A 144,179-nucleotide genomic window follows, 5' to 3' on the forward strand; every position below is an offset into this window, starting at 1 on the left:
GATAGTCCGAGGAAAATAAAAGGAAAGAGAGCTTCGCAGTAGACAAAAAAAGGAGAGAAGAGAAAGGTCAGGGTTGAGGTTTAGCCAAGGTGGGAAAAGAAACAGACAAGTAGCTGAAAAGTGGAACTAAAAGCAAAGTTCTTTGAGTCTTTTGAAATATTTCAGTAGTTTTTAAACTTCTCCTGAGGCAGGAAAGACAGCGAAACATATAACCTCTGTTCCAGTTTATCATCAATTCAGCTGGCTGTGTGCAGTGAAATGAAAAAAACACCCTGTCTCATTCTAGACAAGATTAAAACAGAAAACAAACCCCATAACAAGAGAAAAAAATGTGGAATATTAACAACACCAGCATAAAGTGACTGGTGCATGGAATTCATACGATATTTCCCTTGGTACATCAATTTTATGAGAGAAAAAAAAAGATCTTTCCAGCAGTGCTGCATTGACTGCATGCTTGAACGGGATAATAGGACTTTTCTCTTTCTTCATATTCACATTTGGCTATGCTGCTTTTTTTCTTTTTCTTTTTTAAGTTCAGCATGGCTGTAGGTAAAACATGGACCTCATGCATCAGCAAAATCCCTGACAAGGCAATACCAATTAACTGTAGCTCTGTTATCGTGCTAATGCACTCCCCTATCTCCTGATGGCACAAAACTTCATTATTGGAAAAATGTTCACCTTAGGTCAAAAGATGTAGGGAGCTATAAAGAAAAGGGAGCATGCACTTTTAGTCTACGCACAAAATCCAGTTCAGTCAATGCGTTATCATTATTATGGAGAGCTGCGTCTCTGCTTGACATGTCGGGAAGTACAAAGAATAAAAAAGATGTTGAAAAATTGCAGCATGCACGTGTATAATGCCTTAAAATAGCATTTGCCAAAGCTGTCTGAAAATCCCATGGGACACTATTTCTAAGCTCACACAGAGTCCCAAGGGGAGTACTCTCAGAGGACCGAGTAGGAGGGACCGGGAGTCTGTGGCTTCTCCCGGGCTCAGTCAAACATTAACCCACAGTAAATCCTTTTTGTTCAGGATCAGGAATCAAACATCTCCATGCGGGTGAAAATCAAACACGTTTTTGCGCGAACAAGCTGACAAGTTGAAAAGCCAACCATCCCACTGAGCTTCTCAGCAGCCAGGAATCAAAGAATTAGCCTCGGGCTCGCCAAACATTGGTAATATCCATATTCATACTGGAGATAGCTGAGGCGATAAGCCTCCATCGCTCAGCTCCGCCACTCAGTTTGTCAACACTTCCATAACTGTTCGCAACGAGTAGATAATATGCCATTTTTCACCACAGATGAGTGATGAGAAGCAGGATGACAGCTCATCCTGTTGATCTTTCTCTACAGCAAAAAGTGGATAAATGCTTTATGACATTGTGTAAGCGTGTGTGAGTGTTTATGACACTCTATAGCAGCAACAATGCTGTTGTCCCCTGCTCATGCAAGTCAATGTGATGGACAGTCTCTCACTTAACAGTGTGGTTGAGGAGTCAAATGGTTTCATGGACATCTGCCAAATTTCCCTGTTTGGACTCCTGCCAGTATTTATGCAAACAAAGAGGCTGTTAGACGCATGAAATGTATGAGAGGTATGTAGACAATTTGACCAGGATTGCAGGAATAAACTTACGGCATAAGAAAATAAAGATTGGGCTATCTTATTGGACCAAGGGCCCAATTGCATCAGCATCAAAAACAGTGAAACAGCTCAATCAATTCACTCCAATATTATCAGCACTATCAGTGGATTTGCTTCAGGGGCATTACATCCACACAGATGTTTCACACAGGTTCACTTTTGGTCAACTTTAACCCACAAGTTCACAATAGCTATTGTGCCGTCTTTGACAGTGCTGACTTTTGAGCCAACAGAGCTGGAGAGTTCATAATGGAGGAAGCAGTCATAGCTTATAAAGCTGTGTGGCATCCTCTACTTTCATTCAACCTTGCCAGTTGTTACCTCACCAGATAGAACGGTTTAGACCAGGTGTGACCAGGCCTTCTTTGTTCTTCTTACATTTGTATAATATGCAACGGTGACACCATAATTAAAAATTTAGAAATTATCATAATGACATCATAATTAAAAATTAGAAATTAAACAGGATCTTTGAGCATGTTATGACACCTTTTTAAACACTCATTTCCTGTGGAGTTCCATTAAGAAATAAAAACATCACTCAAACTACCAATTAAGGGGTCACATTTTATCAAATATATATATATAGAGCCTACCACATATATGTTTTAACCATGTCTACCTGAGCAGAGAATGTTCTTTGACTACAAACCCCATTTTTGCGCAGCTTAGTCTTTTGTGTGTGTGGTTATCCAAACTTCTCCTTGCTTGGTTTACATATCCAGGCCCTCCGTGCATGCTTTTAGTGCATGTTAGTGCATGTGAGACGACAGGGTCGAGCTCTGGCTCCTCAGATAAACTGTTAGCGCTGTAAGTAATGTCCACTTTGAGCCGCCGGCTCGCGTTTACAGGTCGAGAGCCATTGAGATGCAATCAAAATGGTTAACAGGCTCAAATTCAATACACATTTGTATGTAATGGCATTAATCAATTGCCCTGTGTCCATACAATGTAAAAGCTACAGAGCAAGCAGGACTATGAGATCAAAGACTCCACAAGCAGGTCAAAGTCCATGCAGATCCATGGAACGTGTGGCTGGCTACTGCTAACAAAGCAGCTCATAATAAACCAAGGATTCGTCGCCTCGCTACAGGGATGCCCAGCCAGAGCCCCAGGGGCCACATCTAGACTGGCAGTCAAACTCTGCCACACGGCATCAGCAAGCTTTTAAAACAAGCTGTTAAACTTTATCTGCATCATAACCATTGAGATAATGCACCGCAGATGCCAGAATGAAAATAAATAAATAAACTGATTGAGTTGTTTTTCTAGATGTAAGTCTATTCGTTGTGTCTCTGTGTTAAGATAATCACCATGTGGTCATAAAAAGTGATAATTCTTTCTTTTTTTTTTTTACTTAAAATTTCACATAATCAGTTAATAAAATGAGCTGATGCACCTTCCAGAGCCATTAGAAGTAGCACTCAGACAGTGTGCCTGCATACTGAAAGTGTGCACACTGCACTACTCCAGATTGAAACATCCTATTAGCCTGCACATTCATAGGGCCATTAGCATTTAAATATGCTGGAGCTGTGCTCCTTTCAAAATGCCATTTTTACTCTGCTGCAAGGAGAGTTCCTCAGTTGTCATAAACAACTTTTTTTCTTCTTCTATTCAAGGACCTTTTCAAATGTCAGGGCCAATCAGACACAACACGACAGGTCTCTGGGTGAGAAAAAATAAATACAGCTCAGAGGGCAGAGAAGAAAAGCGGACTCGACATGCATATTCATGTGGTTGGAAGGTTCAATGACTGCTGTCTCTGTATTGTGAGGATTGGCAAAACAGTTTGTGTGATAAGAGACAGTTAAAAAAAAACTAAGCTTTTAACTCCTTTCACCTGCTCACCATGTCCAAATGTCAATGTCTGTGTGGCCACAAGTGACTCCCAAACCCCCTCTCCCTTTCTCCCTGTCAGCAATTCTGGGCAGAAAAGTTTTCTCTGTGAAGTGGTGCTCAGCAGAATGGCAAACAAACAGAGCATCTCTCCACTGGCCAGGGCCCACTTCAGCATTTTAGACATCTCTTTCAGTTTACAGCTTTCCTAACATCAGCAGGATGGATCCTCCTGACACAAGTCTATGTCAGCTGGACTGGATTAGGGGCTCTGCTGAGACACAATGGACCCCTTCCTCCTCCTCCTCCTCCTCCTCCTGCCCACCTCCCTCCTGAGACGCTGAGGCAGGAGTGAGTGAGTAGGAAGGAAGGTACAAAAAAAGAAAGAGGAACTAAAACACAATATAAATATGCCTGTACTTTCAGTCTGGTTATATATATATATATATATATATATATATATATATATATATATATATATATATATATATATATATATACACACACACACACACACACATGTACACACAAGTGTGTAATCCTCTTCGGCAAACTTCGCCTGCTCAGACAGAGACAGAGAGAGCTGCACGGCCCACTGGTATCTTCCTTTCTATCCGTTTCTGTCTTTCTCTCTCCCTCACTTCCTGCCTCTCTTCATTAGTCTCTGTCTCTCCTCTCTGGCTCCAGCAAGGCAGAGCCATCCAGGAGGACATTATTAGCTGTCAGCATTAACAACCAGCGTAGCCGCAACAGCAGAGTCGGTTTCATAACAATGCTCACAGAAAGCCTCTTCTCTGCCCCAGCGAGAGGATCAGGCAGTCAGGACAGCCTGCTGCGTGCAGATGGTGCTTTGTCTCTGCTAGTTCCTGCAAAAGTGACACGCAAACACAAACACGAGCACACAGTTGCATGCACACATAGTTGGAAGGCAGTGCCACTGTTCATTCCTAATCCTCTGTGGTTTGCATGAAAGTTAATGGCATGTGTTTAAAGCTCTTGCAATGCCAAGAGAAGGAAGAGAAGGTGAGTGGGAGAAGATCAACTCTTTTTTTCTTCTTTTTTTTCTCTCTTCTCCTGCTGGCAAACACACAGACACGCTTTTCCGTGTTGGAAAGGCAGTGTATTACATCCCTATTAGATCTGCAAACTATGCCCCTTCATCAATCCTCGCACCATCTATCTCTGGCATAATGTCCATGCATGCAGTTGAGAGCAATTATGACTTCTCAGGAGGAAAATAGCCAGTCATTAAGGAGGAGCAGGGACTACACAGTGTGATGGTTTACACCAGGTGGGAGGCTATTAGACAGCCAAGTGGTGTGAGCAAACTCCCATGGTCATAAACACGGGGAACAGTAAACATCTTCAACTTCCGCCAAGCGCTTTCCTAGAATACCCATAATTAGCTCATAATCGAGAGAGAAATGCTCATTTATGCATCCCCAACATACTGGTCCTACACGCAATATACTGTCGACTAACAGTCGTTCAAAAAAAACAAAAAAGTAGTGCAAAAACCAAAACTTTCACCGTACTTTTTGTTCTACCATCTGAACAATAACATTATGACATAACTCACAATGGCATAGTTGAGATTTGCCAAACAAAAACAACAACAAAATATACTGCAATTTTGATAGTCAAACACTTGAAACACTCACTGGTTTTACAATTTCAAATGTGTGGTGCTTTATTCTGTTTTATGAAATAATCATTGGAAATGAATTACTGGAATGAAAACCCCGGGCTCTTGGGATTTCTGATTGGCATTTTTTTCACCATCTTTTGCTTAAAGACTAATTGATTCATCAAAACATTCTGGATCAATTATGGAAAAAAAAAAACACAACATCATTTGCGTCCTTTTAATGACACATCAATGTGAATTTTAACTCCAATGAGGAACATCTTCAAAGATGAAAGATCTTAAAGAATTAAGATCAAAGCTTGCTCTTAATTTTTTTTTTTTACACATGGTGCAAAACTATATTTATAAGAATCCCAGTCATTGAACGCTTTCATGTGAACAGTCTGTGACGTGATGTGCAAGGAAATAATGCAGCAGTGATCAGACACAAAACAATAATGCTCATCTAATACTAAGAACAGTGGATTTTAATCAGTTTGGATTAAATATTTAAGAATTGGCAACAACTTGTGGATATGATTCTGCAGTTTTATTTGTGGTTGTTTCACTTAAAAACCTGAATGCGTTCAAGTACAGCAGTGGACTATAAAATGCTTGTTTTGTGGCCACTACGCTATTTGAACTGACATACCAAAATAATGTATTTAATAATACATTATTTTGGTATGGCAAAGCTTAAAAACAGGCTTTGTGGGATGCCGATGGGCGACAGAGACGCTGTGACTGCATGAAAAAAGAAGTTTATGCACTTAAGAGCAAACTATTGAGGAGATAACCTTTCTTCATACTGTGTATATCATAACAATGGCGGGCGAGAGTCGTGCACATATCTTTAATGCACACTGCAAACAGGTCTTATCAGGGAGGAGAATCAGACACCTGCTGCCGTCTGCTGCAGTCAACATCCACTATCCCAGAACGATCCTTCACAACCTCAAACAAAAACCGACTCAGAAGGAATCAGGACACAACAGGGCAAGTTAGAACAAGCAAGAAACAGGTGCTGAATATTTGTGGAGTGCAGCAATTACACCAAATACAGCAGAATATAAAATGTCTGTTCTTTGAGACAAAGCTGCCAGCCAGCCAGTTTAAGATACAGTATCGCTGCTCAAAAGAATAACTGCGTACAATTGTTACCTCATCATAAAGGCTTCTGAAGCACACAGTTCTCAATTTCTAAAGTGCACTACTTCACAGAACAATCTTTGTTTTCAACATCAAAGCCTTAATGCTATTTGATAATTACGTTTTAAGATGACTAAAGATCTGCACGAGAGAAATACAGCAGGACTTTTGATCCAAAGAACAATGTTTCACATTCAAATATTCTGTTTTGAAACTAAGGGAGAAAAAAAGCTAAACTGGCTAATTGGCTGAAATGTTATGCAGCAAAACTCCTAAATAAAGAAAAGCGCCAAACTAAGAGGGAAAGATTAAATGGCAGCCCCATCAAAAGACCTGTGGTGTAAACCCAACTCCTCCTTGCGCTGTGATTTTGCAAAGCGCCATGTCTGAGTGACATCCCTTGCGGATGGCACAGTGGAATCTCACAGCCATTACCTCCTCTCCACAATGCACAGCACACTCCTCTCCAACCAACTCCTATGGGAACTTTTACAAACCGTTTGTGGCCCGGCCATTAAGAGAATTCTCAGAAGAGTTCAGAAGAGCTATTTCGGCAGCGTCCAAATTACTGTGTTAAATGAAGTATTAGGCTCTGAGAATATGATTAACCAATTGTAATTGCTTTGCTTCGGTGACTCCCAAACAGGCAGCCAGGCACGACTCAAGACTGTGCTCTTCCTCTTTATAAAGTAAGCATGTCAACAAACAAAAAAGGACATGGCAGCCACGCAGAAAAACAGTGTCACAGAATAAACATAACTTCGCATTCTCTGTCCAAAGAAAACCAAATGTCAAAAATATGCTCGCGGAGAGCGAGAGGCGGCTCCTGTCCTTTCATCTCTTCCTGCGCAGGTGCACGTGCTCCCCTTGATTGCCTCTCTGCTACGCAGAGTACAGCACACACGCGCGCATGTTTCACAGCAGATCAGCCATGTACAACAGTGCTCTACAAGCACAAATCATGTTAGTGATCACAGTACGCCGACTCCACCAGCCACTGGGGAAGATATGTTGAGGCAAATGAGACTCTGGTTTCCAATACAAAACACATGCACTCACTCACACACTCTCTCTCACTCACACACACACACACGTCAACACTGATAGCCACCATCAAGCACAAGCCCTACGCGTGATATCATGAATATTAAAGCTTCGGTTTTGCATTTGCTTAGCATTCTTCTCCTCGGCGATGACTCAAAAGGCCCAATAGGAGCCGCCATGTAAATCGCGCGTGCGCCTCGGGAGGCCAGCGTTCATATCACATAACCATAACGCACGCGGGCCACAAGGACGTGAGAGGAAGTTCAACCCCCGGCGGACGAGGTGGAAGGAGAGGGAGAGGCGGACGGGGAGGGTGGTATTGTTGCAGGTTGCGGGAGCAATGACTCTCTTATCCATACTGTATCTGTTGCATCGTCAGCAACTCATTTGTGTTGAGGTTAAAACAAATGTTCTAAAATAACCGCCCAAACATTCGCCACTGGGAGGTTGCGGGCCACGGCCAGAGTATATCGTTGACAAAGGCCTTTTCTCTGCGGGCAGGCTCCACTCTGAGTTCCCCTGCCTGTTGTAACAATGCCCACAGGGGGAGAGCAGATGTCCGTTGCCAGCAGCACATCTGCATACAGCCTCAATCCCCACCCCTTCACTGGCCAGACAATGGAGCCGCCCTCCTCCTCCTCCTCTACTTGAATCTTTCTTCCATTGGAGCCTCCAAATGCGGTAAAAAAAAAAAAAAAGAAAAGAAAGAAGAAGAAGAGTGGGGAGAGTTTGGAACCAATGCCCACTCTCTGCCTGTCAAAACGGTGAAATGGAAGGATCATCCTCCTCTACCAAAATGTGCATGCGCTCACGTGGACGCATGATTGGGTCCCTAATTAAGCCCTCATTAATTAGTAGGCCACAGAAGTTCAAACTGGATTGATTTGGTTGTGCACACGCCATTAAAAACATTTTTGCAAACCCCTCCCTCCACACAAAAAACACACTTTTGCCAAACTTTTGATCAAACTCTTTACGTCTCTGTGATTTCAAATGTATTTTTTAAAAGTACTCCACCAATATGTACAACAACAACGCCTCTTAACTGGATCTTTGTGTTCCCCTCATGAGGAACTTAATGAAGCCTCTTCCCTCCTCCCTGTGAAGTGTCTCGGCTAGCGTCTGTACTCCCAGCCCCTCTCGTCCCTCCTCGCCGATGGCGCAGGGACACATGGGCAGCGACGCGAGCACATAGCAAAGTAGAACCCCGGTGGAGCACACACGGAAATATTTTACACCACCACCTTTTTTTTTTTTTTTTTTTTGCAATAATCTTGAATCCTACCTCGACTGGATGTTTACTGAGAGTTCAAACGTCGGCTTTGGGGGCTCCAGAAATAGCATCGCAGGCTACGCATTTTCAAATTCGCTTGTTATCTCGGATTTAGAAAATGATCCACCTTTTAGATGTCATGAAAAAAAAGAAAAACTTAATCCTGAACGCAACGGGACAATCTCCGGCGCTGGGAAACGGTGCCCGGTGTCGGGGTTTGTTTTAACGGGGGGGAAGTCGCGTCGGCTGTCGGTGAGCCTGGTTATCCTGCTGTTTACTTATACGGTTCATAAACACTCCTATTCTTTTCCTGCTGCCAGAATTGAGAGGTGTGTATCAGTTTGCTTTTCCTTTTTTTTCTCTCGCTTTTTTGAGTGAGGCGGAGCCTTTGCCCACTTCTCCCTCTCACACACGCACACACACACACACACACACACACACACGCGCGCGCGCGCGCGCGCGAACAGCAGAACACACATGAGGGACTTGCAGTTGATGGAGATGGGACAGTGGGACATTTCGAGAAAGGCGATTTGTGATTGTGATATATGTCCTTTTAGGCTCGATTGTTGTTGTTTTTCTTCCCCCCGACTCATTTCGAGTAATTTGAAGTCTGAATGGCCAATCCGATGCAATTAGAGCTTTCAAAATATAAGCCTATTTCAGAAAAAGGTTTAAAGAATCAATACAACAATACAGATGTGTTGTGTTGGTTTCTATAGCTACTCAGGTCATGTGTTTGTTGTGTTATTTGGCAGTTTTGGGTACAATTTGTGTAGACTTCCACCTAACTTCAAAATTACTGAATTTAGCTACAACATTAATACCGGAGGAAAGCCAGTTAAGACTTTATTAATGTGTACATTACTATTGCCACAAAACATCTGTAGCAACCCTCCAATCAGAAGCAGTCAACTAGGCTACATGATTAAGATGCTAAGTAGGCGGTCCCTCCACAATACGCTGCAATTTTTTTAGCTTCCAGTTTTGTTTTGTTGGCCAAATTATTAAACTTAACTATCAATGCTTGTATGTGGGTAGCATATGACTTATTATTCTTATTTACTGTCTACATACATGGAGAAATATGATTTTCAGAGTTAGTTTTCCAGCAGTTTAAAGCAACTATATACTCAACCACTGGTGGGCATCAGAGCGCCATCTAGTTGGCTGCGGGGGTACTGCTAAATGGTTAAATTAAATAAATAAAAAGGTTAAGGTCATTTACAAAGCTAGTTCATTTTATATCTAAATGTGCTCAATAATTCACATTAAAAGACATAACTTTTTTTTTAAAAGAAGCACAATTTCAATGAATCGTAACTTTTGAATATCACCACACCAATATGACACATCATCAGGTAGAGAAAATGTGTTTGGCCACTGTTAGTCAGCTAAAGGTTTCGTGAGCAAAAACATGTTGTTTTTTTTAAATGAAAACGGGAGGTTAGAGACAATTCTATGCCAGTAAAAGATCCGGAGTGTGTGGTGAGGAAACTACCTTAAATAGACTTATATACAATTTCGATTCATAATGGCATGCAGTGATGGGGGAGCGTAAGCAGAACATTTATTTTGATCATTACAGCTGCCAGTGGGAAAACACATAGCACACATTTAGCCATGTTTTATCCTAGTCTGAGGATAGACACCAATTAGAATTATATTAGACAATTAGCTAAAGCCTTTGTTACCAGACCCAGTTGAATTTGAGTAAAAAATTAATGTAGCCATTATTGTGGTATCTAGATGCAGCCGTCCAATAGCCGTCTATTTGGCGGCTAGTCTATAATTGGGCTGATAATATTCGAACACTCTTCAATCTTAACTGGACAGCAAACTGACATTAGTTTGTATCAGTTAGTTCAGTTAGACACTGGGTGAAAATCTTTAGCAACTAATCTCTAAGTAAAAACTAGCTCGCTAACCGGTACAGCCCATTCATTTAGTGATGTGTAAATCAATCTTCACTTAAAAACCTGCTTTAATTTGGCGATTGAACGACTGTTTTCAACTATCTTCTGGAACTCAATAGAATCTCTCATTAAGCATTTCTTATTTTGAGATTCTCTGAAAGAAATGAGGTGTGTTTCTGGGGTTTACTTTCATTAATCTACGATAAATTAGGACCCAAGGGGTGTTTACATTCTATATTGAAAAGTTACACAGCCTATACAGGCTGGTTCTATTATTTGTAGACGCTGTATTTAGATTTGACTTTAGACCAATAATTCAATCTGTAGATGGTTGTATGAATGTTTGATTTATTTAACCAGATTTCAGTTTTTTGAGAGGACTGTGGAAGAGACTTTGCAACAGTATTTAGACCTTTGGGGAAATAGAATATACATGAACAGCTACAGTCACAACTATTCGAACAGAACATTTTACAGACTTTCTTTTTTTGAAGTCTGTCTGATAATTTTTTTCTGAAAGGGGTGTTGTTGTGTTGGGGGGACTTGAGAGTCGACCTCTGTAACTGCTGTTGTACAGACATATAGTAGTCTACATTGAGATAGAGTTGGAGCTCAACTTCATGTTTACTCTGTTCATTCCTCCTCTTCCTGCCACAGGTGCAGATTGCAGCAACTGCAGCTGTGTCTTGATGTCATGCTTAAAACATGCAATCCATATTCTCCCTTTTTTTAGTCGCAGTCTGAGGAATAGAACGGTTGTGGCCCGTCCATTCACTCACTCTGCAGTGCGGGGCGAGCAGATGGCAGAGAGCACCTTTGGATTTCTTCGTCACTTTAGTCTCTCCATTCCTTTCCAACACTTCCAGCAAATAGTTGTTTTTAAATGGAGCTTTCCACAAAGACAAAGAAAATCCCCATTAGCAATGGATGAATCATTAATGCCTACCTTCTATTCTGTGTCTTGCTGTAGCTTCTGTACCATGTGCACTGTGTGTGTGGTCCCAGGCCTTGGGGGCTCTTGGCCCTGTCCTGAGTGCATTTTTCCCTGTGGTCATTTTGTCTCCGGCACAATGTAAGTACTGGGCATAAACCCAAACACTCCAAAGACCAACACCATGCAGCCAACAGGGGACACCAACTGAAGCATATGTTTTCAATGGCAGCAGAGGGGATGGATGACAGGAGGAGGAAGAGGCCGAGGAAACGGTAAAATCGGATTTAGATGAAGAATTCTCTTTCTCCCAAATAAATAAAACAGAGAGGACAACGACATTTACTCACTAAAGTCTAATGATGAATGCCCAGGTCAACGATGCAGTATATTATTAAATGTTGTAAAATTGCACGCATGATGTAAAATACATGGTTTCATGAACTTGTTAGCCACATGTGGAAGATTTCTCATCGTGTTGTCCTTTTAATATATATTTAAATATATAAGAGTTCAACATCTGCTTCATTGTTACAGCTTTAATCCTATAAAAGGCTGTGTTTGCTCATTATAAGCTTTTCCTTTGTTATGTGTATTATAGGTCACTATAAGTAAATCACCTTCCAGTGCTTTGCATCTGCACATTTCAAATAACAATTAAATTGTGCCCCCTTTGTTATTATACTCCAGTCCCTAGCTTAAGAATCTGGTTGTACTAAATCAATACAGTCCTGGAAATTATTAAAATGTGCACACGATTAGGGTTTGATACCATGATTTGCCTTTGTTTATAAACTAGCTGTTAGAGGATGACAGTCAAAACACACACACACACACACACACACACACACACACACACACACACACACACACACACCTCTAATCTCTTCACTGTACAGTGGGTATGTGAGAGGATCAGTAGTGTGCGACTGCATATTTCTGCAGAGAGACATTATTTCTTCCCTCAATTCCTCCTGGCAGAGATCTGAGTATTTGACCTTTTTAAAATGCAAAGCGATTCTTCTACTCCTGAGAGTGAACGAGAGGCTCATGATTGTGCTACTAAATTTGAGGGACTTAATGCAGTAACTCACAGAAAGGGAGAGCTGTTCTGCACCTGCTGAAGTCTTGACTTGGGTACTGGGATACAATAACACCTCCAAGGGTTATGTTAATCTTTAAAGACGGGTTATTTTTATGCTGCTCCACTCTTTACTTCATTTGAAGGAATATTTCACTGCAACCTTGAATCAGTCTTTGGTGCGTAAATCCCCTTATTGCGTAGCATTTCCTTTTACTTGGCCCTGAATGCGTACTATAATGCTACGGTATTTTGCTTTAGTCCTCAATATGAAAATACACTTTGAATTTATTTACTCATTCAATCCGAACATTCATCCAATTCTATTCTATCAAACAGTTGAGTTCTATGTGAAATAACCTTGTATATGTCACTATGGATAACCATCTATCTCTGGAATGACCTCTTATGATTTTAGATAAACATCATTACCAGAGCAGTTGTGATCATCAGCAGCGCAAAAGTGGAGTTAATGTTAAATGATCCCCACTAAATATGTGATTTTGTAATGAGAAGCTCACTGGAGTGTATTTTACATTTGATAAAGATGTCAGATTGATAAGAGTGTACCATTGTACTGCATGCACAGTACCTCCTGCACTAAGTGCACATATAGTGCAGCAGCAGAACATCTTTTGAGATGCATAATATGATTCAAACAAAGCCACACAATACCACTCTGACCGCACTCACATCTAATTATATTCCACTACATTAAGGCCTCTGACACATGCATAGCAGCATTTAAAAGAGACAAGGATTCCGTCATTGGCTTATATGTATGCCTCCAACAGAATGCAAATGAAGCAGATTTGTTCCTTTGACTGGAGAATAAGTGGGAAAACAGTTAATTGGACTTCTTGTGAGGTCGATGAATGTTTTTGCTTCCTCCTACAGCAGAAAATGGAAAACTGTGAATGGTGTTGTTCAAGCTGTTTTTGGACCTAAAAGCAGGAAAGTTCCCCAAAAAACAACAACAGTCTCTATACTGTGAGCACATAAAATGTCAACTCGAGGAAACATAATTTATCTCTACCAATAAGAAGACTATCTCAAACGGGACTAACTTCATTTGTTGAAATACACATCAGTCTATACACATCAAGTGTGAGAAACAGTGTAAAGGAGCCGATTTTGTGGGGGGGTGGACAGCTTCCTGATCTGGAAATGATGTTTTTTCCAATGCTGTGATGCTGAGGTGATGAAGGAGAAGCAGACAAGATGAAACTAAGAGGTGGAGCTTCATAAGTAGTGATGAAATTCATGGTAATATTATACAAACGTGGCAAGCCAAACTGAGCCACTGTTTGAGGTAAGAAGTGTGTTTCCAAGCAGAGGATAGACATGTCCATTCATGTCCCCGGAAGGTTGCCTCTGCATTGTCGCCCCTTACTCTAAATATACAACAAAATACAAGATCAGGAATCCAAAAAGCTTGTTCTACTTGAAAAAGCACTTGCATATCAAATTTCACATTCAAGAACTTAAACCAAATCAATCTGTTTCACTCTTATGTAGTATACATATTGCTGTTAACCACAGCTACATCAACTATGCTTGCAAACTGACACATTCTTGAATACAATTTTCTTCATTTTAAAATATGCATGATACATTTTTTCCATCCTTGTATAAACTACTTTCTTGTTCCCTTGCGGGTGGGATACTTGAACAGACTACTGTTAGTAAGTCTTTGTTTACAACCATCCTAATGTAATTATACCTCACCACCTACACACAAATTAGCATGCACACTGTGTCGGAGGTTTTAAAAATACATGGAGGAGTGCGATACAGTGCAAGGAGAGGTCGGATCTTCTGAGGCGGTGTTTCTGCAGCGCTGCTCGCTGCCATGATGTCAGTCAGGCCCGCGGACCTCACAGCTGCTACATGGGGAGCAGGACTGCAGCTAACAAGCTCAGAGTACTCTGTTTAAACACACTCGCACAGTGCAAAGACACACAAATACACACACACAAAGCTGAGCTGGGGAGCTCTTATCTCCACTGAACAAACTCCTCGAGTGATGGGAATGTTCTCACGATGCTATCGTGTCCTCTGTGGAAATTAGATAGCAAGCCACTTTTATCACCACCATCAGACTCTGGAGGGCCTCTGACCATTACTGGAACAAGGACCACTAGGCTGCTGGGGGGACACTCACCAACTGGCTGAAAACAGAAGAGACTGCCGAAGATGTGGAAGTACTGCATGTGGATTGACTGACAAGAGATTGGAAGGAGTCTTATGGTGAGGTAGTTTAAGGGAGTCAACTCTGTGGCTGTGTTGGACTTTGCAGTTGGTATTTGCACAGGATGCTGAACTAGATGAAAGGTTGGGAGTCCCACTGTGAGCCTTGACACCTTATTAAAAAGAATATAAGAAGAGAGAGAGAAAATATCTAAAGAAATCTGGGAAGCTAGACATTAATTAAAATTGGCAAAAGAATAAACCCGGAGACATCGTTGAGATATGTGATTTAACCGAAACATCTCCATGGCAACTCTCTTTTTAAGTCACATCTTTAATGAATAGGTAATAGACATAACACGAAACACACAACGTCACAGTGTCAGAGCAGATGCCAAAACTGAAACGAGACCCAAAAAAAGATGGAGAAAAGATAGATTTTGTTTGACAAAAAGTGATTTTGCACAACAGAGTATGTCAAAACAGCACAGCAGCCTATTTTTGAAAAGAAAACACACACACACACACACACATACGCACACACTTCTGTTGCTGTCATTTTGACTGTCTGGCAAATCCACCTCTTGTTTTCAAAGCTTTTTTTCTTCTCTAACAGGTGCAAAACCTCTCAACTCAACACATCAAAGAGACACATGCACCTGCGAATAAATCACAGTGAATGGTAAGAATCCAGACTCGGGCCTCCTAACACCAAAGAGGTAGGATTCAAAGTGCCTGATTTAATATTCATGAAGTGCAAGGCTTTGGTGGTTGAATGCTTGTTTACTGAGATGTGTCTTTTGTCCTTGGGACAAGGTTTGATATTCCACCAAGCAGCTGTATTTACATATACTTGCGGTCTTGCCTCTACATGATATACATATAGATCGCCTATACCGTGGCACTTACATTACACCCAACCACACACTGACTAATGATTGACACGACATCTTTGTTCCAGCATGCTTTCCGCTACCATGTGAAGTATTAAAACCCCTTGCTGCTGTTCTGACAGAGCTAATGAGAGTTTCTGATTATGAAGTGTTGGTGGCTTCCGTGCGGAGGAGTTGTTGTTCGAGTCTCAAGCAAAGTGGAGTCTGCAGACTGCACCCACAGGGACAGAGGTGGCAGACAGAACCAACTGTCAAAACACAACGTCATTAATAAACACCTCTTTTCCCTCTTGTCAATGCCACTCTTCTTGAAGATTAATTAATTATCTGATTATCATAAATATCTAGGCCAGTGGTTCTCAATCTTTTTTCAGTGATGTACCCAAATGTGAATTTTTTTTTCCAAGCCGAGTACCCCTTACCAGTGCAAGGCATTTTAGGTTCAAAAAAAGATGTAACATACAGTGGTGTGCCATCAGTGTCTGATTTAAAATGGAACATATACAATTCAGTTTATTAACTTACACTTATATTGTATTGAATATTTATGAAATAGCTATTTTAAAGGATTTTTAATGGATGCTCATTTTAAATATATATATATTTTTAATCTCACGTACCCCCATTTGAGAACCACTGCTCTAGGCTACTGTTAGTTTCCGTGTCAGTGACATGCCAAAGATATATGGTGAAATAGTGCTGCAACCTTTTTTCATCTGCCCACCTGCCTTTTTTCTGTTTTATCAAAAGGTATGGACATTAAAAAAAAAGACACCTCGCCCTGCAGCTCGGTGTCAGTCGTGCACCTGCATCAAGGAATCAGTTTTTTGGCAGCAACGTGCGAGATAATCTCAAAGTGAAAACACAAAAGGGGCAGCAGCTCCAAATGGATGTCTCACATCTTTTTTTCTTCCTCTCGCTGTATAAAAACCATGAGATGTGTGTCACCTTTTAAAAGTGAAACAAACTCCTACAAGGTTGGTGCTGTCTGTGAATCAGCTAATTAATACAGTTGAAACAAAGAGAGAAAAACCCATCTCCCCGGTGGCTACTTAAAGAAAGAAGGCAGCTGGTCAGAACGTACTCTGGAGAAAACATCAGCTAATGGAGAAAGTGGTTGGGGATGCTCTTCACTTAAGTGCCTTTCTTTGAGCCGTGTTCTGTTATTCTCCCACGCTTTCTCTTTTCTTACAGGACACACACACACACACATGCACACACACACACACACACACACACACACACACACACACACACACACACACACACACACACACACACACACACATCCCTTTCATCCCCACGGGTGAAGCAAACCCATGCATTATGACTCAAATCAAGCTTAATTTATTTAACATGCTCTAAATTAATGTCTTCATGTTGATATGCATTGAATAAAAATAGCTGGAAATTTTTCTAATTATTTCCCCCACATTTTCTCCAGAGCACGTGCATTACACAGGGGTTTTGATTATTAAATTGCTAACACAACTTGGTTATTGAACAACTCAGTGGATCATCAGGCCAACTGATAACTCATGCAGACCTGCCGCCATCTGGTGGTGAGACTGTGAACTACAAACAGCCTCACAGGGCTCTACAAGGGCCACAGATATAAATACAAATCCTGAACACCTAAGTTTATGTTTAGACACTTCCATACTTACAGTTTAATTGCTCCTCTTTTTTCACTCACTCACAAAAGTTCCATGACGGTGAAACTTCACATTCGAGTCTAAACTATTATTCATAACAGTGTGCTTAGTCCGCTTGAGGTTAGCAGCTTCCAGACTGCATTGGCTGCAACTAGCATAACACACTCAAATCTCTGACTGAGCCATCTGTGGTCAAGTTGCATTATGGGTAATGCCGTTTTTGGCAAAGAAGAACAATGTATTCTGATTCTGATCAAATTGTCCATCGTACGTCTGACAATGTTATAAAAGTGCAATGTTTTAAGTACCCTTTTAGCAATAATTCCTGATTTTGTAAGATTACACTTTGTTTATACTCATTTAACTATTAATGCACATTTAATACTAGACATATTTCATATATTTTAAAGGGGCCCTCCACATATTTCAGACATGAAGTTCTGTTTACTAGTTTCTAAAGTCAGGAAAGAAATCAACTCAGACCATGTCATTGGGGTTATCTCAGACTGATTTTTTTTTTTTATAGAAGCATTAACCAGACAGGGAAGGTCTAACTGTTAGACAATAGCTATTGCCCTATATTTAAATAGGTAAAACAAACTTCACGGAAAGAGTAATTTGAGTACAACAATGATACATTTCAAGTATGCAGCCTATAGATTAATAAAACACAATCAAATATAACTTCAGTTCTCAAAATAACAATATTCAAGTGCACTTGACAATGCTAAGTATATGACCAGAGGCACTAATGATGTATTGTTCAAGCTTCAAATACTCCAGAGCTCTGAAAAAAAACAAGACAAAATGCCATGTCATGTTTCTAATTCAGTTATTTATTTGACGGCTGGACCTCCAGAACGTTCACATGACACACTTCTATGCTGCGCCAACTCAACATTGCCATCTTAGGCCTTGGATGGTGCTGAGCCGTTGGTTGCTGCGAGCACTCGCAGGGTATCTGATTGGTTGGAGTCGAGTCGGCCGAACCACAAGAATTTCTCTCCTGCATGTGACAAAGCTGCCTCCGTAGACTTCTGCTTGTGGTTTCGGGGGAACCGCCTGGTGCTGGTTGGGACATTAACCGCCTGCTTCGTCGTAAAGTCAGTCTGGTGGACCGTGATGTTCCCCCCTGTCCCTTCAGGGCTGCTGTGAGCTCCACCCTGGCACAAGAAGTGGGAGTTTTGCTGACTGTGATCATCAAGACACTTCCTGCGCCCCACCTCCTGGAGTGTTCAAACATGCAGAAGATATGGGTTCCTTTCAAGGTGCAATGTGGTGATGGATAAGAACATTTCATTTCTGTTTATACTCACGTGAGTGAAGACAGAGATGTTGTTTTTTAAGGCATGCTTGTTGTCATGTTCAGAGAATGGATATTCTCTGGATTTCTGTGAAGTGTTTTTGAAGACAGTATTTGGGATGATACAACTAGATGCAGTGGAGTTAAATAAAACGAGGAGGCAGTTTCTTTCTTTTGCAGAAGTGCAATGGAATCGTTCAAAGCCCTGGGCCATAGGAGTTAAAAACAACAACCATGCAAAACACTATCATCTACTGTACATACACACCTGCTGAGCTTTCCTTTTAGAATAGCGCTCCATGTTCAAAGCCTGAGGCAATGAAGATTGAACCTGAGTCAGCATGATCCCAGTGCTTGTACAAAGCTCCCGACTCCCGGTCGCATTTTCTGGTAATACTGGATGAGCAAACTGAGAAAGAAATGAAAGCTTATTACAGCACCATGTTGGAATGTTGTCACTTGTAATGATCCGATTATGTGTTGAAATGAAGAATTTCTTACCCATTTGCCATCATTGCTCATGGAAGAATATCGCTTTCCACCTTTTACCATTTTAAACAGTTTGAGAGTAGTTTCACTAATACAGCACACACACACAGTGTCCAACTTAACAACTAACGCTAATGCAAACACACTGGTGACCATGGAAACATGCTGCTGCATGCTCACACAACCTGCTATTTGATCTAATTTTGCTATGGAGATGTGGAACGGGAATGCCGTCATGAAATCAAATCAAAATTGAACTGTAAAATATATATAATGTGAGCAAATTAAGCAATTCTAGGAATAATATTAGATTTTATTGTCTTTCTTTTTCTCTGAACACGAATCTGGAGAAATTTGACAGAGACTTTATTGAAGAGTTCTAAAGTTCAGAAACTAAAGACAAATTATCGAATGTTGATCTGTGTTTGAGATTTAAGGAGAACATATTTGGTTTCTCTGATGGATGACAAAAGATACAGTTGCGTATAAGTGACTTTATTTTTTACAACACTGGATTTAGAAAAACAACAATACTTTTTTTCCCCCCATCTTAATAAGAAATGTTAATTATTCAAAATTATGTTTTATAATATGTTAAAAAGATACAATTTAATCCCAGGTTATTCATTTATTTTTCAAATGCATTGTTTGATCTAGCAAATAAAAATTATTCACATGATTTTCTTTACAAATAAACAAGAGTTGAAAGAGGCACATAGTCATTAATAACAAGCCCTGACTTTACAACATCAGCTTCTGTAATTCAAATGATGGAACTACATGCCTCAAATGGTCAAGTAGAAGGATTTAAAAAAAATCTTCAGTGAGAGGTTGTTAATCAGGACAAAGTCCAGATGTGATAAGATAAATGGAGTGTAATAAACATTAGGGAAATGGTATGTTAAAGCAGCAAATGTAGAATGTAGGAGTTTCTTAATTAAGTCTAAACTAAACAATATATTTACAGAACAGGCTGGATCTTTAAATACATATTTAGCTTAATTAAAAACAGATAAGAATCCAACACTTCTGGTTTTAAAAAGGTTCGCTCCGTTGGAATCTTTCTGGCCTCAAATATTAGAGAATCATAAAATGTACAGAGAGGTAACCTTTGTGCTGAGAACTGTCGTCTCCTGGATCCCATGGACATATTAGACTTTTGCCACCGCTGAGACATGGCTGTGGTCCGAGTGCCCCTGATGTAAATCTGTGGTATTATTGATCCCTGAGGACAAGATGAGCACGACAAAAAGGTTGAATCACATGTTTTAGGTTATGTTCAACATACAGTGGAATCCAGGGTCCAAACATATCTTTCAAAGTAAGTAATTGCGTAAGCACCCATATTGATACCTAGCCCTAGTTCTATATTTATGTATTTTGGCCTGAAATGAGTCACATTTAAGTACATTAAGTCAAAATATACTGGAATCACGCTGCAAAAATACCAACCGTGTCTACATTGTTATGTCTTGTAGTGTCTAACAGTTCAGTTCAGATAATCAGGTGGAAGCACACAAATGCATAACAATGGCTGCATACTGAAGTCACATGGTTTCATAGTCTTTGTCCTGGTCCAGCAACAAAGTAAAAGTCACAATAAAGTTACGGTACTGGTCTGGATGTAGGGATACTAATCATGAATATGAGGCACTTAATAGTCACTTGGGTGATTGGCTTTGAGCTGACTTCTGGTATTATTCCCTTCAAGCCCACTAGTTATTTGATGAAGGTTAAATGGGTCCTCATCAGTGCCATTAGTGCTTTGTTGATCACAGTAACATTACCTTGACCTCATCAACTAGGCCCTCTTAATTAAGAAGGTCATAAGGATGCTCTTGATGAAGGCTCTCGTGCCTCCAAGGGTCGCTGTGTGCATCACTGAGGTGAACTAATGGTTTTAAATTAAGAGGCAGCCATTTGATTGCTCATACCACATTATGCATTCATATTTTGAAGAGGATGCTAATTCTTACTCTGAATGACTGATGTAAGCGTTTCTGTTTCACCATTCCAAGAGCTCGTCACTATGGGAACATGCTCCTTCCTCATCGCTCTATTGCGGTGCTTCTTCAGCTGTTTGGCCAAACGTTGCCATCTGGGGAAAAGCAGTAGCCAGATCTCTAAAACTGGGGTGATGTTATATGCGTGTATTCAAAGTGAGTAAAGTTTTTGAGCTTTTTAAAAAGTCACAGGGAGATCACGGCGTCTTACCTTTCCTGCGTCTCGTTGTATTTATTCAATCTGTCTGCCTCCTCCCTCTTCTCCTGCATCCATCGCTGCAGAAGTTCTTCTTTCTCTCTCCAAGCCTGTGTCATTGCTTCATGTAGTCCTTTATGCTCCGCACGCAGGGCGGCCAACTCCTTGGACTGACACTCAATGGTGAATTCAAACTCTGAAAGGGTCGCCTTCAGGGAGTTACTCCTTTTAGCCAGAGTTAGTGCCTCTTGATGGTAGTGGGACACACTGAAACAGACAAGGAATAGTGACATCTGGATGTACTCTACCTTTGATCACCTCCGGGAATCGTTACTTCAAACGTTTACATGTTGGATTTTAGGTCACAAATTGATCCACTAGTCCTGAAGAACACTAACTGGTTTAAGCGGTTTTATGCTTCTTAATCAAGGTGTTTCTGTTTATGATTTTAACCTGTTGATTATCAAATACAGGGCTGTAAAAACTACATCAAGTCTGTTGTTCCGTCACTATATGCTCAAGCAGACCATAATCATATTATTTTATTTACGATGTAACATAGATAGTGATTATGGCAGTGGTTCTCAAAGTGGTTCTTGTTTTGTCATTCTCCACTTTGGAGGACACAGCGCCCCAACAAAATGGTCCATGCTGAATTTTTATTGAAATCATTTTTTGTGACTCCATCCGTGCTTTTTCAAATAAAATAATAAAGAAAATTGCAATCACTTTCAATTAAACCAGATTGCTCCATTAGACAAAAAAAAGTGCAATCACTTTGTTAGAACAATGCAAATAAAGTTCTGTCTGTGTTAGAAAAAAAAATAGCTTATTGTGGCTGCAATTAACCTGTTTTGCCCTGAATATCTTTTTAAAGATGATAACAATAACATGTGGGAACAACTAAACAGAATGAGTGCAGATATGTGAGCAATCACGTTGTATCAGTATTAGTGGCTGCAATGAGCCTGCTTTCCTCTACAGAGCTTTCATATATATATATATATATATATATATATATATATATATATATATATATATATATATATATATATATATATTCCCTAAATGTGACCTAACAACCAATAGGACTGGCACCACACAGTGTTCATTGTTCTCTTGTTATTATACTCAGTTTTGTATAAGGAAAGCAGGGCGAAAACATTGTGATGTAGTAAAAACTGGAAATTACCGTGACTGCCAGTACTGCAGTTCAGCCTCTTTCAGATAGAGGACGGTGGTCAGATCAGAGACAGTCTGAGACAGCTGGGGACGCAAAAAGCAAAAGGATGAATTGATTGAATGGTGGGCAAAGTGAGGACCACACCAGTGCAAAGGTCACTGCCTGCCCTGAAATCACCATTATTGTTTATTCTAATCAGACGCCTGTCTGAGGTTTATAACAAATATTGGTGCAAACTTCTTCTGCTTGTATAGTGAGATGACAGCTGTAACTTATTTTCTAAAGTTATGCTTTTTACTATTGCTTTCACTCACCTTTTCTTCGAGGTGTTCACTCTCTCTCAGTTGGAGTTGAAGGCGTCTGATATTTTTCCCAACTTCATATCCACCCCTATCTAAACTGGAAATACATTTTTTTTTTTAAATACTGCAATACTTAAAAAATAAAAACAATAACAAACATCCAGATCATCAGAAAGGCCAAAAGTCTGACCTTTTGGGCTGAACATCATCCAAAACTTGTTTGCGAATTTCAAAACGTTCCTCCAACTGAGACACTAGAAGAAAAGAGGCACATGTCCTCAGGCTAAGACAGCGAGAACATCATCTTTGAAAAGACTGAAATAGTACAAAAAAGAAAAGAAAAGAAAAAGTAATCTTACAGCTTGTGAAGACGCCAACGTACGGGAGTTTCTCAGTTTTGTCTCTCTGCTGCAGTCCAGCACGCACGTGATTCTTCCAGCTTGCCATCGTCGTAAAAACGAATACCGGTATGTCACACGGTCCCAATAAATGTCCGGACGAGGGGGGTTTAATAAGGTCTTGCGCTGCCACTTGATTTTGGTCGAAGACGAAATGTCAACACGTGCACAGCCTACCCTTCAGCGCAGGGATGAAACGCCTCGAGCAAAGTTTCACAGCTCCTCCCTGTTCAGTCAGTCAGCTGCTTTACATTCCTCTGCATTATATCGTCTGACCATTAATTAACCTGTCCCCTGCCTTTATAATATAATATAATATAACATGATATCATATTATATGATGTTATATAGTACAATATAGCATAATATACCATAGTATAATATGATATAATGTCTACCTAAACTTGAAATATTTTGGACTTTTACTCCACAGCATTTATTTAAATGCTGAAGATACTGTTCAGTTTGTAGGTAGTATTTTATAAATTCACAATATTTCATATGATCTACTTTGTCACTTGGTCATACTGGTGGATAGTGTGTTGTCTTATACGCCAGTGCCAAAGACGAATGTCCATTTTATGACAATCTAATGGACATTTTAATCTTTTCAATCTGACTTTGTGCTGCTTTTAAGAAAAACTATGAATTCATTTTTTATTTTACTTATTTTCACATTCTGATTTGGCTATTTCTACATACATCTCATAACTTCATCCACCACTGAATATAACATAGTAGGCTATACAATTACATAATATGATATGATGCTTTGATAGGGATATGAGTATTTGCACATTTGATATTTAACTTTTTTTTCTGTTAATAGCCTCCATAAGTTCTTCTAATTCAATATTTAGTACATCCTCCAAATGAACAAGCTCTGTAAAATATTAATGTACTAAGCTCAGGCAGAAATTATCCAATACAACAGTTTGTTGATTCCATTTGGCTGTAAAATACATATTATACATACTAACATAAACATAACAATAAACTTGACATGCGAGTACATTTCAGAATAAAATACAACAGGACAGAATAGAAGGTGCTCAACGTTTCTAGAAAGGCTTTCAGCGGCTCGGAAAGTACTTCCGGTTCATACATTTTTCTCAAAAAAATCACAGTAACTGAAATATTTTCCGTGATGCAGGGTAAAGTTACACTGTTTGTAATTTTCTTTTTTTTCATAACATTTTTGAGTGATTCTGATTGTCGAAATAAGGAAGAGGATGACTTTTGGAGTTTTATCTTAGTGTGAAACCGGAAGTTGTTACTGCTAACGTGTGCTCTGACAACAACAGACTGTCTGACTGGTGATGGAAGGAGAAGAAGCTGCAGGCGTATTACTTAACTACTTAAGTAAGGACTGAACATTACTACGGTTAACAAAGCAACAACGTCGTCTCGTGTGAGCTCGGCCTCTCTTAAATCCAGAGAACCGTGTAAACTACACTTATTGGGCACAGCTTCCTGAGTCAGCGTCGCTCTTTTGAGGAGCTAGCCTGTCGAGCTATCACACTGGAGACAACTTTATCGAGATAACAGACGTGTCTCGCTCGTTTCCTTTGCCAATACACAGATTGTCATGAGTTGTCCGAGTCATGGGTAGGCTGTCTGGTTGCTAGAGCATCGCCCGTGTTTGCTGGGTTGACCCCCGGGTCGCGTGTCCAGTAATGAGCGCACCAGCTGGGGACAGAGAGCCTGGGACCCTGCAGGACAACGCAAAGGAAGAGAGCAGTGGCTCTGCCTGCGCAGGAGAGAGCAGCAGACATGTGAGTAACTAACTAATGTTAGTCTGAACAAGTCACCAGACGTGTTTATGCAGGAAGCAGCTTCTTATATCCAAGCTTTCTTCCCTGTGTCACCTTGAAGGACTCCGTCTGCACCGGGGCCGGTGAGATAAAGAGCCGTGCCGTGGTCAAGTACTCTGCGGCCCCGCCTCCTGCCAGCTATGCCCTGCTGCAGGAGAAGACGGACCTCAAGCTGCCTCCTGCCAACTGGCTGAGAGAAAACCCCCAGCTGGGCAGCGCTGGCACCACCGTGTTGGGGTCCAGCAGCAAGAGCAAGCCCTTTTCCAGGTATGTAGCATCACAACTGCAAACTGATGTGTGTATTGTTCTCGTCTAGTGTGAAACTGTGCTGGTCTAATAAAAGGGAGTAGGACAAAATAACATTCTCTTCAACCAATAGGTCTACTCACCCGTAGTGATGAGACCAGTCGTATTAACACCAGGATATGTATTGTAATGTCAAAGACGTTGTAATCATGGGTTGAGTGGTATTCATGAAGGCTTTAACTGTACTGACATAGCTCAAACTAATGCCCTGCAATACATATCATTTCTGTAATGTTCTGTTAGTGTTGAAACTGTTTAAGATAGGGGTATCGATTAAACTTCGTGGCCATTTTGGAGTCTATAGCTCCTGGTGCTGTTGAATTGTGTTGCATTACAGTGTGAGGTATTTCTAGTACTTTGTCCACCCCATGTATATTAATAAGGGTGACCTAAGTAGTGTAAATACCTCTTGGTAGGTGTTTTAAGATGCAACTGTAAATGATCACACCCCAGAGTTTGAAACGCACTTAACAGTTATTGTTTGGGTTGGATTAAGGACAGTCTGTGTGATGACAGCTTGAGGGCTTGTGAATATATTTTGCTGATCCAAGTCCAAGTTGGTATTTGAGGCTAAGATACTCTGTGCGCTGCTTAGTTGTGGAACCTGCTGAGCCTCCATTGTCTGTCTGAATGCTCTTGTGAAGACGGACTAGTACCCACTGGTTTATCCATATTAGGCGCAGTGTGTAATGGACTTCTGTAATGAATGAATGGAGGTTACAAAACTATATTTGAAACAGAAATAACAGTCGGTAAATCACAGATGCTGATGCATCAGCAAATGCCTTAAATCGCTAAATCGACTGAACCGAATCCATATCGCCATTCACAAGCACTGTGGAGTGAATCAGTTCCTTTCTCTTCTTTTGCAGTTTCGGGATGGCTTATGAATTCATTGATTGCATCGGAGATGACGTCGACGTGGTATCGGACTCGGAGGTTTGTGGAACTCTTGCAAAGCTCAGATGTCTTTGTTTCTTTCAGAATCATGCTCATACACCTAGACTTAACATTGTTTTCTGTCACATTCAGAACATCAAGAAGCTTTTGAAAATTCCCTACAGCAAGTCCCACGTCAGTATGGCCGTTCACCGCGTGGGGAGGACGTTGCTTTTGGATGAGCTGGACATTCAAGAGCTCTTCATGCGATCCTCCCAGGTACAGCAGAGATTCTGAACTTTTTCAAGTCAAGGTCAAGAAAGCCCTTATGACAGTATCTTTTATGTATGTGGTTTAAGTCCCTGTTATGTGTGTGTTGTAGACAGGAGATTGGACGTGGCTAAAAGAGTTCTACCAGCGACTAATAGACCAGAAGTGGCAGAGAAAAAAGAAGAGTAAAGAGCACTGGTATCAGAAAGCCATTCTGTCAAAGTTCCTCTACTACAGGTGTGTGCTTGGTGTTACTTCAACTATGGAAAATAAACGAGTAGGGTTTACTATGAGTCCCAGTCTAATCTGATAACAACTGCTGTGTGTTTAAAGTATAAATGGCGATGGGGCTGCAGAGCCTGTACCACACAACCCGAATGAAGGGGAGGAGGAGAATGAGGCAGAGGAGTACAGCTCTTCATGGCCCACTGCCTTCACCAGCGCGGTGTCTGATACCGAAGAATCGGATGCTCCCAAGCAGGTACAGTGTGTTTTGACTGTTATTTAGTAGTCTCCAATTTGAGAAATGATGTGAATTTCTTCTTGATTACGACTCAATCCTGTGAGCTGTAGCCAATCTAAACTTTAAAATCATGAGATTAAATGTGAGAAAATGTGCTCTTGTGTGGAAAAAAACCCCTCACAAGCTTACGTGTGCGAGTGGTTTTGATTTGCACTGCTTGCGTTGACCGTATTGCTACTATCAAATGTGCAGGGAAGTGTTTCTATGGACAGCCAGTTTGCTTTGGGCCAGGGGACTTCTGTCCCCAAAGAGCAAAACCTCCCGATGCTCTTCGACGAAGGGGAGAACAACCAGGTAATACAACCTCTTGCCCCTCCTCAATGGTTTAACACCACAGTTGGTAGCGTATGGCTAATGTCTGCGTTCACTTTTTACAGGGCTTAAGAAACGACTTTGTGCGAAACATAATGTGGACGTTTGAAGATATCCACATGTTGGTTGGGTCCAACATGCCTATTTTCGGAGGTGGTCGCTATCCTGCCGTCAGTCTGAGACTCAGGTTGGAATTTTAAACCATTTGCTTTCACTAAGGATCTGAAATTACAAATCATTTAAAGAGTAAAATAATAATTCAATCATGTAACATTAATTACATTGCACTTCTGTTGGGGTCAGATGTCGGCAAGATAAATGAATCTGTGCGTATAATGGGATAGTTTTTAGTTAATCTGACCCTAGAAGGTGAACCAGAAATGTCACTTTGGATGCTGCAACCTCATCAGACTAACACGTTGGTTTCAATGCATTATTCCTGTTTAATCTAACAGCTAACTTTCTGACTGTTTTTAGGGACAACAATAAACCAATCAACATCCTGACCGGTATTGACTACTGGCTCGACAATCTGATGTGTAATGTCCCAGAGCTTGTCATGTGCTTTCACGTCAATGGCATTGTTCAGGTAAATTACTGTCCAGTATTGGTTTATTGATTTCCATAGTTAAGCTTCACAGTGGAAGCAGAATACAGACATATTAGCTGAAGTATAAGATGTGTTTTCTGTAGTAGTCACTTTTAATGGCATTACATTGTTTTTAATAACTCAAATAAAATAAAATGAAATACAATTAGTTGTTTTTTGTCCTGCAGAAATATGAGATGATAAAAACAGAGGACATCCCTCATCTGGAGAATTCAAATTTCTCCACAAGGGTGGTAAAGGACATTGCCCAAAATATCCTCTCCTTCCTCAAGTCCAACTGCACCAAAGAGGGTCACACCTACTGGCTCTTCAAAGGTGGGAGATAAGTGAACAGGAAGTCTGAAGTCTGTACATATCTTGACATTTTCTAATGTTATTTCTTGAATCCACAGCTAGCGGGAGTGACATTGTGAAGCTTTATGATCTTACTACTCTGTGTGAGGAGGCAGAAGAGGAGAAATGTCAGAATCCCTTCACTCTCCCTGTGGCAGTTTTACTATACAGGTAAGACTCAGGATATCTGTCCGAATCCTTGCAGTTGTCATAACTGCAAAGGTCAATACATTTCAGATGTTTTTCTATCCAAACATATGACATTTAATATCTTAGCTAGAATATGTATTTTTATGAGCTGTTTATTTGTAATATTTATAATTGTTATATTCGGTTAAGATGACTGAATTAGGTATTTAAACAGTGTTATGCTTTTGAATATTTAAAAGTGAAGTATCTTAAAATAGTAAGAGATTAATAGTCAGAGTAAAATGTTTGTACAGATATTGTTTGCAAATGACTTGAAAATGAACAATGAAAGTGTGCAAAATGTAATTCGTTCTATTTTCGGCTGCAGAGTTGCCAGCAACATGATGCTGAAGGCGAGGCAAAACAGAAAGCACTACGGCACAATCAGAACTCTGCTCTTAAACTGTGTCAAACTTATGGATGAGGAGAGGCACCCCCAGGTAAGCAAGGATGCAAACATAAATAGCGCCATCCTTTTTTTAGAATTTAAAAGATGAGCTGCCAAGTTAAGTAATAGAAACACAATTAGTCATCATACAACATGATTAGATAAGATCAGTATTGTCCATCTATATTTAGACATCAGGAAAATAAAAAGGGAAACCACTTGACTTAATCTGATAATGCCATAGTTTAGATGTGATTGAATCTGACTCCAGTCCTGATCTCCTCCATCTTCCTGTCTGTTCAGATCATCGCCTCCGCCCACTACATGCTGTCAGAGCTGTTCCAGCTCGACGAGCCTCCGGAAGAAGATGAAGGGGAGTCGCTTCGGGGCGGCGGATCAGAAGACAGCTACAGCGACGAAGATAGGGAGGAAGAGGAAGAGCTGACGGAGGACAGTGATGAGAACGGCTCCTACAGCTCCTGCTCCAGCCCACAGGATGACAGTAAAGCTGTGGCTGTGATCCGCTCTGTAGGGGAGCTGTCGGTCCCGGAGAAATACAAATCCACTCACCAGATCAGAGTGAGTGCCCCTTCAAAGGTTTTTCTTTCACACAGACCAGAGGGTGTCAAATATACAGATAAATATGTTGTATGTAAACACCCCCTTTTTTTTTTTTTTTATCCTTGCAGCCAAGCGGTGTCTTCCCTGTTTCTCAAGACAAGGAGGAGAGATGCAGACACGTCCTGAGCTATGCGCTGAAGGCAAGTCTCTGCATGATATTTATGTTTAGGGTCCAGACAATGCTCATCATGTGATGTGTCAGCTACGGTGTTGATAGCTGTAACACACTACACAGGGGCTGAAGGCAGTGGATGGCACCGTCAAGAAGGAGAGTGATCTCCCAGCTGCAGACCCCAACACACCCATTCCTCTTAAATACGAGGACAGAAGTGCAATCGGAGCCTGCGCTGCTGAGAAAGGCATCTCTCTTCTTCTGGAAAGGGGTCAGACTACAGTCCTCATTTCAAAGGGTAATTGGTATAAAACCACATAATAAAACAACCCTGCATGTGTCTTTTCTCCTGGTTTGTGTCACCAGCGAGGTCGTTGCAGGCGGATCAGAAGCACCCAACTCGCTCTGGGATTATACCCGGCTCGTGGCAGCACCGCATGAAGCTGCAGCTCTTCCTCAAAGCGTCCAAGGCCTACTACGTCCTGTCTGACGCAGCCACCAACTTGGTGAAGTACGGGCGAGCCCTGCGCTACATCAAGCTATCTCTTCAGTGTTACGGTGAGTTTATTTAATTCAGTAATACACCATTATGATAGTTATTGCTTTTCAGTGTTTTTTTTGGGAGAAAGACTGTTGCTGAAAGAGTATAATTTCTATCTGGCAGAGTTACCGATGCAGATTATAAACAGTTATCTTTCTCCTTCTTCCTTCCTCTTCTACCATTTCCTTCAGATGCCTACTGTTCAGTGAGCGGTACACTGCACCCGCACGTGCTGCAGTTTCACAGCCAGTGCCTGTCTCTGTGTGGAGACATCCAGCTGATGTTGGCCCAGAATGCCCACAACAGAGCAGCTTACCTGGAGGAATACAGCTACCAGACCAAAGAGGACCAGGAGATCCTGCACAGCCTGCACCGAGAGAGCAGCTGCCAGGGTACACATGTTAAAACACACAATAGGCAACGTTCCTGCTTGATGTTTTGAAATTAGGGGTGTTAGCAAACACTTGAAGGCTTTATCCTTAACAGGTGTCTTCTTATCCTTTTCAGTTCACGATAACCTTTCCGGGCTTGTTTTACCCCAAAATGTCGTAGAATTTGTTGCCTTATCATGTTGTTCTCGTCATTCATTTAGCAACGCCTTTACTCTCTACCCACTAGCCTTCAACATGGCAACAGACCTGGCCACGGACCCGGAGTACCAGCTATTTGTTAGTAGTAAGTGCTATGAAGCAGCGTATGACCTGGTCATCTCAGAGGCTTTGAAAGATCAGCTGGCTCAGGTGCTCAAAAGGCTGGGAAACATCCGCAACGAGTTGGGAGTCTACTATATGAACCAGGCTGCAGCCATGCAGACTGAGAAAGAAGGTATGTTGGATTAATAGACTACAGATCAAACGATGGGCTACGTGTACAGAAAGCCGTGCAATTACAGTGGTTCCTTTGAGCTCATGTATTTATTGATGTAATTTACAGAATTTCTCAAACTTAGAAATCAAAGAAAGATATCACCAAATACAAATCTATTTCAACCAGGATCAAATGGAGAAAATTCATACAAACGTATTGCTCATGTAGCTGTTTCTAACTTTCCTTCGCCCCCCCTCTACCGTTCTAGTGAAGAAGTCTGTGTCCGTAGTAGAGCAGGAGCTGTGGAAAAAGAGTTTTGCATTCTTTGAGAAAGGCATGAAGGACTTTGAAGCCATTGGGGACAGCACCAACACAGCCCTGCTGCTGTGTAATACCGGCAGGCTGATGAGAATCTGTTCTCAGGCTCACTGTGCCGTGTCTGCCGACCAGAGCCGAGGAGAGTTCTCGCCTGAAGAGGCCCTCTACTACAACAAGGTGCAATTTCAAACCCTTTATGTCTTTAACTCTGGATCCAGCATTCATTCTTTAGTGATCGAAAACAATCTGCTTTTTTGCAAGGATCTGATATCTCGCTACATCTTAACCCTTTTCTAATATGCTTTTGATGATATTCTATTATTTCACCCCAGGCCATAGACTATTACTCGAGGGCTATAAAGTCGCTGGCAAGCCGAGAGAACCACCCAGCGGTGTGGGACAGCGTGAACTGGGAGTTGTCCACTACCTATTTCACCCTGGCTACACTGCTGCAGGACTATGCCCCGCTGTCCAGGAAGGCCCAGGAGCAGGTGCGTTTGTTTCACAAGTATTCAGAATTAAGTTAAAGTTCCAGACATTTTGATTATCTTGCGACTGAATGGATTATTCCCATGTGCTGTGGCAACCTTTATATCCTTTTTATAAATCTCCTTGTAATGGTGAAAATGATCATTGGGCAGTCATTGTGACTTTAAATGGGTGCATTATCAGTTGTTTTGCACCAGTAACACCAACACATGCGGTCAAACGCTTTTTGCTTTTTGTTTTCCTAGATTGAGCGGGAGGTGACTGAGGCGATGATGAAGTCCCTGAAGTACTGTGACCTGCAGACTGAGTCGGCTCGTCAGCCGCTCTACCAGTACAGAGCTGCTACCATCCACCATCGCCTGGCCTCTATGTACCACAGCTGCTTCCGCAACCAGGTGTGAAACCATGTAAAATGATACAAGAATATAAAAGTCTGACTAGAATTGTATTACTGGAGATGGGATGCTATAGTGTTAGGGTGTGTTTCACGCTCCAATTGTGTGACAGGTGGGGGATGAACACTTGAGGAAGCAGCATCGCAGCCTGGCAGAGCTTCACTACAGCAAGGCCGTCTGTTTGTTCCTCAGCCTCAAAGATGCACCGTGTGAGCTGCTCCGCACGCTCCTGGAGAGGGTGGCCTTTGCTGAGTTTACCATGGCCGGTGAGTAACTGTTGTCTGTAGTCGTATTTGGTTTTATCAGCAGAAACGCCGTCGCCATCCACAGCCTCTGGAGTGACGTTTCATGTCATCATGTCTCCGTAGGTCAGAGCAGCAGTGGAGCCAAGCTGAAGAGCCTGACTGGAGCAGTAGAGATCATGACACAATCCCGCTGTGCTTTCCAGCTGATTCATAAAGAGCTGCTGGAGGAGCAGATAGAGGTAAAGGATGCTTTCTCATGGTTATGCGTACATGCAAAGCTTTGGTCAGTTTATGGATTTTGCAATGAAACCCACATCTTTTCCTTTTCATTTCTTGTGCGGTAGTTGAGTGAAGCAGACGCAGCTGAACCAGCAGAGCTTCCTGACGTGGTCCGTGGCTCCACCTCAGGGCTTGACCTCCAGGAAGTGATGAAGCTAATTGGGGTGTTTGAGCCGAGTTTCTCCTTCCTGCTGCTGCAGCTGATCAAACTGATGACGACGATGAAACGGAAACCAAGGTGAGCAAGCATATAAGACCGTTATGGCATGTGCAATGTCCTTTTGACTCCCACAGTGCTCACTCCCGACCATCTTTTTGTGATTAATACAGCAATAAGGATGAGGAGCTGTTGAAAACCTATAAGAATGTGTATTCCAAGATGCTGCGAGCTGAGAAAAATGCACCTCTCCTCAGCCGAGTCGAGCTCCACATAGAGCTCCTGCAGCAGCTGAGCCCACAAACAGGAGGTGACGTCACACATTCATGATGATGACATCAACCAGTGCAAGGAAGACACGCAATACCTTAACTCCTCTCCAAACCCCACTTTGGGAAGACCTGAGAGACTTGAGAACTGTCTTCTCAAAAGATGCTGTGACGGAAAAACGATGATTTGGAGACACCATTATTAATAGGCACATGCTCAGGCAACACCGTCTTACTATGAATTACAGTTTGACAGCTAATTTCACCTTCTGCGCCTTTTTAAAAATGAGCTTCTCTTTTTCTAGCATTTGCATCACCGGTTTTGAATTGTACATTTTTGTGAAAAGAGCTGTAAATTCAGAAGATATTATTTAATTTTCTTATTGCTTAAGCAGTTATAGGTCACATGTAAAGCTCCTATGTGTAGGATTTGTTGATGACTGTACCAAACATCACCCGGATTGCCTCATTTTCTACAAAACTAAAACATACGACATAAGGTTTCAAAGATGGTATAATTACATATAACTTCGACGCAAAAAGAGCTCAATCATTTAGCACATGCTCACAAAGATGATTAATCTGAATATAATTGGTGTTTTTGATATTCAATAATACCAGTAATGCTGTGAATAAAATAGATTGAAGTGTGATGTATGGCTGACAAGTCAAAATGAGGTCAAAAGAGTTATGTCCTTTCCAAAACAACAGTGTGCAATTTTTTTTTTGGCAACACTTAATGCAAACTCAGAGTCTAGTTTGTCCACATGACTATATGTATAAATATAAGTTTATATCCGCATGGTTTGCTGTGACATGAAAATAAAACGTTTTTAAATTTTATGTGCCGTATTTTCTGCTGATCTCATGATATTGTATTGTATAGTATAGTATACATACAGTATAGTTTCTCCTAAAGCATCACAAAATGCTACGCTGCCCTTTGGCTCACAGGACACATTGCTGACTAGCTTTTAGTTTAGTCGATCATATCTTTGGATTATGCACGTACATTATGGTCCAACATATTGGACTTTTATTTCAGTTAATTTATCCTGACGTTTAAACATCTGCTAACTTCTCTCTAAACATATTGCGCACAGCTGCCTTGAAAAGGCCGTTGGTAATAGATTTTAAGTGGGTCAGGCGGCACTGTACCCTGTGGGTTCTGGCATTGCATCTTGCTTCACGGATCAGCCCGGGTCACTGGAGAAGGGGACACGATGTTTTCAATGCAGTCATTGTATGAGGTCACCCCACTGTTACTGTACTGTATCCACACCAGATGGTGCTGCAGGTGGGCCCAAACTGTCCCTGCACCTCATTAATCAGGCTGGACCCTCAGTGCTGTGGGTGAAGGTAAGATGGGAGATGCGGCCACGGAATCATTAAAACATTTGAAGGGGACTGTGATCCTAAATAATAAACCTCACTTGAGTGGAATACAATTTGCCATTTGTGTTTTTGCGTCGGTGCTGTGGTTCACCGACACACTTGGCACAGTTGGTTGCAATCTGCAACCTCACTGCAAGATGACGCCAACTCCTTCACACTGTACATTTAACAATTTAGGTAAATACTTATAAGTAATCGGCCACTGAAAATGAAAATAAGAACATCAATTTTTGTTTTCATTTCATATATTAGTGCACTTTGTAAAACTATTAAACAACATGGTATTGTGACAAAAAGGAGCGATGGGGGCACAGATGGAGGAAATGACTCCTAAACAGACAAATCAAAATGTATGATCAATTATACACATTGAAATTGTGCTTCTGTGCAATATAGTGCAAAACGTCTTGCTGGTTATTTCATCACAATCACTGGGAACAATGGGTCAGTTAGTCATTGTATGACACAGCGGTCAGAGGTCCGGTCCTCCTGGGGTTTGTCTGGTGAGCTTGGAGGTTTCTCCTCTTGGTACTGAGACGCTCCGTGGTTCAAAATGTTCTGGAGGATGTCTTTGCTCTCACTAGGCGGTAGATTGTAGAAATAATACTGTGGCGCCATCTGAATAAACCTAGGAGAGGAGAATATTGTTGTTTGATCGTGAAAAGCAGTCAAAAAACATGTTTGTGTTGAATGCAACTGAACTAATCTTGTTTTCAATTTGGGATGGTTTGGAATGACTCATTTCTGTCAGAGAAAAGACTCACATCCCTTACACACACTTACAATATCGGCTCCTCACGCTATTTGAACTGCACTGATCGGATTGACACATTTCAGGATGGGGAACCTTACAGAGCCTGACAAAGGCTGCAGAGCTTTCTCTTCCTCTATTAAGCTGCAGCTCTTCATTCCCAGGGATCTGTGCTGTCCATAATCCCCTCCAACCAGCTGATACTTGAGAACAGGATTAGGATACCTCCACATGCACAACCAGCATGACTAGTCTCCGCTGAACTGCTTTACATCTGGACCAAAAGGGAACGAGTCCGTCTGACTATTTTTAAGCTTCTTTAAATGTGAAGATACGAGGTGTGGTCCACCAGGTTCTTTTAGAGCCACACAGGAGTCTAGTTAACAAGACTGCCAGTTATGTGATTGCAAAAAAAGTGCATATAGTTTAAAATATACAAAGAACATAATATCAACTCAAAGGCTGAGACTTACTCCTCTGGTGTGATGTGGGTTGCAGTGCGGAGGCAGTTGTCCTCAGAGAAGGAGTGCTGGTGGAACAGCACCCACTCAGGCAGGCCCAGCTTGGGGCTCTGGGCTCCGTAGCCAGACAGAGGATGGATCTGTGCCACGTGCTTATGGGTCAGAATGAAGTAGTTCCCCGATCCATCCACATCCCGGGCCACCTGAGGGAAATCACAGTTCACTGAGAAGAAATACACATGAAAAGAAGTCTGATGGACTTGCGGCTGAAAATTGGCAGCTGAAACATTTCAAAGGTTGACATACTGAAAGAGTTGTGAAAAGAAGTGGTAGTGCCGATTCAAGTGCAAGCACTGAGTAAAGTTGAATTAAAAGTGCTAAAAAGAAGGTGAAGGTGTATTTTTAATCACATTCATATTGAAATAATACCATATTCTTTATTGATTGACAGTATACTAACATGATTAAACGCTCCACATTGTTGCATAAAGATGAGAGGAGTTTAATGGCCTTTAAGAGATGAAATGTTTTAAGGTGTTGATGTTGATTCTGTTGACTGGTATCATAAAGTTATGTTTTCTGACCTGCATGAAGAAACCCGCCAGCAGGGCTCTCTTAATGTTGAGGGTGTTGTTTCGTGAACCGAAGGCGGGCACTGAGATGGGCAGCTCGATCCTCTTCAGAGTGTCGATGAGCTCAGTGCGGAGAGCGTCAGCCGTCAGCAGGGCGGCGTGGTTCAGGTCCAGACCCTCACACCACTTCTCCACATCACAGACTGACGAGGGAAGAGGAGCCAAGGAGGTGATTGTAGGAATGCGGAGAGGGACAATCAATGGGATAAAATCAATCAAAAGATTAGTATCGTTTTAGTACAATATCTCATGAAATATATATATTTTTTGTAATTTGTAGGTTCAATATCATGATGATTTGTCTTAATTTACTCTTTGCAGCATCTGTGTGTGTATGTGTGTTTTCCCCTGCAGGTGCTGCTCTCTAAACTCACATGGATCCTGCTGGCACTGTTTAAAGGCCCTGTAGATGTTGATGAGGGTGAAGTGGTCTCCCTCTGGGTGCTGCAGCTTCACGTGGCACTGGGTCACCTCTGGCTTCCGCTCCGCAGATGGAACCGTGAAGCAAGTCGGTGCTAAAAAAACAGAATCAGGATAAATGTGATGTTTAGAACTTGTTATTTACTATATTATATACAAATAGATATTTGTTCAAACGGCAGTGCAACACGTTACCTGTTAGCATGGCAGCGGCAATGACCACCTCGCTGACACAGTCAAACTCACAGGAAGCGAGCAGCGTCTTGGCCATTTGGGGCTCCAAGGGGAACTCGGACATGATGATGCCCATTTCAGACAGGTTTCCATCATCATCCAGAGCTGCAAGGTAGTCTAGCTCCTCCAAAGCCTGCATTAGGCCTTCAGGATCTGGGTTGGAAAGGTTTGGAGGTTATACATTGTTTTTTTCTTCGACAAAATGTAATATTTGTTAAACAAGAACCATATATCGTATTCATTAATGTTTAGTATTTACACTGGGAGATTATAATTACATAGCAATATACTTTGACAAACACTGGATTATTTTTCAGTGTTCATGCTGTCAGTTGATGTGGTGACCCCCTGGTGGGCACGCACGAGTAAAATGAGGCAGCAGAAGATTAGGATTTTAAAATCCTCACCCACATCTGCCATGCATCACTATGCAAAATGAAAAGTATGTCATGATACAAATTAGATTTTCTATTCTGTTTTTGCAAAAAAAACATGTTTTTCCATGAACATCGCAGTGAAACAAAGAGACATGGACACAGAAAGAGAGAGAGAGGGAATTAAATCCACCTCAGATTCTCTTTGTTATCATCACTCCAAAAGACCAACACTATGTTTATGCTCTATTAGTTTCTGATCAACTAATAGGAGGCTCAGTGCGTGCGTGTGTGTGTGTGTGTGTGTGTGTGTGTGTGTGCGTGTGTGTGTGTGTGTGTGTGTGTGTGTGGGTGTGTGTGTGGGTGGGTGGGTGAATAGATCCGGGGGAACAAAAGCCTATGGAAGCAGGTCAGCTCTAAAAGGATGCTCACAGAACAGGAGCTGTCAGTTCGGCTGAGGCACGGCTCACTGCCTCCCGATAAAGTTCCTGTGTCGCAACAAAAGGGAACGAACTGACTGAAACCAACATTCATCTCATTATCACTGAGGATGAAAGTACATTTGGGATTGGGTAACACCACTGCGAACGTCCATAACAATATTCTCTATGTTTATTTTGTTGCTTTTTCTGTAAATCTCACCCGGCCTGTCAATGAAGTCACAGTGGCTCAGTCCAGCGATCTCCATCCTCTTCAAGAAGAGCACCGTGGACGAGATGTCGGACTCCACAACATGTGGGCGGATCTCGAGAGGAAGCTGTCTGTCCTCTGGGTACAGACAAAAACACTTGCCTACATGAAAGAAAGATTATGTTTGAGACAGGACAGCTGCCAGAGATTTGCATTCAAAGTGTTTTTCGTAAAAGTTCTCACCTGTTGGACCTGCCAGCTGTTGTCGACTCCTGGCTTGACTCGTGCTGATTGGCTGAATGATGACTGAGTTGGTTCTGATCCTGGGGTTGTAAACCTGAAACGGGATCACAGTCTGTTTAGTGTAGTGATCGAATGTAACTAATTACATCTACTCAAGTACTTAATACTTAAACTACACTACATTTCAGAGGCAAACGTTGTACTTTTTCCTTCACTACATCCCCATGACAGTTTTAGTTACTAGTTAGTTTGCAGGTGCAGATTTTAAATTTGTAACATATCAATCATAAATATAAACATATCGATTATAAATATAATCCATACAGTTTAAACTACCCAACAGTATATAAAGTAGACAAAACTAACTTCTTGACTAGTTTCATATTAACGTAACTTAACTGATAATATATGCAACAATATAAAGCTCAAATGTGGCATTTTTCTGCACAACTACAAAACCTGCAGTTTCAGTATTATTTGATAATACTTCAGCTCTTAAGTAAGATTACAAATGGAATACTTTTTGGTATCACTGTTACTCAATTTAGGTATCTGAATACTTCTTAGACACCTGAATACATGTAACAGCATTTAATGAAAGACACATCTACAGTAAAAACAGAGGAAAAATTGAAAGTACCTAAATCTAGATATTGTACAATAAAGGGTTATGGCATAAATAATACATAATTATGAAACATAAGTGTTTCTGGCTAGCAATATCTATATAATCCCCAAGTTCAATGCTTTTTAATACAACAGAAAGAACCAGCTGCAGTTTTGACAACAAATAAAGAGGTATTATGTTATTTTAGCACAACATGGTGAAATGTTTTATTCTTTCACCGTTATTCTGCATCATTGGGGGAACATACATGCCCACTTCTGTTGGGTTTCTACATCACCAGTAAAATGATGTATAACCCTAGAACAAATCAGGACTAACTTACATATCTTTTCCCGAGGCCGACATCAATGACAAAGCGTATTGAGCTGGCAGCCCAGAAGAAGTCCTCGTTTGGACTGGAGGTGAGGAATACTCTGCGGGTCGGTCCTGTCTCCTCCTCCCCCATGACCGGTAGATTCCCAGGCTGGCCAGGGTGCACAGCAACGGGCAGGAGCTCGCCCAGACCAGGGGGCAAGCTGTGCCTCTCATGAAGCAGGATGTCATGCGCCAGATCTATCTCCTGGTGGGGAGGAACAAAAAGAAAGAAAGTCAGACGAAGACATATATTCAGACAGCTGACTACATCAGGCGGTGCTTCGTTGTACCTGCGTCGTCACTAGAAACACAACCACATCCCCTTCCTCTCCAGAGCGGTGGATCTCCAGCGCCAGACGGAGGGCCGAACAGAAGTATCCGTCACCTGTGCTGCTGTGCACCACCTCCCCTGCACCCGGGCTCTCCAGGCGAATCAGGGGCGCCGCTGACCCGGTGAAATGGGCCAGCTGCCTTGGACTCGGTTCCACAGCTGTGAGGAGGACCACGCGCAGCTCCGGCCTCTGCAGGGCGATGTCCTTCAGCAGACCCTGGAGCACATCGGTGGCTACGGTCCTCTGGTGGGCCTGGTCCACGACCACCACGCCGTAGCGCTCAAGCAAAGGGTCTGACATCATCTCCTTCAGGAGCAGGTCGTCCGTGCAGTACCTGTGGAGGATAAAAGGATGCTTGACATCAGGGGGGAGCGAACAGTGACGCATGCTGTATTCAAATTCATAACAGCCTGAAATACATTCTCAGTTTCTTGAATAGTAAGCCTCTATGCTAAAAGAGAGGAACGTCAGAATGGCATTTTAATGAAAGGCACTTTGTCTACACTTCAGCTTTGCCCCTATTAGTGTAATTTATTCTGATAATTAGTCTGAGGAGTGGATCCTTTCGTTCTTGCCGGCTGCCAGTTCATTTAATCTTCCTCCCCTCAATGTGCAGAGTGTCTTTGTCCCCCAGCTGACTTATGAGGCACCCACATGAGGGAGTGTGACATACGGGCAGACAGAGAGCCGGGCAGCTGTGGAGGAGTCCCTGAAAAGAGCCCCCCTCAGGCCTTTTGTTCCCTTCTCTCTTGTGAATAAGAAAAGGCGGGGGTGATTTAGCGCTGTGTGTCATGACGGTGCTTTATTGAAAACCTGAAAGAGGGGAGAGAAAGAAGCAGATAGAGAAACACTGGATTCGTCCGCATACCTGAGGACTGTGTCGCTAGTGGAACACGTTTCCAAAGGGATGCTGTACCCGACTTCATGGCCAATGTTCACATCCATCTCATCGGCCACTCTTAGGGCGAGATCTACTGCCTGCTGCGAGTGAACCTGGGTACAAACCACCATGCCATGCTGGAACCGGACTGACAGGCAGAACTCAGCACACCACTGGGGAATCTGTTTCAAAATAAGAGTGAGAGGAGTTGTTTACATGACAGATGCTTCCCCGCTGGAAGTAGATCATAAAGAGGGTTTGAATGTCTCCCTTTTGCATTAATAAAATGTGCAATATTTTCCATGGTAGTGCAATCTTAAAGCGGCAAATGCCCCACAGTACTCACTTGAGAACTTCTCCCAGTTCTGGCAGAGCCACTGACAATGACAAAGCGTCCTTTGGCCAAAGTATCCATGAATTCGCACTTTGCTCTCCACACTGGCAGCTCTTTCCTTTCTCTGAGCAAGTTGTAAAACCTGGAGGAATACGGCAGTCCATCAAACTGATTAAGCTCCAAAATGTCATCATATTCTTTGTCTCCTGGACTCAAAGCTTCTGTGTCTGAACAGGGTGGTCTCCCTTCAAAATAATCCTCTCCAGTTAAACTGGTAATGTCCTGCGCCATCACCAGAGAGCTCCCAGTGCGTCCGGTTAAAACTTCATCTACAGATCCAAGGAAAAGAAGTTTGGAAATCTCCAGCTCTCAGTAAAGTGTTGGACGGCACACAGACGGCTTCTGCAAGTGAAGCCAAATGAAAGGCTCTCTAGGCGGCCAGCCCAGTGTTGTCATGTGGCCACTAATCCCAGAGAAGTGACACATGGACACACACACACACACACACACACACTGGTGTGAGAACAGAGACTCAGCGGGGTCTGATGTTTACAATGAGAACTGGCTCACATGCAAGGGCCACGAGCACATAAAGTAAAGCGCATTTTTGTATCAACTGTTGGTTAATTTAGTGATTAAGAATGTAATTATCTTAGTGTTTGACAAACTGATATCATTTATTTCTGCATCCAAGAACAGAAATTGAAGAGTTTAGCACAAATGTCTGCTCTACTTTCAGCCTCCAGTGTTACGACACTAACAGCCTGCAGTTGTTCAATAATCACGAAACACTAAATAAAAGACAAAACGTCCTTTGGTAACGGTGTCAAAACATGTGTACTTCTACTTACCACAGACATGGGAGTGTTATAGCAGTTAAATCCTCTCCTCTAACTCTACAAAAGACAACATGTATTAAAAGCATATTTACCAAAATGTTAAACAATTCCTTTCTCATAACCAACACATTTTAGTGCCAACAAGTGGCGAACTAACACCACGATTTTCTTTTAAACCACTTTTTTCTCAATGAATAGACTACTTTTCTTTTTTCTTTTTACAATTAACTTTCATCTGTCACTCAAGTTGACATCAATTGATTCTATAATGCAGTAATGTTACTTTCACTGAAAAAATGCCACAAACTTCTGTTTCATTTTGGTTGCTTTTAAAAGCATTCTGTAATTTTAGTAGATTACTCGGTGGCTCAGTGGTTAGGATGCCTGTCTTTCAATTAGAGGATCGGTGGTTCAATCCCCAGCTCTGCTAGTCCATGGCCATGTCAATGTGTCCTTGAGCAAGACACTTAACCCCTAATTGCTCCCCGTTGCTGTGTCTACGGTGTATAGAGCAAAAAAGTGTCAGCTAAATGTAATTATTGACATGTTTGGTTCCATCATGTTCTCTAATTCCCAGATTAGATGTCAAGGCCTTCTCCTGTGTTTGTATTCTTTCCCAGTAATGGTCGAAGTTATCAAGTGGGGGATCTGGTCATGAATCGGGACTCAAAGGCAACTTCTCCCCTCGGTTTGAGGCAGCAAATGAACATTAAAGTGGAGGGAAGCGCTTCAGGTGGTGTAATGCCCAGTGCTGTCCGGCAGGGGGCAGCGTTGAACAACCGGTCTTCTCCCTCAGAGCTTGGACAGCAGAGCAGACCCTCATAAAGAATGACGTAAGACTCATTCTTTCTGGGAAAATGACACATATACCTGAAGTGTTTATTGTTTGCTGCTTAGTAGAGGAAAGGACAAGCAAAGCCTCTTAGTTTTATTGTTCTTTTTGTTTGTCGCGGTGACTCTTGTGAGGTGGGTTGCATTCTTCAGACGGCGCTTTCGGCACACTCATCCTCTCAGAGGCCAGGAAACAAACAAACAACAACATAACAATGTCATCAGTGAATTATTCATGCTTAAATGGTGGAGATGTTTTTTTTCTCCTATGAACCCTTATTTACCTCTTTAATAGCGACTTGAGGTTTTAAAAAGTTTCTCAAAATCCATTTTCTTTTTGAAGTAATTTTTTTAATGACTTCAAAAATCAAAGTGAGAATGCAATTAAAACAACTTGTTATAAACAGCCATAAAGGGATTTTTTATTAGGCTCTGACTTCATCAATAAAATCTCTCAGTTCAAATGTTAACCCAAAACATTCGTCTCTGGCTTACAAGTTATCAGTTGCAATCTTCAAAGTCATGTTTTCATTACCCAGTGTAAAAGGGGCACAACCTCAAAGCAGTTCTTATATTACTGTGCTTGTAAATAAAATGAAATGATAACATACAATATCTACTCTTTACAATGGTTTAAACAGGTTACAGTGATGTAAATAAACACAGCACATTTAAGATTTGTACAAATGGCAGAAACATTTAACGACTAATAGACACTAACAAACACTTTCCAGCGGCGAGCAGTGACTCTGAACACTTCCAAAACTAGAGAAGCATTAATTCTGTACACGAAAGCAACGCAGGTAAGCAGTGCTTTACTGACTTGTCATTCTGCAGTGGTGAGAAGATAAGCACTGCAATTGGACACATTATATAAATATATATATAAAAAAAGAACTGCGCTGTAATGTTTCTACCTGTTCAACCCCTCCTTGTACAGCAAATCAACAACAAATAACATGAAGGAAATTGCTTAACTCAAGGAGCAATGCCAAGCTCTGGATCTGATGAACGATGCTGTGAATGCATAAATAATCTCACAGTCCAACAATATCAAACCCATACAAAATCAAAATGGAATGTTATGAAGGCAAAAAACACAAAGACGAGACAAACTCTGGTCGAGGGGAAGCTTGGAAAGCTCACAGCGCTGAAGTCATCCGGCTTGGCTCGAGCACTCGAGGACAAAGTGGGCGTGAATGTTAAACATACAAACACCAGAGTTAATGTTGAATTATTTGGTGTTGGTGTAATTCTCTGGAACACAATCAGTCTGTCAAATCTGTTGAAACTCTGCAGCGTCTGCCAGAACCAGGAGGTGGAGCGTCCAACACTTGCCGCGATCAATCCCGTAATAAACATGTCGTGTGAGGGTTTAATTGGAGTCCACTGTATTCGATTTAAAAAAAAGATTTGATTAATATCAACTTTTTTTTACCACCATGGATAGAAGAGATGTTTTTGGTACTGAATACCTCACAAAAATATGAAAAGCTGAATAAATAACTCTTCTCTATTGCCCACAAGCTACACTGACAATGTGTCGAGTTGTGCTCCATTTCCATTTATCTTCACTTTAGCCCCAAAACAAACTTTTTTGCACTTAAAATATTCAAGCAACTTAACTGGTTATAAAAAGATCCTATATTTCAGCATTTCGTTTGAGAAAAGGTATAAAAATCAGCTAAGAATGCAAAAGAAATATACCTAATTACTCCATGTTTCCTCTTTTTCTAAACTTTTCCGTGTGGAAAAAACACTCTTGATGAGTATCCTGTGCACAAACTGGTGATAACGCAGTTAAATAATTAAATAGATAAATAGTTCATTGGTACCTGAGTGAGGACAACAAAGCACCTTTTAGAGGCGTAGCACCGAGGTGTGATGTCAGCCCCTTTTCACTAGAAACTCTGTGATACTTCAATATTGTCCAAAAGGTCTTCCAGAGTCTCAGTAATTAGTGCAAATAAAGAAAGTCTCCGTGTGTTGGTATGAGATCTACTCGTCCGTGAAGTCGAGAGCTCAGCAGTCCTTGTGAATCTTTGGTGGTCTGTAGGGCAACATTGGCACAGGTCTGAAACGAAAGCATCAACACATTGTGAAGATGGAATGTTAAATAACTGTGTGTTAATTCAATCAGCAACACACGCATGATTTATATTAGTCTGAAATACTAATTTGTTTTTTACACTGCAGTATATACAAAGGCTAAATATCTCATTCAGGCGCCTTGTTGCGTTAATCTGATGACAATTTAACATGTTGGCCTCATGTCTGAGTAACCAGAGTCACTTAAAAGTCTCAATGGACCGACTGCAGTAACATTTTGGATTGAATAGAATGTGGTTGAAATAATGTAAAAGCTAAACAGCACAATAATACTTTAATTATTATTATTTATTTTTCATATAGCGCTTTTCTAAATACTCAAAGAGGCTTAAAAGGCTCGAGCAGTATAATAAAACGTGTTATGCGGACTGAAAATGTGTTTAACAAACCAGGATAGACTGCAAATGAGTTGCTGAGGAAGGCTTCTCTGATTAAAAAGATATTTCTTTCCCTACATGGTGTGGTGCAAAAGGGGTCAAATAAATAAACCTGCATAAACTAAAGCCGCCATTCTAATGAGACTAGCACTCCTGACTGTATGAAGGAAATTGTGAATATCCAGCAAAACCCTTTACATACAGCATGTGAGCAAATAGGAATTTAACGAGTGTCGCGAGAGTCTAAAAGTTGATGAGATTGATGGGAAAATGTATTATGAGGAGTGAGAAAAGAGGGCGAGTGTCCCTCATGCTCAGGATGGTGATTAATTTAGGCTTCGATGGAAAAATAACTCCATCGGTGATGCAGCCTGCGACTGACTGACTAGAAAACACTTCTCTTCCCTGACATCACTTTTCCTCTTGTGCACAAGGTGCCAGCCCCGTGGCTCCCATCATGAATAAAGCAGCGACCGGACATTTACGTAATGGACACGTAATCCATCACTTTACCAGACAGATGAAGCCAACAATGCTACGTGCTCCGTGTGTGAATAGGTTGACGGAGACGTGGGATTCCTGTCACGTCGCACTGACCTGCTGGGTAAAGGGATGGTGGGCGGAGGCCTGGGAACAGTGGGGATAGGTATGGGGAGGGGCCGGCTTCCTGGGACGCGGGCCCCCACTGCTGTGAAGCTGTGACCCAGCCGAGAGCTCCTCCCCAGGGGGTCTGCAGGTAGGGGCTTCTGTGGTGGACTGGGTTTCTCAAAGTCCTGAGGAGGGAAAGTCAAATTTAGTCCATGCGCTCATTTTAATGTGACTATAAAATGAAAGAGAACAGTGCTGTCTGGTTTTAAATGATTGTAAAAGGTGCATGATCAAGCTTGTGTCTTGAGGAACGAGTTGTTTTCCAATTAACTGATTTCAAATGCAGATCACACCTGTACTAAATTATTATTATTGAAGCAGCATTACAAAAAAAATCCTCATTTGCCAACTCACATTCATTTGAAAAACACAACAAATCCCATTACTCTTATCTTGAGACGCATTCTATGGAAACCTGAATAGTATATCATCTCACCGTCTACCTCCCTCTGAATATGGGTTAGCTGTATAGCAGCTATCTGGAGACAAAGACAGACACGTTTCACTAGAGGGCACTGTGTTATCAGTTTCTTCTCTGAATTCCCACAGCAGACAGGAGATAAATCCCACGCGTCCTCCTCCTCTTGTCTCCGCCACCTCTGTGGCAGTGTTGTGTGAGTGTAGAAGGTTATCTGCATAAGGTGCCATCATGTGTTACTAATCTACAGCAAGGCAGTGATAAACATCTGCTACCAGCAGCCCGGCTACTGTCACACACGCACACATACAAGCTCAAAAAGTCCCCAACACCACAACACACGCCGAGGAATACACAGACAAACGTACAAAATATGCACAGAGAGAGAGAAAAAAAGTGTTTCCAACTTCATGCATGGGTGAGATTTAGAGAGCTGGAAGGTTTGAAACATTCATGAGTGCAGTGAAGACGTGACTGACTTTGTCACATCAACATGCAGCCTCATGGTTATGAACCTGTGAGTGTGCTGTGACTCAGAGGGCTCGAACGCAGCAATGTTGCACGTCAGCAGAACTATGCATGGAGGAGATTTTGTATAAACATATAACATCACATTGCCAGAAGAATGAAGACACCCCTGTTCACACTATTTTGTGGTTTGGGCCCTTTTGCTTCCAATTAAGGTCAATCTTCGTGCTAAAGCAAGCAGTGATATTTGAGATAGTTGCAACCCTTTCTTGTTTCAACATGTCAGTATCTATCCACACCACACAAAGAAAAACACAGACAGAGCCCCGACCTCAACACCATACAACACCTTTCTGATGACTTTTGGAGTGTCAACAAACACATCTGGGCGAATCGTTTTCAGAAAAATTTGTAAAAACTTCCTCCTGTAGCTTCATGCTGCTCACTGACGTTAGTGAAGGTGGACGTGTCTTTCTGCTCCGATCACTGTTTTTTTCTACAGGCACCTGTTCGGGTGATTTTCACCCGACGTTAGTGATATTGTGACTATTTTTTCCGGATGGGTTTAAACATTGACTTTTAACATTAATGAACTTTTCCTTCACAGAACAAGACTCACATGCCCCAGGAACATGTGGACCAAATAACAAGTTCGTAGCTCCTTTATTTATATTTTTAATCATGTTTTATTGACAATTCCCAAATCTTTCGCCAGATCTTGAGCCTTTTTTCAGGGTCTCCCCGTGATACCTGTTTATCGTTTTATGAGAAGTTCTATAGGGTAAAATAAAAGAAGAGTACTTCAACTTGCCTTGTAGTGTTGCATTTAAATATATTTCGATGAGAAGTATATTTTATCATGTACTTTATATCGGGTGAAATTCACCCAAAGTCAGTGATAGTGTGACTATTTTTTCTATCAATTGATTATCAACAAAGTTGCCTATTCATTTTTTCCGATTGAATTGTTTCACTTCACTAAATAAATACAGTCACGGATGTCACAAATTAAGAAATTACTTGAGACATAACATATTTAAAGGCTACATTCCTTCCAAAGTATCACACTATAATATATAATATATGTTTACTTGTAGTCATTAAAACAACAAAGGCAACAATTCACTCATGCCATACAATATCCATTAGCTAAGGTGCACTGTAGCAGCCTCTTTACTGAGAGAATTACTTTTACTAACTCAAAATGTTCAAAACTCTCTGCATACATCAGCCCAAAGCATTTTGGATACAGTTAAAAATACAAGATGCCCCACAGAGGTTGAAATGTTGCGATGCTTTAATCAGATGGAGCTTCGTTTAGGGCTGAGCAGGATTGTTGTACTCTGAGTCTGCATCTCGGCCCCGCGTGGATACTGTGCTTACTTGTTGAGAAGAAGTACAACTGCAACTAACAGAGCATCTCACAGCCGGTTTAGAGGAAGTGGAGAATAACACACAAGAGCACCGTGTTTTTCGAAGGAGTGCACAGACAAAAACAAAGATGTAAATGGACAGATGAACGCAACAACAATCCAGGACCCGTGTGCATTCTAATGCCGCCGCTGGCAGACAACTTCACACTGTAACTGGTGTTCTTGCTGGTGTTCACACCTCTTAATTCAAAATGAAAGATTGCACCATCCTCGTTGGGCTTGAGACAGATCTATGAGCCTTGGGCCGACAAGCACCTTTTCAAACCCTCCGGAGGAGACTGAAACATGCGTGGTCGTCTGGCCAAAAGCAAAGCTATTTTTCTGTGTTTCTGAAAGGATGACATTTTGGAAAGGGATGTTTTTTGTTCTCCTTCAACAGTGCGATGCTGCAGTCTGCATTTGCAAAGCACCCGGAGAGGGTTTGCGCTTGTTTGCTTCACATATGTTTGACAGGTATCTGATATGTATTTTTCAAGGTAATAACAAACAGGTCTGTTTGTGAAAATTCTCCGCTCCCACACTGTTTTCTTTTCATGTCACAGATGCAGGATAGGCTTTATCCCCCTGGAAACCACTCAACATTAATGGGCTGCAATTGGGACACAGAATAGAGCATTTTTTTGTATTTTCTAAATGAGACATATTGGCACAGACAGCAGGGGAGGTTGTGTCAAGTATTACAATGAGCGTGTAATACACTTTCTGTAGCAGGATTGATGTCCAGTACGTCCTTGCTGGCCTGTTATTAAATCTCAACAGAACCATCTCCTCGGTTTGTGACCCACAGGTGCCATCTCTACCCGCTCCATCTGCTCCATTACAGCGGAATGAGCTAACGGATTTTAGCAGGTAGCGGAGCTTCATTGTTTTGGCAGGTCAGCTCATGAAGCCAGCGCTGGCCTCTCAGCTAAAGTGCATCTTTACTTGGCACACGTTCATTTCAATCAGGGTTGATTTGCTTGATATGGGTGCCACGAAACCATCCAGAACTGATTATGATACCGAATCAGATTCAGAATCAACTTTATTGGCTGATAGCAGTTGTTTCTGCTATCACTCACTCAGATCCTTTACTTCAGTTAAAGTACCATTACAACTATGCACAAAATACTCTGAAACAACTGAAAGTCCTGCATTTAAAATCCTACTTAAAGGTCCTCTATACCAGTGATTCTCAACCTTTTTTCAGTAATGTACCCCCTGTGAATTTTTTTTTTTTAAAAGATGTAATACACAGCACTGTCATCAGTGTCTGATTTAATATACAAAATATACAATTCAGTTTATGAACTTACACTTATATTTTATTAAATATGTATTAAATAACTAGTTTTAAAGGTTTTTTGAATGGATGCTATATTTTGGATGCTAATTTTAAATATATATTTTTTTACAAATCTCACGTATGTTTTGTTGTCTTTCTTATGCATATTTCAATTTATGTTTGTAATTTTGTAAAATTAGTATATAGGTGGAGGCTTCAAATAAGCCCAGTTGGCTTTTTGTCTCTTCCTGCACTGTGATATTCATTTTCTGTTATGATTTTTTATTTTATTGTTTGAATTGTGCAAAAATAAATAAAAAAAAAACCTGGACGCCTTCACGTACCCTCATTTGAGAACCACTGCTCTATACAATATTTTGAGCATTAGTACAGCAGCAAACAACTCTTTATGTAAATATATAGTGAAGTAATGTTTACCTGAGCAGAAAATGTGTGTTGCATTCCGAGACTCTCTGTACCTTGCCGACGAAACAAAGTGGCCAGCTTTTGCCCTTTATTGTGCTTAAGTGCAATACATTTGTTAGTTTCCACCACGGCTGCTGCTCCCCTGAATGATTAACCTTGGAGGTATGAGAATTTGATCTTCTAAATCCTTCATGGTATTGCTTTACGTCTGGGATTAAGTTATCCTCTTAATCCAACAGAGAGAAAGTGTCACATCACAAAGCCAATGTCTTCCTCTTTTGTTAAAGCGACACACGTCTGTACATTCTTCTGAGCACCCTGCTGGTATCAGGAAATCAGGATTTGGATGCACCACCAAATCCACCAGACGGATGGATTTACTATCCCCACTGCATCCAATACTGCTGGCTCAGCAGAAAGCAGCGCCTTACTCAGGAGCCGGGTCACAGTGAGGGAGACGAATTGAATTTGGCTGTCGATCTGTGGGAGAGCAAGCCGACGGCAGTGCAGAAATGGAGTGATTTCCGGTATCCACCACTTTGCTTTACAAAGATGGCGAAGCAAGACCATTAACTGCAATTTGCATATATTTTATATTACTGCAGACCATTTTTAAAGAGTACCTGTTCAGATTGATTTCCTACCTTCCATTTTACCCCATTAGTTTCTGTCAATTTCAGTTTGACAAAGATTATCCATCACAGTGAGCAACTGTTTCTTTTTTTAAGCCAACATGGACGAGAAGTCCTTTCAGTGCTTTAAGAGAACATCTGAACATCTACATTTCCATAATTACAGGGAAAACGTCATCAGCTGAATAATATCATGTGATACAAAAGAAAGCTCCATAAAAAAAAACCTTCTGAGATTTGTTTTGTCAACATCATTGCCTCTGATTGCAATGCTTTTTTTAGCAGCTGACTAAAATCTGTCAAAGTGTCCTTAAATGCACCACGAAGTAGTAAATAAAGGAAACGTAACATAAATGTTCACTGTGATGTAATCCAGTTTCAAGTCTCAGCAGGTTGATTTTCATACTTTATTCAATTGAAAAAAAAGTGATGCTTGCCAAGAATAAACTGTCGAACATGATTAAGAAACCTGTAGTATGGTTTAGAAATTGGCCAGGAGTAATCTACAGTAAAATATACACAGCTTGAGCTATTCTAATGGACTAAGCCCATAATGGACCTGCACGGTCCATTAAAACTGTGGTCTACATAGCAATAAAAATCCAATTTTTAAATATTAAAAGACAATTTATGACAAAGTAAAAGCTTCAAACTTTCTGTGAAACAAACCTGGTTCACTCTGTACGATGACTGCTGCCGGGGCAGACTGAGGAAGGGGGGCACTCGAGGTGGTGAGAAAGATGTGTGGGGAGGCAGGACCCTGTGGTGGGCCGGGAGAGGAGGCAGGGCGGGCTGGCCGACACTCAGAGACACCGGCATGGGCTGGCTGATGTGTAAGGGCTGGTAGAAGGGCAGTCTGCGGAGGCTGTGCGAGTGGAAGTTGTGTGGGGGGAGAAGAGGCTCCGCACTCAGGAAGGTTGGCTGAAAAGAGGACGAGAGGGAGTTATTTTCAGTGGTTCCATCTGTTGTGGCAGCGGGACAAACGCTTTGGTCACAGGTGTTACTAGGAAAGTAGTTACTAGTCAAGTTAACAATCTCTGTTGTATTCACGTGTCCCAGGAAGCCATGACAGTGGGACAAATAGCTTGCACGCACAATACACGGACGCTGGACCTGAAGCAGCTAAATGGAATTTAATCATTCAGGTTATTAGTAACACCAAAACATGATCAAGACTGCTCGTTGACTGGTGTCCCATCATGCAGATGCTTCCTCTGGTCTATTCAGATCGTGTCTTACTGTCTTTTTAGATCAAGCCTCTTTTTTTTGGATGTCCTGTCCTGGTAGGTTTTCAAAAAAGTTGCGGATAGTTGCAAAACTCCAGTTCAGCCATACAGCTCTCATTAATGTCAAATAGCTAATGGATGTCAGAAACAGTCATAAAACTGGAGAACAACTTATTAGATATGACGTTCTGAAATTGTAAAAGCCAGCATCTGACCTCATGTCCTGACCAGCTGTTACCTCTCCGCTCCAGAACAAACGAATAACGCCTAAAATGGTCAGAAAGGATTTGGCTGGTGGACAAGACACACACACACACACACACACTCAAAGAGGGATGTTGAGTGACATCTGGACATCAGCGAGTGGCTGAAGCGGTCACCATAATACGAACAGACGGGCTGTTTTTCTGGTGTTTTTCTGGTGGACAGAATACTAATCAACTTGAACTGGATGAACGTCGCAGCTCAACTATGAAAAAAAATATAACTTTTATACAGAGTTGCTGCAGGACAGGGCAGACACAAATCACATCCACATGCACACACTCGTGTGTATAAATGCCTTAGTTTTGTCACACACGTTTAAATGAAAAGTAGTCTTTCGTTGTGCTGATCGTTTCCAACAAACAAATCAAAACCTACTTTCCTGCTCTGCCTGAATCAATCAACTCTGCTCTCTACTCATTAAAACAATCTTCATCACACAAAACACATTAAAGGGGCTTAAATAACAACATCCTGAGTCTCATTTAAATGGAGCGCTCTCTCAATTACAGTTTCTGTGCCTCCCGTCAACAAAAGCACTCTAATTATTATTTCTCAGAGTAAAATACATACATACATACATACATACATACATACATACATACATACATGTATGTATATATAGTGAGGCTGAATCAATTATCCCCAAATCTTGTTTTGTGAACAACTCTAAACCAGAGCCTGTGAGGGGATCTAATAGATTGTGATTACAAAATAAATCTAATCAAATGGACCCTGACAGAAATGAAGACACAAACACACACCTATCCAGCGAGTATATGAGTCTTAAACAAAGTAAACGCCGATACACATTGATTACTGCAGTAACAGATATTTTGTAGGGAGTTGCTCACCTTATAAATGTTGGCTGCAGATGGTTTGGGTGGAGGCTTGCGCTGTGGGGTGGGTCTGTACACGGACTGAGTCCTGATGGGGCTGGTCGGCCTGTTGGCCTCCACAGATCTATCAGAGCAACAGAAGTAGTTGTGTCATGTGTGTTCACCTTGATTCACAGTAGTTATTTGTAATGCAGTGTTTGTTTTCATGTTACTCACTTGTTTTATGTTTCTTTCCATTAAATATACATTACATTTCTGATATATTCACAAAATATAACTGGAGATAAAAAATTAAACATTTTGTGTTTCTCAAATGATCATAATTGAAAATATAGACCTATTTTTCCTATGTTTAAAATGTTGCTCATGAATAAGAAATTACAAGCAATTTTGTAAAAATAACATTTGATTCAACATTATTTTTTTTTACTGCACTGTCAATCAAATGTGATTAAATCATACCCACACAGTCCTAATGATGCAGATTAGTCGGGTATTTCAGCATTACACTTTTAATAGACGTTATCTATTGATGTTTAACTTTGATCCATGCTTATTTAGTCACCAATAGTTCATGTAATTAATTACCATGTTTTCAGGGGCTCCAAAAGGCTTTGAATGTATACATTTAGATGTTAATATAATAATAATTATTATAATCACGACTTTAACTGTTGATGACAAATAAGTATGTTTGTCTTTCTCTGCCGATCATAATTGAAATAACAGGCTTATTTCCCGTGTTTATAAATATTACTGATATAAACAAGCACAGTTTAAGATAAGTTCATTCTTGAGCTTTGAAATAGCACTTGCACTTTATTTGCCAAATCCAGGTCATAAAATAGATTAAAAAGTATTAACAAAGTGACTTGTGTCGAAGATAAGACATCACAGCCAAACTGTAAGATGTTGCTTCCAGGTAAAAGGTTACAGATCAGTGCTATTGTAATGGACTAACTTCCTCTCCACATGTGACGGAGCCACAATTAAACCTCACTCGCTCTCTGTATGGTTTCGTGAAGAGACAGGTCACCTGAATTTCTCCAAGGTGCTCTTCTTATTGGTGAACAGGAGGCGCAGCAGAGTCTTCCTCCTCAGAAAGATGACAATGATGGTGACCAGAAGGCTGACCAGTGTGACCAGGATTGCCACAGTAATGACCACGCTGTCGGCTGATGCCACATACGACAACACGCACATTAATACACACACACGCACATCTACAGCACAGAATGAAAGGACATAACGCAAAGGCCGTTACAGCTAGGTCACAGTGAGCAGCACAGTTTGTCATTCAAATTTCTCTGTTCTTCACTCCAAGGACCAAAATTCATTTTTGTTCTCTTTCAAAGCTACAGACAGAGTAATGTGTGTTATGTGTTGCTGGGTGGACGGGGAGTTGTGTTATTATAGGAAAGTCACATTCTAGTCCAAACCACACATCAATCCAGTTTTCACTCGGCAAGCAAGTGATGTCTAGACGAGTGAGGACAGAAATGAAATTGTCCACATTACCTGCCAGTCTCATTGGACCGCTGTCAATGCTACCACCGAAGCCCGCTCCCTCACAGAAGGGCGGGGCCCTGTGTGCTTCACAGTGGCAGTTCTTCTTGTTGTTGCACACCTGCAAACAAAGGTTAGCACATGGTTAGTTACATGCTACATTGATACTTCTTTTATCCTGCATACAATTGTATAAAAAAAAAAGTATATTCCTACCAGCTAAACTCCAGATGTACATGATGTATTGGTCTATCCACAAATAACACGATGAAAACTGAATTGGTTTATTTTTCATAAATAAACCACTCTCATTCAGTTAGTCTAAGTGACTCCCAATACAAGAGGACACTGGCTCTGCATGCGTGTGTACTGCGAGTCATAATAGATAAAATATGTGCATGGGAGAGTCCATCCCGTAAAGCCTCAGGTTCGATCCAGGAGGATTCCCTGGTAACGCAGTCCAGCTGTCAGTTGGAGGGAGGATGGAGGAGGATGACAGTACAGAGGGAGTTGTGCAGATGTGGAGGATTTACATTTAGCACAGACGTGCAGTCAAGTGCCTTCCCTGCCTCCTGGCCATGGACACTCCTTCGCACCGGGTGACAGGGTTAAGAGGCACTAGGGGGGCTCGGAGGCAAGTATGATTTTGCGTTTGTGAGCGTGTGTTTGTGTGCGTGTGTGTGTGTGTGTGAATGTGAAATGCTACAGCAGCATCGCAAATTCAATCTCTTCATTTTGTAACAAGGAAACAATATCTGAAAAAACACTCAAGACTCACCAAATGTGAAATTAGTATAGTCACCTAATTCTTTATAATCCTCTTGAACTAAAGACAACAAACTAATATACCAAGACAGATTATATAAACTCTATGCATATTTCTAAAAGTAATTGATCTATGTCTGAGGATATCTAAATATATATGAAATGTTAATAAGATGGAACTGCAATTAGTCGCTGACACATAATATCTTCAGTTTCTGACATTAACATATTTTATATATCAGAAAAGATGAAACTTTCTCGTTGATATGAGCATATACGGTATAGAAAAGCAACAAACATTCAGTAGATACTAATGTACTAAAGTGGGTTGGCTTGCAGGCCAATAACATTCTTTAAACTTCCAAAGTAAATACAGATAATCACAATTTTTTCAGTCAGGTCTCGTACTGTGTGAGGTGTTTGAGAAAATGACAGACAAATTTATTTGGCAGATATTTCTGCAGGGCGGAAAAATGCAGCTCAAGTCCACACTTTCAATGGGAAACCATTTCCCTACTCTTCAATTATCTTGCAAAGTATTTTCCATGTGATTATTTTGTATTGCATCAACTGGCAGCTTTGTTATTGAGCATAACTGTGTTATTTTTGATGGACTGATTTGGTTCGAGGGTGTTTAGCCATTTGCAGGATAACAAGAAAAAGTTTAAGAACTATACACTTTTTGAATCACAGGTTTGGCTCCTTGGATATAACCTCTGCGAAGTAAATTGTTACCTCGTTAGCCACTGGAGTGTTTGATTCTGAAAGCTGAGCAACAAAGTAAATAAAACATAAATGTACTGTTGAAATATTGATTAGAAATACTAAGAGAGAAGGGTGATCATTTCTTGGGAGGAAGTGTTACTTTTATGCTGACCTAACAATTGTGGTTTCTCCCTGCAGTGCTGCACTGTATAGGCTCTCATTGTAGAGCCAGAAGATGATGAACAGCAGCTTATGTAGACCATAAATGATGCTGCTAAGTGGGATTGATTTAACCTCTGTGGGACAATGAAGATCAATTGTACAAAACAGGAGCATCTGTCATAACTCACAGGGTGTGAAGTGTTGCTCAGCTATTGTGTGCAATTATAGGGCAGTAAAAGAGTCCTGATTGTGTTGGTCAAACACTGGCTAAATAGACAAATACAGAGGCCTCCAAAAGGTATTGCACTGTTTCACAGGCTACAGTGTAATATTCAACACAAAATATTAAGCTTGTAGATGCTCTGCACTCACCCCACGTCCATTGCACTTCCCAGAGCACTCATGCACAGCAAAGATGCTGACATTCTGGCACCGGCGATTCATGCACACCTTTAAAGAGGAAAGCATCATTTGGTATTCATAAGAGGTATATACAGATGAACACAAAAGCTGAGAAGAAGTGTGAACTGTTGGATAATAAATGTATTGTATGTGGAAAGGTTTAGTAGCAGGTGCCAGACTGAGAATGTTCTCTACTCAAATAGGAGAGTACGTTGTAATATGTATGGCCCCATTCCTTTCTTTTATACAGAACAGCGAGGCAGAATAACAGTGCAACAGTCCCTCCTTCAACAAGCTGTGTAAAAGAGGCTTCAGAAACACAAGCAGAATCGTGGGGCTCAGTCGCCTGTTTTGCGCAGCTGGCTGTAACTCATATTTTTTAGCCTGTTTGTTGCAGCTGGGCGGCTTCTTTGGCACTTTAACGGTTAGCGGTCAATGATCGGATAACGAGGGTCAACTATCGGTCAGAATTAGCATCCCTCGACTGAAGTGATGTTTGATGTTCGCTTTTATTTAGAAAACAAGGCCTGTATTATTCAAAGCAGTTTTGAGCTTTCATCTTCCTCAAATTGCCACAGCTGCGTGGGCCAAGCCAACGCAATGCCCTGATAAGCATGGGAAATAGAAACCCACCTACGGGCCGGCGACGTTTCTAAATAATGTGTGAAGCTCACTCACATGTTGCGGAGACAACAGCCAGGGGACAACCTGACCTGGCAAACCACCATTTTGCACACAAAGCTCAAAGGCTTTCTAGTTCCAAGGGCAAGTCTCTTCAGGTAACTGACAAGGCGTATGAGGACTTGTAGTTTCATAGTCTGAAGCTGAACAAGTCTGACAGCGCATTGTATAAAAATAGTTATTTTTCGAGCATAACCAAGCCCTCACACTTTCAGAAGCTAAATCCACAGCTGAGAGAGGTTTGGCCAACCATCCAGTGGTGAGAATTACTGAGGAGACACCATGGTATCTGTAAAGGAGCAAGTTTGGTCAAAACCTGTGTAACATGTTTTGTGTTACAGGAAATGGTAAGACAGGACAATGTCTTGCACAACTGGATTTCTTAAATTTCCATCCGGGAGAACTAGAAGGGCTTGTGTGTGGAAGACTCCTCCGAGTATTTACTCCCACTGCATTGTTGTTTATGCCCCTGAACAACATTTCACCTGCTACCATAAGGAGAGTATCAAGGCCAGTGAACACTTCATTACTGAAGTTCTTGCACAAGGAATCAAACTTCCAAAGTCTGTACAGCTGCCATATAGTTGCTATACAAAAATGATGTTTATCTTTTTACCTTTTGATACAAAGCAGCAGAGGAAGTTGCCATATGCCCTCACGATCACTTTCCATTAACATCATTGCTCTCACAACCAGTTTGCCATCAATGCAGGACTGAGAACAGATCTTGTAACCTCATATGGAGAGACAATTAAGGAGGCAAGTGCTCCAGGCCAAAGCTCTTTTCCTGCCTCATTCTTGGCAAACAAAGGCATTGATGTCACTGATGTGGTGAGAGAGGGTTTGATGGCAGCACATAGAAGGAGAAAAGTTGAGAGGCTCACCTAATAAAATCACGGGTTGCCATAAGGGGCTTGTCCAGCCCTCGGCATGATGTGTATAAATGGATCACTGGATTCACTCAGGAGCTAACGTTATTAGCCTTTTTCTTTTGGAAGGACAACCAGTCTCACCATGTCTTTGCCCTGTACTGCAGTACTCTTTACTCAGCACCCAAAGGAATATTACAATCGCCTCGTACAGTTATCAGCCTTCAGGGGTTCTCAAGAGGACAACTAATATAGCTGCAATACAGAACAACCCAACAGCTACTTCATAAGCTACAGGAAGAGATCGCACATTAACGTCGCGAACAACCAGAAAACAACAGAGATGACCTTTTGATGAAAGAAGCGTATACATTTCTGGTCTACACAATAACTGGTCACATGTGATTTAGTATTGCTTTAGCAACACCTATGTATTGAGCAGTGTCTGTGCTACTGGCTCTTTACACATTAAATAATGAACTGACCACTCACCATGCCATCTCCACACTTTGTACCAGCCAGGACCAGTCCAGGATCGGGCATGTCATCGCCCAGATAAACATGCGTTCCCCGACACAGAATACGCCCTCCTTCTTGTAGCGGGATGTTGGTTTCAATGGAAACAGCATTCGTTCCGATCACTGGCCGGTTGGCTCCTCCCTGGCACTGAATTTTACCACACTTTGCATCCCTGCATGAAACACACACATGCGTGCAAACAGACATTAAAAGACGGATTATAAAACGCTTAATCAATAAAGCTTCAAACATAAAGGCCCGTCAATCACTGGCAAAGATAAGTAACTGTACAGACTGATGAAAGACTGCTGAAGAGAGACGTAGTGCTTAAGTCCTCCGGTTATTAAAGCAATTACATCAGTTAACAAAGAGCTTGATTACAGAATTCGCCCAAAGGGAGAAGGTCTTTAGAACAATTAGCTGACAAGAACAGCGTGAAATGATTCATGAACACTTTCCTAGATGGATATTAAGCTGCTATCTTCCTCAAATTACATTTTCACCCATGTAAACTTTTGTTTGAAGATCACATGTCAGATTCTACAACGTAATGAAGATTGCTAATGACACCACTTAAGCTAATCAGTTGTGTTTTGCGCAGTGATTTCTCTGTACCTCTACTACATCAGTGGAGCTGCAGAGTCTTACCTCGCATCACATTTGGCAAAAGAGCCTTTGGAGTCCTTCCCACAATTCCCGTAAGGATCCCCTGCAGAGTTGACTCTCTCGAAGCATATCCCAGGGGCAGGCTTGGCTCCTACGCGTAAAAACAAACAAGCAAAATCCAAAATAAAACCACCAAAATGAAGTGAAGGATTTCACTTCTAAAAGTGAAGATGATGTACACAGTCAATTGTGTTAGTAGCCATTGATTTACCTGGTCCCCAGAGGGTGATGCATTGCTGCTCATGAGTCTGGCAGATGCCATTGTAGCAGTAGCCTTCAACGCTGTGGCAGGCATGCCCATCATGCAGATACACGTTGGCTGGGCAGTAAGGGATGGCGCCAGTACAAAACTCTGGCAGGTCACAGGAGTTACTAGACTCTCGACACAAGGTGCCAGCCGGTTTCAGCTGTGAACACGTACAGTACAGTGAGCTCTTTCGGACACGGGATCTGCAACATGACTGACTTTGCCTGTCTGTTAAAGTCAATGTTTTTTGTTCAATGTTCAGTGATGCTTTTATTCAAACGTGAGAGGACTGCTACGGACAAAACAGGAACGCTTGAGCGATATTTATCTTTCTGCAATACAACTTGAGAACTTGCCCATAGTTAGAATCTGCCCGTTGAGGTAAAATATATAAACTTGGAATGAACTGACCTGCGATATTAAATTATACAAAAGAGCACGCTATTACGAGTCTCTTAATAATCTACGAGTTTCAGACAGTTTTGGGTCTTGGATTTTGGTTTTAAAATGAAAAATGTTCATCTCGGCAGAATAAAGCTTTGTATAATTCAGGGGACCAGAGGAAAAACTATTTAAGAACTTTTTCAACTATTAAAAGGCAAAAGGGCATTAAATGGGAACAAAATGTAAGAAAAATGAGTGAGAAAGACTCAGGCCTGCATGAAAAGTCTTACCCTGCAGTCTTCACAGCACTGTCCGTGTGCACACACAGCGTCCCCCTTGAGGGTGCATGTGGTGGCATTGCAGCATGGGTTCATACATTCCTGGGAAAAGGGTAAGAAAACAAAATAGTTCACAACATGTGGACCTGATCATCGCTCAGGAGTTTCTCTCCCGGTTGGTTCCCTGCCAGATCAAGACTTCCAGGTCAAAGGAGTTGACTTCCTGTCCCGGGGATTCAAGCCTGTTCTTCTCTGACCTGGAGACCTTTGAATGAAGACATTTTTACTGAAGCTCATATGTTCTGGATTTGTTCTGGAGACCTTTTGACTCAAAGAGGAGTGTGTTTAACGATGACCATGAGCCATGAAGCAGAGGAGCAAAAGATATCAATTGTGTTTAGCTGGGAGGGTGTGTGTTAACATCCTTAACTCTGACTTGATGTAAATAGTGGAAACAATGTGGCAGAGTTGACTGTTAGGGCATCTTGGACAGGGGCGGGAGTGGGATTTGAAAGCCCTTAAGAGGCAGAGATTGTAGTCACTTCAACACAATGACAAGATCAGCTGGCTGCTGGCATAAAACGGAAAGAAGAGAGAGGATACATAAGGAGAAGTTGAAAGGGGAGTAATGCTGTAAAACACTTCAGGGAGGGTGTTGCAATGTTTATCTTTTATTGGATGCCAAAACCCATCAGCTTTGTTTTCCAAGTAGTGTCACACGCGGCACTATCATGCAGAACACAACTCTCGCTATCATTTATCTTCTCTCAACGTGGCTGTTTTGCTTCTGGGGCTCTAAGGTAATGACAAGATGTGTTGAGGGCTGGGAACTGGAGGCAGATGGCTTGGAGGGCGTCTAATTTTCAGTTGATGTGTGGTTTGGCTGTTTACCTCTTGGCCCTGACGTAAGCCTGTTGTTTAGAGGGGAGAGAAAAGGTTGTTTCATCGCTTGGTCTAAATGGTAAAACAAGCAGGTCCTTTGAGGTACCTTGTGGAGGTTATGGAAGGGCAAGCTGGCAAAGATGGAGTTGGCAAATGTAAATCATACATTTGGTTCGTTATCGTTAGTGGTCAAACGCAATGGCTGCACTCAAACACTATCTGAAGTTGCCCGTCAATGATTGAGCACAATTGTCATGTCAACTAAATAATCAAACACCTTCTTTAGTTAGTTTTAAGAGTTAGTTCAGCAAAAAAACAAAAACTTAAATGCTCACTTTCCAAAAACAAAGCTGTGGTAAACACTGTTTAGGGAGGGACGCATCATCCCCCATCTTAGATTTGGTTCTCGGTTAGCAAAACAACCAGATTTGTTACGTTGGGTTCACACTGTGCTATGACAATTATTGGTCGTGTCTGCTCGTCTGTATTCAAATGGATTTATAATTGAGAAGCAGATAATCAATTTGGTCAATCTGAATATGTGTCAGATGTAGAGCTCAAACAATCGATTAATCAGTCTAAAGTTTTAAAAAGTTGTTGCTGTTCAAGCAAAAATGCCAAATATTCGGTGGTTCCAGCTTCTCAAATGAGATGATTTGCTTTTTTTCTCTGTCTTATATCATCATAAATTGCATTAGATATGTATTTGCTTTAAATGTTGGTATGACAAATAAGATTTTTTCACAATTGTTTCATCATCTAACATTCTTCTGGAACCTCAAGAGATTTTGAGTATAGATATTATTCATCATGAAATCTCCACACAGCTGCCCCGGCTGCAACTGAGTGAGATCGGCTTCCCACACGGGATTCACACTTCCCTTTACCAAGGTGCCCTACACTGTGTGTGAGCCAGAGACAAAGTATGTGTGGGTGGGTACATGCATCCGAGCGTGCCCAGTTCTTTGGGTGGGAAAGCCAAAGAAAGCTTATTTCAGCCTCGACCCAAGTACATTTGTGTTTGTTTCCTTTGTCACACAGTTGGACAGTCGTTTGATTAATGGGCCTTCAACAGGGGCGTGCCATCAGCGTGGCAGCCTGTCAAAGCACTGTTCCGCACATGTCGGAGACTGAGAGAAGGTGTGATGTAAATAAAACACTTATAATGGAGCCCTCGGGTGATTTGCTAAGCTCTCAGGTTTTTTTTTTTTGCACGGCAGGTTTTGATGCCTTTAAGCCGAAAACCCGACGTCAATGTCAACAGAAAGTTTAACTTGAAGTTTGTTGTGGTTTGTTGGGGGCTCCGAGGGAGTTGTTGAGATTGTCAGTGGTTCTGGATGATTGCTCACAGGACAGTGTTGTTTTCTTTGGACAATAGACTTTTTAAGGGGAGTATTAGGTTAGAATAGTGCATGGTTATAATCCTATTTCTTCTTTATATTTGAGAATTACTATATTGATTTGAGGGGGCAGTTTACTGAAGAAAAATATGGCCTGTTGTTTGGACATTTTGGCGGAAAGCAGCAACCATAGAATTCTTCTGAATCACATTAACTACACTTCACTGGATCTTGATTCACCAAAGACTTGCTATTGATTTTCTGAACTGCTTTTGTGATTTTAACTTTTGTTTATCCAGCAAAAGCATGTTGTGTGTTACACACTGTTTCACAAAGTTATACAGAGCTGCCCAGTTACACTCCACTGAAGCGTGTCCAGGTGAAGGCCTCTGGTCTCCATCTTACCTCTGGCTCCCCGCAGTCACACTCCTCCCCATCCTCCACATAGCCGTTGCCGCACTTCTGGCCACCATAGAGCACCTTGACCTCAGGCATGTTGTCCAGACACATGCCCACGCCTTTCTCCAGACTGGCAGCGAGGTCCTTCTTACTGCATGTACTGAACACTGTTGGGAATGGATACCTACAAGAAGAATGGAGGAACAAGGTTGACTAAAATGAAAGAATGATGAGACATGAAAAGATTTCCAAAATCCTACACTGTGTGTCCTTTTACTTTTCAGAAACTAAAAGGATCTGGAGAAAATGGGACTCAATTCAATTCTGCTTAGCCTGAACACGGACAAGGCTTTCAGTGGAAGCTTTGTTCAATTTCCTCATTGAAGAGGCATTTTCACACAAATATAATGGTCTACTAACAGTGTACTGCATGAGCTCCAGGTCAATAGATTTTCAATCCCACTCGATACATTAACGGCCATCAAAAGTTGAGAGAACCATTTTCTCTGGCAGCTACATTTTCAAGAGGCATATCCAGACAATTTTAAGTGAATGACTGGAGGGAAAAGTGTGAGGAGGGGTATGTTGAATGTGGATGACTTGTGTGTACGTGAAACCTTGATAGACCAAAAACCACATCATTTCTAACACATTAATTTCTCTCCCGGTATCACATACCTGAAGGGCTGACTAATGTCTAATTTAGTGAGGAAAGAAATTGGATTTTGTATTGAAAACGAGAAAATGTTATGACTTTAAAGATGAAGCTGTGTGATATGCCTTTAACAGCTGTGAAGCCTGGGGGAATGGTGCTCCTGCTCCTTCTAAGAGTCGAGGAGGAACCAAGGACCAGAAATAAATAGGAAGAGAGAGATGGCGAGTAATAACAAAAATAATAAGTAAGTAGGAGAAAGAAACAGAATTATACAGTGGGGGGGAGGGGGGGAGGGGGGGATTCACAGAACAAAAGAAAATGAGGCATGGATAAAAGGATGGAAAACCATCTCAGCATAGAAAAAGGAAAGAATGAAATCATGCACTAAGCCAATGGCAGCTATGTTGTTGCTTTACTAGATGTGGGGCCAGAAGGGTGCCGCAGGCCCCTAAACAACCAGGAAGAGGCCTGAAAACAATAAAAATAAGCACAAAACGGCTAAAAACATTCTAAAATGAACCACAAACAAACAGAAAGGAGGAACAAAATCATTGATTGCTGAACCAAAACAACCACAAAGTGAAGAAGAGACGCACAATTGCTTCAAAGTGATGTGAAGCCTTTGTTTGCAGTTGTTTTGTGTTCCTTTCAGTCTGAATGTCCTGCTTCTATGTAAATGGAGCTGTACTTGTATAGCGCTTTTCTAGTCTTAACCTCCTCTAAGGCCTCTAAACATACATAAGTCCCAGGACATACAGAACTACAACACAGTGTACTAAAGTAAGATAACCAACCCTCGATCTGGTGCCTCATGCCAGCTAACAAACAAGAGCAGCCTCGCAAAAGATCTGACACAGAAACGCAGGCTTTAGCTCACACAGTCACAATGGGACATAGCATAGCTTCAAAAAGAGGACGTGGAGGACGTGGGTTGGCAGGGAGCAATGGCTATCAGAGAAGATTGCCAGACATGGCATACAGTCACGCAGCTGGTATTGAATACTTGCATGACATCAGATGGAAATATATGTACTTATGCAGCAATAGACTGACTGGGGTCTTCAAACGCAACAAGGCATGGAGACGGTTTGCGAAGCTTGCTGCTTGGCGGGGCACATTTGTGAAAATTCAACATTACACAGAATATGTTTTTGGCATTGGACAGAGATGAAGGTGTGGTGCCTTGTTTTTGCTGAAGGGGGATTTGGCTGCTGTAACTGCATATTTCACTGCCGTTAGTTGACTATAGTGACGCTGACTGTAGTGACTGGACATAACTATGGAAGCATTCAATGGGAAATAAATCTACTTTTTTTTTGTCCAAGAGAACACAGATTTCCAGAGAACATGGAACACAAAAAAACATCCTCTTCTAACAGCGACCCTTGGGTGAAACTGTTGCGTCCACTTCACTCAGACTGTCCACCTTTGAGTGTCGGCTGCTTTCATCTCTCATTGACCAAAAGCCAATCTACCTGTTTCTGCCTGTCCACTTCTGCTCCCATAATCCATTTGTTAGAGTCTACCACCATAACCCACACAGAGAAAAAGAACATTGCTGCCCTCTGCGTGGAGACTCAAGCACACAATCAAGGATAAACAGACTATACAGATCAAACGAGTCTCTTGAAAATAGCACTGGCTGCCGCTGATAACAAAACACAGGCATGCTTTAAGATCTGCATGAGGGGCTGGAATGTCTACGAGGGGTAAACTAAATCTGTTCTTAATAAACCGGCGTTAATGGTCAACGTTGGGACGGTTGTCAGTTGGAGACATAGTCACTGAGGAAAATCAGGTTTTTTTGCACCTAATTAGACCCACATGGAAAGTATTAACAACATCCAATAGACACAATGGACACAGAGATTCATTGCTATGTAGACGCCTTTGCTTTGGGTTAACTCCCTTTTGCAGACATTTGAATGATTTATCTCCTAAAACACTTTCAGCATAAACCAAAAACAGGGCTCAGGGTCAACCTTTCCAAGTGAACATATGGTTCACTATCACAGATACATTGTACAGCCCTCTTTTATGTTTCATGATGTAAAATGAGAACAATATGCGAGTAAATGCCAAAGTTGAGTAAAGCTGACTCCCAAAAATGAAAAAGTTATGCAATATTACTGATTGGACTTTGAATCAGTTAAATTACATTTTAAACCAATTCAACAAAGCTCTTTACAAGTGAGCCATTAAGATGTGCTCTGTCATTTATATGCTTGACTATTTGTAGCAGAGGGAACCTCAAAGAGCTATGGCGGGAGGCAAGACTTCATTCTAATTTAAATCTAAATTAGCTTTCTTTAACTGATGTCCAATGTGACCAGTGACTGTGTATGAATATAGCTTTGATAAATGAGCTGCACCGCTAATTTGTCCTCCAGGAAACAGGTGCCCACGTCATCCTGGTAACAGATGCAGTGTCCGCCTCACGTGGTGTCCAGGGATGCTGCCTTGCTTCGAAGTCACCCGCTGCCTGTTTCAGTTCTTTATGACAATGAGCAGACACACCGAAGGAGCTTACTGTTCCGACACTGATGGGCACAAATGCACAAACGGTGGCTCAGTGGCAGAGCAGGGTCGTCCTACAATCAGGGGACAGGCGGTTTGATCCGCGGCTCCACTAGTCCATGTCAATGTCCTTGGGCAAGACACTTAACCCTAAATTGCTTCCACAGGCTGTGTGCTGATTGACAGTGGCAAGATCCAATGGATGCGTGTCTGTTGTGGCACCTTGCATGGAAGCCCCTGCCATCAGTGTGTGAAAGGGTGAATGATGACAGTGTTAAAAAGCCCAGAGTGGTCGGAAGACTAGAAAAGCACAATACAAGTAAAAGTCCATTTACCAATTACCAAATGCTTTCTAACTGTTTCTGTGCCATCGGCTGAATGTCTGGGGCTTTCATGGGGAGGACGGGAATTAGTTTATATGAACAGGAAAAGACAACATTAAATTACTGTTCACTTAGTTTATGATGCAGACGCTGACTATGGAAGAATGGAGAATGTTTGAGTGCAATGAGCAATGCAACCGGGCATTGGCTTGTTGGTGGACTGTAATACATCATAAAACTATCAAAACTGTTTTAACCTTGGCAGAAAATGCTGTTGTCATGTAGGACCCCCATCACTCATAGTAAACATGAGATTGGAAAGAATGGTTATCAGGGTCTTTATTGTTTTTGGTTTGTATGCAGTTAAATTGTGTATCTTCAGCTAATTGATTGCAATTCTGTATTTAAAAGCAATATTTCAGTCGAAAGGAATTAAAAGGCTAAACGTCAACAACTACGTTCTACTGTACACCACCAGAAAAAGAAGTCACAGTTTTTGATAAATCAGCATCAGAGCTCAGTCTGCAATAGACAAAGGTCTGTAATATCACAGCTGAGGCCACACGGCTGCTCTACTGTTCAGGAAATTAGCAGAGCAGAGAGTGTAAGTTTCCCAAGATAATATTAGCATAAAGCCCTGCACCCTCTCCAGGTGTAGTTTGCTGGGGTGGAACTAATTTGTCTGTGCATAAAAGTTCCATTCAGTCAGCTCCTTTCTGTCTGTCGGTAATGTTTGAAAGGCAAATATGTCATTCACACTGTAGACAATGATAATCTCATCAATATCTTCCAGCCATATTATATATCTGTGATACAACAATAAGCTGAAGCTTTTATCCAAAGCAACTTACATTTTTTTCTCTATTTTCACACCACAGGTGAGCAATTCGGGGTTAAGTGTCTTGCTCAAGGAAACATCGACATGGACTAGCAGAGCCGGGGCTCGAACCACCAATTCTCTGATTGAAAGACGGGCATGCTAACCAGTGAGCCACAGTCATCCTATCAGAGGAAAATGTTTGGTGCTATCTCACTGACAAGCAATAGACTCAGTTAGTGTAGGTACCAAATCACAGAAACAGAGGAAAACATCCAACGTTCTCTGCAGTATTATTTTCATCCACGTTTCCTAGCTTGCAGGCTTCTTGCTTCCCTCTCTTTGGCGTATTGCTACATATCTTGGCACATTACCGCCATCTTCAGGTCAGTTAAATAGTGTAAAACCACTGGCAGGAATGAGTATTGCGTCATACATACATGCGTGATCGTGTCAACACATAATAAACAAAACAGGGACATACTTACTGTAGTAATAGAGCCTATACATTCCTTCATTCTCATATAATGGACAGTAAATATACTTTGGAAAACTATAAATGGGAGGTTAAAGAAAGTAAAACTGTAGGCAGGAACCATAAATAAAAAAGTAAGAAGTTCAACAAAACATATGCATAAGAAAGAGGAAAGCTTTAGAACACACCATCTGCTCAGGTTAGCACAAAGTGAGCCTGGCTGCTAACAACGCTTCTAACAATTTATTTACAGGCACACGTGCACATATGAGTGCCTCTACTGCAGAGCAGAGTTCCTTCCTTACACTTATCAGTCTTTTTCACTATGCTTAATTGAGCAGATGATCTACACCAACATCACAATCAAAACAACAACATGTCGTTTTTTCCCCTTGTATGGGTTAAGATCCAAAAACACTGAATCCTACATTTCCGACAATGCAACTCAATGGCATCTGTCTGAGACAATCTGTCTCCAAAATGCCCACACCTTTCAAACACTACACCACCAATTGGCCATGCAGGCTTTCCGGTAAAAACATCTGCCCGAGCCCTTACACTGTACCGAGATGCAGAGAAACAGCCCGCTGTGCACCGGGCAGCTTTTCCTGGATCTAAAGCCATATGTGCCGTGCAAATGATTCCTGTCAGTTTGATTATCTCAGAACGTGAGGCCAATGGTTTCAGACGAGGACAGAACCGTCGATGCATTGGTCACATGAGGGCTATGGAGGGCTTTTCTATTTGTAGGCTCTCTGACTGACATCAAGCTGTCTCTTCTGCTCTCTAAGCTGCTCTAGAGACTGACATGCATTTAGTCCAAGCTAAGCAGGAGAGACATGTCTGACCTTTAGGTAAATGTTAGGCTGCAACACTGGCAGGAGCCTCTGGTGCTTAAATATTAGGATGAAAAGCAAAACACAAGCGGAATTTACTGCAAACGTTCACACGCCAGCAAGATAACTAGTTTTTCTCCCACTCCTTCTCAGCAGAATGTCTTCAGATAATGACATGTTGTACCTTTTCACTTCACTTGCACTCTGCCATTTCGACAGGAAAATAACAAGACTCACACGCCATTTCATACTCTGTTGACAAAAAAAATTCCCCTCTTGGCCTCAAAGTCCAGCCACAGCTCCCCGCTGGGCTTCACCTTTTCTTCCCAGTAACACATACAGACACAGGAAAGTCCTTTTGAGCTCTCTGCCCACGATCATATGATGCAACTCTTCGCTCAACTTCTAAAAGTAATCCCTACTTCCAAACATCCAACCTTGTCCCTTGCCTCTGTGCCTCAAATTTCCAATCATTGTCATGAAATCTCTCGTGGCCAGACTTCACCGCTCATGTGTACCTAAACAATTCCTTCATTGTCATCTTTCTCTTCTTTGTCTCTCAATCCCAACTCTATCTCTCTTTGTGTTTCTATTCCTTCTCTCTACCACTGAGGGAGATAAAAGACAAATAAAACCACCGCTTCCTCGCTCTGCCTGTCCATCCAGGCATAAAGCACCTCTCATCCTCTGTGCACCCTGGCTCTGATTGCAGCTGGCAGCGTCACTGATAATCACGTCATTTAGATGCAGCCTGTCCTCTCCTCCATTAGCAAGTCTAAACTGGGAATATTCCAAACACACAGTCAAAGGAGCTACACCCCTTTACAACAATGTGTTTAACATTCTGAAGGCATCTGTGCTGAGGGTCAAGGGAAGATGCTAATATATAAATATGCATGTATGTGTATATATAAAATATATATATATAAAAAATAAACCAGATCTGTAATGGGGGAAATGAGTTCTAGATTGGTTTATGAAATTATTGGTTTTGTGAACAGGAAACTGTCAATTCGGGCCAATAGTTCAGGAAATTCATTTTGGGAGATAAGTCAAGCTTCAACTTGGGTAAAGTCATAATTTTCATCTTTTAAGCTGGCTCAGAAAATGTTTACCATGACAAACTGTGAGCTCCAAACTGTGAGCTCCATGGCTCATCGTTTGACTGATATCATCTAGATAACTACACTGTCTAGAGACAACACAGTTGATATCTTACCCTTAATATCAAATGTCAGAACAAAGAAAGGAGCAGCGAGGTGTATGAGTTTAAAGTAGTATCAATTGATTTTTTTTGGGGCTGCTTGAAAGACCAATCAAAACAGTAAAGTTATGGACCATAAAACCGAAACAATGAGCTGAAAGACATGAATGGTCTGTGGATTCACTGTTCAAAGCTTTATCAAAGGACAACAAATGAAAAATAAATGGCTGGTTAACACTGTTACAATGTTATGAAATGAAATGCTGAGGGGAACTGCTAAGTTAGTTAGCAGTTAGGTGATGAATCGTCAGTTTGTCAATATGAGCAACCACTTTCATATTATATATATTCATTAAAAACAACTGATTGTTGCAATGAACTGGTCACTCTGAATCTTGTGACTGTATAATCTTCGAGTTTTCATTGTGTTCATCTCACCTCAGTATTTAGTATCTTCTATCTGGTTGGTGGCACCTGAAAGCTGCTTTACATCTCCCCAGATCCATATTCTTCATATATGTTTACATTCTAGAGATTTTTTTCCCTTATCCAAAGCCAAAAGTCAGTTTAAATTGACTTGACAAGGATTGTTTGACTGATCAACACCACCATAAATCAGTGAGCTCCATTAATCATCTTTAGTGTACCTGAATACAAGCATACAGACTGCAGTAAGCAATGGGCAATGCACAGTTAAAATAATCAGAGAAAATTGCCAATCAAAATGTCAGCGTTTACCGCTGCGTATTATCTCATTTATTATGGTGGAGCAAGTTTCAGAATGAAAGGTCACTAATGACCTCTCTCAACTAATATGTGTCTGATCTCATAATTATATAGCAGACAATGCAGTAAAAAGTGAAGAACTCCATAACAACGTGATCCATTTTTCATCTATTTAGACCATGTAGTTCTGCATGACATCATTTAGATATCTTTGGCCGGTGATGAGCTCAAGCAAAGTCGTCATGTCAGGATGCAGAGTGCATATGTAAATACTACACTGCATAAATCCAGTGGTGCTGCTTCTCAGAAAAAAAATTATATTATAACATGAGTACAGCAGGATGAGCTCACAGTTGCCAGCGGCTTCAACAACAAGCACAGTTCTTGACAGACCCTCCCCATGTTCTACTTGTACTGTAAAAGGTCATTCCAGTTTGTCTGGGACAATTCTTGTACGTAGATAGTTACATTATTTATGTGTTTTTTGTTCTGGGTTTGTGCCATTTTTGAAGGAGGAACTCACAAGCTACCTGTGGTTTTCTTCTACTGTGTCTCTCTGCTGATTTATGAAAATGGTTAAAGACTACTTTTAGTCAGTGTTTTGCCAAAACCAGTGCCAGTAAAACCCACAGGGACTTTTCACTGATGTGATGCATCTGCTCATTATTCTAAATCAAGCTACTCTTTTAAGATTTAAGATTATTTTTAATGTAATACAAAATAGACAACTATATTTACCCGTTTCTACATTTCTATATATTGAGCCTTAACTGTTTCCTCTCTTGTTTATGTGTCTTTCGTCCACACATATTCATCCTCCGATAGTTATTTAAAACGCATAACATACATAGACAATCTTAAAACAGATCCCTGGACGATTCATCGATCTAGCTGTAGCTCCTCCATCATAAATATTCTTGGCTCATCCACAAAGGACAAATCATCGATTTAACCCCAGTGAGATCATTAATGTGCGAGACAGATGTAAGCTATGGTTGATGTTGGTTTGTTTGTGGTGGGTGGGTCTGTGTGAGCAGTTTCTTTGATTTGTATTTTGAAAACTGAATAAAATGTTTGAACAACAAAAGCAAACTGCGTCTTTCAGCCGACAGTCTTTGTCTTCCTCGCGGTGCTGTGGAATCTTCCCCCGACCACATTCATCTGTGGCTCGCAGGATCCATCATCAGACAAACCCGACTGGCACTGGACCAGAAGTGAAATCTGGTATTGCGCTCTGGGTTCGTCTTATCAGCTTGCTGTTTACCAACAGTCACAGAGTCCATCACTTGCTGAAGCAGTGTTATCTCAGCATCCCAGGCAACATGAGCAGAATGCTAGAGCAGCTGCTTTAGTCTCAGGCCAAACTGTGTGTGTCTGTGTTTGAGCCTCCTCTCGTACAACTACACATGGAGCTTCATGCACAGATGAAAATGATCCAACCTGTGGAGCTGTCTTTTTTGACTGTTTGAGTGAAAGAGACGTCCTAATTCATGAAGAAAAGTTACACTGACAGCATGTTTTATCTCTTAGCTATGTGAAACAAGCGTTTTAAAGGGTAATTGTTTCACAGCTCTATATCATTGCACCCACAACAGAGCCAAACAGCCCAAAGCCCTGATTTTAGACCTATCTTTGAGCTAATGTTTTTAAATAATAAATCAAGTCAGCCTAATATGAAAACATATATACTCTCGTGGTAAAATACTAAAACAAGAACCAACACACAGTAATTATTTAAATGACAGCTGCCTCAACCAGTCCAGCAGTATAAACACTTGTGTCACATTCGTCTACTAAATCGTGAAGCTTGTAATCTCGACATGGATACCGGTTTGCATGAATAAGAGCAGCAGAATCTCACCCTGTGGACGGCGTCATGATGCAGCCTCCACGATCAACGGTCATCCTGCAGCCACAGCCGCGCTCCGGGGTGTCGTGGTTCATCCCAAAATTGTGTCCGAGCTCGTGGGCCAAAGTCACTGCTGCCCCCAGTGGGTTCTCAGAGTGATCCTGCAGCGGGGCAACGAGACAACGGGACACACCAGAACACGTTAGTTATCTGTCGTCTTATATGTTTGAGTCAATCAAAAATGCAATCAAAGTTACTTGCAAGGCTGAAGATGATTGTTTTGACTGATATTGCAATTGACACCGTTACTCTCAATTATGACATGATTTTTGCAGGTATTCGTACAAAGCTGTTTTCTTAAGTCTAGAGAACATGATGTGTAGGACAAGACATCTGTGGTGCATGACAATATTTCATTTTAAATGGTATTTTTATAACAGATATGTGGCTCCCGAGATTTGATAATTGCAGTAGGTCATGTTGCAATTTCCATAAAATGTCATTTGAAAATAATTAATTTTGCACCTCTTGTTAGTTGAGTAAGCTTTGAGCCAAGTCATACTGAAGTGCGCTGTTATCCACAAAAAAAAGATATAGAAGAGAAGAGAAGAAGCTAAATTCAAAGAAGACCATTTTTAAGCATCGGATTCCCAGAACAGTTGGGTAACTGTCCAATCTGCCACCTCATCATTCTTCTATTACTTATTCTCCTCATGGAGGCCTGAATTCATCTGCCATTCCATTACCCCTGCAGACCTGCCAGGAGAGACAGCAACTGCAGTGGGCTCCACAAACCCAGCTCCCTATGACTCGCTGCTGCATTGATAAGTGAGAAAACCGCCCTTCACAAGGCCAGAGATGGAGAATGACGAGGGAGATGTGGAATTTTTTAAACAGGCGGGTTGGGAGGCAGATAGAGACGGAGGAGTTTGAAGGGTGATTGAGAAAGGAAGTCAATGTAGTCCTGTATAATGTATTGGGATATACTAAATATTTTTCTGGCATACTAATAGAAGGGCAGTGTGGGTATTTGAACACATAGTAGATCAACTTCCATTAAACCACTGAACTGGTCCTGTTGACCTGTTTTGTCTGCATTTGGGTCCAATTGGGACAGCGTCAGTGTTTCAGAATAATAATAAAAAAGCAACAGAAATGAGTTTTTGTGTTGGTGGTTTTGGAGTTGACCAACACATCCACTAAGAGAAGAGATGATGGTTTCCACAACTCTACATTACTACAGGAATGTGAGAAGGAAAAAAAACAAGAAGTAAATGTGCAACAAAGTAAAGCACATAATGACACTCCAAATGCTGTGTAATTAATTACAACGAGAGCATATTTATAATCTACAATAATGCACGATACACAAAGTCTATTTTAATTTAGCTTTCAGTGTTCAATAGATATGTTCTGAGACACTATGTCCAACAACATATTAACAACGGAGGATCACATCTCCACATCATATGTTGGAGATGACATAAACAAAAGTTGGACAACGGATATAATTTGTTGATTACTTAATCTCTCTCTCTCTCTTTCTCTCTCTCTCTCTCAATTTTGTTTACAACGCATAGCTGTACTGAATAGCATATCACTGATAGATAAAATCAAACTAACTCTAGTATGAATCAAATACAAATATATATTTGACAAATATGAGAATAATAATTAATATGTCTGTCTTGCTCAATCGCACAAACACACGCCACACACACGCACACACAAACGCATGCACGTCTGTAAATGCAATTTACAGACGCAATTGTGTAGAACCACATACAGGATACCGCTGTTTGACTCAATTATTCAGAGCAAATTGTAATTAAATGAATACAAAATGAGGTGTTAAAATGAGGTGTTAAAATGAGGTGTTTGTGTAATACGTAACGGTGGTAACACAGTTCAACACACTGAACTATACATTTCTTTATCTTTTTACTTGTGATGTTGCATACATTTCTCTCATTTATATCGGACAGATATTCTTATCTTTCTTTGTGACATTGACATTTTGCGACATTTTACTTCTTTACTTTCTGGCAGAGAGTAAGATCAGAAGAAGGATAATCTCTTGTATGCATGGTGCATATGAAGCTACTGCCTGTTATATTAATCTATACGCAAACGTCTGTGGCTGTGAGTAGCCGCCGTGTACTGCAGCCCAGAAAAGCATCTTTCAGCCTTACGGCAGATGAATGCTATATAACTGGTGGCTTGTTGTTTATATGCTACACTCTCAATAATGTGCATGATTCAGCATTTCAAACCTGGTCACCTCTCTCCAACGTAGCTTCAGTATATCTCACTGGAGTATTCAAATGTTGTTCTACATGGAAAGTGTACATGAGAAAATCACATTGCTTCCTTTGAAAACTGGGTCATATGTCAAACTTGAGGGGAAGTCAAGTTATTTTCTACTCTGATTACAGAGCAGCATCGAGGGGAGATGCACCCCGCCTTAACAAGAAGGATGTGAAAAAACTCTGTTTGTGTGTGTGTCTCCGTGTGTGTGTGTGTGTGTGTGCAATTTATAGTTGAGTGCTTCCTCACATAATAAAAAAAAGTTACATCAGAGTCAGCAGAAATGGATGAAACTCTTCGAAGCCATTTATTTGAAGCAGCTATAAGACATTGTTGTGATCGTGAGCATTTGATAGCGTTGGTTACAAGAGATGCTCAGTTCGTCTTTCTGATATCTTTTCCAGTGAGAAAGTAACTCCCTACAGAGTGCCATATAAAAAGGGGGATATTGCTCGCTGTAAAGGTTTAAACCGAACCGTTCCCATATATAGACTCATGTGAGTTTGATGGCAACATAAGTATCATTATGATGTTTTACACTGAAAGAACATGTGGACCAAATAAAGGGTTGAGGCTGATTAACACATGGTCGTGTATGGTTTGAGAAATGGTTCATCTCATCTGGCTGCCCTCTAACTGGTTACATGGCCCTTTAATCTGGGGCCAAACCATCTGCTATCTGTAAGTTATGGGGAAGACAAACATCTGGAGATGCCTCTCCACAGCCGTGGCTAGCAGAAAACACATCTATTAATGGGGGATACACATATGGGGCTGGCGTAATGGCATTGGGCTGATAGACACTTTGTGATTTGGCATGGGTATCAAGTGCTACATCAGGCAGAGGCAGCTAATTTATGACGTACAATAATTGTGTGTACTAGGGGTGATGCACTGTTGATTGTAAAAAAAAATAAGATGTGGGCTCTGTAAGAGCTGGTATAAACAATTTATCACATGTAATCAAAATGTAAATGTGATTCTGTTCAAACGATGTGGCCTTTGATTTACCTCTGAGCCCCACCATGATGAGACCATGAATGTTGAGGGAATGCCAGCACAAATATTATTATGTTTAAAAGCATGAACTTCCCGTCAGCAAACACCTTTTGTATCTGGATTGTGTTAGCCTGCTGAATCTGAACAATGTCTACACTGATACAATCTGGCTACATCGGGGAAGAGGAGGGTGGGAGCAGCAAGAGTATGTTATACTCACCATGACAATGCCTCCGGACTGCTCAGCAGTGCACATGCTCATTATGGGCGCCATGCCAATGGTGGTGCCCTGGAAGTAAACCCCGCTGCAAAGGACAGAAGTAGGGTGGAAAGTGCTCAGATCTAAAGGACTATACCAGCTGTTGAGCACTTTTTAGCTTGTCACCCACGTAGTTTGAATTTATTGTTGAAGCTGGTTTTCCAATCAAGTTTACACTAATTTCCGACCTGGTTCAGATGTTTGGAAATACAATAGTTTAAAAATAACCGTAATATTATATACACTTAAAAACACTATATACTGGAAGTGTCCACAGTTATCAAACAAGAGGTTTAATAATGCTACCTCAACCAAAGGCCAATGCACTCTGTAACAGTAATATACAATATAAGATCTTTGAGTAATGAATGTATTATCATTATTATCTTTTTGTTGTCAAATGCTTGGTTTGATATATAATCATGCAAGGGTGTTTATTTGCGGTGTAAGTGCTAACATTTGTTGATTGGACTGTGAATTCTAATATGGACCCCAGGAAGTGTAGTTGTTGCAAAGATGACAGCTACTGGGGATCCAAATAAATAATAAATAAGCCTCCAGGTAACAATATAGTCTAGTTAATTCCAGTGTGCTACAAAAATCAACCTGCAAAAACAGTGAAATTAATGGGAGACCATGGCTGACAGGGCAGGAAATCAGAGTGAACTGAATGGTATCTTCTGGGTAATGATCATCACTAATGTGAATTATAAATTATATAGTAGCTCATGGCTCTTTAAGGGTCAGTAGTCGGTTGTACCAATAACATTTCTGGGCTGAATATCCACCTTATTAATTGAGCATTGTCGTGAGGTTTCTGGGGCAGCAGTTTGACTTTCCTCCAATCTAGGAACTCGTGCAGGGTGGAGAAGGGATCCTGGGTGATGGGACATTTATCAGAGTCACTCCACACCTCCAGACCCACCAGAGCCACCCGGATGTTCAGGGCCCTGTAGAACTGTTGATAAGCAGGGAGTCAGTGTGGATAGAAAGGCTAGGGGATCTATAGAGTTTAGGCTATATGATAATATATATATATATATATATATATATATATATATATATAAAAGTTATGATTAAAGACTTTTAAAAGATGTGTGAGACACTTTTAATTTCATATGAATATGGCAGTCATGGATGTACAGCAAGAACTGGATACGCACCACATTTCCTCCAAATGCAAACAACTCTTCCTATTATGGATTTTCGATCCATAGAGGTCTTATATTTATAAAACTTTCCTTGAGCCGAAAAACAAACAAATATGTGATGTCATCACAAATTAAAGTCTATGGGCTGAGCGGGAACTCTCTGGTGGGGCCAGCGGAAGAAACACTAGAAAACATTTTGCCGTATGTGGCAGGCGAGCAATTGGATTGAATAGGCGCTATCTTGGGGTCTGGTATCCAGCTCTTATAATACATCCATGTCTCTATTAAGAGTTCCTGTATGCATTAATGAGAGCGTCTCTTTTAATGTTTTTCACACCATCAGTGCATGTCTTTTTCATATCTCTATCTATGCTTCCTCTAAGTAAATCCATCTGCTCACTGTATCTGCTTGCAATAAATCCACAGCTAGAAGAGGTTCTGGACAGACTAAAAGCAGCTGTTTTAGTAGGATATTAATATATCACACAGTAATCCCATTAATCTCTGCTGCCAGTAATATTTATATTTAAAAAAAGTGATTTATCCCTTCTTTGCAAAGGGGAGAGGTTGCTTTACCTTGTCCACGTAATTGGCTATCTCTGCCAATCTCTGTTTCACCTTCTCCACGTCTCTGCCTTGTTTCTGAAACTGGAAAAACAAAAATGTAGAATCAAATGGGAGCATTTACACTCAGAAGTAGTCGTGCTGTTGAGAAAATGAATGACACCGTAGGTACAGTCATTTTCAGAACTAAAAAGCATGAAAGAACACAGGACACTTACAAAGGCAATATGTTTTACTGAGTGTTAGACAGCTTGTCAAGCTGTGACCATCTGGATCTAGAAAAATCTCCTGGTGTTAGAGAGACAAATGGCAAGGCCGCGGGGAGGATGTATATTGGCAGACCTGACAGCCTGCAAAGCCTTTGATCCAAACTGCAGCAAAGTCAGACTTACTAATTCCACCCTACTGTGAATCCACTTGCGTTGGTGCTGGACTTCAAATCCAAGCCGATCAACATACTACATCCCCTATCCTTTATTTCCTTTATTTCCTTGCTTTCCATTCAGGTTGGGGGCATTAGCAGAGGCCCCGCCAAGAGGAAGCCCCACAATGAGCTTGACAGTACTTATGGGAGACTCTTCTGTATCCACACGGCTTTTTCCGGTTTCCTGTCTGGTCTGCTGGGGAATTGTTCAGCACTTCCTGTCAAAACAGAGCTTCTGCCACAAGACCACACTGCTTGTTGCATACTGACCAAGATCAGCAGCCCCAGTGCGACCTGCTCTACAGTTACTACAACGTACCCGGATGTTCTTCTGCTTATAACATGAAGGGTTGCAGTGCATTCAGTGTGCAGTTTTCTGTTGTTTAAACACTCTACGGGGGAATGTTGCATTACCTCTCTGTTGTCTGCAACAATGATCAGCTCAACATACTTGGTTGTCTTCTCAGCATGCCTTTTATGCTGAAAAAAGAAAAAGAAATGCTGCATGTTAGAAATATTTTGAGATTTGTTAAAAAAAAAAAACAGTTTTTCCAAGGACTTTTGTTTACTTCTTCCGCTTTAATATTTGGGTACTATTTCAAGCACTGAAAAATAGCACAGTAACATGCAAGGTGCCATATCAGGACCATCTAACATTCATACACCGTACGCGCAGCTACGGGAGTAATTTAGGGTTGAGTGTCTTGCTCAAGGACACGGGCTAGCGGAGCCAGGAATCGAACCGCCGATCCTCTGATTGGAGAACAATCCCTGCTCACCACTGCTCCACGGTCACCCTACAGTTGATGTACTCTCGCTTAATGTGGGCCTACATTAATAGCTAAGATAAACCATAACTTCTTACACTCCAGTTTTTGTACTAATTGAAAAGAAACAACAAGACTTAACATTTTTTTGTTGAACTTTAGATGTGCTTACTTTTGGAAATAGCCAATTGATTGTCAGCTGTAAATTCATATTTATCCTACAGATATGAAAGGTTATCTTCAAATGTAACTCTTGGCAAGAAAGTGAATAAAAAGGCAAGTTTCCCAAGCTACCAGCATGTTTATCTTGTTTCCCTTATGCATTGTACAGCATTAAAAAGTCAGGACATTACACAAAGCAAGGCGGGTCGTACAGCCATTATTCATTGATCTTTTAGCACAAATAACCCGTCTGCTAAGGCAGAACTGATGCTCTTCTAAAATTGCAACTTCCAGATATTACTCAGGGGTCATTAAGTGCTGTATATTGGTAGGTTTCACTTCCTGACTCAAATGGAGTTTTTAATGCTTGGGAATTGTGGCAGATGGATGCTGCACCTGCTCCATGCAAAATCCTTGGCCAAACCTGCATGGTCCCTCAATTTTGGGCTTTAAGTAAAGATAAAATGTGTCAAGCTCATGGCAACACCCACTGGGAACTTATCCAAACTGATTTGCTTGCCATTTTGCTGATCTTTGGTCAAACTCCCATTTATCTTTCATCAAGTGAATGTTAGTCTTACCCTTCAAAAATATTTGAATTAAATACATTAAAAAAAAAAAATGCTCAAGTTAATGATAGTTTGGACTGTGATATCCCAAAATACAACCTTTGCAATATAAAAAAATGTAATACTAATCTCACCCTTGTGTGGAAGGATTGAAAGGGGCTTTTGATGTGGTCTTCAGGGGCAACAGAAGACATGTTGAAGCCGTGGCCGCAGGCTCCTGGGGTCAGTGTGAGTTCTTCCACTCGGTAGATGAAGTGGGCACCGTTGTCATGTCCAGACGCCGGCTCAATGATAAATGTCTTGTTTTCAACCGCAATGAAGCCTCTGCAGAGACAGCAGTGCAAGTCTGAAAACCTCATAACTTAACCAATCACCCAAACCCACAATTTGAATGAATGTGGCTCACTCTAATGGAATATGTTACAATTGAGGTAGCACTTTTTTCCCTACTTTTACTGAAGTCAAGCTCTTTTAGCAAATCTGCATTTTCTGTGAATTCAGCAAACTCGTGGAATGCTCTTCCATCACACATACGCACAAAATAAACGTACAAAACATTCAAACATACACATCCTTAAGGAATGGCTTGTTGCCAATCAGGTGTGCAACCATTAATGTACCGTCTGTCCTGCCTGCTTGTTTGGCGTACATGTGCATTTGTCTGGTTTAGTGTTGATGTATTGTATGTGCCTCCAGTGTTTTATATGTGCATATACTGTAGGTACACCTTTTGCTTTGATGTAAATTAGTTTTTTCTATATGTTACTGTCTGTCTATCGACGAATCTTAGTTGCATTATGTTATTGGTATTTTGTAATTTCAGGCTGCCATCAAAAAAATCTGGCCAGGGACAGCAGATGAAAATTAGCCTCTCTGGCTAACTCTGGCTCACTTACAGTTTTACTGTTGATTAGTGTGCATTGTCCCTGCAAAATAAAATAAAAAATAAAATAAAAAATAATAGCCCTGTGAGCTATATAACTCATAATGGCTTTCTGCACAAAAGCTCTATAAAATTCACAAAGTAGTTCAGTAATAAAACACATCAGCCTTCTTTATGTACTTTATCATTAAAATAATAAAATCTCCTTTTCCAGATCATTAATATTCCTACATTATTAGTCAGCTATCGCATTGATAAAATGTCTAACTTAACACTTTCTGTTTCAAAAAATGTTTCCTTGCTGTCTAATTAAGCAGGAGATGGCATTGTGGCTGGTCATTAGCAACAGCAAGAAGCCAATTACTGCCAAAACGATATTAACTGGAAGCCTCTGTGGACAAAGACAATGAGGTGTGACATTTTCTCCTATTCCTAGTCACACACCAACCAGTGAGTTGGTCACACACCAACTCACTGACAGCGAGCTTAAGGGGCTTAAGAGCAATGGGCTGCTGTGCAGAGTGATTTAAGTAAATATAAACATTGCAGTGGCAAATAGCACTTAAAGGGCAGTGCTGAGATGCTGCTTGAATACACAATGATGGTTATGTTTCTTACCGAAGGCCTCTGCAGGTGCTGAGGGTGACATCAGAGTCTGGGTGCCCCTGCACTTCCCCATGGTAGTAGCAGTTATTCTATAAGAGGTAAATTGATTATTTAAAAAGGGACATATCATGTTCATTTTCACGTTCAAACTTGTAATTTGGGGTTTTCAATAGAACATCTTTACATGCTTTATTGGTCAAAAACACTTTATTTTTCTCAAACGGTCTCTCTGAATATACCTGCATTTACGCTCTGTCTGAAACACTATATTTTAGCACCTGTCACTTTAAGCCCCCCTTTTGGAAAAGCCCAGTCTGATCTAATTGGCTCGCTAGTAAAATAAGATGCACTTGTAATTTGCAACGGTAGTTCTGATGCCGTGGGTGGAGGTACTCAGATGGGTGGCGGTGTATATTCTAATGAGCCTGCAGGTGACAGGAAGGGGAGGCACATCTGAATGCCTTGTTGAATTACATGTTTTCTGATCCAATTAGAACCACAGAAAATGACTGGGATGTCGTATTTAGCAGTTTGTGGATTGGGAGGCGGTCCAGGTACTCAAATATATGTGACAAGAGATAAAAAGGGGAGATTTTTTTAATAATATGTCCCTTTAAAAAAAAAAGCCAATACATACTGGAGATGAAAATATGTTATGCAAAGAAAGCTTCAACCACTTGATAATATAATTAAATATGTACTATATTTAAAAAAAAGACAAAACAAAAGCTGCTTGTTACAGTGTTTCATCCGATCCTTTGTTAAATAAATGCAAACACAGTTGAAAAGGGAAGCAGGAGAACTGACACAGAGGGAAGGTGACAGTAAAGTGGTAATTGTTTTTCATTCATTATTCCGCCAGAGTGGTCGAGTAGAAGAACATTTAAGGCTCCTCAGACAGTGAAAAGACTGTTGTCTGAGCACAAGGAGAGCAGAGGGAGTGACTCTCGTTAAGAGCGATTACACACCTCCATTTACTGTTTGGAAGCACTCCAGTCCTCTGAAATCAACTGTCATTAATCACTACGCTGACCATCTCTCATCTCGAATATTGAACTGCCGCAGGAAATACTTTGTGGTAAGATTTCTTGTGCAGTACAGAGCAAGTTACTGAGCCAGGTGGGGATGGAATTGAGATTAATTACATTTAGTACAAAAATAGAGCAGCTACAAAGGCTTTGTGCTTAGGCTATGCTTGACCTAGATTAGTTCACCTTTCATATAAGAAAACAGGCAGCGATAGTGATTGTCTTCTTCCGTTATCCTCAATGTGTCAGTGACTTTGAAAGTAGCTGCACGCATTCAAAGGGGAAATATGTAGTTATAAACTCATTTTTAAATTTCCTGAAGCTACAAAAAGCAGAACAGAGATGGAAAACATCTCCATTAACCCCTTATAATCCAGTTTTCTGGTTATATTTCCTCTTAAGTGGAATAATAATTAACAGTTGCTGCTCCGGTGTTGACTTGTATGCTAGAGCAGATTCAGCAATGCCATTGTATTTGGATTCTTCTGTCTTATCAGATAATTCATACAATGGCAGAGCACATTTACCTTCACACATCCTTCCACAGCACCCTGATTAACACATGGATGATTGCAGTTCAGTGACAGCAGGTACTGGAATTCTGCAGCTGCATAAAGCTTATCTAAGACAATACAGTATGTCTATTTGACAGCCTGATGCAATGCCTGTGACATCCTCGCTACTCAAGATTAAAGGTGAGAGAGAATGGAAAACACTGTTTGTATAACTTTGCGGGAAATAGACCTGTCAGACGTTGCTGAATTACCAAACATTTCTCCTCCAAGTTGTAAGCATCAAATTGTCCTCACCACTGTGCAATTAAACAGTGATTGAATGAAACCGCAAAAGATCAAAAGAGACTGTTAAGTAAGTCAAAAAAAAAGAAAGAGAATGGTTTTCAAGGTCATAAATCACAGGTATTAGAAGCTCCGCAGACATGTTCTCCAATGGCGGCTTTCCACCTCATAAAGTAAAAGATTCCTTTATCGTACAATAGAGAACCAACTCGGCCACATTGCCACAGTGAGCATCTGTGATAAGTACTCAAAATAAACATCAATCCTTTCTTCATTTTCAAGAGTAGCAGGCACTGCTCACACAGCTAGCGTACACATGGAATAGAAAGTCAAAAGGACTCAGGAATAGATCAGCTGTTAAAAGGGGATTCCATCAAAAAAGATCCTGATGGCAATGTTGGCTGAAAATCACATCGCATAAAACACAGCTTATCATGAAGTAGGCCACAGGATAGACGTCCTGCTCAGCAACAGCCAGAGGCTTTCAGATACACAGCTGTGAAAAAGAAACAATCAAAACAACAACTATCGATTTTCAATCCGGCATTAGATTCAGCATAGATTATGATCCATAATACTGATCCTCATCTACAAGTAAAAAAAATAAAACATCTTTGTGAACACTTTTAAAAGGGTCAGTTTGTACAGCGTGACAGCGGAGCACCAACTCGACCATAAATGTCAAACGCACTGGAGTGTCACCGTACCGTGAAGTTGTGAGCACCGGTGACTGCACTTCCATCCTCCCGGTAATGTGTCTCAGTATAATGGCTTGCAAAAAGACCCCTACGAAGAGAGAGAGAGAGAGAGGAAATAAAACAGACACATCAAACACCCATGTATTTCTTCAACACAGTGAATCCAAAGTTAAAAAAGTCGGTGTTTTAAGACAACTAACAAAACTCGACCCTTAGTTGACCTATTCATGTGGATTCAGTGTCGCTTGGAAGGATTTTGGGGATAATGTGGATGAAATGCTTAGCATTCTGAGGCCAGTAGAGACTTGATTTTCTGTGAATTTTACGAGGTGATTTGTACGTGTCCTTGAATCCCCTGGCATTCTGAGTGACTGAGTAGAATCCCTGCTGAGGTAATTATGTCGTGCATGTGGGTTTCAGTGCACATGAGTGTGTGTGTGGACATGTTATAAACTGTGTGTGATGGTTTTCCTCCAAGGGCCATGAGCAGATGGACGCAGTGAGCCCCACCCCGAGCATTGGCAAAGGAGCAGCAGGAACACCCATCTTTTTGCAGCTGCATAATCACACTGACATGAGGCAGAATGATCTCAAGTTGCATGCAAGTGTGTATGTAGAAGAAAGAGAGAGGGAGTACTAGCAGGTATGTTAACAGCAACTAAAAAATGCACAACATATATATTTTTTTCAAGTATTATATCATGCATACAAGATGAATTTAATGCAATAAAACTAGCAGACATTTCATCATTTATCTGCAGAAAACCTGAGATGCATAAAGACAGAAGAGGAGATGGAGAGGATTTAAAAACTGGAAAGCTGGGTTTGTCCAAATCACAGTGGAAATCAATTACATCCCACACAGCTTGCATTGCCCAAAAGCCAGAATTAGATTAAGCCAATAATGTATGTTTTACATACTTTAGGACTATTTCATATCTTATCTGTACATTCAAAGTACATTTTTTATGACCTGTTTAAATAAGGATGAATCCTCCGCGGACCGAGCCTGACCACATTTAACTACATTAAATACTTATTATCGCTTTAATGTGCCTTATCAAGCCATTAGCAAGTTCTTAAACCAATCTGATAAGCTGGCGGCCAGTAATCACTTTAAAGAGCCCGGTGTGTCTCATTAAAAATGGATGACACATCAAAGGGTAGCGTGTGCTTAATGAAAAATCCTCAAATATGTATCTTCATACTTAACGTGCAAAAACTGTTTAAAAAGTGGCACTCATAAACAGCCACTTCATAATAACACCAGTACAAAACTGATGTTTTTATTGAAAGGAGGGCATATTCAATATGCTCTAATACAGGATGTGTTTGCAGTAAAGATGGGATTTGTGTCATTCACGCAGTAATTCCCCCAAAAAGCTCACATGCTGTACTCTGAGGGCATGCTTAGGAGAGTCAGCTTAGAGCAGCGTGGACCCTGGTACTATGACACGTACTGTATTAAAGCTGCAGGATTTACATGTTGGAATCGGCCTTTAATCAACTCCCTGGCAAGAATGCACATTTTATGAGGCCATGAGTATTTACTGTGTTTGAGTTTCCTTTGCCATCGCTGGTTACCTTTTAGCTCTGTGATGTGGGGTTGTGTATCTTACACAGCAGGAAATGACCCAAATGCCCTTGGTTTTCATTTCTTTACGGCACTACAATTTCCCTCTTCACCTTTTTACTGTCCCACTAAAGAGAAACATATCTGAGCTGTTGGACTGGCTGCAACCTTTTAAAAAACAGTCTTGGTTTTACTTTCTCCCGAGTGTATTCTAAACAAGATTTGACATTTTCATTGAGAGCCGATAGAGAATGTTATCCCCACTGCATCTAAGACGTGTTGGTCATATATTACCACTAAACCCCCAATGGAGGAGTGTTACGCCCGGCCTAGGGGAGCCTGAGCGCAACATACGGATGGGTCTCCCCACCTCCCAAATTAGGACCAATGCTGCAGGGGAGTAGTTCAATGATGCTTTTATTTTCCACCAGGTGTCATAAATTCTTCAGGGTAAGCCTGGCCCAAAATAACAAACAAAACAATCTGTGCACGTAATCTAACTTCCCTACCACAAAAGGAACAAAATAAAATACAGGTGTCTTACCTATCTCCCTACCAGAAAACAGGAGAAAACACGTCTAAACAAAAAGAGCGTCTCACCCCTACCGACACTCTTCCTAACCCCACCACCCCAAGGATTTGAAGTTGGAAGTTGGAAGTTGGAGAGAGAGACGGCCTCCCCAGGTTCCCCCTTATATACCACCGTCCAATCACCTGCAGGAACAAAGCACGGCTAAACATATCACAGCTCCCCCCTCAGGCAGGGAGGGGAACAGCATTCAGTGATTTTTTTCCCTACATTCATAACAGGAGGAGGAAGGCGAGGGCGCCGTTTCTCTCTGAATAGCAGAATACTTTCATCTGATTATACCTTTCTGAGCAACAACTACCCACTTCCATGCCTATGTTTGTCAAGAGGAACATGCGACGAATCAAATGCAATTAAGATGGACAATACCATATGAGAATTGGTCTGATAAACTATACATATGTGTGTGTATATATATATATATATATATATATATATATATATATATATATATATATATATACATATCAAAAGTACAGCACGTGAGCATTATTTGCTGGGAATTACCGCTTGAATGACACAAATCCCATCTTTACTGCAAACACATCCTGTATTAGTGCAAATTTAATTTGCCCTCCTTTCAACAAAAACATCCCAGTCCATATATATAAATATACTTTTCTGACTTTAAATCTTTCTTTTCCAAAAATGTTGAAGAACCGTTTCAAAGAATTTATAAATCTCCCATAATAGCTTGAGTCAATAACCATGGATTCAAGCTCCGACGTGTGCATTGCGATTCATTACAGAGTCTGACATCTAATTAAAGATTTACTAATAGTTGCCCAGGTTAATTATGATGGATGAGGGGTTCTTTAATAGAGTCTTTGGGAGAAGGAAAACACTGTTATTTGTCTTAAAGATGAATCCCTCTTTATATTTAGCATCTTACAAACTGCTCTTCAGAATTTATTGGATTTCTCAGGAAATTATTTCAGGGCATTAATTATTGATTATTTCCTCAAGCCAGGCTATTAGCTTTTGAAATATTCCCGTCGAGCCCATGTCTGTTGTCCACACTTGTGTTATTTGAACACAATTAGGAGTATGATTTGCTATTTATATTAATGTCTCAGCTGAACGAAGGTTCCTGTTCCCATTCCGTCTCTTGGCTCAAGTGGATTGCTGACGTACAGTACATCCGACACAACAATCGATGAATGGCTGCCACAGATATTAATATGACAATGCAGCGACCACACACACACACACACACACACACACACACACACACACACACACACACACACACACACACACACACACACACACACACACACACACACACACACACACACACACACACAGCAGAAAGCAAACATGGCAGTCTGTTGTTGTTTCTGAACCAAACATGTGTTTGGATGAGTTTCATTTGAAAAGAACCGAATCAAACCTAACTTTCCTAATATCATCCTTTTCTTTCAAAGAGTACAATGTTCTGTGCAAATGTAAAGCGCTGAGTCTCATTTACATATATGTGACTCCATGCCTCATGTAATAATTCACCATTACACAAAGCCCCTTGAGCACAAAACCATTTGAGAGAAATGTGGCTCCTCTTGCAGTCTCTCTGCTTCCTTTGAAGGCTGCTAACTTCAGTGATTTCTTTTAATCCCTTCTCCCCCACGAGCCTAACCCTAAGCCTTCCTATAGCTGCTACTTATGGTCCTGTATGCCCAACTTGAAAAAGAGCACACTACTACAGAAGGAAAGAGAGATAAAGAAAGAGGAGGAACTAAAGAGGTGTGGTTGACAAGTTTAATTCTATTTCCACATACGGCTGGCGTTCCAAATTGATTTACATACAGCTCAATGTCCTATCAGCTTAGGCTTGGCTATAGTGGGTGCACTGGAGTGTGCAAAGACGGCAAAGCCAGAGAAAACCGGGGAGAGAAGGAGATGAGTGTGGGAGGAGTGGAGGGACCGCAACACAAAAATCCCCTGAACTCCAGAATTAGAGGAGTGCCTTCATTCACTCGACTTCTCGGGCTGCCAAAGATACATCGGTGTACATCTGTGCTCCTCTTGGTAACAACTACATAACTATAGCTTCTAAAAATACAGTAAGTCATGAAAAGGAATCTTCAGATGTTAATTTTATGACTAATTATATTATCTATTTGGGAGCGGGCTTCCCAGTATTTTTGAGTCTTTTATCTGTGTTGAACTACTGAAGTTTATTGTGTCAAGCAATTGTGCATTTAGGTACAGCAGTGCTTTGCTCTCAATGCTAATGCCAGAATGCTAACATGCTCTTAATGACAATGTAAAGATACTAATGTTTAGCAGGAATACATGAAATACAGGCATAGATTAATCTGCTAATCAGTTCAAATCACAGTTGAAGCTAATGGGAACGTCATTAGTTTTGTCAGATGTTTGCTCCTAAACCAAAGAAGAAGAAAAAATTGACCTAATGATGGCACAATATTAAACATTAGCAAAACACAAACGTTATTGGAAGTCATCCTTTGGGTAACAAGAATGTGTGTACAAAATTCCATGCAATCCATAAAACAGTTTTGGAGCCGTTTCACACTTATCCTCCTGGAACAATGAATGTCTGCACCACATTTTGTGACAATCCATGAAGCAGATGTGGAGATATTATACTGGCGAAGCTGGTCATCAGCTGGTGGAGCGTGATATGATGTCAGGGGATCAACAAAGTGAGTCTGATCATACCCTGGGGAACTTGAATATCTGCACCAGATTTAATTGCAATCCAACCAACAGGGTGTCTGAGTCCCTCCACTACAAAGTCACATTCATGAGAAACCTGACAAAGAAAATGTCCAATATATACGCTACTGCAGGCAGCAGACCAATATCAAACAAACAGGCTGATCTGCCAAGCCTATTTAAATATTGACTGACCAAAGCAAAGATAGCACCTACATGAGTCAAGATCCCTCTTTGCTTTGTGAGAAAACACCGAGAGAGCAGTTCGCTCACTTTTAAACTCTTCTGCTGACAGTTCACAAAGAACCAGATGACATGTTTTCCAAGATACAAAACCGATCACAGAGAAAGAAAGACAACACACAGCCATTTATACCATGTAGTTTGTATAGCTGAAAGCAGATATAACTAGTGTTCAGGTCCACATCTTACAAGCTGCTGCAGTGATGAGCTTTACACCTTGAGCCCACTTTAGTTTGATTCAGTTAAAAACCCAATAAAAAAACAGATGCCTTTTCATCAGTCCTTTACCAAGAGGGTACAGGTAATTCAAACAACTTTCTTTCTTTGTGTCCTTCACCTCAGACTCAGCAGCTGTGTGTGTGAAGTTGAGCCCATCGCGAGTGAAGTCATCACATCAGTAAAACATACTGCAGAGGGAGAAACAAGGCCCTCTGCACTAAGGAATCGTGGTATATTGATACCGTTAGGAAGAGGGGGTGCAGTCTCTCTTTTACACAAAATTGAAGGCATTCATGAAAAAAAGAAAAGAAAAGCTTGATAACATATTCAAATGACATTTTCCCATTTGAGCTACATCACTGAATCGCCCGTATGACCGCTTGACCCGTTATCTGAAGATAATATATGGGTGTTGACGGAAAGCAAGATGAGGAAATGTGAGGACGTGCACTTTTTCTCCTTGGGGAATCGAAGGCTTCTGATTGGGGGATTCTGATCAGTGGCTATTGGGAAATAGACAACATCCCTCTAACAGCAGAAGTACAGACACTGATGTACTGCAGCTACCCATATTGGATCGCACCACTCTCCTGATCACTTTCCAGCACACAGTGCGAGGTGGCTGTATGACCGTATAAGATGAATGCCTGAAGATAAAATGTATGTCCATAGCGTGAGATTGTTGATCAATTGTGAGATATCTATTTAAGCGTGTGAAAGTATCAGTCAATTTCTTTCTTCTGGGTACACCTTCCTTCTCCCATATCTTCTTTAAATCTCTAAAGGGTTTATTTTCTTTTATAGCATGACGATGGCAACCTTATCTCTTATGCTTGCAGATATGCTTCCTATTACCACCCATTGTGCTTTTACTACCGTAGAGTCATAAACAGGTCTTAAGAATTGATAACAGAATTTGGGTAAAATCGCAAGGCTGCAGGTGCAAAACAAGAATTATAAAGGCAGTGTGGTCGAGCCCCAAACCTTTTTATACGTCTAACGAAAGCACACGTCTGGTGGATGTGAAACATTGCAAATTGTACTGAAGCTACATTCATGTTATTAAATCCCTCGGTTGGTAACTAAACGGCAACCGCAGAGCCGTTAGAGAATTAACTCTTTCATAGCCGTTGGCCTTCATGTCCGGAATATTTAACACCGTAAAACGATTCCCGCAATAAACATATTTTTCCCTCGTAACTGTACAAAGAGCATGATGTCATATTACCAGTGCACCCTTGAAAGGGAATAGTTTGGTAAATCAGCGGGAGGGAAAATGCTCTCAGTACAGTAAGAGTGCACTCTGCACATGAATCCAGGCCAATCGTCTCAATTCTCTCCGAGTACGGTCAGCTGCTGCTCTCCTGCAGCCTCAACCAATGTAACTAGCAGCTAGCACTGAGGCAGTTGGTGGTAATTAATGCTCCAAGCTATTCACAGCTAAATATAGACTTATAAATGCCACATGTGTGGCGAAAACAGAGTATCAATTATTTATTCCCCTAACAATAGGCATAGCATATTTCTGGGCACCTGGATGACGACCGTACAAACTCAAAATGCCTGAAGGCAACATCATCCCAATTAACAAGCAGTGAAACATAGAAAAACTCTTCATATGGTGAGATGTGAGAAAGATATGCTCTCGATAGCGCTGAACACATGCTTAACAAATCTACTGTAGTAACGGTGCAAGCATTTAATCTCTGGAGATCTTGGACTGATTATCATTAAAACACTAATCACTAAAGGAAGAGTCCAAATCCAACCTCAACCTCCTCTTTGTGAGAGGATTCTATTGTGAACAATTGTGTTGAATGGAGTACTGAGTGATAAGCAAACCATATTAAGCCATATGTTTTTATTTTCTCATATATTTAATATTTTAACTCAATATTACACCACTACTTTCTGGGGAAAACACTTTTAATAATCATCTACAGTTACTGTGGGTCACCTTCTACAAAAAGAGATGGCAAGGAAGTACTGCTTTTTCAAAATGCTCTGAAAGAGAAGACAGACGTTTACTGCCAGGGGGCTTAATTGCATGCTTGCCAAACAGAATAAAAAATTCCATTTTACCTCCTGTAATGTTCACCTGCATGTTGAAGCTGAGATATGGATAACAAGTGAGTGGAGTGGCATCAAATCTTCATTAAAAGTTTGAGAGAAAGACGTATTCTCAACAACCTCTTGAAATAGTTTTGGTATGCCTGCCCAGTACTGGGATGAACCGTTTCTTTCGCTTTTGCTGCTTCAATATTCCCATCCATAACAAGCTACACACCGGAACTAATGAGTGACTAGGGATCTTCAAGGGAGGTGGCCTATTATTATTCATTGAAAAAGAGTAAACAAATGCATAAATGTTAATGTCAGAGGGTTCCTATCTGTCCAATTAATCTATGGCGGCTCCCCTGGGCAGCCTCATTGTTCAGCCATACTTTTTTGTCTCCAGGGGAAATATGCAATTAAGAGCTAAGCAGAAAGAAAAATATTAAAGATGTTTTTGTCTTTCATTTTTCTTCCCTTGTCTTAAATTTGTTGTCTTACTCTTTCATTTCTTTCTTCCAGCAAAAAAAATAAGAAGAAAATAACCGGTGCATATCAATATGAATCATCTCCAGCCCTCCACACCCATGCCATCCTTTTTTTTTGAAGTCCTAAAAGTTGACACAGACAAGTTTAAACGGCAAGCTGTCAGAGCACTTGTGCTGCACAAGACAACCGCTTTAATAGAACACGCCGTTACTCCCCTGACTGCACACATCCCAGGACTTCAGCTCTCTGGTCCCCAGAACGCACGAGCCATTCTTTCCCTCCTCTTAAAAAATGTCTCACGTCATTAAACCCACTCTTTACACTTTCATGGATGCTGCGCTGATTCTTCAATAAGATAATAGCATGCAATCTGTCATTCTTCACTCCATTACCTTGCAAACATGGCAGAGATGGAAACTTTTACTTGGCTCTGATGTATCATTGTACCATAAGGATCAGGGTGAGCAATCTGTCACTGATACTGATGCAATGTAATGGGAGTCGTCATGACTGCTGGGTATTGAGCGAGAGATGTTAATTATTGGACGGGCTTCGGCTGGTAAAACAACAAAGTGCTTCTAAGCTAATCAGAGCCCTGAATTTGGGTTTCTAGCTTTAAGGCACTTGACATTTCTCTTGATAGCTATGGCCAGTGTGAGCAGTCTGAAATACAATACTGCACCTCATTCATTTACCCACTGACCCCAGGATACATAAGTCATAAAGCTGGTGGCCTCTCAATAAGGTCTATAAAAGGATTACAAAGAAATGTCACTGACCTTAAAGAGTTTAAGATCAGACTATATGTGCTACACAGATCACTGCACACTACATCTTGAAGATTTGATGAAACCTTGAAGGATAATTCCAACTTGGCTCGGAGGTCTGGCCATCATTCTTACTGGTAGATAAGAGCAAACATACCATTCACCAAATTAATTGCAAAGACCTGGGGAAGCAGCAACATTGCTCAAAAGAAGCAGGACAAGACAAGAAACACCAGCAGTGAGGCAATCAAATAAAAGAAAAATAAGAAAGAAATACGATTCAAATCAATCTGTTTGTTGTCGACATCAATCCCAGTTTTACAGACTGGATCCTGATCCGTACTTGCCCTGGTGGTGCAAGTCCATTTTGGGAATATTACATTTCATCTGTGCTTACTTTCAGTTTGACCAAATCCAGTGGTCTGATGATTTGCCTGCTAGTGTGTTTTTCATGGTCAGACTTAGTTTAAGTAACGTCGGCGTGTTCCCAGACCTCAGAAATTAATTGGTGAGTAAAATGTTATCATATCCTGTAAAATGATGACCAAAACTGCAAAAATAGAACCTCAGATGTAAAAAAAAAAAAAAAAATTAAAGACTACTATACTTTTTTTTAACCATATAAAACCGTATATTACAAATATGAACAATTAATGTTTTCTTGTAGCATTCCTGTTCCAAGAAAAATATTCTTCACTTTCAATACACATTTATCTGCTTCTCTGCAGATTCAGAACAAATTCAGCAACAGTATGTCTCTGTGTTTAAATCGGAGGGAAAAAAAGACAGCGGCTTCTCTGTTTATACACACAGCCCGTTGACTAATTGTGCTGCTGCCACGGTGTTGTCAAGTTCAATGCGGACCCAGTACAGACAAAAAATCCCCTCCATTAGTGATGTCATGATGCACTTCCTCTCTGCCTTGTTTTTCAAGGCACATCTGGATTTATTGTGAACACACTTCCTCTCATGTGTATGTGCGAATAGAGATACCGTATGTGTGGTGTGTGTGTGTGTGTGTCTGTGAGTGTGTGTGTGTGTGTGTGTGTACTCGTGCTTGTGTGCTGTACGTAAACATACCTGACCTTCTGAATTGACGAATGTAAGTCGCCTGTTCACTGATTAGCTCTTTGTCACATTGTGCTGAAACATACATTATGTGACCTATCCGAGTTCAGCCAGAGGCTGCTTTGCATACAGCATGTTGTACATGCATGGTGATATGTGTTTATTCCATTAAACTGCACCACATGGGATTTTAGAGTCAGGCATTGCAATCTGAACGGATCTGGAACATACATGATAATGCTAATCGAAAATGTTGCAGACCAGTGGCTTGAGCTCAGGAGCAACAGTATCAGCAGCAATCTCAATACTCCCTATAATCTGTATTTTATATCACCTGTAGGGGGTGATAGCATGGTGAGCGATATGGCGGCATTAACCATATCAGATAAACACCACTGAGAGAATGAAACAGCTGCTAAGCTGTGCAGTCTCAAGCAGAACAGTCCTTATGTCTCATGGGTCCACTACAAACGACCCATTCTCTGAGCTGTGCTGCACTGGTGTAGAGGAGGATTTCTACTTTGAAAGGTATTTCTCATTAAAGCTTTAATATCAAGCTTTTATAGCGAGGTTGTATTTGAAAAGTGATTTTGATACCCTCAAAAGCCGGCTGATTCCCTGGCCTTGGAACTGGGGATGGAAATTGAGAAGCGGTTCCAGTTGAGATCCAGTTTCAAATTATATTATACATCGGAGTTATATGCCTCTGAGATGATCAATTCCTTTTATCGATGCCGGCATGTGTTTCTGCAAAAAAGTATCATCATGTCAAACTCTGCCTCTACGCTGCTGGAAATTTGCAATGAGAAGGAGTCATGGCAGCGAGGAAGAAACGGTCCAAAGTGTGGCTTTATTTCACAAAGGAAGAAGAAGGTGCTACTTGTAATGCCTGTAAAATGTAAAGGTGGAAATACTAGCAATTTGTCTTGAAAGTCTTGCTAAAAGTCTTGCTAAAAATCAATGAATGCCATGTTTGATACTCTACATGTGAGTACCACTGCTTCTAAACCATGCATCGTGTCCCTCACAGAGATTAAATATTGTACGTTATAATAACATTAGCGCCACTCAGGCAGGTTCAGACTCAGATAAAATAAAACAGCTGCATTGACACTGAAAACCAGTGTAGGCCTACATTTTTTTCCACACAGAAAAATGTATCAGGACTCAAAAAGGGTATTGATAAATAATCAAACCAATAAGCAGACTCAATAATGACACAGGCCTCAATACAATCGTATCAATTTGCATCTCCACTTGGAACTGTAATTGGATGACAAATGTAACACTAAGGATTGTATCCGGTCATAGACAAACACATGGAAATGCATTATAATATACAGCTCACACATTCCCTTCATTATCTTGAGAAACCTATTTTTGTCCAGCGAGGTAATGTAATCACTCATGTGCAGGTTTCTTACAGCAGCGTTTCCTGCTGATGCACATACATGATGCTGAGGATAAATATGGGTATTATGCACCATCAACATCTGTAGCACCACTCCACCCAATCAAAAACTCCAACGCACATAATATATTTTCTGCTCACCTACACCAAGGCAATAGCTCACTCCACTGACACCACGCTGACTAAATCACAGAGTTTAATTTAGAATAAAAAAGAGCTGCAGCCTAGGAACTTTGTGAAGGCTGCAGACGCATCACACCTGTGCTCTCTGTTCAGTCCTCAGAAAGGAAACATTCAATCGCTTGTGCTCACAGCATCCTGACTTTTCTGTTAGCTAGCTCCTTAGACTGGTGACCCACTCAGTACATGTAAGGTTAAAAGCAGTTATATTAGGAGATGTTCCACTCAATGTTCCCCCGCATGAATGAGAAATACACCTATAGGCGAGAGACACAAACGGACTATATTGGCTAAGTGCAGTGACATCACCCTCAGCATCCTCTCTACTGCTGCAGGCCCCTAAAATAGGTCTGTAGAAGTGAACAAATGGATGATGCCATATACTGACATACTGCATTACTGCATTACAGCATTACTGCATTAATGTATTCATCCATTTCATTGAAATCAAAAAATGATTACAATAACTGGAACACATACATTAGCTTGGCTTACATTCCTTAAAAATAGACTTTATCTGCTGCACTCCAACTACAGTTTTCGGTAGATGTAATACATATTCTAATAAACACGCTGATTCTAGCAACAAAACGTCATACAGACACCTATTACGAGTCAGAAGGATAGTATGTGATTTTATTTATGGCTAGATCAACTAAAACAATTGTTTGGTCAAAAGAACTGGCTTAACACCTATCTTGCCCCGAGATCTCCAGGTCTGGAAAATCAATCACACTTTTAGGAAACGAGGGAGGCAAAGAGATAAAGTAAACCCAAGATAGGGAGGAACTTAAAGAGGGAAAAACTAACTATGAGAGACTTTAAGCTAGCTTGGCTCTGATGCTTGGCTCTGTTCCCACCGGTCAAAAAACTACCACTCTAATCTTTCCCAAAGCAACGCCTTAGAGTGCTCTCTCACTCTTTTTTGTTTTCATTGTCCTTCAAGACTGGGCAACTTTCCCCAAGGGCGCTCTGCTTTATCCGCAAACTCTTTAGCCGACTAATTAAAGATGGCAGGAGGCAAAATGCGATTAGTGTGTGCTATAAACTCAACAAAAGCTACAACTACAAAGTCATCAGGGAAAAAAGAGGGGAAATTTACATCGGATCAATACTCAAACAGACGGGATGTGTGAAGATCTTTTTCCAGACAAGATGTGCATTTTGGAGGGTTTTCACTGCACACATTCACAAGAGAAAGGACATGGTCCAACTGTCAGATAATGTTGACACTGACAAAAAGTCAGTAGCAGGTAAAAGACTTCTAGCTGCTGCAGTTAATCTGGTGGTGATTGATCTTTTCGGGCAAAACACACTATATCATGACATAGTCAGGACATGTACCAGGGATGTGTGCATGTATTAATAGTTAATTGGCCAATGTAGTTAGTAGGTGGCCCTGTATTTTTCTTTTGTGCCGAAGCCCTCTGTGTTGGCAACACCGAGCCAACAGGAAGTTACTGGTTGCAGCCAAGAAATAGACCAGCATATACAATGAGTGAGATATATATATATACACTACCGTTCAAAAGTTTGGGGTCACCCAGACACATTTTCAGTTTCTTTGCAATTTCTCGCATGGAATAGCCTTCATTTCTAAGAACAAGAATAGACTGGTCATTTTGAGAGTATAATCAAACCCACAAATGTGATGCTCCAGATACTCAACTAGCTCAAAGAAAGGTCAGTTGTATAGCTTCTCTCACCAGCATAACTGTTTTCAGCTGTGCTAACATAATTGCACAAGGATTTTCAAGGGTTTTCTAATCATCCATTCGTCTTCTAAGGCGATGATCAAACACAATGTACCATTAGAACACTGCATTGATAGTTGCTGGAAATGGGCCTCTATACACCTATGTAGATATTTCATTAAAAAACACAGAGAATAGTCATTTACCACATTAACAATGTATTTCTGATTAATTTGATGTTATCTTCATTGAAAAAAACAGTGCTTTTCTTTGAAAAATAAGGACATTTCTAAGTGACCCCAAAATTTCGAACGGTAGTGTATATAGATTAAATAAACTATAAATAACATGTTAATTAATCAACTTTAGAGTAAAACAGTAGGCAACGTTTGTATTTTATATTTAACAATCAAATATGAGATCAAACAACATCTAACTTTCCACCAGCATGCAAATTATTGCATTTCCCTCAATTCCCTTCACCTAAGTTGCACACTAACACATTGAAGAAAAGTGTAGTGAAACAGTGAATAGAAACGCCTGGCTTGTAGGTGACTGGTGTTTAACCTTGTTATAATGTTTGAATTGATTGTGACAGGCAAAACAAAACGGCATCGGCATCCAAAGTAAAGTCGCACAGCGACTTGGCACCAAAGTCCAAGGGCACATGCGTTGGCACCAAACCGCAGCCTGAGTTCCACCGTTCGCCACCAGTCACCTACAAGCCAGGCGCTTTGACAGCGTCTCAAGCTGCACGGAAGAGCTGCTCAGTGAAAACACAAGCATGCGTGTGGAAAGCGTTGGAGACACGGGGAGAGAGAAGTGGGGAAGAAAACCCTGGATATAGACAGAAAGGACAACACAACAGACGACTGGGCGACATGGCCAACAACTTCTCCACCGACAAAGGTCATTTCATCTCTCGATAACGATAACACAATATCACCATGTTTTCTGGTAATTCAATTAGATAAAGGGAAGAGCAAATGTAACTGAATGTAAAACATCTGATACATGTATTTTACAGGACAGATGGCAGACATCAAGGCCCATAATAATTCATAGATACAGATCTTGGTCTGAATCAACTGCATGTAAGGTGTATATAGCCTCCATAACCTCACTGATTATTACATCAGTGGTTGTAATAATCAAGGTTTGATGGATAGATAGATCGATTGATAGATAATTACTTTATTAATCCTGCAAAGGGACGTTTTTTTGCTACGCCAGCATTTAAACATAGATAAGCCTTTAGTACATACCAATAAAAAATGCACCACAAATTATTATCTGTGTTATCTGGGTTTGTGCAGGGCTTCTCCACATATTATTTTATTTATCTGTTAACCGCTGTATGCCGTACAACAGGGATATCGTGTTAAAACATTTAAACACATTGTGTTGAAACATTTAAAGATCTCAGTACACAGAATCGCTTACACACAGAATGGAAGGAGCAGTCCAAATGGCATTAATATTGGGTTAACCCAGTTCGACCGCTGGTCTTTTGACAATGTATATTGTCATTTTTCGGAGCCCTATCAGAGACATACAAGTGTTGCCTGTGAAGTTTGCTGCTGCTCAACATCCAGCATCTCATGCAGGTCTTTATGTACCACGGCTGTATATACTGTAGTTCACATGGAAGGCAATCATTACTGACTCGTTACATGTTAAAAGGTCCTTCTACACCCCCATTAGGCATCAGAGTTGGTAGTCCAACAAGCAGGCAATTTTTTCCCCACATAATTAGCTCCGTTAAAAGACAAATACAGCTCGACTTATTTAATATTCTTGACAGATCCAATTACGGTGCAGAGGAAACCTGGGATCTCTCTTTGTTCGGTCTGAGCTCCTCCTCATTGAACGAACAGGGTAATATTATACCTCCTCTGTGGTACTACACAATGAGAAAAGTATTGGCATTGTCAGCTGTGTTATTGAAATGGAGTGCATCTTCGTTCCCATAAAAGAAACACACTGAGGATGTAGCTATGGGCATTCTTTTTTTGTGTCAAAGGATTTTGTTTTGATGTGGCCATGTGTTTAAAAGGGCTCCTTCCTCTTGTCTTTCCTGCCTCAGAAGAATTAAAGGAAATGTTCTCACTGGGAAACGCAGGGTATTTCGCAGAGTGCTAGTTGGACGATGAACACATCCAGCTTCAATGAGAAACTGAATAAACACAGTGTCCTTGGTATCGGTATGAAGGGACTCAAAATGACGATGTGTCTTGTATAACTTAAAGTAAATTAAACTCAAACATGTTCGCACAAAGGAGGAAAAGATAGATATTTTATTTTTTAAAGAAAAGAGTTTCTGTTCATGTATTTATGTTCTGAAAAGCTGAATTTGCATTTCAGCTTTATTGTATTTGCTGTAAAAATGTTTGGTGCTGACTAAAATGTATACACAGCACAGATAACACAACATTGATATATAAAGCAGGCAACAAAAATCATATTCTTTCCCTTATAAATGAAAAGTTGAAGGAGACATATTATTTTCAGATTCATACTTATTTGTGGTTTCCACAAGAATATGTTTACATGCTTTTTTCTCATGCTGTCTGTCTGAATAAATCTGCATTCAATGTGTCTGAAATGCTCTATTTCAATGTATTTGAACTGAATTATGTTGCGAAGCAACAGCTTGGGTCCATGTTTACTTCGTGTCAGCTTATGTGTTAAAATACACTGCAACTGGAATTAAAATGGGACACATTTGGTATGTTGCCATTAAAAACTGGGAAATGGTCGTTATGCATAGTTGTGACATCACAACCTGGCAGCTCCTTTAAAAGCACAATTTCTGAATGTTTTATACAATAAGGGATCTTTAAACTAATTACTAAAACTTAACTTAATTAAATACTAAGTAGTTGTACTAAAGCCTCCCGTGGCTTTTAGTGGCTAATGCAACCTAATGTTGGCAAACTCTTTAACTGACAATACTCAGTCATATTGTATGATTACATGACTCCTTTTCTATTTGCAACAATAAAGAATGTTAAAGTATTTGGTATCTCTATCCCATAATAGTAGTTCATAAAATGTTACAAAGAATCTCATTGAGGTGTAATGTAAATGGGCCACACTGTACACCTTTGATACTTATTTCTCTCTCTACACACACACACACATGCACACACAATGGTCCCCCAGACATTACTATTGAAGTCTTTAATCAAGACTAATGTGGAATGTCCCATATGGCCACCATTAATCATTTGACGCTGGCCAACTGTGCCATTGATCAATGCTATACATCAAAGCTGCCGCTGCTGGCACAAGTCTGCATGTCTGTCCAGCTCTATTTGCACTGTACAACAGGCCAAGCCTTAAATATTGTATATGACACGGCCATTTCCATTGCTCTTACAAAAAAAACATGACAAAAACATGACAGAGTAATGGGAAAACAGTTTTTCATTTTTAACCATGTTAAGCTACCAATTTCCATGAACTAGCATGTGGGACAAAGACATTTATATATATAATGGCATTGAAATCAAGCTGAGCAGCACATTGAGAATCACTTCTCAATGTGCCGCTCCGGTACAGAGCTCACAAAAAAAATCAATCGAAACAAACAGAGTGCAAAAAAACTTAACTCTGCACAAACGGAAACATTTCGAATTCTGTCTGTGAAATACAGAAGCAGTCCACTTACTGCTTTTTGATGTGAGGACACAGAATAAGTGGACTGCACGAACCAGCAAAATCCAATCAAATCAAAGATTGGGTGTTTATTTGCAAGGTGTACACAAACAAAGACCCCCCCCCCCCCACACACACCCGTTCCACCAACCCACACACACGCACACACACACAGGGGACCCTGCTGATTCCTCTCCTCAGTAGATCTGTACTTTTCTTGCAGTAGCCAAGTTTCCCTGGGACAGGGCCAAGGTGCTAACAAACAGCAGTTTATTAATTGGATCTGGTAGCGTGTTGGTGATGACTGCGATCATTTCACACTGGCCTTGGAGCAGGTGTGCTCTGCAGCGGTGCCAAATGAGCAAACTGCACCGGCTAAGCAGATTCAAGCAAAAAAATGGATGAGCCTTCGCAGAAAATCTGCCATAACTCAGCACAAATCGGCACCACTTGCTACGCTGTGGAGTTCTTTTGTATTCAGATCTATTCACTTCCACGACTTAATGGTTGTTTGTTCTTTTTCCCTTGATTCTGCAAAAAAATGTTTCCCTCTAAACCTTTCTTTTTACCACATTTCTCCTGAAGTAGCATTAAAGTTAACTAACTTCTACACTGTATTGATTCAATGTTCCTCACCTATTTTTTTCAAAGAGACTCCATGCTTACATTGAGTTAAGTACGCAAACAGATGCTACTTTGAACCATTGAATTAAATAGAAAATTGAAGATTTGTTGGACATGATTTCATTATGTTCCTGATGACAAGGGTTGGTTGTATGTAAGAAACTAAAATGTATATTTGCTAAAATGCTCTTTACATCACTACAGCAATCAATAAATTAAATGCTCTAACAAAAAAGGCCGTTGGAGGGAGGAGGCCTGAAGGGACACGCTGTCAGTGTTGCTGACTCGCTAGTTTGAGTGACTTGTGGAGCGAGTACTGCTAGCTACTATCATTGGATATGAGTTGGCAAAACTGCGCAGGGTTTTTTGGTTGGATATTTTAAAAAGATCTTCCTTAATTAGTTGCTGATTTCCTACCAAAGATTTCATTTCCTTTTTTAGAAATCTGAACGATAATTAAATATAATGTATTGAGGGTCTGAACACAGCTTGGCTGTTTAAAATGCCTTTGTGATATTGACTAGCTGGTAGAACACAATTTGTTGAAGAGGTTTATGGTTCATATGTAATACTTTTGTAGTCACTGTAGGTCTAACATTCCAGACTGATGATCAAGTTCAGTATTTAATCAAGTTTTCTATAGATCAAACTCAGTAAAACCTGACCCTTGTGTTCCCTGTTGAGCTCCAGTAAAACTAAAACATATTCTATGCAGCCCTGCAGCACTGAACATTAACTGCAGAGTGGTATAAAAATAATCTGACGCTGCTTTGAAGAATATCCAATGAGGATATTCACATTGAGATCATGCGTCAGCAGGTGAAGCTCGGAGGGCAGCTCTGGGTTAAAAAAAGATTGCACACCACACCTTACACCTCCTTTTAGTTAGATGTTGTTCTTGCTGGAGTAAAAGGAACCATTTTATTAATGTTGAGCAATTGAACTGTCAAGCATATTTGTCAAGACATTGGATTGGTTCGGCCAACTTTAATGTACTTGGAAGTGCGCGATGTGCATATGTTCAATGTTGGAAAATGACATGTCTGAGCAGGACTTACTGTTGCCAGGTAGGAACACTAAGCTAAAGGCGTAGCTACATCTTTTGCATATTCCTTTCATGTGCCCTCATATTTCCTTCTGCCTCAGACTGAAAGGTCACAGCCTCGACAACACGGACCCACGTAGAGGTCAGAGACCACCTGTTCTGAGTTGGCTGGACTGGTGAAGTGATATCAGAGGACACATCTGGCCTGACAGAGAACAGGCCGGATGGGAATGGCAGCATGCTCCCAGGTCTCAGGCTGGTGACGGATGACTCACAGCTGAAGCTGAGGTCACTAAATGTCACATAGAGAACCGGGAATGGGAGGTTCAGTCGGGACAGAGTGTGTCATTTCTGGTCTGGGCCATTATATTTAAAGGATTTTTCTTTTTTGTTGGGTTCTTCGTAGTAGTTCTTTTGGTGAGAGTTGGCAGGTTACCTTGAGCTTTGGATGAGGCAAATAAGACAAGGGGAGGGTTTAATAAGTTAATAAGTGTTCTGTTTATCAGCTCATATTATAGAAAGGTTTAAAAGAATACTCTTTAAATCTTCTGTTTTCTAGATTTGTTAGCTGCTTTATGTTGGATGTAAAAGAGACAGTGAATATGTGAAATAATATCAGTATTTTTCACTTCTAAATTTCAACAAAAGTAGTTGTTTGTAATTTCCCAACTCCCACTTAGGTTCTGCAGTTTTAAAAGGAGAAGCAGCCGGGACATCTCAACGGTCCGATTTGTGTTTTTTTCTAGAGGTCTGACCAGCTGTGGATGAAGTCCATCATTCCAATGTCAATATCTGTATCCCAAAGCAGCAAGGTAAAATATTATACCTCCACTCCCTCTGAATAAGAAACATTGGGAAAAAAACAAGACCTGAGACAGCGAGGCCATCATTCATGTGAGATTGGTCCCCAGACACGTAACCTGGCCTTTACACACTTTTTATTCAGGCTTTACAGCAATCTTTCCTCTCTATACAAAACAGTTTGTGAGTGAGAGTGTGTATGTATCTACATATTCATGAACTCCGAATGATCCCCACCCCTCGTTCCACAGTTCACTGTGTTATTTTCCGCAGTCTGGTAGTGAGTGAGAGGAGGAGCGAGGAGAGGAAAAGCAAAGCAGGGGAGAATAAGCATGTCCTCAGAGCTCTCCTCTTCCTTATTCTTTATCAGCTTTCATCTCTCGGCCGTTCAGAGAGACTGAACCATAAAAGAGTCAAATCACTAGGGGACATATTATTTTCTCCCTCCCTGAATACACTACATCATAGCCCAGACCCAGAGAACTTCTCTCTTGCATATATAACTCCAGCCAACCACAGCTGGAAGCACGGGTTTATCTATTGGCCCTGTGTGTGATTAACATAATAAATATCTGGTTTCCTCTCACATTGCGTATAGAGAGCAATATCAGAACAAGAATAGAGTATGGATGATTCCAGTAAATCAGAGGAAACTCACTCATTCCTCTCCAGCAACAGGATCAGCTGTTCACCTTCCGCACGTACCAGCAGCTGGAGTGACGCAGGATAACTCTGAGACACAAAAAGGATGACACAAGTGTTAAGGTGGCGCCCGGATCTCCCCCATCCTGCTTGTGGCTCAGCATTTGTGTGAAGCTTCACCTTTAGTTTGACACAGGGGCTGCATACAAGGCAGGATGTGGCAAAGGCACAATAGTGTGAGAGGAACAGGAAGAAAACTTCCACATCCTATACTTCCCAAGTCTGTGCACGACGCAGAAGTAGATACATTGGACTAGTTTCAACTCAAGTTTTCTATCCACACTGGACGACTCCTCTGCAACGTGCTCAAATTCACGGCGCTCTTCTTTTGTGTGGAAAAGTACTCGCGCTGTGTGCAGCATGAAATCAGTTTACCGTTGCTAATGACATGATGGAAAAAGATGATGAAATTGCACTTTTCTTTTTAAAATCGTTGGTAAAGAAGAGGATTATTACATGCAAAGAATATGCTTAAAACTGGATTACATGGATCCAGTATTATTATATATGCCCAAAGCCTCAGACCATTCTACAACCTGGAAATAAAAAACAAGAAAAAGACAAGGAAGACATGAAAACTAAAAATAGAGAAATACAAAAAGATGAATGCATCGGAGACAGACATTTCTTAGTATAAGCACAGTAAGGAACAGACAGATTTTTGTATCATCAGTCCTTTTTCACAGTGACTCAGGTCTGCTGACCGATGTCCTCAAGCTGATACTTTGCTGTCTGCAGCTCTGTCTGAGAGTGTGGCTGCAAGAATGTTTGTCTAGAGAGTCTATGCCACTGTATGCAATGACTGCAATACTTTACGACTGCTCCGAAACCTTCTGTTGGCTCAAGGAGCGGCTTTATCAATCTGTTTCCCGGGTGGTTAATGTCTTTGTGCAATCTCTGGTAAGAAAATTGCCCGGTGCCCTCGAAGTCAGTTTCATTTGGGAAGGGTCAGTTTTTAGATAGCCTACTGCGGAAGCACTGCATCTCCTCAACACATTGTTAGCGTTAGCAGTTGCTGGTGGTTAAACATATCTGATGAAGTTGAAAATGGGGTGCTTTCAGGGCTCCAGACTAACTTTTCCAATGCGAGAAACTTTCTCAATTGTTCACAGCAGCACATGATTTGGTCACACCTGTTTTTGGTAGTGAAGTAGCTAAGAGAAAGAATTATCAGAGGGAAATATTTACATTTTTACTTCATACATGTATTTCTGAGTATATGAAATACAATGCACTGCTGTCCAGTAAATTAAACCACCAACAGTATTAAAATTAATACAACTAAATTACTCCCAGCTACAACATTAAAATGCATCTCTCATGCAACTGCATCAATTCTAATAATTTAATATTATAATATATTATAATGTAACAATTAAAGAACCCATCTTGTATATATTCTTACATGCTATTTTTTACTTGCAACAGTGTTTTTCTTGTGTAAATCGTGCTATTTGTACTTTTATTTAATGAAAAGATCTCAGTGCTTCTTTGTATCTGACGCAGATGTGTATTTGTGCATCACACACTGTACACTGCTCCGTACATATGGTGTTTAATTAGTTTCACCTCACCTGGAAGCTGGTGTTTCATCATGCACTAGCATGAATGCGACCATGTGAAATAAATGTGGTACATACAACCATTTTGGTCGCAGTCTGGAGCTCCTTTAAGCTAAAAGTAGCATTTTTCCTCATGCCATTGTGACATGTGGGTGATCAATTTAATTAATGTAATTAACTTCACTGCCCCTCTCTACTTACTTGGAGAGGAGAGCATAAGGCTGGGAAAAAAACAGCTCTCTCAGATGGTGACTTCCCTGCACCAGGAAAAAGAATATAATTGCTCAGGGAGTTCTTAACACCTACGCATTTCCCTCCTCTGGAAAAGTTTCCTTAAAGTTGTGGTGAGGGATGCCAAATTTCAGATATTTTCTTTTCCAGCTGTACTAGGTGGGACAGATTGGTTTCCCCTGCCTGAGAACACAAGTCTCGATAGTCCAGGGAGGGCTGATTGGACTGAATGTATATTTGCTTCTTTTAACTTAGCATATATGTAACGGTAAGGGACAGAATTGACACAACTACAAGGTGTTGAAAGGTTGCTTCACGCTGTCAAATCTTCCTCAAAGTCACGTTTCTGCACTGCTGACTTGCAAAACTGAAAGGCCGACTAGTTTCAGAAATCATTTCACAGTATGTTTTGCCTATGGGGCGAACTCGTGTTCAACAAACAAAGGGGAAGGAGCCAGCAAGGACAGAAACCACAACAGGGAAACGTCAGGATAAACAGAGCTGAGGAAGGGACTTTCTTCAGAAGAAAATCAAGCAGGCGGGGAAGAGGCAACGGGGGAGTCATATACTGTGGTTATGTCAAACAAAAGCATTAGCATAAGCTTGTGATGCTAGATGGCCTTGTGAATATTTACCATAGCAGTGAGCTGGAAGAAAGGTCTGCGTTCCTTGCCCTTCAGCAGCAGAGGTACTGTGGTCCCATAGCGTTCTCTTTTGGTTGCTTCCCCTCGCTGTTTAGCCTCATCTGGGCTACTTCCTGTCAAAAGAATATCGAGAGACTTGAATTATGCAAAACATCGCACTAAAAATGTAACAAATGCGTATACAGTGAAAATCTAAAGTGGCATGCAGACAAAGGGGTCGACAATATAAGTCAAAACCTCTCCTTAATATACTCAATAATTCAAACACACAATGTTTCAGACAATAGAAGCACTGCAACAAAGGCAGGGAAGCCTCAGACACACGGCACAGCACAACTCAGGGTTGTGGACGGTGCTGCTGAGATAAAAAGCTGGCTCTCGTTGCTGTGAGGAGATGTGCTTTCCCCCACATGGCCTTTGCAGTAGGACCACAGCCACAGACAGAGCATCAATAATAGATGCTCTCACACAGTTTACGAGGAACTCAGCCTTTACGATATCTCCAGACAGTAATGGAGTTAAAAGAAGAAAAGAAATGGCAGGATGAAATTGTCGTTTTCACTTCTTATTTATCTTTTCCTCTTTCACTTTATATATAAAGTCAGAAACTGGAACTGCAGTTTGCTGCCTTTGTCTGTTTCCTCATCCTTTACATATCATTTAACTCTTTTAAACTCTTACTGAAGTCAAATTAACAAAGTTAAAAGCTGATGATGCTAATTAGCCCCTAAAAGACTGCTCATGTGGGAGGCAAAATAAAAGAGGATGTGTATATATATATATATATATAGCATAGGATGAAACCGTATCAGTGGCTTCGGTAGAATGTGGGAATCATAGTCACAATTCCCTCTGCTCTCTCAGCATGTCTCTCTGCTCTCTCCTCCTTATTCTCCCACAGACAACAGAGGCTGTTCCTCCCGCTCCCACGGCCTGACTGAGCACGACTGTTTTGTAGCACGCCCAGCAGGCTCCATGTGAAGCCCAATAAATGTTACAAACCCAGAGAAGAGGTGTAGAGATGAAATAGACAGGGAGTGTTGGAGGGTAGGGTAGAGGTTGTTTGAGGTTTCCCACTCGTGCTATCACCAAAGGAAGACTCAGAGAGAGCGTGTGCGTTTAGGGTCTAGGCATGTTCCTTAATCCCCTTGAGATACGCATGTAAAGCATCTGTTTGTCTGTATTGCATGTGTAGCGTCACGCAGCGTACAAAAAGAGTTCAGTGGCACACTGAGCAGAGATGCAAGAGGCTGACATTTTCTTTACCCTGCCTCTCTCTCTCTCTCTCTTCCCCGCTGGAAATATCTTCATTCTTGAGCACTCCGTCTCTTAAAAGTCTGATGTTTCCTTTCTTTGAAGACAAAATGAAGAGATGGCTCCTGCGCCACCACAAGTACATTTCTTACAACTTCAAACAGTCTGAGACAGTGGTTGCCCCGTGCTCTCAGTGTGGCCCAGACTCTCCATTTATCCTCAGTGCGTAATAAGCTAACAAGGGCATAAAGGGGACCTCCTATATTTAATGAGGTATTCGAACATGTGCCGATGGTAGTTTGTTGGTTTTTAGTGGTGCATGAAAACCACGTTAGACAGAAGGAACACCATGACCGAGACCACAGGCTGTGGCTAGAGTGCCAATAAAAAAGAGCTATAAAGGGAAAGTTAAGCAGACGTCTTGTTAATAAAAGACTTCAACACTTCCACTAGTGGGATGTGCTTCACATTGCTTTTCAATCTCTCAAACACTAAATGAGTTTGTGTTAGTTAAACTATGCCAATGCAGAGAGGAGATTAAGACAGGGGTATGCTCAAAACAAACAACATACCATCAGACCACATCAGAGGGCAAAGGTATTTATAGTTGTTCTGAAAGGTCACACTCACAAGCAGGGGGAACGAGACACAATGAATTGCCCACTTTTGGATGATCTTTCCTCAAAGGCATTAATGCTGTTGCATTTGTTTGTTCATGAGGAAAGAGGGTGGAAATGGTTGGCTGAGAAATAAAAAGGTTGAAAGACAAGTTCGAAAGGTTGGCAAAAGATTTGGCAAGTTGTTTTTGTGTGTGGGCCTCAATAAAAGCTGGAAGACAATTGCAATTTCTATGCAACATCCGTCATTGCTCCCCAAAAAGAAGCATTTCCTTCAAACAGCAAGGGAATTGGACATTCATGATCTGATTCATAATTCTCATGGGCTTTTATCATCTTCGGAAACCTTTGAAATTCAAACTAAAACTGGGTTAATCCCATATGTTTTCTGGAGAGTATCTTGAGTGCTTAGCCAACTGCAGTTGTATCTCCATATTGGACACAAGGGAATATCCGCTGCGGGTCATATCTAAAAAACACAAGTCTGTTTGGCAGCCAAAACATCATTCCCCTGCTCTCTCGTTAAATGGCCTCAAAAACCAGATCTCTTTTAAAGCCAATTTATTTTGGATTATCTAACCAGGGCGATTCTTTTCAGCCGTTTTAGCATTCTACTCTGAGCATGAGCTGTATTACTAACCAAGTGGTAAGTAATGTGGATTCAAACAGGGGCTGATGTCCACTTTGCTGAGCAGGGAAGTGACAACAGAATAAACAAACAAAGAGCAACAACTACTTGGGTGATGCAGGATTTAAGACCAAATTAACCTCATTAAGCACATTCAGTGATTTACCTGCTTTATTATGACTTTCAAATATATGTGTGTATTTATCTTTTTGGAGAAGGGTGTATTGGTGGGGTGATTAAGGCAAGGATATATTTATACGCATAAATAATGTATTGAAAAATGCAAAATGCACATAAACAACCTTTTTTACATTCCCTTCAGTCTATAGTGGAAACAGAATACTCTACTTTTCATTCACACCCTGTCGCTGCTCAATCAGCAATGTAAACATGGAGTCCCTCTCTTGAGATGAACAAGAGAATAAACAGCATGAGGAAGGTCAAAAGAGACATATGAAGGACATGTGGTAATCTATAGGGGAGGTATTGAGGGAGTACAAGAGAGCGAACGGCGCAGTGGGACTTCAGCAACCTCCTGCAATCCGAATGGTCAACACCTGCATACAAACTATGTACAACATACTGCGTATTTCATGGGGGGAAAAGGACTACACCCTCCATGTTTATATTATTTTAGCACAGCAATAAAAAACATTACTTCTAGTTGGGTTTAAAAGTTTATTCTTTATGTAGGAATGACAGCAAAATAATCTCCACACAATCTCCCAATATAATCTGATTGAAAGTTTAAGAACAGATATTTAAGGGATGATACTTTTAATTTAATTAATTTATTAACCATTTGACCGATAATATAATAATAATAATAATAATATAGTTCAAATTGCCCAATACATTTTCCTGAAGCCTAAGCTGACATATTAAAAAGCGTGTTTTTTTCTCCTACTAACGGTTAGAAACACAAATGTATTGAGTCTACTTTTATAGAAGAACAAGAAAACCAGACAATATTTACATTTGAGACATTTTTGCTGAAAAAAAAGACCAAATGGAAATGCTAGGATAAAAATGAATGCAGATTAACCAATTGACAACTAATCCATCAATTATTCAGCTAGTTTTTTCAGCTCTATATTAACAAACACGATGGGGCCCCTGCAATGTGACTTTCCAGTTATTTATAAGCGCAGACCTTTGATAACAGCAGATCAGAAGATAATAACTCTGATTATTGGTTTGAAAAGGACAAAGATTTAATGCTCAATATCTGCACAACAGCTGCTAATCCAGCCCTCCAATCAAACCCCTGTGATGTGTCTGTAAAGTCCCTCAAAAGGTGCATTTTGGCCCAAAGGGACACACTGGAGGGGCCTCAGTTGACAGAGAAAAGGAAGATGAAGGTAACGCGATTATACACAAGGACGACTGTCGCAATTGGATTCGATGGAAATCTGGCTCCAACCCAGAATCATTTTTGGGAGTGCCTGTATCGATCATACATATTGATCATAAAATGGTCTACATTTTGATCCAAGCTAAAACCAAGTGCATGGACGTGAGATAGTTGCATGTATTAGTGACAGGCATTTCAAGCAAAAATATGATTTGATTTTGAGCCAGCTGAAGGGGTTCAGGCATCTAATCAGGATGCCTCCTGGATGCCTCACTGTTAAAGGTTTTCTTGGGCACTTCAGAGGTGGAAGAGCTCGAACGCAATGCTGGGGAGAAGGACTACTGGAATGCCCTGTTAAGCCTGCCGCCCCCTGCGACTGACCACAAATAAGCAGGAAGATAATGGATGGATGTGGCTCAGGCGGCAGGTTGTCCACTCATCACAGGGTTTGTAGTAAACTCCAGCTCCTCGTGTCCACATGTCAACATGTCCTTTGGCAAGATCCCAAGATCTCTGAACCCCAAACTGCTCACGGTGGTCATGCCCAATGTGGCACATTGCTTGGTAGCTCGCTGCCAAAGGAGTGTAAGTTTGTGCTTGGAATAAACGTGTGATAGAAATGCAGAAATCCACCATTTAAGTATGCATTTTACCCAAAAAACTATTCCTGTAAGTAAATGTAAAGAATTAACGTTCATGCATAAGGATGAAACCGCTTTAAGGATCATAAGCCATTTGGAGGTACACTATACCAATTAAATTAAAATGGCGCATTTCAACTGGTGAGCATACTAAGACCAGGCTCGTCTACACATCACACACATCGTTCACTTCGGTTGCAGGTGGGATGGGAATCTGAGAAAGAGGGAATAAGAGCAAAGGAAGTACCAGAAGAGTGGCGCTCAAGTGCTCTGATTCAGTGATGATCTTAGTGACTTGTGCTTTCTTACTTCTGCATCAGACGCTCCAGATTTGCGTTCTCTTCCACAAGAAATCTGAGGATTGAAGATGCTAAAATGATTTTATCTTTGTATTTAAAGTGCAACAAAGAAGCTCTACAAGCACTTTGGTAGAGCTTTCTGTACACATCCAATTACTGATTCTGTATGAAAACACCACTGACCTAAATACAGCAACGGATGCTACACCTACATTGTGCCCTTAGAAATGAAGGGCCCTTAACAAAGAGAATGACGAATGAGGGCACTTTGAAACTCAAGACAGCGAAGGAAACATCTTAATAGAGTCGTTCCTGGAAGTATAAACTGCAACATCAATTAGACAGTGATCCCTGTGAGGTTAACCTGACATTTAAATAATTAGCAGGAAGTCAGGAGTCATTCAGAGGAATAGAAAGACATCAACATAATCTTCTGGACGGTTCATACCATTACAGGTTGTTTCAGAGGCTCTTGCCAAAGTGTGAAACTCAGCACTATAATAAAACCTGGGTTTTCTTTCATAATAAAAACTCCTCCTTCCAGCACATCAAAGAGAGCAATTTACAATTCCTCCTGTTAAAAGGCTCCTGACAAATCCTTTTTTTTATAAACAGTATAAAAAAATGAAAAATGAAAAAAGCCCTGCTGCTGACACAGTTTATCTTCAATATGATGTTCCTAGACTAATAAAAGACAAAAGCAGACAGCATTGGTTCTGCATATGAAGTGATGTTTGGTGCTCGAAGTAACTCTTCAACTGATAAAATAAGTCATCCATTGAAACATGCATAAAGGCTTCTTTTCTCCAATGAGAGAAAATGTCGATATGTATATTTCATGAACTGGCTATCTCACGCTCTTGTTAGTTTGTATTCTCCCACAATACAATGAAAATGACCGGCACTCTCTTACCATGTTCAAAGACAAACTCTGAAAGCCCGAATCATGCTTTTACATGTTTATATATATATATATTTAGAGATGACTCACTCCATGTCTCCCAGTCTGTGTGAAGAAACATGCTTTTACATGTTTAGTATATATATTTAGAGACGACTGTAGAAAAGCAAAATTATGGGTGAAGAAACATGATTTTTTGCAATACTACTGATTAATGAAATCCAGTATGTACTGTACACTAATCACTAATCAACATAGTATAGTGTTTAATGCATTGGTACACAAAACTATCAAAACACTAGGCCTGGGCGATATCAAGGTACTAAGGTATTAGGGTATACCAGGGTGTTTAGAAGTTCAAAATAATAAATAAAGATGCTCCTTATTCTATTAAACTGTTACAGAAATCCTGTATCAGGGTTTCTGCCAGTGTATTTTCCATCCCATGATATTCAAATTCAAATGGTGAACCAACCAACCAAACAAATAGAGCACATTTGGTCTATTTATTTATTATAGGACTGAATTTTTCCTGTCTGAACCTTTGCAGTCGCTTTACTGACAACCTCCCAAATGATGATTGTAGGCCTGCCACACTAATTACTATATTGACTTATGGTACAGTAAACAGACATGACTTTGATCTTTTTTGCTGACCTCGATATTGTCCACCTCCGCTCGCTGGCTCCTCTACCACCAGTGTCTGTTTTGTACATACATGCATGTACGGCAGCAAATACATTCCCTAAGTTGTCCAAAGTAAAATCAAATAAAAACAGAAACAAGAGAGGGGGGGGTTAACAATTTGACCTTCTTATGAGCGTCTTATTGACAGAGGAAAAGGCCGGGCTGAGAGACAGAGAGAAAGGGGGCTGAGAAACACAGAAACAACAAAGAGGCCCAAAGCCTTTTGGCAGGAGGTGAAAATTGAGTGTTCCCTCATTTCAACAGTCCCTCCCTCTATCAACTCCGTCATCACTCACTTTCCCCTGTGATGACACACTCAAGTAATTAGCGCTGAAGTTGAGAAGGTATTAATTCGGGATCCGAGACCCCCGCAGATCTATTCCAAACAGACCAGCCCATTATTAGCCTGTTGGAGTAAGCGACAAGGTCAGCAGCTCACAGTAAAATAATTGCAATAGGAGACTTGCCAGGGCGGGTTAGCGATATATTTCTGAGTCCCATTCCCGTCCTGTGGGAGGGAGAAAAGTGGGAAAGTCAATTCCCATCTTGTCCTGCACAGCTTTAAGCATTATATCTCAGAGCTATAGGGACTTCAGCTTGCGAGATTTGGGGTTTAACAGAAATTTGTCACACTTGCTGAGTCACCTAGCAGCTGTTTGCTTATGTCATGGCTATATGGCTGGCAATGTCGGCCAGTCGATCAGATGGTTCAGTTGATCATTACCCACAGTTCATGACCAAATACCTGCAAAACTAACAACATTCTCATCATAGACAAGATAGCACACGACAGCCTTACACAGATCTCGGAAACAACATCACTGGGCTCCGAAACACATCATTTTACGACGGCATGTGCGGCGCCACAACGGCTTCTTGCTGCATCGAGCAAAGCATCGACCTTTGGACGGAGCGCGTAGCGATGTGCACTGAACCCAGCTCAAACAGCATCGCCATCTTGTGTGAAAGTCCATTAAAACTTTTTTCATTTATGTCGTTATATTCATCCACAATATGTAATATTTAGTATACCAGATCAGTGTCTACCAAATAAAAGCACAAATAGCAAAACATTTGTGTTTGTCCGATTTTTGCAAAACATGAACAAATCATTGAAGTACAACTCTCCCCCCCACACACACACACACACACACACAAACAAAGATCAAGAGGTCCCAAATTGCTGTGAGCAAAGCACAACCTCAAAGGTCTTTCTTTACAAAAGATGTTCACTTCATGTAATCCTCTCTCAAAACAGCTTCTATCCCTCCATCAAAAACTTGCAAAATATAAAGGCTGACGGTTTGAGAGCACGGCTGGACTCCATTCAACGATGTCTCACAATAAATACACTGACACGGTGACGGAGGTGTGATGACCTTTCTTTTATGAAATTATTGATGTGGGGCGATCGAGTGATTCGGTTCGCTGTGCAGCTGCATGAGTCTCAAACCAGAATCATGGTGTTGCATCAGTTCACTTTTATTGTTCGGTCCTTTCTCTCATCCGAGCAAAACCAAATCTTTCTTGAGAAGGGCGCTCCGTCAAAGGAAAACAAACAAACAAGCAGCCGCTGCTCCAAAGAACTCATATGCTCTTGAGCTCTTGAGCCGTGAGCCGAAATACTCCCCATTTCTTATATTCCACCTCTAGCCTCTCATTCATTTTAAACGTGAGCACATCTGTACATCTCTTGTAAATCCAATATCTTCATTCATTCCGCATTCAAGCACACACATCAAAGCTTGCTGTTCACAAATATGTTGCGACAGCAGTGGCTCCATGTTCTGTTCCTACTTTATATCTATTCATTCATCCTTTCTTCCCATCTACGGTCCACAAAAACAAATATATACATATATATATATATATATATATATATATATATATATATATATATATATATATATATATATATATATTTTCATTTGTCAGTAACTGGATGAGAGGTATAGGTGACTGTCTCCACATCTATCTCTGTGTCTCTATCAGTTCTCTGAAGGCTGAAGCAGATCAAGGGGAAATGCAAATGTTCTTTCATTGGATCATTCATCTGCGATAGATCCAAGCATTAATCTACGTGTACATGTTGGTCTCTCAGATGATCACATAGCAGTGTACATGTCCGAGTTGTGCACGCCACTGGTTTGTGCATCGTGTGTGTTAAGCTGCCGTCTCATAACATCGGCTCACCTACTATGTCTGTGATCCCGTCATCCTCGGGCAGAGCAGTCAATGATGAGCAAGAGGAAGCTAAATCACACTGAAGGCTATAATGACCGATGATGCCGAACAGAGGGAGACGTTTCCAACTGTGTCTGTCGTTCCCTCGTGGCAAACAAATCAATGCCAGCCTGCCCTGAAAATGTCAAGTGACAGCGCCCCACCCACCCAAGGGTTTAAAGACAGACTAGGGTGAGGCTATTTCCTCAATGGCTTTAGCAGAAAGGGGTTGTTTTAACCAGGATGGCAAACATACGTCAGTGTTCTCCCACAGACTAGAGGTCGGGTTTGAGTTACATCCCAGGAAACGCTGCTGAAAAGTGCACCTGAGAGACCTCAGGGAGGGGTGTATGTGAATTTCTTGTTTCAGGGCGCTGGGGTCAGGTTATATTCTGCAGTCCCATCATTTTGTTAAGACAACATTGACATTCTAATATTTTTAATTAATTTTGATGATATCCTCAAATCTAACCCAGGTACATTTGGATCTGTCTCTAATTACTTATCGAGTTTTTCCTGCCAGAAAAAAAATAGAAGATCGGACCCTCAGAAAAGCAGTTGATATGCAGAGGTGAGACAAAGAGACAGGCAGAGACAGAGGGCCACAAAGAGAGCGATCCATCAAAGATTTGTAAACACAGTCGGCTTGATTCCAGCCCTTGTGGGACTTGTTGTATTTGAGCTTTTAGCTTCTTTTTTTAAAGCTAATGAGCAGGAATTCAATTCAACTACTGATCACTTGACTTTAACTTTGTAGATTTTTTCAAAGACTGTTTTTCTAAAAAATGACAGTAAATGTCAGTAAACCAACATTTATGTGGAAGTTTTTTTAGTAAGTAATGTGTTACTATTCTAAGAATCACTCGAGGACTGTACTGTCAGTCCACCTTTTGATCATTTCACGTATTATTTCAGATGTTGAAAGGAAAGGTTGCTTTTGTCCCCGACACCTTTTCATGAAGGTTTTTTGGCAATGTGAGACGGCCAATATGACGGGAGTGAAATGTTGCAAAGCACATTCCATAAATAGCCTTTTTTCCCCTCTGTGTTGCTCAACAAACCACTCTGTGCTTTAAGCTATGCTGTCTTTCATATGCTGTGAACAGGTTTTAATTTTAATTTCCTCATTAAGACTACATGTAAACTTTTCCCGTGCTTTCACTTTTAGTCCTGTAAAATTATTCAGTAGTGCAATATTACTGGCTTCATGGCTAAAATATACAAAACATGACGCTCCAGAGAAATGTCTTCTGACTTCAGTAACTAACACAACACAGATTCTGAACTCTATCCAGGTGGTCGATTGCATCTGAGCGTTGGCACCCTCATAGGTGTTCTGGCATTGGAGGACTGAATGTCAGTCGGCTCTGATCCATATCTGGCTGCCAGATTTGGCTGGGTTTTTGGGGGTACGGACTTTAGCTGATTTAGTCTGAGAATTTGTTTCTGTTAGCATCACTCAAGCTAAATATGGGCAAATGTTTTGGCCGATTCTGGCAGAACACTCATCGCAAATCTGGCTAACGTCAGTCAACCAGTTCCACCGGATTTAGGCCACTATTGAGCCAAGCCCTTTTTGGCTAAATGGAAACCCGACAGCCTGCTTTGTTTATTTCTATATCTATTTCCAACTAGATAAAACAATCCAATCCGATCCAAACAATGTTGTAGGAAAACTACAGGGAGAATCCAAAAAACAAAGAGAACCTCCCGAGCTTGATTCTGTCTCACAAACTCCAGGATGATAAATATATTATAGCGCCATCCCCACTGAGGTGGATGGAGGCCATGGAAACCTTTTAGAGAAAGGCTGAAGTCAGTATCCTGCTGACTTCAAAGAGGTTGAATGTACGGCCTATTTCATTACTCACACTACCCCTTAAAACTATTTTTACTCCCGGCGTTCATACATGAGCTAACCCTCTGAGTGAGAGCTTTAATGACCCGACATTGAGTTGATGCGTTTGGTAAAACATCTCCTGAACTGCATCTTTCGACTTCTCTGCCAGCGTGGGTAATTTTTCAGTGAGGCTTTAGTCCGCGGTTCTATAATGATGCACCCTCAGGCTCCATGTTTGTGAGCACGGAATCATGAACAATGAGCAGTTCGCGCCTGACTTCAAGAAGAAGCATGGTCCTGCACTGCCATTGACTTTTGTTGGATGCATTTTAATGATTAAGACATGAAACAAACTTCTATTTCTACCATATAGTGTGGACATTTTTTAGGACTTGGTACTAAGGTGACATGCAATGTTGTAGTATGATAAAGATTAAGATTAAGAGATAAGTCTATTAATAATTGGAGCATGCTGTATCCTAACTTGCCTACTTGTTAAGATCCATAGTAACCAGTTTCAAAGCCCAATACCATTTTATCCTGAAACATAGAATATAGCTGTGGTTCACAAGAGTGTGAATCTCTAAGGATGTAGGTTTCTGTTTCTATCTTTGCCATTTTGTCTATGCACTACATGAGGAGGCACACACACACACACACACACACACACACACACACACACACACACACACACACACACACACACACACACACACACACACAAACATTAGTATCCTGGCTCGTGCTCAGTCCCATAAACACATTACCCGGTCATCACTGTCTTATTCATTCAGCAGATTAAGTTTAGCTGCTGAATGACAACATCCTGTTGGGTCTATGTTTAGCACCTAAAGATAACGCTGTATCCTCCTGGATGTTACACTCATCTGTTCATCCCAACACTTCCCTGTATTGTTCCATCCAAGCAAAACAACATCACTCTTTTCCCCTCTGCATGTGCAACATGTAAAATGCACTGCATGATGATGAGGGCTGTAACGAGATAAATGTAATTACTTGTGTGTAGCATTTGTATTATTATCCCATTAGGTGCATCTATAAAAAACGAAGGAGATTAGTCATTTATCATATTGGAATTCCAATAAACTACAACAAGGTAACCCTGCTGCTAACACGGACCTATTCAGACTGTATGCATCCTGAAATCCAGACCACATCTGACTCAACATCCTCAGCACTTACTTCACATGCAGACGGTCCGAATGACTAAAAGAGAGTAACCTGAACAGTTGTGCTCTCTACTCACCCTCCTGCATTTTGTAAACCGTGTTGTCAGCATTTCCCGCCGCCGTGGTCAGACACCAGACGCGGAGAGCGAGGAGCAAAAAGGCAAAGTTCCTCCGTCGCCTCCAGGTTCTCATGATGCCCGGGCTCCGGTGAGGTGAAGCCGGGAGGGGAGGGGGGGGGGGGGGGGGGGGAGAGGGAGAGAGCGCGTTACGGGGGAGACGGACCAGCGCGAGCGGACACTTCACACAGGTGACAGGGTGGAGAGACAGGTCATGGCAGTTCACGGAGGTGTGGTGGGTGGGGGTGGGGTGGGGTCGGGAGGTCGGAGGGAGGGGGGGAAGCCTCGCCACCAAGACTCAAACGAGATGTGGCAGGCTGTCACTCCAAGAAAGAAGCTGTCAAAAACTTTTCCTTCCAACACCAGACGGCGAGCGACGGTCTGGGGGAAAAAGCGTACAAATGCATGCGTTGGCTAAATGTTGCCAATGTAGCAGAGAGAGAGAGAGAGAGAGAGAGAGAGAGAGAGAGGAGACGACAGAGAGCGGTAGAAGAGGCAGGAGGAGAGGATGTTGGCGTAGTGGAGCGGACTTACCATCCCTTCCAGGGCCGGAGCAGCCACACATCGCCATGTGCGCTTCGGGCTCCGCTGGGTCCTAAAGCCGGATGAGTACAAACACACAATTGATTGTACACTGTTTTAACTTCCATCTTCAGGGGGAGACAGGGCAGTGAGTTATTATTGTAGAAGGATGACAACACATAACTTTGACGATGTAACCCTCGGCTGGATAACATGTGAAAAATGTCCCTGCAAGTTTGCGATAACAAACAACAGCACAGGGTGTCGAGCAGAAAGAAGACAAAGCAACAACAAATGTATCGTAATGATTGTAATATGTAATGAATGCATTTAGAACTCTTAAACTATTTCTCTTTATTAATTTATAGAAATACAATTGTATATACATACAAAATCTAACAATATACACAATATTCCCTTGCAGGAGGGATATCCAGAGGGCGTTTTAATAGATTCCACAGATCCACACAAGGCGTTAAGGCGTTAAGGCGTTAAGGCGTTCCTTTTCTTCTCTACACTACAGGCTTATTGATTTGTTTTCTGGTAAAGTCTAATCTGCTCTTCTTGCTCTTCAGTGCTACCAGCGGTTTGCTCCTTGTTGTAAACCTTCTGTATTCAGATTCATGAAGGCATTTTTATCTGCCTAAGTGGTCATGAAATAACGAGGGAACAGGCCACACTTGGTCATCAAACCATTTGCAAGACAATTGTCCAATTATTTCTGAGCCTCTAAAAATGTGGGGGGCTGTGTGAAAATGGTTAATACGATAGTTTTGTAACATCCATTGAATTAAAACTGAACGTCTACACTTCAACCACATATTGACATATTATGCAATACAATACATATTGACACATATTTACATTTCAAATCTGTGTAAAGTTGTGTAAAGAGGAAAATAAGAAAAATTGTGTCACAGTCCAAATACTTATGGCACTGTGTATGTAAATATATATATATAACTATGTAATACATATATATATATATATATATATATATATATATATATATATATATATATATATATATATATATGTATTGCTTCAGAGGGTCCATGGTGGATTAAGATGATTGACTCCTTCCCATACTCATTCTTTGTAAGATGGTGGATTCTGGAAAGAGCACCTCCCAAGGCGGTTACCTTGTTTGACTGGCACTGCTTGGAATGTAATTTGCTGGAAAATGTAGTGTGATGCACTATGAGTAGAATGACATTTATTGTGTAGAATGACATTTATGCATGTACGCTGATGGGATTACAAGTTGACATTTCAAAAAATGTTAAGCTTTTAACCTGTTATGACCCTTATTTCTCACTAAAAGTGTATTTTTCAAAATCCTTGAAGCAAGGTTTTAAATAAAGCTGTGTGTATTTACCTATGCTTGTCTGCACATTGTTCATTTGTCATTTCTGAAGTTTGTAATGTTTGTAATGAACTTAAAACACTTCATGATTTAATTTCGGTGTGAATATTGTATAACAAAAATGTATTAAGCCCTTCAAAACGATGAGTCATTTCTCATTTTGAAATACCCCTGGGATGAGATCGCCTCGTCTGTTTCTCTATCTCTGTGTCCAGACACACACAAACACACACGGACATACTGTCATCACCCTGTACCCATGTGTGTTTAGTGCAGGCTACCTGGATCTACTTTAGTCTAATCTTTTTCAGTGTGTGTACGCTGCAGGCAAGAAAAGTCACAGACGTCTCTGTGCATGCGTCAGTTCACTCCACATCTCCACTGAGACTACAAACTGCAGAAAGAAAAGGATAAAATATGCTGCTTCACCTGAGGTTACATTGATTGAAGAAAAATATCCCACAGTGTCTGATATATCTGTGTGTCTTCATTTTCTCTCTGAGGAATTTTATTAAAATGTACACTCCCCAAAAAACAACCATATTATCTGTTGTTCCCTTGTAACTGTTGAATAGTTTTTTTTTTAATGACACCGTTGCTTTTCTTGCCTGTTGCTCACAATATGATTCTTTAGTGACACCAATTTCAAGGCTCATGCGGAAAATATTGTAGATTTTAAATGGAAAGACTATTTGTATTGATGTTAAAGATCACAATCCTGAAACACAGTACTGCTAGACAGAGATGTCCATGAGGCATAACGTTCAGATAATATGGGTGCCAGTGAAATGACTAATGGCTTAATGCGTATAATCAGTGTCACAGCTTCAATGTACACAATTAGCCGCGTAAACCCGGTTAGTGTTCTCCTTTCTAAGCCAGACATATCACTCTTACCCTCAGGGCATCTGAGTCAGTCAAAGCGGAGCGAGGGGCCCCACAGAACGCAGTGCACATTATGCGGAGATGCCAATGTGACATACAGACACACGGTGCCTCAGAGAGGGAGGCTAACTGATAGGAGTCCTTCTCCTCGTATACAACTGCCTGTCAGTCTGTGCTCATCGTCTGGAACCAGCCCACATGGCAGGAATGCATTCCTCCCCTGTGGATTCTTCTTTTAAATTGCATTGCTGGTAACACAGCCATCATTTAAGTCAATGGATAGCAATAACGTTTGCTACACTTGTGTCTCGCTGTGGGCCAAAATCAATCCACCTAGATGCAAGAATCTTGCAGCGCCTGGCAGCTGGTCCATCATTTTCATACTATAGTAGCAGACACAAAATTTGACATTTAATCAAATATTTTGTTTGGGATACAAAACACTGTCAGTGATTACTCAGGAGCAACCCACTGACCAAAAAAGCCAACACAGTATGCATTTTTACAGAGCGTTTGTCCTGCGGCACATGTCCTTCCCCTGTTCTCTCTTTATCCCAGCAGACTCTGTCTAAATGCCACAGATATGTCAGTCACCTTTACAGGCTATATGCGGACTGCAGTCCCAGGCTGTGCTCAGAAGTCTCCTCTCTTATTACAATGTCATCTCTGGTTTGGAGCTCTCGCTGACAAAGGCCCCCTTTCACAGGCGGTGTATGTCTCCTGAGTTTGATTAGTTGGAATTCAGTGTTTTGGATGGGAGGATCCAGAGGCCTCAAAGCGGACGTGAAGCCACACACCTACAGCACTGTGTCGGGAGTCAAGTTGCTTTGCTCAAAGCAATGGGACCATATTTCCTGGAAAACAACACCATTTCTGTACAGAATGTCCTTGGAATGTTTTTAATTCATTTTGAGATATTTGAGATACATTAGAGCAACATGACATTGCAGATAAGGAATTATATCATTATTAAGGAAATGAGCAAAATGATAGGATTAACCTGTATTGTGTTTAATCACTCAGTGTGAGTGGAGAAGACAGTTTACACTTTCATCAACTTAGTATTTCAAACATCAAACCCTTATAATTGTCTTTATTATAAGCATGTTAGTGGTAGATGAGAATGTTGGGCTGTGTCATTGTCTGCCCAAAACTACACTTATAAACATATGCATCATATACAATTTTCATTGAATACTTTTCATCTTAGTCCACACAATTCTTATTTCTCCCTACTTAGCCATTTTGGTATAGACAGATATATACAAATGTATTGAAATTGAGTTAAAACCTGGTGACAAAACTACTCCAAAACATTGTCAGTCTGATGTCTGCAAAATCTTGTTTACAATGTCTGCCAAATATAATTTTCCTTTCTGTTGTTGCATTACTTTATATTGTAAAGCAGCCAGGATACAATGAGCACAGATACATGCCAAGTGAACATGTGTATTAACCCTGTTTGCCTTTCGGTGTCTCCCATTTATCTTTGCAGGATCTGGTCCAGAAGTCTCTGCAAAACAAGAAACAACTTACTGAAGAAAACTGATCAGGAGGACGCACACTCACACCTTCCCTTCCCTCAATCTCTGTAGAGCAGATCTGCATCACACAGGAAGGACTCATGCAGCTAAATTGTCTTTCATTTCCATCAGCCTCACCCCTGAGGTGGCCAAGCCCAGAAAGGGGGAATGATTCTACCTTGCTATCTGACCAAAAACACATGCAATCACCCTCCTCTCAGAGTCCCACCCAACAGCTGGAAGCCCATTTCTGCCAGCATTTAAAATCATCCACCTTCTACCTCTCACTATCACTACCCTCTGTGACTCTTCTCTGGGCTCAACTTCTGTGTGTGTGTGTGTGTGTGTGTGTGTGTGTGTGTGTGTGTGTGTGTGTGTGTGTGTGTGTGTGTGTGTGTGTGTGTGTGTGTGTGTGTGTGTGTGTGAGGCGTCTAAAGCACACACGACTCTGTGTTCATCGTGGAGGAACACACTTCTTTTTCTCCCAAACTCACTGTGGTTCAGCCAGCCTAATAGCTTCATTTTGAGAGGTGGCGAGGTCACACTGGCATCGTAATAGTTGTGCCTGTTACATTTCTTCAGGCAATAACATTTTCTGTTACAGAGCCATTTGACGTCACACTATGCTCTATAATTGCTGGCACTGTGAGTAAACCACACAATGCTGATGTTAGTAAAAATGAAAAGTAAAAATACTGTAGTTTTACTGTTTGAAATTAAACTTGCTGGTGGCCCGGGGCAAACCAGTTCCCAATTTACGTAAATGTTGGCAAATGAGAGAGCTGCTATGATTGTGTAACTATCTGAAAGAAATTGGAGACATCTCTTTACATTTTTCACATCTTACAAATTCATTGTTGTGGTTAGGTTATAACTGGGAGAGTGAGTGAAGGCTCACCCGCAAGTGAAGCTGAATGTATCTGTCTGACACTGCATGTCCTAAAATATATCATTCATTTGCCACATGCCCCTCACTCTCGGAGGATGATATACTGTCTGTTAAATCAGGTCATATGCATTATGTCAGTAGGGCGTCTACTGTGCTGAAAGCCAAAACTACACCATGGCACACAGTTTAAGGTGTGAAATGGTCTTAGTGATGCATTAAGGGTTTAGTTTTTCAGTTCTTTGTATATAGGATAAAACATTTGTCACAGAAGACACAAGTTAGAGATTACACATAAAGTAAGAGGAATTGGAAATGACCTAAACGTTACATGTACATTTATTTGGGTGGAAATCCAGTGTGATGAAGAGCAAAGGATCTGCCTTTAGCAGTCAAACAGTGACCTCTGCTGGATGAGGATCAAACCATGTTTCATTTAATGACAGAAGCTTAGAAAGAGAGACAACATGCATTTATACATCATGAGTATGTATTAATGTTGACATTTCTAGAAGTAGGTTATTTCTAAATGGGTGTGTTTCTCAGATTCAAAATATCCAATCAAGAACACTGACACATTTGGTACGTTAAAATTATGTTGGCATAACATACATTGTGCAGACACCTGTTTTAAACATTTCCTATCCCCATCCGCAGTTATAAGATGGCTGTGGCAAACCAAGTTTAGTGTACAGCAATTTTCCGGAAATTATATATCGTAATATTACTTCAACACAACACAAAAAGGGAAACGCAATATTGTACCTAACCGCCGCCCACATCCTGGGTGACAAAGACGTGTGACTAGACTACAGTGACTAATATCTGCACCTCTTAAGAAAACATCCTCATCAACATAATTTCTTGAAAAAAACATTCCGACTTTAAAATGAGACCCTGGTGCAGTGTTAAACTGCATGCCTTCATAAAACAGTTAAAGCAGTGTTATAATTTGAGTTTAATGTTTGGGATTTTAAGCTTCATTCGGTACAATACTTTTTTTTCTGTTCTACTGAATACGAATTGTGGAATCGGATCAATGTTTCGTGTACTTTTTTGTACCAAAAATAAATCCCAACTTTACCTTTTTAAATACGCCTGCTCGCAATCTGTTGGTTTGTGATATGGCCCTCTTTTCCTCCTCCTCTTTTTTCTTTGTCACCTCTGACAGCTGGTTGTAAATCCTGCAGACACAAAAAAGGGAAATTCATACAGGGCAGAAGAATATGGCATCAGACGTATGAGAGTGCCTGAGCTATGCCAACAGATTGGCATAATAGACACAAGGTATAATCTAGTGAGACCGTAGCCGGCAAAAACCTGTACCCACCGATAAACAGGTCTCACACAGACTCCTTTTTCACCCCCACAACTACAGCCAATGTGTTACGAGATGCTCCAAGTCAGATAAAGTCACTTTTGAAATACATTACAATGGGCAGCCATCAGCTGATCAGGTGTGCATTTCCAGATAAGACAAGAAAGTCAAAGAAAGAGATAAAGTATAAGGTATACAGAGGGTAGCTCATGTCTCCTGTCAAGAAATGTGGACGCCAGACATCTATTGTATCCATGTGGGTGTGTGAATGTGCATCATGTTTGTGGCAGGTACGCATGACAAATATGGCAAACAAGCTTGATGGATTGTGCTGAATAAAAACCACAAAGAGCAAGAGGAGATGGAGTGACATCGTCTGCGTGGAGAACTCACCGTCTGGACCTAAGCTGCATTTCTTTGCCTGATATAGTCCTCTCTCTAGGCTTGAAAAGGTTATCTAGGACACGCACACATACACACACACACACACACACACACACACACACACACACACACACACACACACACACACACACACACACAAACACATAAGAATAACACATATTAATGAATATGTAAATTCATCTAGAATATGTTAATGAGCACTCTGGGCTGTCTGATCTCTCTTTTTCAGACACATTTGAGCAATAACACACCGCCTCACGTACACACCCACCCACATGCACGGAGACATATCACATACATACCATACATAGCCATGTCCAGTCCTATTAAGTCTGACTGAACTGAAGTGGATTGCCAGAGAGCTGCTGCTCAGGTCAACAGCACCAAGACTCTTTGTACATAATTAGATTTCAGACTTCAGTCAGAGAGCAGTGTGAGCTATTCAAAGCTCCTAATTCCATGACTTCTCTGTGACCTTCCTAAACTAAGTTGGAGCCCTTCATTTACCTGACATAAAACACCTCCCTACTTTATTAATGTTTCAGTAAATAAAGTCCAGTTGGACTTGTTGTAAAGAAAAATTGCTGTAAACAATCTGCTGTGATGAATGTGTGAAAACAAACGTGTACATAATGGTCAAATCAGAAAGCATAAGACATTCTGATATTACTCTATGTAGAGAATCAATGCAGTCTTAGCTTAAAATCCTAGATTTTCTTTAAGCAGATGTAGAATCAGACAGTTGAGTTACAACTGCTGAGAGAAATGTTGTGGTCAATTCCACTAAACAAAGCTTTGTCAGAGTTAAAATAAGTTACAATTTCAGTATGAGAGAAAAATAAACCGAGACTGGCTTGTGTTTACAGTGAAAATATAACAGCATTTCCTGCACGGAAATCATAATCGGCACCTTCGGAAACATAGCTAATACCGAATGACACATGTGAATCTATTATGGTGTCACTGTGGGAAGTTTTCATTTTACAACCATAGAATTATAGGCAATTTGTATACCTTGCTAGACAACATTTTTGATGCTGGTGTAAATTGGGCATTTTGCATAGGAATATGTTTTTCCCGCCCTTTACATGGTGTCTGGGCACCAATTCTTTATCTATATATGTTTCTGTTCTCTGTTTGAATTCATTCGTATCTGTATTTGTGAATTCATAAGTACAGTGTTTTCTTTTTCCTATATGACAAATGCTTGTTTGTTGTATTTTGACCTTGTTTAATTCCTGGCTGCAAACCAGTTTCTTGTGGTTTAAAAAAAAAGTTGTAACAAATAGAAAAAAGAAACATCACATTTATATTCTAGACCCTTTTGGTCTCAACTTGTGTATTCCCTGCAGACAGAGATTAAGAAGGAAAAATGCTTCTACAGATATGCAATACTAGATAATGGCCAGCAGAGAGCAAAGTTGGATAATTACACTATGAGGAGAATAACATCTGAAATCACAGCTTTTCCCACTATGAATGTTCTGAAACCGTTCTTAGGTTCTCAGAAAGCCAGCATAACATGATATGACATGACCACAAGTTCCTTATTTACTTGTTTCCAAGTGTATGTGTGGGTCTATCTGAACGAGCCTTCATCCCAACAGTCCAGTATTTGATGCATTTGTTACTCCCTGCAGAAGTGATTCAATGACATATGGGAAACATGGTGAAAGATCGATGTCGAAGATGAGCGCCTGCTCTCCACTGACTCTTGGGAGACTATCTCAAGTGCTAGACTGAGAATTGCTTGCTGTTGTCACAGGTTGACTGCCACACTGCGACCTCCACAGCTTCCAGGATCTTCTATCATACAGTATGATCAACAGCTGGCAGTTTGCTTCTGTCATCACGGTGCTCTGGCAGCAGAACCACAACCTTCTGATTGGTTGGGAGAAGATAATAAAGTGTATTTCTGCTATTCTAGATTCCAGGCAGAGTTATTCAGCTGCACATACCACTGAGCGGATTCGGTGTGGTGCAGTTCCTCTTTTGTTTGCCTCGATCCTCCCTGAGGCCCTGCACAAGGTCTGGATTAGAATCCTGCAGGTGTCTCCTTCTCCTTGCCCTCTGCTCCAACCGCCTCACCCGACCTTGAGAGCGGCTGATGAAGTCCGGCCTGAGGAGCTCCAAAGCCTCCTGGGGTGGAAAGAGAGATGCATACAATAAGCTGCTTGTTGGTGGCAAGAATGCAGTACAAGTCATATAGACACTAATCCTGTGGAAAGAGAAAGACAAAAAAATCTTCATTGGGTTTTAATGTATTCTGAGCATAGCCTAATCTATTCCTTAACCTTGGAGAATCCTCTTCACAGCCTTTTAATAGCTATGAGGTAATATTATGCTCAGCTAACGGGGATAAAGGAAAGGGAGCTTCACTCTCAAGGGGAATAGGAATCCTTTACAAACCTCACCGGATCCTTACCCCTTACCACGCTGAGATAACACTTGTGACATCAATTGGGTAGAAAGATCCTTTTTAATTGAAAATGAAAAAAATAGCACATAAGAGAGAAAAAAAAAGAAAAAATTGTAATTCACTTTCTTTGTTTGTGTTACCTGTCAAACAACAACTAAAGCGAAAATCCCACCAAGTGTAAAAATCTCCACTCAGGAGATGTTGATTCTGTTGTGATAATGTTTTTCAAGTAAACCCATTACGATCCTCTGTGTCAGAAACCTGAAATGAATTAGTCTCTGATACATCATTCTGAAGGGGTTATAGCTGACAGTTTTGCAAATGTTGTTGTTTATTACAAAATTGTATTGCAGCCTTATTGCAATATTGTATTTTTGTCCTATGCATATTGGAACAATTCAAAAATGGTCAGGGTTTGCCAAAATCTTTTTAGCACAAGATCCACTTCTCCAATTTTACACATCAAAATCCTCTTACAGGTCATGGTGAGGACTACTGCATAATGTAAAGAAAAATGTATGAAGCCTTTTGTGGCTCCAGGAGGAGCTGCTCAAAAATCTGATACATTGGCAGATGTGGCTCAAGACTCAACGTTTTAAAATGAAAAAGATGTTGTAAAAAAAAATTCTATTTCCATTTGCAGTAATATATTTGGCGGTATGGCTCTATTCTGAGACCTCCCTGCCCTTCCATGTGCACACCTGAAAAGCCTAATCAATGACCACAGAAAATGACAGAAATGGCATTGATTGAGTCAAACACAGCGTGAAATGGAAGGTTGCAAGCTGCTTGCAGAGGAAGCAGCAAGGGTAGGGCGGCTGAAGCAGTTTCAATACGGTGCCATGTGTGGGAATTTTGCCAATTGGATGCATAGAAAGGAATTATCTGATCCATCAGCTGATTGGGCTGGCTTGAGATCAGCTCCTATCAGCTGATGTAACTGGGATCTCTTGACTTCGTTGCCTGTCTGAACGAACGCTGATAAGAAGGTTTTTGCCAAAAGGCTATTTCCTAGGTCAGTAATGAACCTTCAAGCACAATGTTTACTGTGGGGCACCTTTAGCTTGTGTCTACTGTGTAGTATATTTTCCTCCAAAACAAGTCATTAATTGAAATGTGGCTCCTACTTTGAGGCTGAGATTCATGGATGTTCCTTCCAGAGAATCGGCCTTCAGCCGGGAATGACAAGTCTTATCGGAGACTTTTTGAGGCTCTGAGGAACAGTCATGTTTTTTTGTCTTGTCACTCCCTGCTTGCTTGGTCCAAGTCCTGAAGTCTACTTGAGAGACACAGAGAGAAGTAAAATGGCTATAAACTTGAATATGACAAGTCACATCTTTAAAAAAAAAAAAGAAGAAAAAAGTTAGAATATATATATTTCAATCCACTTTTTCTTTCATTACATATAATTTGAAATATATGTGTATTTTGCAGTTTGGGATGTAGTCTTTTACTGTGATGTTGTATTTAAAAAGACATACAGTATGTTATCCAGATGACTCTATTCTTTCCTTCTGACTGAATTACAGCACAATTTCAACATGAACATGCTTTAAACTGAATCTACACACACACAACCCCCCCACAAGAGAGAGAGAGAGAGAGAGAGACAGAGAGAGAGAGAGAGAGAGAGAGAGAGAGAGAGAGAGAGAGAGAGACCCAGAGGGAACATGAGTGTGGCCTATGAATAATGCAGAACATGACAGAGCATCCATCTTGCACCTGTAACCCCATTCCTCTAGCGTTTGTGGAATACACACTGGATTTCCACTGAATTCCCAGCCATGACCATGTGGCATGTGCAGTAGGTAGAGAATCATCATATGCTCCAGGAAGCACACTCAAAAAAGTAATGTCTCCGGTCAAGCTATTGCTCCAGGAGGTCTTGCCCTTCAGGTATTGGAATAAATTAAGTGCGCAATGAAATAAACAACAGGTTAAAGAAGAAAACACTCAAGGGTGCCAGATAATGTAGCAAAACAAAATGTTGTAATGAGTGGTGAGAGTGCTTTAAAAATGAGTTTTATGTTGCTGTCTTCAGACAGCCCTTGTACCAGAGGAGGCAGGCAGGTGAAACTGCTTCAGGCAGTGACATCACTTTTGTTCTCTCTTTCATTTTGGCTACAACAACCACTGCTATGTACTCATATATATATATTGCAAACATCTCATGTCTGGATGTATATCGGGGGAAACAGCTAGTTTTTTTTTTCTTCTCTTTTCTTGTTTCTTCGCCAGGGGCAGTGACTTCCTTGAGCTCCTTAGATCGTCACTGTGGGATTTCCAGGCACGTATTTTTACATTCTGTAGTACATATTAAACAAATACGATATAACATGTTAATTCATTCGTGAGCTTTTAGAGGTGCTGGTAGCCAGATGTTTGCCTCTGGACAGAGGCCGACTAGCTCTCTGCCTTATTTCCAGTATTCATGTTAAGCTAAGCTAACATACTGTAACAGCTGCTGGCTGTAGCTTCACACATAGCACATAACATAGCATAGCATATGACTCATTTAAACAGGAAGCTCCTCAGTTGCATAAACCAGATTTCTTAATACAGCTCTCTTGTAACCTTGAGCTTATCTTATGTACCAGGAGACCTGGAGAAGGACTGTTTATAATAATGCAAATTCACTCTATTCAATCACTGTTAATATATACAGACGTAGTTCACAATTTTAAGATTTGATATGGAAGTTTTGTAAGTCAGAGAAGGATAAATTAAAGTGTTTGTTCTTTATTTAAAACTGAAGTTGGACTTAGTGTGTGTATGTGAGAGAGAGTACCATTTGGGATTCAACCTAAACAATGGGAATGTACAGTCAGAGAAGTGTGGTGGGTGTGTGTGGTTCTATATATAATGCATGAGGTATAAATCAAAAAACGAGTGAAAAATAATAACGACTTTCCAGTCTCTAAGACCACCTTGGCCTCGTATTCAGCTTGCTGCTATGCGTAGGAAATGTAATCTTGTCTAAAATAGCTTAAGAATATTCCGAACACTAAAAGGAATACAGATCAATTGCATTGGTACTTTAGATTTTCACTTCTGAAGCAAGGGGATGAAATTCATACCTTGGCCAGTATTAAAAGTGTGTTGCCTATGGCTGAAATTGCTACGGATAGAGAAGGCTGCCTCATCTGCATTCTCCTTCTGCCTGCCAGCCTTTGTGTTTGAGGGGCTTGGCCCTCTGAATGACAATAATCCCAAAGTAGCGCTGTGGCCTAGCGTGTCTGAATCCCCAGGCTTGCTGTTAACATCATGCGTGAGTGCTATCTGCTCGACCTTGTGGGCCCTGTGCTTTGATAGAGGGCTTTTGCAGTGACCCAAACCAGTCTCTCGGACATTGCATTTGTTTCGTCCCAACATGGCCTCTTTAAGTCTTCCGTAATCCTCATTTATTTGCGCTGGTTTGTTATCCTTAGAGGATCTGCGACAGGATGAGACACCAAAGCGGACAGACAAGGTGGACCTGTACAAAGTGGGTTGACCTGCTCTTCTTCCCTCTAGTTCCACAAGGGAAATGTAAAGTGACTTGTCCAAAAACAAAACGGAACTAGTGGATCTCAGTGGCACCTCAAGATGAATACAAGACCGGTAGGAAGGCTGGGAGGAGAGGTTCATTAACGAGCCACCGCTCCCGTCCCGCTTCTTCACGCTCTCTGCACCGCTTTGTACAAGTTGTTCTGTCCGCTTTCCTTGATCTCTCACTGCCAATCCATCAGCTGGCGAGAGGACCTGTCTGAACTCCTTTGGCATCACGATGGTAGGATTCTCTCGACACACGTCCGGTTGAGCGTTTGAGACTCTCATTGTGCTCCTGTGTGTGGATGAAGCTCTTACTCTGAATGTTTCTTGTTGTATTGGTAGAGTAGATATCTTCACAGGCTGTGTTGGAGTGGGTGGATACAAGTCCTGTGGGTTGGACAGTGATGGCAAAGTCCTCTGAACTGTGATGGTGATGGAAGAAGATGCTGACTTTGGACTCTTTCCCACCACATTAGGGACACCTGCAGCCCTGAACAGGTTGGAAACTCCAGTGTGAGATCCACTATCAGCAGTGTGAAAGAAGGCAGAGTGTGTTATTGCTCTCAGAGACACACTCTCCTTCTCCTCTTTGCCCCGCCACACACCCCATGACAGGACATTCCTGTGTAGTGAAGCAGTGACATCGTTACTTGAGGCCTATGAAAAGACAGAGAGAAGAAGAAAGCTTTATATCAGAGTTGTGCTCAAGCAGCGCAATTGACTCCTCTGCAAACTGAAAGATTCTGTCACTCAAATTAAACCAAAAAGGAGTGAAAATACAAAGATATTAGCTGCTGTGATGCGGTTGAAGGGACTTATGATCTGCTCTTTTACCATTACCATGACAATGTGTAACTTGATGGGCAGCACTTGGGAACAAATTACAAATGACATTTAAAACAATCTAGTTTTTCACTAGTAGTCTCTCCCATGATTTTTTTTTGTTTTAAATCAGTAAAAAAAAACACTTTGAACACACAGTACATACTTAAGATGTCCCTGTTTCCTGCAGTTTAAACAAGATACCTTGCTGGTTAACATTTATATTTGTTCTCTATTTGAAGGGCAAACAATTCACCCAAATATCAGGAGAGTTTTACGCTAATATAATTTGGCTTAATGAGAAATTTTTGTTACTGGCTCGAGTGTGATTGGAGACCAGAGAAATGGAAATCTGAGGACATTACCTAATTGGTTTAGCGATGAAACCTCATATAATAGTGGCGGAAACTGTATTTTGTGACTTATTCAGACATGGAATTGTATTTTTGGTTGACAGTAATGACAGTGAAATTGCCCTGCAGCTCAGTAGCCATAACAACAATTATATTAAAATGCAGTTTGTTTGACAAGCATTCTCTTTATTTCCCTGTACATTTTCTTCTTTCAGAACAAATAATTTGCATCTTCCAGTCACAAACAACAAAAGTGCAAATAGTGTGTATCCAACCTGTATTTGCAGATACTGTTTAGTAAGTTCTCAGGTCATAAGACCTTGGGTAAACAGATAAGTACACCCAGAGGTGTTTACCTCATTGATGTTATGTATCAATAGACTTGCGAATGAATGTGAAAACCCGGCCAGCTGTCATCTATTTTCTCTTCTGTCAGTTCACAACAGAATAAGTATATTGCAGAATGCAGCTTCTGCTTTTGACCACACTGCACACACCATACATGACATAACAGGAAATTCCACTTCATAGGTAACTTGAAACACAATTATCAGACTTACCTACTCATCATAAAAGTACCGCTATCCTGTCACATAGCTGCACTTCTGTAAGTGTTATAATGACTGCTTGTCACTGAAAAAAGTCTTTCTCCTAATACTTCAGTGTTGCATTATTCAACTCACTTTATCTTTTCATCATATATTCCATGCTTTTATGTTTATTCCCACTCATTAACACTGAAAAGATAAATTATCTTTGTCTCTCTCTCTAGCTTTCTGCCGCTCAAGTAGAGGACAACTTTCCTAACATGGTTATCTGCCTTGCTTGCCTGGCACATTTTTGATTATTCCTTAACACCCAACAATAGCTTAAATGTTTAGGCCTATTGTTTCAGACGGCATAGGAAGGGGCTTATCAACTCATTTTATTCACCACTCAGTGAAATTCAGTTTTTTAATCATGATACACCAAGTGCACTGCTCTCAATTCAGCTGGTGTGGAGCTCGATGTAACTATTACAGTTAATAAAACTGAGATTACAACTAATGGAGGCATCATTTACCCTTTAAATAAACTTCTGTCTTACACAATGTCACAGTGAGACCTTGCAAATTGTAGTCATGTTGTTGGCCTGTTAATATGTTTGCCTGAATGGGTCGGTTCATATAATAAAAGGAATGTAATTATTTTTACCCCCCACATGTTCGACTTTGAGGTGAGTCACATGGGATGGGAATGCAGACTGGAACAACAACACTGAAATAGAAGTTCATACGTTCACAGTTTCACCCCATTTTCCCTTTGATATATTCTTACCCAGCCTGAGTGTAATTGGAGGAATAACATTTTTTCTAATGTTGCACTGTACAAAAGAGGGTTGGTAAGGAGTTTGTTTGTGTTCGAGAAAAGGACCCTGAAGGACATATTGCCTAAAATGGGGTATTAAAGAACCTAGAATGAACACAGAAACAATGGAGGCAGAGCGTGGAAAGAGTTGTTCAACTGAAGACGGATATTTTTAACATCACACAGAATATGCACTGTATACTATAGTATACACAGTGCAGTGCATGGAAGACAATACAAATTAATACTACCGCATATATATTGTATATGCATTTGAGGTAGAATGTAAAGATGTTTCTACATTAAAAGGACAAACCTGAGTAAATGAGTGAGGGATCATAACGAATACAGATGCCTCTATATGGTGTATATGTGAATAGCCGTGTTCACGATTTTACTTCTTCATGCTACCTGTATAGTCCACCAAAACGCACTGAACTAGCTGCCAGAAAAGAGAATAAATAGACTTTACTTCACACAGCCAAAACCATGAATATATATTTCCTTTGCTGTTTTATGATCAACAGCTGTGTTCAATACAGACATGAGCTGTCCACATAACCCATAGGTTATGGTTTTCTTCGACTGGGAACATGCATAGAGGTCTGTCTGATTGATAAGGATAAGGCCGGCTATATTCTACATGTTTATGTCAACAAGACCAAAACCAGCACTGCGTTTGTCTCTCAATATATAGCTCAAGTCCGTCTCTGTGTCTCAGCCCCTACATCTTTAAACAAAAAACTGTCACAAAAACATACTTTTATTTAAACAATATAAGTAGTTTCCTAGAACAGCTATGCACTGTAGATTTGAGTAACTTTACTAAAAATGCATTTATTGTGATTCAGTTGCGTACGATAGCCAGCATGCAAGTATTCATGGCAGCAGGCAGAGGTGGAGAGAGTCGGCTACCAGAATGTTCTCACTCCAACTAAACTCAGTTATACAAAAGCCACCTAATGACTTAAAATTGCCACTTATTCGTGGACATTTACCACTATATTTCATTTTAAAGTGCGCTCTTGATGCAAATTACTTTCTGAACACACATGCTTTATTGGTCGGTGAATCATGGATTATCAAGATGTAACACATGCTTCTTGTTATTATCCGCAGCTATTGCATACTGGTTTCTGTATTAGAGCAATTTGTCAGTCAAGCATGCTGTAATGGCTCTGACTTTGGGTCACTGGAATGTGGTCACATGGGCCATAAGCTGCTTAAATTCACAGTAGGAAAACATTCCGGTGGCATCAAGAGTTATTTGTTGCTGAAATTCAGCAATTATCCCCACCTGAGACAGCAACAGTGGGGTGGAAATGTTCCTCCTAATAAAATACAAAACATGCATGCACAGAGAGCATCTGTCTTTTCTGAGTTTTATTACAATGAATAAGGTTCACATTTGCTTGAATGAGCAAGAGACAGCTAAAAGAAACTCCAAAACCAAAACTTGTCCAGGAAAACGCTTTTAGTTCTCACCCGTAGCACGTGTCTTTAAATAAGCACAGAGTCATTTGTCTGCATATTCGGACCTCTCTCTTGGCTGTCTTGTGTTTACTGGAAACCTAAAATCCCACAACTTGGCCTTATCCTTTTTACACGGAGACAGAAACATGCAGCTCCGTTGGCTGCCTGAATAACACCAAAACATTAAATATTAAAACCTGCCAAAACAAAAAACAAACTATATTAATTGTTACTAAGAATGTTGTACTCATTCGCAACTGTGTCAATTACCTACTTCCTCTGAACAGTCTGCTTGATTTCGTTTATATATATATATATATATATATATATATATATATATATATATATATATATATATATATATATATACATTTTCTTTTTATAAACACAAGTTTGATGTAAATACCGTTCAAAACAGTGAAAAAATAATAATTATAATTCTAATAATAATTCTGAAAATGACCTTCCAACCTTTACTGTACACATTGTGGAGCCTTCCTACCTGATCAAGCAGCGTGTCAGCCTCTTCGGAACAGATATATCCACTTCTTTCAACAGAGGCAGCAGTGGAAACTGTCCTGCATTCAGCCAACCATCAGGTCGCAGAGAGCGCTGTGGTCTTTTCTCAAGCCCCAGTGGAAACTCCTCTCAGCTGACGGGGGATCAAGGAGCAAAGCACAACTCCTCAACTGAGTCAATATGTTTATACAAATGACCCTGTGAGCTTATGTTTGCCGCCTGAGCGCTAAGAGCTAGAATATACTGTGCAAATGAAAGAGAAGGCGGACCTTTGTCCTTGGTAGAACTTTAACAGTGATGGCTCTGGTAGACACGCTTCCGTAGATATTGCTCAATAAATTTAGTCTGTACACACACACACACACACACACACACACACCTCTGCGTTAGTTATGTCGGTTAGAAAACAACCAACAGGGATCTCTGGAGCTTCCATCTGTACTCTAGGCCTTGAGTCCATATGAGTTGTGTCCTCCAGGCAGGCAGCTCAGCGAGGCCGTCTACCCTTCCTCTCTCCTCTATCCGTCCCCAGAGCCCAGGCTCAGGTAGCAGAACAGGTGACTGGCTCTCCGGTTTCAGGCCTTGCATAACAGGTCCCCACGGCACAAGTTATTAATGGAGTCAGAGGATCTCGATAGCTCCTGCTGTTGCCTTACTGACAGACCAAAAAAAAAAAAAGATAAAATATAACTTTTTCCTCACTCTTTTACTCTTTCCAGTGCTTACTCAAACCACTACTTTCCACAGATTTCCCCCCCAAAGCTTCTTTGAAAAGACACATGCGTCTTCTTGGGAGTGGGTAGACGTGCATGTGGACAAAAGAATAGAGAGAGAAAAGGCAAACCTATAAATAAATGTCTAGATATGGTGTAGCGCTGAAAGTGCTGAATATTAAAGTTATTGTTTCTCCTCAGCCAAAGTAAGGTAGCATTAAAAATCACAGTAGAGTACGTTTACACTGTCTCAGTGATGAATTACCCAGTTACTCAACTAGAACAGTAAAAACATTGAGGTATATTTCACTGCTGTCACTACTCATGACCCAGTGGTTTATGCTGATATGAACTCTAAATGAAGATCAATGATTTTTATCTCCAGTTTGTTTTAATCTGAGGCATGTGCTGCTACACAATGTGGGAATACACAGTATAATTTTGAACTGCAGTAATAAAGAGTAGATGGAGTCATTTAATTTAATCTATTTTGAATTGCAAGTATTTTTTTTAAGGTGCTTGTTATCTTCATAAACTAGTTTCCCTTTTGACCCCTCTCGATGCTATGTGATCATCATGCAGTTATACTGAAGCAACCGAGTAATGAAATTATATGTTTTGAATAAAACTATTAAACTAGTTCACAGAGCAACATATTGACTGGAACCTTGTGTTAACACAAACATAATTATGATATATGAATAACAAAAATAGATTTTACTGCAGACTTTAAGTACAAACCATTTAGATTTAAGTGAATTGTACTTAAATTGTTGCTACCTCCAATAAAATCTTTACTCAAAAAACAATTTATTCTTTGAAGAACACATAACCAGAGTGGTGGTTGTGTCTTTTTAAGTAATTCTTGAACCTCCTCCCACCTCAACCTTCGAAACCTTTTATTATTCCTTTTTGAGATTTTTCTGTGGCCGGACTGACCCTACAAGATCTCTTTAATAAACACAAAAGTTTCAGTTTTACTCAAGTGCTTTAGTTTGAGAGCTCTGAGAAAAGTACCTTTCCCTGTGCCTCAAGATATGTGTAGGGGAGTCTATTCTGAGCTAATCCTATTAAAATTCTCATGTTGTACAGTATGTCCACCCTAAGTCTTCCAGCAATGTCATTTTCCATTAGATTGCCACTGTTTCAAGTTTCAAAGGGATTTGTGCAATCAATTGTGTGCTCTAAAGCTATGCTGTGTTGATTAGAGAAAATCTAAGCAATTTCTCTTCTCTGTAACCCGAAAGGATCCCTATGCCTACATCAGAGACACCATGGGTATATAGTAATGCTCTCTTCAGGCCTGTTATGTTAGGTTTTCCACAATAGCATAGTTAGATTAATCATTCATGACTGGTTTGGTTCAAGGGCACTGCTCGAAAGAGTGTCAATAATGCAGATCTGGATCATAGGTTAGGCACAAAAGAAACTATAGTTCCATGAAATCAGAGCACGTCAGCTTCTAATCACTGGAATGTGGCCTATATAGTGTCTTTTAGTTTTTCCTTTCTCGGTGGACTTGAAGGAAGCCCACATATTCAACTGATACAATTTGAACCAGACTATTGTGTAAATTGAATCTGCAATCAGTGTTCCCACAAACTGCTCTGCGGGAATTCAATATATGCAGTACATTGCAGTTAAAAGTAATACTTGCCCTCAAACTCCATTACATTTCGGTGCACTGGTATAACAAAGTAAAGACAGATTTTATAAACAAAATTACCACATTTCTATCAAGAACAGGAGGAGAGAAAGCTTTTCATTTAGCCTTTACTGTGTCGAAACCAAATAAATATCCGAACCAAAGTTTGCCATCACAGCAAATTGTACTACGGAAAATCATTTTCTGCTTCTCATTTGTGTGTTAGTCTATTTTATTTGATTATAACTTAGATTGTAGCATACATGCTCCACTTTCATATACAGTATGAAATGAAAATGGGTATTTTAAATTTGGCATTTTCATTCGACACGCCAGTCTTGATTTTATGAAAACTGTGCTTTATCAGAAGCATTGGGTAGTATTGTCACCTTTTGGCTGGAACTCACCCGTCCGAGTATACTGCTCTAACAGGTTTCCAGTCAAAGATGTCATTGTTTTTCTTGTTGTCTTATTTTATTCTGTCTCATGAAAATAAAAGGTAGAGTAAAGTATTCTTGGCTTGGCTTTTTTTCTTCTCCATTCTCAGGTTTCAGCTCTTTGTTTGAGCTTTATCATCATTGTGACATAGTTCTGCTACTTTGTATTAAAATGCAAAAAGTCAAGTTTGCGTTTGCATTTTCAAGTTACGGTATGCTAATATGAAAATAAAGTGACAGTGTTGGTTCTGCACTGAAAAAGTTCTCCTCCAGTGATTCAAACTATTTACTTAGGCCTGGAGGGTGAGCAGAGGCCAGTTACTCCAATTTCTATATCACTTCTAAACCCCATAAATTCCCTCTGAACATAATCCAGGCATAAATTATGTCTGCCATCACAAGGTAACTGGAACAATTCTTTAGTTATATATAGCTTTGATATTTGAATATGACGACTGAGGAGTTTCAAAGTCAACATTTTTGAATTTCCAAGTTAGTCCAATAAACCAGAGGACCAGATTAGTGACACAATGTGGGAGAGTATTATACATTTGTCTAAGAAAATATCTGTGCCATAATTCTGATCTTAAATCTTGTTGACGAACACAAAATAACAGGAACGACGAGAAAGTCAAATGTCTCCAGTCATGACACTTCTGTGTTGGTTTTTGGATGAAATTTGAAGAGGAAGCAGATGGATTTTGATGAACTTGGTTTCACAATACTTTGCCTGATTTTAGAATTATGCTGGAATCGGGCCTGGACCGAGACAATGTTGCCAGCACCTGCTAAAATGAGGCATCCACAACTCTCATTTTTCATCAAATTAAATTGTAATCAACTGCAGTACAAATTCGGTCTTGTAAATGAAAAATGTTATTGGATATCTCATGGATGAAAGTAAATTGCTCAAGTGCTGCCGCATCTCATCTAAAAAAAATCTTGAATTATATGAAGCGATGTGCATGTACTTATTTTACATTTCTGGCAGGAGCTATTTCATTAGTTTGATTATTTCATCTTTACTATTACTTTACGTTACTATATTTGTTATCTCTGTAGAAACTAGGGACTAGCACTAAGCACCAGATCAAGCATTTGTTGGATGAATGGCAGGATTAAGGATAAAGGTTGGTGTGTCTATGGTCGTGGTTATGCTTCAATTAAACGAGTCTGCTAATACTGTGGAATGGACAAGTAAGCAGCACAAATAATTGGGGTTACTTTTATTGTGAAAAAATCATAGGAAATTAGATGTGTTTATCCAGCGTTTTACGAATGGTGGAATTAACAAGCTAACATTAGCTAGCTAAATACCAAGCTGCTAAATGAGAAAAATGGAATGACTTCATGTTTCATCTATACACTCTTGTCACAGCTCTACGCTTTAATAATTGTAATCCAACCCCTGTGCAACATCCAGCCTCTTTATTGTTTTCTTGGACATCCTTATTGCTTCTATTGTGTTATTATATGCATTGTAATGTATATTTTTCTTTTAATATTTACTGTTTATTTTTATTCTTTCATGGAGTCTCCCAGCGATATAATTTTACAAGATTTTACTAACTGGAGTGACGTTAAACATCTTGAATCTAATATTGAACATGCACTACCTTCCACAGCAATACAACTACCAAGTATGAAGTCGATTGGGTGAATGTTTTTGAGATATGTGAAGGACATACCTACGTACAGACAACAGAGATTCCTTGAATCACAGTTGGCTACTAATATTATACATTTTCAAGTTCTAGAGGCTTTTTTTTTTCATCGTAGGAGTACTGCAGCCAAACCTCTGGGGTTTAGTTACACTTTCAGTTTGCACCCCGTCAAAATACTGCCATTGTTTGATTGTCCTTGAAAAACCAAACAGAAAGACGACAGGATTTAATAAGTTATTGCAAAACAAGTCAAATTTGAATGGTTTTAAATACATGGCTGTCAAACACTGCTATGAAAACCTGCTTTATCCCAGGAGCTTGGTAATTATGCTGTCGTCTCTGAACAAGAATCCCCTAAGACTACTCTGGCTACTGTTTGACAGAGTAGAACATGAATTTCATACAATTCATAGTAATTCATATTAGATTACCTCAGCAAAATTGGGGATGTCTTTCAAACTTATGCAGAAGAATACATATGAAATCCAGACATAACTCCAGACAAACATACTATATTCAACACTGGACAGGACACAGACTACATGCATGCTCACACATAAATACATATATGAAAGATTTAGACAGAAAGTCTATGTATATTTTGTATCAGAAGAGGCAAAGTGTAACTGTGCTGTAGTTTTGTGTTACATGTATGGCAACAAAAGAGAAAGTAGTATTCGCGTAAAAAACAAAAATTGGAGTAAAAATGCATAGTAGGCCAGTGTTTCCTTTGTCAACATCCTGCACTGTCTCATATCCACCGTTTACTTGATAACTTATTAGTATGAGCAAAAGTCCTTATACTTCATCACAGACATTTACAGAATGTGGCCTATTTATATTTTTCAAACATTATGTCTCTGGGATTTAGTGGTAACTTAAATTGACTAAGTGACAAACTACATGTGCAGTAAAAAACCGTACCAATCCGTACCTGGCTTTCCCAAGGTTATGGTGTCTGACTCGTCAGGAAGGATCATGACTATCAGGGCTGCACACCTACAGTAGATGTAAAACACATTATACTAAACATAGGGTCAACAACTGTAAAAAAAAAAAAACTTACCCTAAGTGCTGAAACCGGACTTTATCCATCTGTTGAACACAGTCAACTATCCGATTGGTGAGGTGTTTATCAGTGGCCCTCTACCGCCGATCATGAACTTCACTTTTATGATATTTGCAGCATGAATGCAATCAGCAGGAGTAACACGCTAACGTTAGCTAGGTATAAACAAGCAAAACCACGGTCTCATGAGCGAGAGGACACACAACAAGGCTGTAAAGGCGGACTTGTCGGCTTGATGTAGCCACTTGTTAGAAACCATCCTTCTGAAGACACATAAAAGCTTCCAAATTTCCAAGAAGTGTATTAATTGATGTATTTTATGTCGTAGAACAAAATGTTTAAATCTCTTAAGATTTAGTAAACCATAGACCTTATTTCAGGCATCTATAAATGTAATAACTAAAAACAAATTAATAAAACCCCACTGACTTCGAGACAAGGGAGTGCAAAAATGCAAACTCATTTCTGGGTTTTAGGACTCATTCCTGCAGCCCTCTATGCCCACACTTCACAATCGACCGTTGTATTTGTATGCAGTAGTTCTATTCTATTTTCTCATTAACTAGTGCTACAGTAATTGCTTGAACACAGCACATTATACACGGTACACCTCCTCATCTTTGCCGTGAGGTTGTGCAGCTGTTGTTAACACAGATAGGATGCGTGACACTCTGAGTGGCTGACAGGATTGGCTGTCATGCCAGCTCAAATCACAGGGAATATATATATATATATATATATATATATATATATATATATATATATATATATATATATATATATATATATATATGCATATATGTGTTTGAATTAGACGGAGGCTGCATGTTACACTCCTCACCTGTGACAGTCACACCTGCGGCTTAGGAAGGGAGCCTATCATTCCACACGCACACACACACACACACACACACACCCCTCAATCCCAGCTCTATGGTTTGTTACCAGTGCGTTGCTTTGCTGAAAATTAATTTTAAATAACTATAGTATTTTGTACAGTATTGCAGTAGTACAGTGGTGCTTCACCTTTCCTAATAGTTTTTAGAAAATGGTTTCTTTGCATTGGAATGCATTTTGCATGCAGAACAACTTATAGATGTGCCATCTGTTCTTTTCCTTTGCCTGCAGTTCTCTTCTTGTAGAATGTATCATTTGCATTAGAAATGTCAACTGTTTCATGAAAAAACAATAATAATAGTAATTGCTTGTGTCATACATGGAAATCTCTGTACTATTCACTCAACCAAATGGGGAAATGTGAAATACATGAAATGATTGTTGTACAATAATGCTTTGATTGTTGATATTCTTGCCACAGCTCTTCCAAAACCATCTGAATGTTAGAAAGCTATAAGTGAGGGGGAAGGCTGCACAGCCTCTAACTATGGTGTTGTAATAATATAAATCGTGCAAAAAGTGCAATATAAGAGCAGAAAATGGACAAAAGTGTCTGTGTCTTGCATTACAAAGACATAATCAAAAGAATGCAAACATTTACAATAATAAAAGTGAGTTTTGCCACGCAAAAACTCACTCGTATTCCATTGAAATCTGTTTCAACATTCTAGAGATACTCTGCTAACTAGCGAAATGATAAACAAACGGCAAACATAACCTCAGTGGCAGAAGTAATTACACTGATGGTATAAGGGAGGCAGGAGAGCTCCTAATCAGTTTGTCAGCCTTGCTCCCGCTGAGAGGAAGTAATCTACTGGAAACCGATTTGACTGATGAACCTCCAAATAAACCACCAAGCCAGTGAATCCATCATGTTATGCAGCACATTGTCCTAGTGTTATTATGGTGATCACCGAGGTGAGAGTACAGAATCTGTCTGTCATAATTCTTGAGTCAGTGATGATTTAACAATGACAATATTTATGATACTGGCACCAGGTGGTGAAATGTAAGTATAGGTTACAATGAGCGCTGTTACAGTTACTTCTTTGCTAGACCTAAATACAAAATATACACTACATCTTAAATTGAATGCGAAAGCTTGTTATATAATAATGTAGATCACTGAGCAAATACACCGCCCTTTAAAATCCTTCCTGTGAAGGTCAGTCAAGTGACAATGTTCATACCATTTTTCTTCTAAATTCAATGTCATAACCAATTGCTGTCTGGTGTTCAGACTGAATTACATCTATATTCACACAGACTGCAGATGATGGAGCCCTGGATTAAAGTGGAGGGTCAGATGACATTGTGATATTCAGAATAGCACCATAGTAACTGCTCTCTCATTCTCCCCTTAATTACTTTAAGCATAAAAAACACATGGTATATCGTGGCTGTGATGAGAATCTGATAGCCATGATCACTTCAGCCTCAGGAGGTTTCACAAATGGAAAGATAGCTCAATGTGCAGAGTGGCATGATAAACATGTAGTAAAGGGACCTGCTACCCATATGGTTGGCAATTACATTACGATTCCAGCTCTTAATGGTGATAGAGTGAGAGAGTGACATGTAAATGTTATTACAGGAAGATCAACTGTAGCTAGAGCTTTGCTCTCCATACAAAACTTAAGTCTTTAATACACTTGCTGGCCTTTTTTCTTACTTTCACATACATTTCGGACACAACTGCCCGCTGCTGTCCACTAAGAGTTAAATGCTCTGTTTGCAGAAGTATGGAGAGGCCTGCTATGTACGCATGCCTTCGGAGGACATGGCTATGAATGCAACTCATTAGAATGAAAGTGTTATGAGGCAAATCGTGACAATTGTTTTGCACAGGGAACAGTTGCTCCTGTTCTGGCAGTGTTACACATGACAGCCATCTGCAGCCAACATGGTGGCAGATAATTGGTAAAGGGCGGAGGGCTGGAACAGAAGCCGGGGTCTAAACATACTGAAATACATTTGGAAGAGCTAGACTGAAACATGCATTAACACATTTGTGTGCAAAAATGCTTGTGGGAGCACATCATCATTTACATATAATCCATATATTCCAGGGTATACTGACTGTGAAGGTCTCTAAGTTATTCATGGGCTGAGGGGGGCATCATTCTTATACAATTGGCCGCACCATTTGCTTCCATTTAGCATCACTAGGTAATGACATCAGGTAATGACAAAAGTCAATACGTTAAACAACATGAGAAAGCTCTATTGTACTGGGACTGTTGACTCACACAATCTTAAAGTACAGCAATTAAGCATTTACATTAAGTGTCTATTTAGTAAGGGATGAGAATATCAACCCATGGAAAATGTATCATTGATTATCATGGTAAAATGGACACGCCGTTTTTTTAGGTGATTTTTTGGGACTTTTTTAAACGTTACACATGTTTTTGAGAGAATATTCCTTTGCGAAATTTAAACAAACACAACCAGACAAATGCATAAACATGCACTAAAAAGCAAAGCTGCACAATCTAATTAGAATCCAGGACAACCTGGAAGCTAAACAATTGTATCGTCACTGTATGTGCAAGTACGAAAAAAGGCCAGCAGGTGTATTATGATAAAGATTTTTATGTTTTTGTATGGAGAATAGTAGTAAAAGTAGTAGCAGTTCTCTCTCGACGGCCCATGGTGGGAGCTAGGAGAAGAAGTTCAAAAAAATGTACGGAAGACATAGTGGACGAATAATAAAAAGTTGAATCCCGATTTTAAGAACAATCTGTCAACATATTTGCATACGTCTCACTGGTCTGGGACTTAAAACAGGAAGACAGCGGAGGAATCTCAAGACAGCAATATATGCCTCAGACAATATGATTCTCCTACTTGTATGAGCCAAATGATTATGTACAGCCTGATGTCAGCACAACATATGAATAAATTCATGCAAGTGCTTTAGACTCTATGAGGCGCAAAATCAACATGCACGTCTTCCATGCATGAATTTGAGGGTATTAACTCATAGACGATAAGAGATGTGGAAATTTCTTAAATCTAAGATGCACTGTGGTGTGCATGTGAACAACTCTGAATCTATGCAATGCCGGAACATAATCAGGAATTTGATTTCTGTGGTTTACTTATGGCAGAGCTTACACACAATATGTGTGCTCGGCCGTCCAATAACTCTCGTTAACAATTATAGCAGCTCTGTTGTTAAAACTTCCATGCTGGCTGAAATTCAACAGTTCTGTTTTTTATTGCCTTTGTTCAAGCAGCTGGAGAATGACAGGAAAGGATGGAATTGTTTCCAAAATATTTGATCACACATGCACAGATTTTCACCTTTTATTGGTGTCACAAGTCATTAGTGTTGATTAATGTACTTGTTTGGCAACCTTGCAAGCCTTATGTTGAAAAGACTACAGTATCTGGTCCATTGCATCTCTGGGAAGCTTCATGTCAAAGTTGTCAGAACAGGCTTCCAGGGACCAGTGCTGATCACAGAGAACTGGCTTTTATCATCCAACAGCTCTGGGCTGTTGTTTCCTCAAAATACAAACTGGATCAGCTCGCCCATTAAATGATA

General features: G+C 40.7%; 4 protein-coding genes across 4 annotated transcripts; 1 reads left to right on the forward strand and 3 right to left on the reverse strand.

The window, feature by feature from the left end:
- Window positions 1-18,160: 18,160 nt before the first annotated feature.
- On the reverse strand, window positions 18,161-19,107 carry tex36 (testis expressed 36; the record flags this gene model as incomplete). Its single annotated transcript, XM_079229491.1, has 4 exons — window positions 18,161-18,478; window positions 18,569-18,643; window positions 18,824-18,964; window positions 19,057-19,107. 4 exons carry the CDS (start codon window positions 19,105-19,107, stop codon window positions 18,161-18,163), a joined length of 585 nt encoding a protein of 194 aa, XP_079085617.1.
- Window positions 19,108-24,802: 5,695 nt separating this feature from the next.
- On the forward strand, window positions 24,803-33,791 carry edrf1 (erythroid differentiation regulatory factor 1; the record flags this gene model as incomplete). Its single annotated transcript, XM_079230214.1, has 25 exons — window positions 24,803-24,901; window positions 25,002-25,207; window positions 26,119-26,185; window positions 26,279-26,404; window positions 26,508-26,632; window positions 26,729-26,876; window positions 27,111-27,212; window positions 27,296-27,417; window positions 27,708-27,819; window positions 28,008-28,155; window positions 28,233-28,344; window positions 28,691-28,802; window positions 29,054-29,347; window positions 29,440-29,511; window positions 29,607-29,781; window positions 29,850-30,041; window positions 30,216-30,416; window positions 30,643-30,849; window positions 31,100-31,326; window positions 31,482-31,640; window positions 31,884-32,033; window positions 32,146-32,299; window positions 32,402-32,517; window positions 32,623-32,795; window positions 32,888-33,791. The coding sequence occupies 25 exons, from the start codon at window positions 24,803-24,805 to the stop codon at window positions 33,042-33,044; spliced, it is 3,756 nt and encodes a 1,251-aa protein (XP_079086340.1). The 3' UTR covers window positions 33,045-33,791.
- Window positions 33,792-34,662: 871 nt separating this feature from the next.
- On the reverse strand, window positions 34,663-40,942 carry dhx32b (DEAH (Asp-Glu-Ala-His) box polypeptide 32b; the record flags this gene model as incomplete). Its single annotated transcript, XM_079229773.1, has 11 exons — window positions 34,663-35,006; window positions 35,603-35,793; window positions 36,175-36,365; window positions 36,597-36,737; window positions 36,838-37,029; window positions 37,893-38,042; window positions 38,124-38,217; window positions 39,074-39,310; window positions 39,396-39,771; window positions 40,306-40,499; window positions 40,664-40,942. The coding sequence occupies 11 exons, from the start codon at window positions 40,940-40,942 to the stop codon at window positions 34,832-34,834; spliced, it is 2,220 nt and encodes a 739-aa protein (XP_079085899.1). The 3' UTR covers window positions 34,663-34,831.
- A 3,401-nt stretch (window positions 40,943-44,343) lies between these two features.
- On the reverse strand, window positions 44,344-116,908 carry adam12b (ADAM metallopeptidase domain 12b; the record flags this gene model as incomplete). The annotated part of the gene is made up of 23 exons (XM_079230119.1): window positions 44,344-44,395; window positions 45,405-45,580; window positions 50,766-51,017; window positions 52,441-52,549; window positions 53,462-53,648; window positions 53,944-54,052; window positions 55,936-56,013; window positions 58,008-58,206; window positions 58,683-58,791; window positions 58,912-59,107; window positions 59,622-59,711; window positions 62,237-62,414; window positions 71,645-71,793; window positions 75,159-75,243; window positions 75,986-76,155; window positions 76,925-76,996; window positions 77,751-77,816; window positions 78,969-79,158; window positions 80,336-80,412; window positions 82,856-82,934; window positions 102,602-102,675; window positions 105,074-105,195; window positions 116,794-116,908. 23 exons carry the CDS (start codon window positions 116,906-116,908, stop codon window positions 44,344-44,346), a joined length of 2,934 nt encoding a protein of 977 aa, XP_079086245.1.
- Window positions 116,909-144,179: the final 27,271 nt, after the last annotated feature.

This window comes from Taurulus bubalis (genome assembly GCF_910589615.1).
Source record: "Taurulus bubalis genome assembly, chromosome: 14".
Taxonomy (NCBI): domain Eukaryota; kingdom Metazoa; phylum Chordata; class Actinopteri; order Perciformes; family Cottidae; genus Taurulus; species Taurulus bubalis.